The 144,179-nt window shown below is 39.3% G+C and overlaps 1 protein-coding gene across 2 annotated transcripts; it reads left to right on the top strand.

The window, feature by feature from the left end:
- Window positions 1–37,349: 37,349 nt before the first annotated feature.
- VAMP7 (vesicle associated membrane protein 7) lies at window positions 37,350–128,881 on the top strand. Of its 2 annotated transcripts, XM_081259283.1 has the most exons (9): window positions 37,391–37,482; window positions 52,408–52,562; window positions 58,064–58,121; window positions 60,087–60,224; window positions 69,926–70,016; window positions 90,688–90,755; window positions 98,354–98,446; window positions 128,032–128,129; window positions 128,725–128,881. In XM_081259283.1, the coding sequence occupies exons 2-8, from the start codon at window positions 52,417–52,419 to the stop codon at window positions 128,098–128,100; spliced, it is 663 nt and encodes a 220-aa protein (XP_081115409.1). In that variant the 5' UTR covers window positions 37,391–37,482; window positions 52,408–52,416; the 3' UTR covers window positions 128,101–128,129; window positions 128,725–128,881. The 2 variants fall into 2 exon arrangements, with proteins under 2 accessions (XP_081115410.1, XP_081115409.1); XM_081259284.1 differs by lacking the exons at window positions 128,032–128,129; window positions 128,725–128,881 and adding an exon at window positions 102,347–102,894 and having other exon boundaries at window positions 37,350–37,482.
- Window positions 128,882–144,179: the final 15,298 nt, after the last annotated feature.

The raw sequence follows: 144,179 nt of genomic DNA, 5'->3' as shown, positions 1-144,179 counted from the left end.
CCATGGCATGTGGGATCTTCCCGGACCAGGGCGTGAACCCGTGTCCCCTGCATCGGCAGGTGGACTCTCAACCACTGCGCCACCAGGGAAGCCCTGTTTTAGACTTTTTAATGATGGCCATTCTGACTAGTGTGAGCTGGTACTTCATTGTAGTTTTGATTTGCATATCTCTAATAATTAGCTATGATGAGCATCTTTTCATGTGTCTATTGGCCATCTGTATGTCTTCTTTAGAGAAATGTCTATTTAGTTCTTCTGCCCAAGAATTAGATATGTTTAGACGTGATAGTATCTTTTGATGCCACTAAGGAATAATTGTTATCTTTAATGGGGTATTGTGATTATGTTTAAAAATGAGTCCTTATCTTTTTGAGATATATAGTGAAATATTTATGAATGAAATGATACATCTTGGTCTTGTTTCAAAATCGTGGGGTATAGATGAAACAAGATTAGCTAACAACCTAGGTTTTTGGCTGGAGCATTTGGGTGCATGGTGGCATAGTTAGTAAGATAGGGAAGCCAGAGAAACAGGTTTTGATTGGAAGAAGGGAAATGCCAGATCAGGAGTTCTGCTTCTGATACATTAGAGTTGAAAAGCCTATTATATGTAGAAATGGAGATATCAAACAGATAATTAGATATGAGTCAGGTGTTCAGCTGAGAAGTCATGCTGGAGATGTAACTTTTGGTGTCACCAGATCCTATAGTTTACACTCTCTCTATTTGATCTCATCTATCCACATGTCTTTAATACATTCTAAATGAAGTGGAGCTATTCTTTTCTCTAAAGTTCCTACCACTCCTACAGGGAGTATCAGTTTATTCAGCCATTTTGGATGACAAGTTAGCAGTGTGTATTAAAATTAAAATGCACATCCTCAATGACCAAACAATAATACTTCTCTGTATCTACCCTAGAGTAACATTTGCACAAAAACAAAAGCAGACATGGCAAGGGTACTCCCACAATCTTAGTTGTAACAGCAAAAAATTTGAAACAAACCAGATGTACAACAACAGGAGAATGGCTAAATTTAAAATATTTCCAAATCATGGAATATTATGCAATAGTTAAAAAAAGAATGCAGAATATCTCTGGGTACTGTAATTAAAAGAGCTCCAAGATATATTGCTGAATAAAAAAAGCAAGTTGCATATACTTCTATTTCTATGTTGATACCTTAAAAAAAAAAACAGTGTGTGTGTATACATGCCCTTGTGTATACATATATTTGTATATATGTATTAAAAAGTTTTAAATATTTCAAATATTATACAACACATAGCATTGTCTACATTTGGGTAGGATACTGGGTTTGGGGGCTGGTCAAGCGACATTTTAGCTTTATTAGTAATGTTTTAGTTTTATAATGAAAAGATATTTACATATTACTTGCAAATTTATCTTTTATCTAATTTAAATGAGTGGAGTAATTTCATATAACTATCTGGAATCAAGTCATACTGAACTATAGTGAAGTGGTTAGGAACAGGGGCTTTGGAGTGGGGCTTCCTGTATTTGCATCCTGGCTCTGCAATTTAGTAGCTGTGTTTGAGCAAGATGAAAAAATTCTCCATGCTTCTGTTTCCTCATTTCTAAAATGGAGATAGTAGTAGTACTTACTTCAAAGGATTGTGTTAAAATAATATATGCAAGAGGCTTTAAAATTGCTTAGCACATAGTAAGTGATCAATAAATCTCAGCCATTTTTATTATTATTGTTTTCATTTCCATTAATAGGCTTAATAGGTATATTAAAGGAGTCTGGATACTATTCTTGTGAATAAGATGATGAAATGTAGCCTGAATGTTATTGTTAGGATATTCATAGCAAATTCATTCATTAAATATTTTGCATACATATTATGTGCAATTGTGTCCAAAGTGTTTTCATTCATAGATTACTGTCTGCATGAAAATCCATAGTGTAGTACTATTCAATGGTTTTGCCTAAAACTTGAGAAGAAAGAAAAAAAATGAAGATCATATAAATCTTCAAAGGAATACCAATTCCACTGATAACATGCAATGTTGAATCCAATAAGATGAAAGTATTTTTTTCATAAAGTAAAATAAGCTTAAATTAGATCTTAAAGTTTCTTTCACCCAACAGCCTCTCAATGCTATAATATTCTCACCAGTATCCCAAATAAGAATCAGTCTATCGCTTATTAAATGTTGATTTGAACAGAGGACTCATTATTTCGTGATGCAGACAGTTCAATTGTTGAGCAGCTAGAACTGTAGCTTATGTTGATTCTAAATCAGCAACTCTGCAACTTCAAGAGGTGGCTCCTTTTCCCACTAGAGCTACACAGATCAATTCTCTTTCATCTTTTACATGTCAAAATTTTGAATATTTGTAGACATTGATCCTGCCATCCTAGAATCATTTCTTTTTCAAGCTAAAAATTCCTGCACTTATTTGGCTTCTTACCACCCTCTTTATCCTCTGAACCAATTCCAGTTCTTTGGTGTTCTACTTAAAGTGTAGGGCTTTGTATTTTTGTTGCTGGGAAAGTACATCTACTATTGCAACTCGCCACTTTTGCACATATCAGAGAGATAATCAGGAGCAGTTGTTCTATTGACCTCATATAATTAACCCTTGTGGTGTCTAATTAAAAAGAAATATATATCAGGGTCCCTATGTTTCCCTGTGGAACTGTTCTAATTCATCTTTGTCCTCTGGCTACTACTTTACATAAGATAACCATAGGGCAGTTAATTTTGGAAACACATATGATAGAAACTTGCAGTTCAGTCTTTTTTCCTTAATGTACTTTCAATCAATCCTTCTGGCTATACTCAATGATAATTTTCTTATACCTGTTTATTCTTTCATCCCTAACCCTATGTAGGTGATACTAAAAATTAAACCTTAAAATGACATGGTCTACGTTACCCTCATACTCAGATTTACCCAAGTTTCCCCTCTGAAGTCAGGTGACAGACATTTTCCTCAACTGGGGGAAATCTTGGCCTACTCTCTCTCAGAAATAGGAGAAATCCAAGGGAGGCCACACCAGCATACCTGAGCCTGTTTCTTTAGGCTTTTATAGACCCTTTGGTTATCAAGTTCTGACTCTTAGAGAGCCCAGAATTAGCTCTTTTATTAGGATTACTGAATTCAGAGTTATTTTATTCCTCTGGCCCATTAAGGTAAAGCTCAGGTGACTCCCATAAGACTAACTTCCAAGCACTAGGGCTCCATCCTTAGATCTCTTCTCTATCTATACCTACTCCCCTCCCTCAACCAATCTTATAGTGTTAAATACCATACATATGCTGATAATACAAAATGTATGTCTCCTGTTCAAATCTCTCCCTTAAACTCTGCCATCCATGGCATCAGATTCATCCCAAGCCTGGCTCCTTTTAAAGTCATAGGATGGCTGCTGGCAAACATCAGGACTACATTCTTCCTTGTTCCTATCTACTGGAAAATAGACTGCATTTCTTCCCAGAGTCAGAATTTTACCAAAGGCTTTGGCTATAATAAATTTATATTATCATGTAGTTTTCTCTTTTAATCTGTTAATATAATGAATTACTTTTATACATTTTTTTTCAAATGTCACTTTTTATTCCAAAATTTATTTTTTTGGCCATGCCACATGGCTTGCAGGATCTTAGTTCCCCAACCAGGAACTGATCCTGGGCCCTCGGCAGTGAAAGCATGGAGTCCTAACCACTGGACTGCCAGGGAATTCCCTATACATTTTTTAATATTAAACCACTCTTGCATCTCTAATGTAAAACCAACCATTTGATTCAATTGTTAATGTTTCATGTAGGATTTAACATATCTTTATATAAATGAAATGGACATGTCACATAATGCTTTTACATTATGTCTTTTACAGAGTGTCTTTATCTGATCTTGGTATCATGATTATGCTGTCTTCAAAGAATAAGTTAAGAAGTATCTCTTTTTCTATTGCTTGAGAAAGTTTGATTAAAATTAGGGTGATCTTCTTGAAATTTAGTCAAACTTGCCTGTAAATCAATCTGGACCAGGTGTTTTCTTTGGAGAGATATTTTTAAATACTGCTTTAATTTATTTCATGATTCTAGGAATATACAAAATTTTATATTTCCTTAGGTCACTATTGGTAAGTTTAAGTCAAACTTCTTAATTTTGATGTTGATATCTTCTATATTCTTCTGAATCATTTTTGTCTCCTTGACCTAACACTAATTGAAAGAAAAGTGTTGAATTCTACCTCTATGTGGTAGATTTATCAACGTTTCCCTGTATTCTATCAGTTTTTGCTTCACAGTTTTGAGGCTATAAATATATTTAAAATGTAAACATTTACCATTCAGTGATGATCCTTTCTATATCTAATATTTTTGTGTTAAAATCTATTTTATCTGAAATTAATGTAAGCACACCATTTTCCTTTTCTTAATATTTGCCTCCTATTCTTTTTTTTCATCCTCTTACTGATAAAAAGTCTTAAATTGGGCTAAATTCTAAACATTTGATGCTATTATTGTAAGAATTACTTTTAACAATTTATATGTAACCTTCAAATTAGCAAATTTGGATCACTTACCCTTTAATTCTAAATGGAAGTTAATTTAGAGAAATCTTAATTATGCAATTGACCCATGACACACGCAGACTCAACTATACACATTCATTTGGGGAGTTAGTCCATAATGATTTCTATTCGTTCAAGCTTGCTGCAGGTATAGTTTGTGTCAACAGCCCCTCCTTTACTACACACAGTGTATTCCTGTATTTAAATGGTGGACTTGAAATAATGGTAGTATAGTTGTTGTAAAGATTAAGAGAAAAAGAACTTTGAGTTACTTCAATTCTATCATTTTGTTTGAACACTTGGAGTTTTTATTTGTTTTTAAATTCAAAACACTGTAACAGTATGAACTATGAGATAGAACATTTTTGTTTCATAAGTGAGAGTTTTAGTTCACACATGAAATATTTTACTGAGTTGGATTAATGTGCTTAAAATTGAAATTTAGCATTTTAAAATTAATTGTCATTTTAAAACTAAAGAAGAAATAAAAAAGATAATGATTTTTGCATATTGTTAGATATTATTGAAAATATTTTTTTCATATGAAGGAAGAGAGCATTAAAAAGTTATCTACTTCAGGTGATGAATACATTAAGTATGGCACTGTTAGGCCATTTGCTCATTCTCTTTATAAGCTCTTAGAATTTTCTCCTTGAGAAATTCTGAAATTTCACTATGGCTAGGTGTGGGTTTTTCCTTATTCTCCTTAAGAGTACTGCCAATAAGAAGTTTTTTGTCTCTAATTCTGGAAAATTTATCTACATTATCCCTTTAAATTTTCCTCTTCTCTATTTTAATTTTTTTCTCCATTTCTTAGACTCCCATTTCCCACATGTTAGCACATCTACTTCTATTACACATACATATCCCCAAGGTTTTCTTCTATATTTTCCTTTTGATTGAAAAATTTCTTCAATCTGCTTTTATAATTTCTTAATCCATTCTCCTATTTATCCCAGATACTGTACTCTTTATTTCTTTATTTACCCCAGAGAGTGAACTCTTTTTTAATACTAAATATTTCTGCTTTGTTCTTTTTTGTAATGTTTTTAATCACTTTGAATCACTGAAATATAACTATATACAGTAAATGTACCCATTATCATTTTTTGAGTTTTGACAAATGTATATAATCATGTAACTACCATCAATATCAAAAGATTGAATATTTCCATCACCCACAAAAGTATTCTCAAGCCTCTCCCCCTCAACCCTCAGGTCCATCTGCTTTCTGTCACTGTAGTTTGCATTTGAATTCTTTTTCTTTCTTTCTTTCTTTCTTCCTTTCTTTGTGTATGGATATCCAGTTGTTTCAGCATCACTTGCTATAAAGATTATCTTTTTCTCCTTTAATTGTCTTGGCACCTTTATCAAAAATAAATTGACCATAACTATGTGGGTCTATTTTAGGATGTTCTATTCTGTTCTATTGACCTACATTACTATCCTTTTGCGAACACCAAATTATCTTGATTTCTGCATCTTTATAGTAAGTGTTGAAATCAGGTAAGTAAGTGTAAGTATTCCCAATTTATTTCACTTTTTTGAGCCTAATTGAATTACAATATTATATTAGCTTCAGGTGTTCAACATAGTGATTAGATATTTTTATACATTGCAAAATAATCATCACAATAAGTCTAGTTATCCTCTGTCACTATACAAATTTATTTCAATATTACTGACAATATTCCCTATACTGTACATTATATCCCATGACTTATTTATTTTATAATTGTAAGTTTATACCTTTTAATTTCCCTAACCAATTTCACTCATCCCTTCCCCCCTCCCCTCTGAAAACCAACAGTTTTCTTTCTCTATATATATGAGTCTGTTTCTGTTTTGCTACATTTGTTCATTTGTTTTGATTTTTAGATTCCACATATAAATGAAATCATACAGTATTTTTCTTTTTCTGTCTGACTTATTTCCCATAGTGCAATACCCTCTAGGCCCATCCATGTTGTTGAAAATGGCCAGATTTCATTCTTTCTTATAGCTGAGTAATATTCCAGTTTATATATATCCATTCATCTATCAATGGACACTTATGTGGCTTCCATATCTTGGCTGTTGTAAATAGTGCTTCTATGAATGTTGGGGTGTATGTATCTTTTCGAATTAGTGGGTTTTTTTAAACTTTTTATTCTATATTGGAATATAGCCAATTAACAATGTTGTGATAGTTTCAGGTGCACAGCAAAGTGACTCAGCCATACATATACATGCATACATTCTCCCCCAAACTCCCCTCCCATCCAGGCTGGCACATAACATTGAGCAGAGTTCCTGTGCTACACAGTAGGTCCTTGTTGGTTATCCATTTTAAATATGGCAGTGGGTACATGTCGATCCCAAACTGCCTAACTATCCCTTCCCCCCACCCTTCCTCCCTGGTAACCATAAGTTTGCTCTCTAAGTCTGTGAGTCCGTTTCTGTTTTGTAAATAAGTTCATTTGTATCATTTCTTTTTAGATTTCACATATAAGGGATATCATGATATTTCTCTTTCTCTTTCTGACTTACTTCACTCAGTATGACAATCTCTAGGTCCATACATGTGGCTGCAAATGGCATTATTTCATTCTTTTTAATGGCTGAGTAATATTCCATTTTGTGTATATATGTGTGTGTGTGTGTGTGTGTGTATATATATATATATATATATATATATATATATATATATATATATATACACACCACATCTTCGTTATCCACTCATCTATCAATGGACACTTAGGTGGCTTTCATATCTTGGCTATTGTAAATAGTGCTTCTATGAATGTTGGGGTGTATTTTTTCAAATTAGTGCTTTTGTTTTCTTTGGATATATACCCAGGAATGGAATTGCTGGATAATATGGTAGTTCTATTTTTAGTTTTTAAAGAAACCTCCATACTATTTCCCATAGAGGTTGAATCAATTTACATTCCCATCAAAAGTGCATGAGGGTTCCCTTTTTTCCACATCCTCACCAACACTTACTTGTTGTCTTTTTAATTAATTAATTAATTAATTAATTAATTTATGGCTGCGTTGGGTCTTCCTTGCTATACGTGGGCTTTCTCTAGTTGCGGCGAGTAGGGGCTACTCTTCGTTGCCGTGTGCAGGCTTCTCATTGCAGTGGCTTCTGTTGTTGCGGAGCATGGGCTCTAGATGCACAGGCTCAGTAGTTGTGGTGCATGGGCTTAGCTGCTCCGTGGCATGTGGGATCTTCCTTGACCAGGGCTCGAACCCATGTCCCCTACATTGGCAGGTGGATTTCTAACCACTTTGCCACCAGGGAAGCCCTGTTGTCTTTTTGATAATAGCCATTCTGACAGGTGTGAGGTGATATCACTGTGATTTTCATTTGCATTTCTCTAATAATTAGTGATGTTGAACATCTTTTCATGTGCCTGTTGGCCATGTGTATGTCTTCTTTGGGAAAATGTCTACTCAGGTCCTCTGCCTATTTTTAAATTGGGTTCTTTGTTTTTTTGATATTTAGTTGTATGTGTTCTTTTTATATTTTATCCAAAATATAAATATAACCCTTTATCAGATGTATTGTTTGCAAATATCTTTCCCCATCTAGTAGGTGGATTTTTCATTTTGTTGATAGTTTCCTTCACTGTGCAAAAGCTTTTTAGTTTGATGTAGTCCCATTTGTTCATTTTTTGCTTTTATTTCCCTAACCTGAAGAGATGTATTCAAAAAAATATAGATTACAATGCCAATCCAAATAGTATACTACCTATGTTTTCTTCTAGTAGATTTATGGTTTCAGGTCTTATATTTAAGTCTTTAATCCATTTTGAATTTACTTCTGCACAGTGCAAGTAATTCAGTTAGATTCTTTTTCATGTAGCTTCCCAGTTTTCCCAAAATCCATTTATTGAAGAGGCCGTCTATTTCCCCCATTGTATATTCTTTCCTTCTCTGTCATAGATCATTTGGTCATATGTGCATGGATTTATTTCTGGGCTCTCTATTCTGTTCCATGGATCTATGTGTCTGTTTTTGTGCCAGTACCATACTGTTTTGATTACTGTAGCTTTATAGTATAGTTTGAAATAAGGGAGTGTGATGCCTCAAGGTTTGTTATTCGTTCTCAAGATTATTTTTGCTATTTGGGGTCTTTTGTGTCCCCATACAAATTTTAGAGTTATTTGTTCTAGATTTGTAAATATTTCTTAAGTTCAAACACATTCTAACAATTCTGCATTTTTACTCCCTTCCCATGCTTAATGATTTTAACATCTTATTTTACATCTTTTTGTTTTGTGTATCCCTTAACTACTTATTGTGGATATAGATTATTTTCCTACTTTTCTCTTTTAATGTTCCTACTAGCTTTATAAGTACTTGACCTACTACCTTTACTGTATAGTTGCCTAATAAGAACTTTCCTCCTATAATTTTCATATTTCTAGTTGTGGACTTTTATGTTAAGAGAAGTTCCTTTAACATTTCTTTTTTTAAATTTAATTTTTATTTTATATTGAAGTATAGCTGATATACAATGTTGTGTTAGTTTCTGATATACAGTAAAGTGATTCACTTATACGTATACATATATCCATTCTTTTTCAGATTCTTTTCCCATATATGTTATTACAGAATATTGAGTAGAGTTCCCTGTGCTATACAGTAGGTCCTTGTTAATTATCTATTTTATATATGGTAATGTGTATCTGTTAATCCCAAACTCCTAATTTATCCCTGCCCCCGACGTTTCACTTTTGGTAACCCTAAGTTTTTTTCAAAGTCAGTGAGTCTGTATCTGTTTTGTAAATAAGTTCATTTGTATCATTTGTTTAGATCCACACGTGATATCATATGATATTTGTCTTTGTCTGACTTACTTCGCTTAGTATGATAAATGCTAGGTCCATCCATGTTGTTGCAAATGGCATTATTTTGTTATTTTTTATGGCTGAGTAATTATATATATGTAACACATCTTCTTTATCCACTCCTCTGTCAATGGACATTTAGGTTGCTTCCATGTCTTAGCTATCATAAATAGTGCTGCTATGAACATTGGGGTACATGTATCTTTTTGAATTATGGTTTTCTCCAAATATATGCCCAAGAGTGGGATTGCTGGATCATATGGTTCTATTTTTAGTTTTTTAAGGAACCTCCATACTATTCTCTATAGTGGTTGTACCAATTTACATTCCCACCAACAGTGTAGGAGGGTTTCCTTTTCTCCACACCCTCTCAAGCATTTATTATTTGCATACTTTTTGATGATGGCCATTCTGACCAGTGTGTGGTGACTGGAGTTTTGATTTGCATTTCTATAATAATTAGCAATGTTGAGCATTTTTCATGTGCTTTTTGGCCATGTGTATGTCTTCTTTGGAGAAAGGTCTATTTAAATCTTCTGCCCATTTTTTGATTGGGTTGTTTGGTATTTTTTATATTGAACCGCATAAGCTGTTTGTATATTTTGAAGATTAACCCCTCGTCAGTTGCCTTATTTGCAAATATTTTCTCCCATTCTGTGGGTTTCTTTTTGTTTTGTTTATGGTTTACTTTGCTGTGCAAAAGCTTTTAAGTTTCATTAGGTCCCATTTGTTTATTTTTGTTTTTATTTGCATTACTCTAGGAGGTGGATCCCAAAAGATATTGCTGTGATTTATGTCAAAGAGTGTTCTGCCTATGTTTTGCTCTAAGAGTTTTATAATATCCAGTCTTACATTTAGGTCTTTAGTCCATTTTGAGTTTATTTTTCTGTATGGTGTTAGAGAATGTTCTAATTTCATTCTTTTACATGTAGCTGTCCAGTTATTCAAGCACCACTTATTGAAGAGATTGTCTTTTCTCCATTGTATCTCCTTGCCTCTTTTATCATAGATTAATTGACCATAAGTGCGTGGGTTTATTTCTGGGCCTTCTATCCTGTTCCATTGATCTATATTTCTGGTTTTGTGCCAGTACCATACTGTTTTGATGACTGTAGCTTTGTAGTATAGTCTGAAGTCAGGGAGCCTGATTCCTCCAGCTCTGCGGGTGTTTTCCCTCCCTCAGGATTTCTCTGGCTATTTGGGGTCTTTTGTTTTTGCATACAAATTTTAAAACTTTTTGTTCTAGTTCTGTGAAAAATGCCATTGGTAATTTGATAAGGATTGCATTGAATCTGTAGATTGCCTTGGGTAGTATAGTCATTTTGACAATGTTGATTCTTCCAGTCCAAGAACATGGTATATCTTTCCATCTCTTTGGGTCATCTTTGATTTCTTTCATCAGTGCCTTATAGTTTTTGGAGTACAGGTCTTTTGTCTCTGTCTCCTTAGGTAGGTTTATTCCTAGGTATTTTATTCTTTTTGATGCAGGCTTTAACATTTCTTATAAAGCTGGTTTGGTTGTGCTGAACTCTTTTAGCTTTTGCTTGTCTGTGTCTCTCCTTCAAATCTGAATGCTAGCTTTGCTGGGTAGAGTATTCTTAATTATATATTTTTTTCCTTTCATCATTTTGAATATACAGTGCCACTCCCTTCTGGTCTGTGGGGTTTCTGCTAAAAAGTCTGCTCAGAGACTTATGGAAGTTCCTTTGTACATAAATAGTTGCTTTTCTCTTACTGCTTTTAGTATTCCCACTTTATCTTTAATTTTTGCCATTTTAATTACAGTGTGTCTCGGCAGCGTCCTCTTTGGGTTAATCCTGTTTGGGACTCTCCTTGCTTCCTGGACCTGGATGTTTGTTTCCTTTCCAAGGTTAGTGAAGTTTTCAGCTATTATTTCTTCAAATAAGTTCTCTGCCCCTTTCTCTCTTACTTGTCCTTTGGGACTCCTATAATGTGAACGTTAGTATATTTGGTGTTATCACAAAGGTCTCTTAAACTGTCCTCATTTTTTAAAAAACTATCCTCAGTTTTGAAAAATTCTTCTTTCTTTTCCTTTTTTCTATTCAGCTTGGGTGATTCCATTACTCCATCTTCCAGTTTACTGATCAATTCCTCTGTATCATGTAATCTACTGTTGATTCCTTCCAGTGTATTTTTTATTTCAGTTATTGTATTCTTTGGCTGTGTTTTGTTCTTTTTTATATTTTGTAACTTTTTGGTAAAATTCTCACTGTGTTCATCCATTCTTCTCCTGAGTTCTTTGAGCATCCTTATAATCATTACCTTGAACTCTTTATTGGGTAAATTCCTTATCTCTCTTTTGTGTAGTTCTTTTTCTGAGGGTTTGTCTTGTTCCTTCATTTCGAACATATTCCTCCTTTTCCTCATTCTCTGTGTTTATTTCTATGGATTAGGTAGGTCAGTTACACTTCCCAATCTTGAAGAAGTGGCCTTATGTAGAAGACATTCTATGGGCCTAAGCAGCATGCTTCCCTCTGGTCACCAGAGTTATATGCTTTAGGAGTGCCCCTATTTGGGCTGCACACACCCTTCTGGTGGAGGAGCTAGCTACTGTGGTAATGCTAGTAGGTGAGGCTGGCCCCTGGCGCAGTTGGCTGCCAGGACCTCCCTCATGCAGTGGTTGCCCCAATGGTAGGCAGGTCCAGTTCCCATCATGGTTGGTTGCAGGGCTTGAAGGTGTCTGGGCTTGTTACAGTCTCCCTGGTAGACACAGCCAGTTTCTGGGGTAGCTGGCTGTGGGGCCCTCAAGGACCTGGGTCTGGTACTGGCCCACTGGTGAATGGGGCCTTGTCCCAGAGCATCTGGCTGTGCCACCTGGGGTCACCAGGTCTGGTGCCAGCCTGCTGGTGGGCAGTGCTGGGTCCCAGGCTGCCTGGGTGTGGGGCTGGTAGTGTCCAAGGTTGGTGCCTGCCTAATGGTGGGTGGGTTCCTGTCCCCACATCACTGGCTGCTTCTCTTAGGGAGTCCCAAATAATGGTGCCACTGGCTAGTGACCAGATAATCTCCCAGGACTAATAGGCTAGAGGGAGGACTCCAAAATGGCAATTGTCAGCACCAGTGTCCTTGTGGTAGAGTGAGCTCCCAAAAATGGCTGCCACTGGTGTCTGTGTCCCCAGGATGAGCTCCAGTTGCCTCCTGCCTCTCCAGGAAACTCTTCAAGATCAGCAAGTGGGTATGACCCAGGCTCTTTTCAAATTAGTCCTCTGTGCTAGGACCCAGAGCATGTGAGGTTTTTATACACACCTTTAAGAGTGAAGTCTCTTTTTCCTATAGACCTCCAGGTCTCTCATATTTAAGCTCTGCTTGCTTTCAAAGCCAGATATTTTGGGGTCTTGTTTTCCTGGTGCAAACACCCAGGCTGGGGAGACCAATGTGGGGCTTAGACTCCTTGCTCCTTGGGGAGAACCTCTGCAATTATGATTAGCCTCCCATTTGTGGGTTGCCTACCATGGGAATGGGCCTTGACTATACTGCATCTCTCTTACCCATCTTGTTGTGTCCTTCTCTCTATCTTTAGTTGTGGAACGTCTTTTCTGCTAGTGTTCAAGTCATTCTAATAGATAGCTACTCTGTAAATAGTTGTAATTTTGGTGTGCGCATGGGAGGAGATGATCTCAGAATCTTCCTATTCCACCATTTTGACCATGCCTCCCCCACTTTGTTATTTTAGAAAATTCTTTCTGGCATTTATATCCTTCAGATTTCCACACAAATTTTAGTAACAGCTTATAAATATCTCTTAAAAACCTTTTGGGATATTGATCAGCTTGAGTTGAATCTATAAATTAATGAAGAGAATTTGACACAACTTTAACACAACTGAGTCTTCCAATCTATGAATATAGTGTATTGCTCCATTTATTTAACTTTTCTTCTATTTCTGTCAGCAAAATTTGAAATGTTAAATGTACAGGTTTTCACATATTTTGATAAATGTAGCTTTAAGCAATTCATATTTTTGGACACTATTTCAAATGTAATTGCTTTTTATGTCAGTATTCAATTGTTATTTGCTAGTTTATAAAAAACAATCAGTTTTTGTATGCTGATCTTATATCTTGTGACCTTGCTCAATTGTGTATTTAATAGCATTTCTGAAGATTCATTAGGATTTTCCATTATATAAAATGTCATCTGTGAATAAAGATAGTGTTGTTCTTTTCCTTTTCAATCTTTATGACTTTTATTTTGTGTACTGGTCTCATTATCTAGTGGCTAGGACCCCCAGTACAATGTTGAAAAGAGATGGCAAGAGTGGACATCCTTGCCTTGTTCTCAATCTTAAGGGTAAAACATCAGGGCCTTTTTGTAGATGACCTTTATCAGGTTAAGTACCCTTCAATTTCTTTTTGCTAAGAAATTTTTTAAAAATCATCAATTAGTCTTGATATTTTTCAAATGCTTTTTCTGCATATTAAGATGATCATATGGTTTTCTCCCTTATTCTGTTGATATGGTGAACAACAGTGTATTTTCAAATGTTAATGCAACCTTGCATTCACAGAATAAACCCAACTTAGTTGTGATGCATTTTTAGATAGATATTGCTGGATTCAATTTGCTAATATCTTGTTGAGTAATTTTATATCTTTGTTCATAAGGGATGTTGCTCTGTAGCTTTCTATTCTTGTAATATTTTAGTCTGGTTTTGATATCAGGGTAGTGCTGGCCTAAAATTTATTTGAAAAGTGTCCTCTCTTCTAATTTCTGAAAGAGTTTGTGTAAGATTGATATTACTTCTTCCTTAAATGTTTCATAGAATTCATCTTGTCCATCTGGTCCTATAGTGTTTTAAATGATGAATTAAATGTCTTTATAGAATATAAACTTATTCCAATTTTCTATTTTTTAGTCAATTTCAAAAATTTGACTTTTTAAAGTCAGTTTGTGAATTTCATCTAGTTGTGAAATGTCTTGGCATAAAGTTGTTCATAATACTTTCTTATTATCCTTTTAATATATGAAGGATATGTAGTGACAGCCCTCTTTCATTCCTGATATTCATAATTTGTTTCTTTTCCCTTTTATTCTTGACCACGTTAGTAAGGCTTTTGAATCTGTTCAAATAACCAGCTCTTGGTTTCACTGATTTTCTCTATTGTTTTTCTGCTTTTAATGTCATTGATTCCCTTTCTTTATTATTTCCATCCTTCCACACCTTAGATTGAATTTGATCTTCTATTTCTAGTTATTCAGGTATAAGCTTAGATTATTTACTTGAATGCTTCTTTCCTTTCTAATAATCAATACCATAAATAACCCATAAGCACTGCTTTAGCTATAACCCACAAATTTTTGTATGGCATATTTTCATTTTCATTCAGTTAAAAATATTTTCTAATTTAATTTATGATTTCTTTGACCCATGTGTTATATACAAATTTGTTTTCAATTCCAAATATTTAGGTATTTGTTTTATGGCCCCAAATATGGCTATTTTGGTGAATATTCCATGTACAGTTGAAAAGAATGTGTATTTTGTTGTTGCGTGGAGTTTTCTATAAATGCCAATTAAATCATGTTGGTTGATCTAACTCTTCAAATATTTTATACTCTTATTGATGTTCTGTCTACTTGTTCTGTCAGTTACAGAGAAAAGTGTGTTGGAATACCCAACTATAATCATGTTTTGTCTATTTTGCCTTTCATTTCTGTCAGTTTTTACTTCATGTACATTCAATCCCTGTTGTTAGGTGCATACACATTTAGGATTGCTATGTCTTCCTAGAGAATCGACTTGTTTATCATTATGAAATATCTGTCTTTATTCCTAATATTTCTTATTCTGAAATCTACTTTATATAATGTTAATATAGCCACTTCATCTTTCTTTAGATTATTTTTGCATTGTGTATCACTTGCCACATATTTCCTTTTTACCTTTCTGTGTCTTTATAATAGAGTCTCTTAGTCGGGTCTTGGTTTTTTATCCAAGAGAGGAGAAGAGAAAATGTTTCTTTTCTTTTGTAATATAAGGAACTCCTATTTGAAAGTCAAAGTAAGTGAAGTCAAATGAGTATATTTTCCAAGATGAGTCAATGCCACCTGACCCAACAGGATTTAAAAAAATCACAGTAAGAAATGAGGAAGAATTAAAAATACTTCTGGCAATATTTTGACATTGAATGAATAATGCATGACTCTCAAGCAGCATATAATACAAATTAAAAATTTTGAGTCAACAGCTCAGGCACATTTTATAATAAGATTGCAATAGAGAATGAAGTATAGGCCTAAGTCATAGACACAATTGAAATACAGATAGCTTTCAGTTTTATGCCTTAGTATAAGGGAACAGTGATATTAATGACCTTTAATGAGAAATAATCTGAAACTTATTTTTATTTGTCAGTGGAATAGACTGTAGTACATTGATATGTGTTCTTTTTTTCTAGCAGTTTTACAGTATACCAGGTAGTTAGGACACAACAATTAACAACACTATCATTATTCCTGCCCTCATGAAATTTATATTTTAGTGGAAGAAAGAATGAAATATGTAATTAAATAATTACATGTAATTAAATAACTACTAGTAGTGAGAGCACTGAATGCTATAGAAGTGTATGTAAAATGAGGACATAATCTAGTCTTCAAGGGACCAGAACCAAAGGTTATAGTTAAGATATCTAAAGAATGAGCAGTAGTAAGCTATGTGTAGAGGGTTGGTTTGATAGTCCAACATGGGCAAAGGCCTGAGGCAGGAGAAAACTTGGTATGTTTAAGGAAGTGAAAGAAGGCCCACTTTATTCCGGTATACCTGGAATAAAGTGAGGGGGATAAGGTAGGATATGAGATAGGAAAGAACTAGGCAGTGACCTGGCAACGTTAAGAAGTTTGTTTTAGTAATTAGGAGGCTGCACAAAACAATGGAAATCAAGGTAATGACATAATCAAATGTGCATGAAAATTTTTTACTCTTTGCTATTCCCATGAGGTTTTGATGTGGCAGTCTATATATGTACAAGATTATTTTAAGTTGTTGCTCTCTTTCCTGCCTCGAGGAGCTCCTTTAGAATTTGTTGCAAAGTTGGTCTGGTGGTGCTGAATTCTCTTAGCTTTTGATTGTCTGTAAAGCTTTTGATTTCTCTGTCAAATCTGAATGAGAGCCTTGCTGGGTAGAGTATTCTTGGTTGTAGGTTCTTCCCTTTCATCACTTTAAATATATTGTGCCACTCCCTTCTGGCCTGTGGAGTTTCTGCTGAGAAATCAGCTGATAACCCTATGGGAGTTCCGTTGTATGTTATTTGTCATTTTCCCCTTGTTGCTTTTAATATTTTTTCTTTGTCTTTAATTTCTGTCAATTTGATTACTATGTATTTTAGCATGTTCCTCCTTGAGTTTATCCTGCCTGGGATTCTCTGCACTTCTTGGATTTGGGTGACTGTTTTTTTTCCCATGTTAGGGAAGTTTTCAACTATTATCTTTTCAAATATTTTCTCAGGTCCTTTCTCTCTCTCTTCCCCTCTGGGACCCCTATAATGCAAATGTTGGAGTGTTTAATGTTGTCCCAGAGTTCTCTTTGTCTTCATTTCTTTTCATTCTTTTTTCTTTATTCTGTTCTGCAGCAGTGATTTCCACCATTCTGTCTTCCAGGTCACTTATCCATTCTTCTGCCTCAGTTATTCTGCTATTGATTCCTTCTAGTGTATTTTTCATTGCAGTTATTGTATTGTTCATCTCTGTTTGTTTGCTCTTTAGTTCTTCAAGTCTTGGTTAAACATTTCTTGCATCTTCTCAATCCTTGCCTCCATTCTTTTTCTGAGATCCTGGATCATCTTCACTATCATTATTCTGAACTCTTTTTCCAGAAGGTTGCCTAGCTCCACTTCACTTAATTGTTTTTCTGGGATTTTACCTTTTTCCTTCATCTGGGACATGATCCTCTGCCTTTTCATTTTGTCTAACTTTCTGTGACTGTGGTTTTCGTTCTGCAGGCTGCAGGATTGTACTTCTTCTTGCTTCTGCTGTCTGCCCTCTGGTGGATGAGGCTATCTAAGAGGCTTGTGCAAGCTTCCTGATGGGAGGGAGTGGTGGTGGGTAGAGCTGGGTCTTGTTCCCCTGGTGGGCAGGGCTGTGCTCAGTAAAACTTTAATCCACTTGTCTGCTGATGGATGGGGCTGTGTTCCCTCCTAGTTGGTTGTTTGGCCTGAGGCAACCCAGCACTGGTGCCTACAAGCTGTTTGGTGGGGTTAATGGCGGCCTCCAGGAGGGCTCACACCAATGAGTACTTCCAAGCACAGCGGCTGCCAGTGTCTTCGTCCCTGCAGTGAGTCAAGCTGCCCCCCACCTCTGCAGGAGACCCTCCAATACTAGCAGGTAGGTTTGGCCCAGTCTCTTATGGGGTCACCGCTTTTATGCTCTGGGTCCTGGTGCACACAAGACTTTGTGTGTGCCCTCCAGGAGTGGAGTTTCTGTCTCCCCCAGTCCTGAGGAAGTATTGCAGTCAAACCCACTGGCTTTCAAAGCCAGGTTCTCTGGAGACTCCTTCTCCCATTTTCAGACCCCCAGGCTGGGAATCCTGATGTGGGGACCAGAACTTTCACTCCAATGGGAAATCTTTTGTGGTATAATTGTTTTCCAGTTTTTGGGTCACACAATGGGTATGGGATTTGATTTTATTGCAATTGCACTGCTCCTACCATTTCGCTGTGGCTTCTTGATTGTCTTTGGATGTAGGGTATCTTTTGTAGTAGTTTCCAGCATTTTTTTGTCGATGGTTATTCAGAAGTTAGTTGTGATTCCAGTGTTCTTGTAAGAAGGGGTCAGCACACATCCTTCTACTTCACCATCTTGAGCTGTCAGGTTGAATGGATTTTTTTAAAAAGGCACACACACACAAGATCCAACTATATGCTGCCTACAGGAAGCTCACTTAACTTTAAGGACACATATAGGCTGAAAGTGCAGGGATGGAAAAAGATACTTCATGCAAATAATCAAAAGAGCAGGGTTAGCTATAGTCAAACCAGAAAAATAGACTTGAAGTCAAAAACTGCGAGAAGAGACAAAATAGGTATATAATTATAAAGGGGTAAATTCATCAAGAGGATATAGCTTTTGTAAATATATAGGCATCCAACCCTGGAACACCTAAATATGTAAGGCAAATATGAACAGAAATGTTGGGAGAAATAGATAGCAATAAAATAATAGCAGGAGCCTTCAATAGCCCACTTTCAACAATAGACCATCCAGACAGGAAATCAATAAGGACACAGAACACTTGAGTAACACTACAGACCAAATGAACCTACAGATATATACAGGACATTCTATCCAATGGCAGCAGAATGCACATTGTTCTCAAGTGCACATGGAACATCTCAAGGATAGATCATATGTTGGGCCACAAAACAAATTTTAACAAATTTAAGAGGCTAAAATCATATCAGTATCTTTTCTAACTACAATTACCTCCACATAATAAAGGGTATATATGATAAGCCCACAATTAACATCATAGTCAATGGTAAAAAGTTGAAAGCTTTTCCTCTAAGATCAGGAACAAGACAAGAATGTCCACTCTCACCATTTCAATTCAACATAGCATTGGAAGTCCTAACCAGAGCAATTAGGCAAGAAAAAGAAATAAAAGGCATCCAAATGAGAATAGAAGAAGTAATGTCTGTTTGCAGATGACATGATCTTATACACAGAAAACCCTAAAGATTCCACATAAACATTGTTAGAACTAATCAATGAATTTTAAAAAGTTGCAGGATACAAAATCCACACAAAAAAATAAGTTGCATTTCTATATACAACCAACCAACTATCCAAAAAAGAAATTAAGAAAACAATGCCATTTACAATAACATCAAAAAGAATAAAATACTTAGGAATAAATTTAACAAAGGAAGAGAACAATGTGTATACTGAAAAACTATAAAACATTGATGAAAGAAATTGAAGAAGACATAAATGAATGGAAAGATATCCTGTGTCCATGAGTTGGAATAATTAATATTGTTAAAATGTCCATACTGTCCAAAGTCATCTATAGATTCAATGCAACTCCTATGAAAACTTCAATGGCATTTTATACAGAAATAGAAAAAAACAATTCTAGAATTCATATGGTACCACAAAAGACTCTAAGTAATCAAAGCAATCTTTGGCAAGAACTAAGATGGAAACAACACACTTCCTGTTTTCAAAATGTATTACAAAGCTATAGTAATTGAAACAATAGGATACAGGCATAAAAATATACATACATACCAATGGAACAGAATAGAAAGCCCAGAAATAAATCTATACCCCTACAGTCAACTGATCCTTGACAAGGGTGCAAGAATATACAATGAGGAAAAATAATCACTTCAATAAATATTATTGGGAAAATTGGATATTTACAAAAAGAAATTTTTCTTTTTGTAAATATCTAAGAATGGACTTGGACCCTTATCTCACACCATATATGAAAATTAACTCAAATGGATTAAAGACTGAAACATAAGGCCTGAAACTGTAAAACTACTAGAATAAATCATAGGGGAAAACTTCTTGACATTGGTCTGCATAATGAGTTTTTTTGGATATGACCCTGTATTAGTCAGGGATCTTCCATGAAACAGAACCTTAGAGATAGAGACAGAGATAGATAGATAGATAGATAGATAAATAGATAGATAGATAGATAGATAGATAGATAGGAGATTTATTATAGGAATTGGCTCATGTGGTCATGGAGACAAGAAGTCCTACAATCTGCTATCTGAAAGCTGGAGAACCAGGAATTCTGATGGTATAATTCAGTCCATGTCTGAAGGCCTGAGAACCAGGGAAACCAATGGTATGACTCCCAGTCCAACACCAAAGACCTGAGAATGAAAAAACCACTGATGTAGGTCCTGAAGTCTGAAGTCCCAAGAACCAGGAGCTCTGATGTCTGATGACAGGAAAAGATGGACATCCTGGCTCAAGAAAAGAGCGAGAATTTGCCCCTCCTTTGCCTTTTTGCTCCATTCAGGTCCCCCAACAGATTCGATGTTCCCCTCCCACATTGTTGAGGGTAGATTTATTTACTCAGTCTATTGAATCAAATGGCTATCTCTTCTAGAAACATCCTCACAGATACACCAGAAATAATGATCTGCCAGCTATCTGGGCATTCCTTAGCCCAATCAAGTTAATACATGAAATTAAGCATCACAAACACCCAAAACAAAGGCAACAGAAGAAAAATAAACAAATGGAATTGCATGAAACCAAAAAGCTTCTGCACAGCAAGGAAACAATCAACAGAGTGAGGAAACAACCGATATGAGAGAGAATATTTGCAAACCATACGTCTAATAAGGGGTTAATATCCAAAATATATAAGGAACTCAAACAAAAAGTGGGCTAAGGAACTGAATAGACATTTCTCCAAAGAAGATACACAAATGGCCAAGCATATGAATAGGCACTTATAATCACTAATCATTAGAAAATGCAAATCAAAACCAATGTGGTACTGGAATAAAGACAGACATATTGATCAATGGAATAGGATAGAGAGCCCAGAGATAAACTCTCATGCATATGGTCAAATAATTTTTGCAAGGTTACCAAGACCATTTAATGGGAGAAAGGACAGTCTTTTAAACAAATGGTGCTGGGAAAACTAAATATCCACATGCAAAAGAATGAAGTTGGACCCTAATCTAACACCATATAAAAAATTAACTCAAAATAGATCAGATAGCTAAACGTAAGACATAAGATTCTAAAACGCTCAGAAAAAAGATAAGGGAAAATCTTCATGACGTTGGATTTGGCAGTGGTTTCTTGGATATGACACCAAGGGTGCAAGAAACAAAAGGAAAAAATAGACAAACTGGAATTCATGAAAATTTAAAAACTTTGTGCATCAAAAGACAGTATAAACAGTAAAAAGGCAGCCCACAGAATGGGAGAAAATGTTTTCAGATCATATATCTGATAAGGGATCAATATCCAGAATATAAAGTGAACTCCTAAAACCCGACAGTGGTCCAATCTCGCACACACACACACACACACACACACATATATACACACACACACACACACACACATATATATATTCACATTTTGCTTATCCATATATCCATTGATTGACACTTGGGTTACTTCCACATTTTAGCTATTGTGACTAATACTGCTATATAATTGGTGTTCAACTATCTCTTCAAGACCCTGCTTCTAATTCTTTTGGGTATACCTCTAAAGTGTAATTGCTAGATCACACAGTAGTTTTATTTTTAATTTTTTGAGAAACTTCCATACTGCTTCCTACAGTGATAGTACCATTTTACATTACCATCAACAGTGTGCAAGGTCTCCAATTTCTGTACATCCTTGCAACACATTATTTTATGTTCTTTAGATATTTTATGTTCTTTAGATATTATTCATCTTAATGGGTGTGAGTTTTGATTTGCATTCATCTAATGATTCATGATGTTGAGAATCCTTTCATGTGCTTATTGGCCATTTAGATTTCTCCATATCTTCTTTGGAGAAATGTCTGTTCAAGGGCTTTGTCCATTTTGAATCAAGTTGTTTGTTGTTGTCGGGTTTTAGGAGTTCACTTTATAGTCTGGATATTGATCCCTTATCAGATATATGATCTGAAAAACTGTAAAAAATACAAACACATGGAGGCTAAACAATACACTACTAAATAACCAAGAGATCACTGAAGAAATCAAAGAGGAAATTAAAAAACACCTAGAAACAAATGACAATGAAAACATGATGATCCAAAACCTATGGGATGCAGCAAAAGCAGCTCTAGGAGGGAAGTTTATAGCAATACAATCCTACTTTAATAAACTAGAAAAATCTCAAATAAAGAGCCTAACCTTACACCTAAAGCAACTAGAGAAAGAAGAACAAAAAAACCCCCAAAGTTAACAGAAGGAAAGATATCATAAAGATTAGATCAGAAATAAATGAAAAATAAATGAAGGAAACAAGAGCAAAGATCAATAAAACTAAAAGCTGCTTCCTTGAGAAGATAAACAAAATTGAAAGCATTTTGAAAATTGAAAACAAAAACCATTAGCCAGACTCATCAAGAGAAAAAGGGAGAAGACACAAATGGACAGAATTAGAAATGAAAAAAGAGAAGAAACAACTGACCTTGCAGAAATACAAATGATCAAGAGAGACTACTATGAGCAGCTATATGCCAAAAAAATGGACAACATGGAAGAAATGGACAAATTCTTAGAAAAGTATGACGTTCCAAGACTGAATCAGGAAGAAATAGAAAATATGCACAGATGAGTCACAAGCACTGAAATTGAAACTGTGATTAAAAATCTTCCAACAAACAAAAGCCCAGGACCAGATGGCTTCAAAGGCAAATTCTCTCAAACATTTAGAGAAGAGCTAACACCTATCCTTCTCAAACTCTTCAAAAAATGCAGAGGGAGGAACACTCCCAAATCATTTTACGAGGCCACCATCACCATGATACCAAAACCAGACAAAGATGTCACCAAAAAAGAAAACTACAGGCCAATATCACTGATGAACATAGATGCAAAAATTCTCAACAATATACTACCAAACAGAATCCAACAGCACATTGAAAGGATCATACACCATGATCAAGTGAGGCTTATCCCAGGAATGCAAGGATACTTCAATATACGCAAATCAATCAATGTGATACACTATATTAACAAGCTGAAAGATAAAAACCATATGATAATCAATAGATGCAGAAAAAGTTTTCAACAAAATTCAACACCCATTTATGATAAGAACTGTCCAGAAAGTGGGCATAGAGGGAACCTCCCTCTACATAATAAAGGCCATATATGGCAAGCCCACAGCTACGATCGTTCTCAATGGTGAAAAACTGAAACCATTTCCTGTAAGATCAGGAACATGACAAGGGTGCCCACTCTCACCACTATTATTCAACATAGTTTTGGAAGTTTTAGTCAAGGCAATCAGAGAAGAAAAAGAAATAAATGTAATCCAAATTGGAAAGGAAAAGTAAAACTGTCACTGTTTGAAGATGACATGATACTATACATAGAGAATCCTAAAGATGCTACCAGAAAACTACTAGAGCTAATCAAGGAATTTGGTAAAGTTGCAGGATACAAAATTGAGGCACAGAAATCTCTTGCATTCCTATATATTAATGACGAAAAATCTGAAAGGGAAATTAAAGAAACACTCCCATTTACCACTGCAACAAAAAGAATAAAATATCTAGGAATAAACCTACCTAAGGAGACAAAAGTCCTGTATGCAGAAAACTATAAGACACTGATGAAAGAAATTAAAGACAATACAAACAGATGGAGAGATATAGCATGTTCTTGGATTGGAGGAATCAACACTGTGAAAATGACTATACGACTCAAAGCAATCTACAGATTCAATGCAATCCCTATCAAACTACCACTGGCATTTTCACAGAACTAGAACAAAAAATTTAAAAATCTGTATGGAAACACAAAAGACCTCGAATAGCCAAAGCAAACTTGAGAAAGAAAAACAGAGCTGGAGGAATCAGGCTCCCTAACTTCAGACTATACTACGTAGCTACAGTAATCAAGACACTATGGTAATGGCAAAAAAACAGAAATATAGATCAATGGAATAGGATAGAAATCCCAGAGGTAAACCCATGCACATATGGTCACCTTATCTTTGATAAAGGAGGCAAGAATATACAGTGGAGAAAGGACAGCCTCTTCAATAAGTGGTGCTGGGAAAACTGGACAGGTACATGTAAAAGAATGAAATTAGAACACTCCCTAACACCATACACAAAATAAACTCAAAATGGATTAAAGGCCTAAATGTAAGGCCAGACACTATCAAACTCTTAGAGGAAAACATAGGCAGAACACTCTATGACATAAATCCCAGCAAGATCCTTTTTGACCCACTTTCTAGAGAAATAGAAATAAAAACAAAAATAAACAAATGGGACCTAATGAAACTCAAAAGCTTTTGCACAGCAAAGGAAACCATAAACAAGACAAAAAGACAACCCTCAGAATGGGAGAAAATAGTTGCAAATGAAGCAACTGACAAAGGATTAATCTCCAAAATATACAAGCAGCTCAATATTAAAAAAGAAACAACCCAATCCAAAAATGGGCAGAAGACCTAAATAGACATTTCTCCAAAGAAGATATACAGATTGCCAACAAACACATGAAATGATGCTCAACATCACTAATCATTAGAGAAATGCAAATCAAAACCACAATGAGGTATCACCTCACACCGGTCAGCATGGGCATCATCAAAAAATCTAGAAACAATAAATGCTGGAGAGGGTGTGGAGAAAATGGAACCCTCTTGCACTGTTGGTGGGAATGTAAATTGATACAGCCACTATGGAGAACAGAATGGAAGTTCTTTAAAAAACCAAAAATAGAACTACCATATGCCCTAGCAATCCCACTACTGGGCATATACCCTGAGAAAACCATAATTCTAAAAGAGACATGTACCACAATGTTCATTGCAGCACTATCTACAATAGCCAGGACATGGAAGCAACCTAAATGTCGATTGACAGATAAAGGGATAAAGAAGATGTGGCACATATATACAATGGAACATTACTAAGCCATAAAAAGAAGCGAAATTGAGTTTTGTAGTGAGGTGGTTGGGCCTAGAGTCTGTCATACAGAGTGAAGTAAGTCAGAAAGAGAGAAACAAATACCGTATGCTAACACATTTATATGGACTCTATAAAAAAATGATTCTGGTGAACCTAGTGGCAGGACAGGAATAAAGGCGCAGATGTAGAGAATGGACTTGAGGATACAGGATGGGGGGAAGGGTAAGCTGGGATGAAGTGGGAGAGTGGCATGGACATATATACACTACCAAATGTAAAATAGATAGCTAGTGAGAAGAAGCCACATAGCACAGGGAGATCATCTAAGTGCTTTTTGACCACTTAGAGGGGTGGGATAGGGAGGGTGGGAGGGAGACACAAGAGGGAGGGGATATGGGGATATATGTATACATATAGCTGATTCACTTTGTGATACAGTAGAAACTAACACAACATTGTAAAGCAATTGTACTCTCATAAAATGTAAAAAAAAAAGTACATAAAATAAAAAACCACAATGAGCTTTCACCTCACACCTGTTAGAATGGTTATTTTCAAAAGACAAGAAATAACAAGTGTTGGCAAGGATGAGGAGAAAAGACAACTCTTGTGAACTCTTGTTGGGAATGTAAATTGGTGCAGCCACTGTGGAAAACAATATGAAGGTTCCTCAAAAAATAAAAGTAGAACTACCATATGATCTAGCAATTCCTTTTCCAGATATTTATCCAAAGGAAACAAAATCACTAACTCAAAAAGATATATGCACCCCCATGTTCACTGCTGCATTATTTACAATAGCAAGACATGGAAGCAAGCTGTTCCTATCAATGAGTGAATGGAAAAGAAAATGTTTTACACACACACACACACACACACACACACACACAAATGGGATAGTATTCATTCATAAAAAGGAAGAAAATCTTACCATGTGCAATAACATGGATAGACCTTGAGGGCTTTATTCTAAATGAAATGAGTCAGACAGAGAAAGACAAATACTGTATGATCTCATATGTGGAATCTTGGGAAAAAAACTGAACTCAAAAATACAGAGAATAGAATGGTGGTTGCCAGAGGTGGGGGATTTGGGAGGGTGGGCAAAATAGGTGAAGGTGGTCAAAAGGTATAAACTTCCAGCTGTAAAACAAATAAATCCTGGGGATATAATATACAACCCAGTGGCTATAGTTAATAATGCTGCATTATATAATTGAAAGTTGCTAAGAGAGTAGATCTTCAAAGTTCTCATCACAAGAAAAAAAGGTGTAACTACGTGTGGTGATGAATGTTAACTAGACTTATTGTGGTGATCATTTCACAATATATACAAATATTGGACCATTAGGTTCCACCTAAAACTCGTATAATGTTATATGTCAATTATATCTCAATTGAAATAAAAACAAAAACAATGTCATGCACACACATAGAAAGTCCTCATTATCCAAGGACAACTGGTACTTAAAATGCTACCTGAAGGGAATCAACCTAAAAGGGGAAAAAAATTTCATCACTAATGATGGATAAAAGGTTTGTTTGGGACTTCATCCGGAAAAATAAAACCTAAGATTATGAAAATAAGCTTGCTTAATCTCATATTTAAAAGAATTTAGGTTTTAATTGCAGCTATGCACTAATTTTTAGATTGGACAAAGAATAAAATAAGAATTGTTTGGGGGATTTGGGGCATTTTTCCAATAAAAGTATCACATGATATAGTATCCTTCACCCCATTTATTGTTCTCCTAGCATAAAAAGGTGATTTTTGCCCAAACATTTGAACAATTCATTGTTTCTTCTAAAGACTCCTCATTAATTTGGTATGAAAATACCTATCAATCATCCTCCATGTAGATTTTCTTCACTTCAGTTGTTAACTGATCTAATTCATGTGTCAGTGGCTTTGGTGTATTGAAGCAATTATCCAATACCACTTTCAACTTTATGAAATCCTGTATCTTTTGCATGATTTATAATTTTACCTTGCAATTAATTTGTAATTTTTTTTTTTGGCCATGCCACGCAGCATGCGGGATCTTAGTTCCCCAACCAGGGATTGAACCTGCGTCCCCTGCAGTGGAAGAGCAGAGTCTTAACCACTGGACCACCAGGGAATTACCATTAATTTGTAATTTTTGCATTGTTAGCATTCAGTAGTCAACGAAGGACCAATGATATGATGAAGAGTATAGATGCTATTGTTAGGTTTTTGAGGCGGACTAATTTTATGTGATCAATTCATCGGTGGCCTTTTCCATGGTATAATGAATTTTAATTTCCTATACAATGTCATAAATCATACACACTCAGAAAAAAATTAATTTTTTACACAAACATACACACGTCTATATACATGTAAAGTCTTGTGAGATATATACCCTAAATGGTAGGATTAAGGTTGATTTTTATATTTTCCTTATTACCTACTTGCATTTTCAGATTTTTCTATTACGGATCATGCATTACTTGTGTAACTTAAAAAACTTTTATGACTTATCAAATGAAAGTAGGTTTTGAATAATGTTGGAAAATAATGAGGCTTATAGTCTGTCTAGTGACAGATTTCGTTTGCATTTGTTTTTCAAAGTGGCAACTGAAATTAGGCCTCGGTAGCAGTGTATCCTAGAGGCTATGGACAGTAAATGGACTTGAAACTAAAGAATGACAGATTTTGGTTATATCTACTAAACGACATTCTGTTTGTGTTGTTAACTCTGGTAGGCACTATTGCAAATTGAAAAATCTGATCCCAGTTTAGGATTAAATCTGATCCTATTTTGGAATTGGGGAATTAAATAGGTTTCCATAGTCTCTGCTTTTGCAGTATTTTCTAAGCTTATCAGCATCACTTGTGTTCCTTGCTACAAATACAGATACTCATCTTAAACCCTCAAAAATGTGACTTTGTAGGCCAGGAATCTATGTTAACAGCTAACACCCCAGGTGATTCTTGTGTAGCCTATCCATACACTGGTGTTAAAGGATCAATGTTTAGTCCAATGGTTCTAGGAAGAAACCACCAAACTCTTGGTGAATGGACATTTACACGCACTTCTTCATGATCATATAATGAGAGTTTCTTAGGGTCCTCCTTGGGCAATAAAAATGTGATACAACTTCTATATGCATCAACTGCCAGCACCTGCCAACCAAGATAAAATGAAAGATTATTATGTTATTCCTCAGTATCAAGTACAAGACCATAGAATGCAGCAAAATTTGAAAGAGAAAAGTAACCACTTAAAGAAAACTTTTTGCCAGATTCTAATACAGCTAGATTATAAAAATTTTTCTTAATGACCAGCTAATACAACCTCATAATTTATAGAGGAGAGTCAGAAAGATGAAGTCATATGAATTGTATTGAAATCAGAATTGTAACAAAATCCAGGACAAAAATGTCTCAAATGCATATATTATTTAAGTCTTTTCAGAGCATGTATCTCTAGTACTTAGCATACTTCTTGGCACATGATGCCTCAGTGAAGTTTGTTGAACTGCACCTCTCTGTTTAATTGCAGATAGTCAAAGTCATGGCGATAACTTCTAAAAAAATTTCCTAGAATGTTGGCCTTCCTACTTTGGCAGGCTAAAATTGTATGAATAACTCAGTAAGTCTGGATAACTAAATCATGTGACCTTAATGACTGAAGAAAAGAAGTTCTTTCTGTGGGATTTATTACATAAGCAGTAACCTTTGTCTCTATTATGCTCCTGTCCCACTCATCCTTTAAGATGCAGTTTGACTGTGAAGTCAGATTGGGCTTGGCCCCACAGGAAGCTGCATTGTATAAAGGTATATGGAGACCGTGGAGTAAAAATAGACATTGGATTTGAATTTATGCTTTGCTATTAACCTTTAACAAGATTTAAACCCAAGATTTCTCACCATTTTCACCATGTTCTTTTATATATCTAGATAAGGAGATGTCTATGGATTGTAAAATTCTAGTTGTTACTGAAATTTTAAGATATGGACCTCAAGAAGATACTACCCAGAATTGTTGGAATATTAACTGAGAACACATATATCTAAAAAAATGAATGTAAGAACTTGCCTGACACTTAGTAGGAACTCAACAACTGCAATCTCCAAGAGAGCAGGAACTGTGTTTTGTGTACTGTTGCATTAGTATCTCAGACATAGCAGGGACTCATTAAATATATGTTCAATAAATAAAATGTTAATGTTTCCTTTCCTCTGCCTACTTTGTTCATAAAATCTCTCTCATATCAATTATTGTTCTACCATGCCAAGTACCTTGACCCAGATTGTGAACGTATGGTTTTATCCTTGTTTGTAGTCTCCCAGTTCTTGGTCTTCAGCAGGCTCCAATAAATGTTTGCTAAATAGAAGCCATTAGCCTGTATGTTGATTCAATCCTCTTAAATTTCTATATGACTTTCCATTATACATAGAAACTTACTGTCTTCTTACAAAAAGTATTTCCATCTCTCAACAAAGCTAATTATCTGCACAGCTGTGTGAAGATACAGTGCAGAGTTGAGCAAGAGTGTATCCTAGAGATCTTGTGAGCCACAGGATATGTGAATGAATTCCAGCCACTTTTTTTTTACAGAGCTTCCAAAACACTCTGCAATTACTTCCCAGAAGGAAGTAAGATACACAAATTAAAAACATATATCCCTTGATTCCCATTGTGTTACATATGGACTCACAGCTTTCAGATACTCTTAAAACATAGTGTGAAAACCATTATCTTTACATGTAAGCTATCTGAAGCCGTTTTAAATTTCTTTTCCTTACAGGGAACTACCACGGCCACATATTTGAAATAACGTTGAAGGCTGTAGTGGGAAGGAAAAAAAAAAAGGCTTGTGATGCCTTGGGGACACCAAAGGTGTGGGTGGCAGCCGTCTTGGGTTCTAGTCCCAGCTCCACAGTCTCTAACCCAGGGATGATTTAGAGCAACCCCTGTGAGCCTTACTGTTTTAGACTCTAGGAGTGGACTCTATCGGTGGTCCCTACCCCGACCCCCACCCTGTCAGAGAAGTGCTCCAGGTAAATCCCGAGCCGAGTGGGGAGGGAGATGAAATCCTGCTCACTGTGTTTTTGAGAAGCAATAAAAGAGACAAAAGAAAACCAAAGCTAACCTGCTCTTCATGACTGTTCTGTTCCCTTGCCCCTTGAAGAAGGTCACAGGTTCAGTCGGTTTCCCGCTGCTTTCCTGAACCGGGGTCACGAGCTCGCATTCAGTGGCCATGTTCAGTATGGAAGGGTAGCGGCCCTCCTACCCTTCCATTCCTCACTGGAGCGCTGCACCCTTATCAGAGAAGCTGCCACAGGCAGTGACACAACACCGGGCCTGCCTGGTCCCTGTCCCCTGACCTTGTTCCCGGCTCTGTTTCAAGCTCTGGGCCCCTTGGGCCCTTTCTGCCAAGGTCCCTGGGCTGTGTACTCTGAAATACTTCGCCCTTCGGTAGCACTTACGGACTGTCTTCCAACCATTTTGCTGAGAAATGTGAGATTTCTTCTCCCTCCCCCACCTCTGCGGCTTCTGCGTTGTAATCATCCCTTTTCAAGGTGACAGGAAGGCTCAGGACACAGGAACAGAAATGGAGGGGACAAACGGAAACAAACAGGTCGATCTGGGACTGTTGGATTTAGTCAACCAACACCGATTGCCTATCCTTCCTTGCATTCCCTCTTAAGGAACTTCTGAAACTTACGAAAGAGGGGGTGGGTTAGGAAGCCAAGACCTCGGGAGGCAAACCTTGGCCCCTTGAGTTTCTGTGCAACTTGAAGCCACGGTTTTCTTATCTGGAAAAAAAAGGTTGATGACAATAATAATGACTTCCTACCATTACACCAATGATTAAATGCAGTAATATATATTTATCTTAGAATACTATTTGATACCAGAGAAAGACATGTGCACAGATATGGAGGTTCAGCATTCAGTGCTGAGTAAACAGCTGATGCAAAAACTCAAAGGTAGGAACATACCAGGTCTGTTCCAAGATAGAAATCATGGACTTGCAATATGATCATGCCTTAGAGATGTATTTCTACCCCTGTGCATGTGGGGATAACTTATATGGACATCTTCATCCCTACCAAGGAAGAGTTGGAGAATGGGGAAGACACTGCTATGTGTCCTGGATGTTCTCTCATTATGAAAGTGATTGATGACAAAGATCAGTTTATGTGTGGAGAAACAATCCCAGCCCCTTCCACCAGCAAATAATTGGCAAAAGGCTGAAGGCTTGAGGAGTCAAAAATTCTAAACAATTGGAAATGAGGCAAGGTGGAAAAAACAAATGTCAAGTTACAGGCCTCTCCCATAGGGACACCAGTTTTGTGGTTTGCTATTGCGTTAGATTGTGGATTCTTTACATCATATGAGAAGTAAGCCAACATATGGATTTTATGCTTAGAGCTTTGAACTCTAAGTGTTCTCAATTTTTCATCAGAATTGTAAAGGAGGATAATTTCAAGTCAGTGCTTTCTTTCCCTCTGTTTCATCATTTTAATGTCTTAAACCTAATTACTTGCTGTCTGATAGCAGCAGTATCTACCCCAAAGTCATTAGTATCCCTCATTTTTGACTTGGTTATAAAAATAATTCAAAGTAGCCCATTTTACAGTTTGACATCACGTTTGCTTTGGAAACTTTGGAACTTAAGACAATTAGTTGCCTTGTCAGTGCTGCACTTTCATCTCCTGCACCAAGCCTCAGGCTTGCCCTTGGTCTTGCCCTTTTGAGAATGTTCATGTTCTATGAAGCAGGCCTTTTCTGTTACACTCCATGCGGTATTTGTCATGCCATTAAAATGAAAATATAGTGAGCTCCCAATTTCTCCAGGACTAAATGTTCATGGATAAAAAAGAAAAGTCAAAAAGTTAAATGGTCACAAAATTTGGAATTTTCTCATGAATATTCTGTATTTTTTTTGAAAACTGGAAAAAGTCAAGGAGCTGAGGGAGGTAAAATTCATAACAGAATGAGAGGAGCAAAATATGCCAACTTAGTAAGTGGAACACTTGAATAATTTTGCCAGACCAGGGAAGATATTTCTATATCTGGATGCTCACTTGTTTTTAGAAAAGGCTAATGAAATTGCTCTTCAAATGGGAGTTGATGTCAAGTCTTTATGACTGGCAACAATGCTTTCAGCATTATCACAATATCATTTCACTTAACCTAAACAGTGAAGCACCTACAATAACTCTGTTTGCTGATGATTGTCTTGAAAATGAGAAGTCAAATCTGAATAGATGTGTCCTTGGGGGCATATCTAATGCGCCTCTATAATCTGTGACCAAACCAGAGGAACACTCTGACAGAAGAATGTTGTCCTGGAGAAAAATAAATAAAGAAAGAAAGCTGGGTCATCAGCTTTCCTCCATTAGAATGCTGAGAGGAGCAAGAAATTAGAATCAATATGGAAATTTGAAAACTCCCCGTTTATACACAACTTTCCTGTGTGTATATAAACTTAACAAAAATGCACTGACGTCTGGCAGGTTGTTTGGAAAATGGCTCCTGCAATTAGAAAGTAAAATGACTTACCAGAATGTGAACATTCTATTACTGTTAGCTGCACATGGACACCAGAGGTTTAAATTAAAACGTTTGTAGTCTTTTATTTTTGCCTGCCAGCACCATGGCTATGTGTAGCCATTTGACTGAGAAATAATAAATCATCAAAAGTTGGATGATGGAAATGCTTGGTATGTTATGAGAAGCACTGTTCTATTGCAGGTGTAAAGAAATGGCATGTCCTTCGTATGATGAGAATTTCATTGCTATGTGAGATAGAAACCTCAGAAGTAATCCACAACTGCTTTGCCAAAGCTGATGTTGGAACCATTGATGGCTCAGACCAACAGAGCCGGAAGTGTGATGACACTAACTGGAATGAGCTACAAAGAGAAACAAACTGTCCCATACTCAAATGTCAATGATTTTGTAGATATTGATAATGTGTTAGCTCCCTCTACTGATTGTGAATTTCAAAGGAGAACATGCATTCTCAAGGTAGATCTATTTTGGGCACAGATGAACAGGAAGAAAATTTTCCCAAGTCCAAATATCCAGGAGAAAAGAAGCATAAATAGCACTGGTGATCAGTGATAAATTGCAATAATGTGAATGATGGTGATGCCAAAACAACAGTCACTAGATTTGTTTGTGAACTACAAAATAACACATCACGATCCAATCCTGTTAAGCAGAATGTAAAACCAGGATCTCTCAGATATGACTAGAGTTCTGTATGATATATGTATCTTATTTTAGTACAACAGACAGTTCTGGAGCATCTACTATAAGAAAGCTAGTTTGTAATCCAGGCTCCATCTCTTCTTAGCTTTGTAATCTTTGTCATGTGTACAATTGGGAGACTGGATAAGGTTATCTAAACCATCAGTTCTATAATTCCAGGTTTGGTAGCTGAAGGAACTGAAATGGAAATTGAAACCTTTACTCCATAAGCTCATACTATCTAAAATCATGTATTATAAAAAAGAGAATCCATTCTTCAGTAACCTGATGAAATGGTAACAGAACTTCTAAATTTGAAAATTATCAAATTATAAAGCCACCTATTTAAACGGTTCTGCATGCACTGTAGTATACACATCCAGAAGCACTCCTCTTGGAAACTACCTAACATATTTTGAAAACTGTACATATTAATTTATTACCAGGGTAGACAGTATACTGGTATGCTAAATAAAGCCAGATAATTTTTTAAAACCCATACATCAGACCACTCCTTTGCTTGAACCTCTCTATTTCCCGTTACACTTAGAATAAAGTCCAAACTCCTTCTTCTAGCTTATGCAGCCTTGCAAGACCCTCTGGCCACAAAAAGGTAAGAGGGAACAAAACTCCAAGCAGAGAGAGCTGGTGCAAAGATATAAAGTGAGGAGGAGCTTGACATATTTGAGGAGCAGAAAGGCCTGTGTGATCTCCTCTCCTACTACTCTCCCCTCATTTCCACTACCCTCCAGTCACTATGGCTTTATTTCTGTTCCCTCTGATCTTCTTATGGCTGATTCCTTCTTGACATTTATATTTCAGCTTAAATATTACCCCATCAGAAGGAACTTTCCCTGATTTCCCAGTATAAATGCTTGTGCTAGAGATACAAATTTTGAAGCACAGGTGAGATTACTTTAGGAGAGACTATAGAGTAAAAGAGGGGTTTTGATAGAGCTCTAAAACCTCTAAATTGAGGCAACATTTAGAGTTCATACAGCTATTAACTCAGGACTGTCTGGCTCCAAAACTCCTTCTCTTTCTAAGATACTATGCTGTCGGGCTTCCCTGGTGGCACAGTGGTTGAGAATCTGCCTGCTAATGCAGGGGACACAGGTTCGAGCCCTGGTCTGGGAAGATCCCACATGCCGCGGAGCAACTAGGCCTGTGAGCCACAACTACTGAGTCTGCGCGTCTGGAGCCTGTGCTCTGCAACGAGAGGCCGCGATAGTGAGAGGCCCACGCACCGCGATGAAGAGTGGCCCCTGCTTGCCACAACTAGAGAAAGCCCTCGCACAGAAATGAAGACCCAACACAGCCAAAAGTAAATAAATAAATTTTTTAAAAAAGTAACAAATGTTCAAGTACAATTGGTGTCTTTAAAAAAAAAGATACTATGCTGTCTCTCAAATAATAGGCATTGAATAAAATTAAATTAATATTAAGATGAAAAGTAAACCTTTGCAGAGGATGAAAAAGCTTAAAAAAGCATATACTTTGCTGGAAAGTTAAGAGGTGATATTTAAGATATGTCTTGAAGGGTAAATAATATTTAGATAAGGGAGGCAGCCTGTGCAAAGTCACTGAGGCATGAAAGAGCATGGTATTGAAGTGTTAACTTCAGTAGGCAAGGACATTGTCTGTCTTGTTCACTGCTATATCACCAGAATCCAGAATAGGCCTGGCTCATAGTAGGCACTTAGTACATATTTGTTGGAGGAATAGATAGATGGATGAATTAGTGAATGACACCATACAAGAGTAGGCTTGAACACAGGATGTGTTGGTGAGAGAAGCAGAATATGAAGCAGGGAAGGTCAAGAGAGGTCAGGTCATGGAGGGCCTTGAATTCTCCGTTTAGAATCTTAGACTTTATCCTCTACATAATGAGGAGTGAATTAAGATTTTAAGTAGAAGTTGGAAATGATCAGATTTTGTTTTAGATAAAACAATTTCAAGTGATGAGGAGTGGGTGGGAGGGAGATGGTGAAGGAGATACTGTAGGTACAGAGATATTACTTCTGGTTTCTAGTGCTCAGATCATTTGTCATGATTTTTTTAATGTTTATAGCCCATCCAGAGCTGATAAAAATAAATAAAGTATGGTATATGCTGCACACATTAGAGTAGAACAGTTTGTATAGTGCTTTGTGACTACTGCTATATTTTTGTCATGATTGGAAAAATACTGAGGAATGGAGTGGATTGTAACTTACACAAAATATCTCACCATTTCTCATTTTCCTTTTCTTTCTCCCTAAATATAAAGTAAATGCTAGCTATTATTATGTAAGACCTAATAAAGAAGAACCAATGACAAATATAATGCTTGTTCAATACATGCTTATTGTCCTTGAGTGCTTACTCTTTGCCAGGCAGTGTTGCTCATTTATCACTGCAGCAATCTTTGAAGACAGGTGCCGTTATTATCTTCATTTCAAAGATGAGAAAACTGAAGTTTGACAAGTGAGATATTTAGGGAATAGAATTAACATGGCTTGCTGATTATTTGGATGTGAGCTATGAGGGAGTGAAAGCATCCAAAATGATACCCAGCTTTCTGGTGTGGGCAACTGACTGCATGGTTGTGCCATTCACTGAGATGGGATTAGAGGAGAAGGAGGAGCAGCTTATGGGAGAGGGGAGAGTAGGAATGTATTAGGTCAACTAAAGACTACATTAAGTTTTAGGTGCCTGAAAGAGATGCCCAGCTTTCATTAGATATTTAGTCTCGGTTACAGGAGTCTTGTCTGGGCTTCCTATATGTGAGAATCATCAGCATACAGATGATAATCAAAGCAATGGGATTAGTTAAGATCACCCAAGAAAAATTTTACAACTGAGAAAAGAAGAGAGTGTAAGGAAGAGCCCTGTGGAAATGAACATTTCAAAGGAAAATGAGGATCTGCCACAAAAGTGGGAGGGGAACCAGAAGAGTGCAGCATCTTAGAAAAAGCTAAGAGAATAAAGGGTGCTATAAAGTGAATGTTTGTGTTCTTCCCACCCCAATTTATATATTAGAGCCTGGATCCTCAATGTGATTGTATTTGGAGGTGGATCTTTGGGAGTTAATTAGATCATGAGGGTGGGGCCCTCATGAATGGGATTAGTACCTTTATAAGAGATGTGCGAGAGATACTATCTCTCCACCACATGAGGACACAACAAGAAGGCAGCAGCCTGCAAGCCAGGAAGCAGGTCCTCACCAGAACCCCACCACACTGTGACACCCTGGTCTGAACCTTCCCAGCCTCCAGAACTGTGGAAAATTAATTTCTGTTTAAGCCATTCAGTCTGAGGTATTTTGTTAAAGCAGCCCAAACTAAGGGGGTTTCAAGAAGGAGGGAATAACCAATGTAAAATCCTGCAGAGGTGAAGTATGGTAATGGTTAAAAAGTGTCTATTTTAGCAACACCGTTGAGAATTTTGACTGGAAAGGAGAAGTTAAGTCTGTGTGTGGTGAGAGGTTTGGGGTGGTGTGGGGTTGAGAAACGTGACTTTGGAATATTTTAGATGAGAGAAACTTTGACAGTCTTTAAATGCTGATAATAAAGGGCAAATAAGCAGGGAGCCGTTGAGACACGAGACAGAGTAGTTTATTAGTGGAGCTCGACTGAGTTAGTAAGAAGGAATAGGGATGTAAAGGGGATGAGGGAGTTTACATCAAAGGAGAGTAGTTGGTTTATTATTATTATTACCATTTTTATTATTGCAAAAGAATGGGAGAAAGGATTGCTGAAGGATCCAAGGAGGTTAAAAAAATTTCGTGGCGAAATTAGAGGGAATTCCTGTCAGATGAATTCTATGTCGTCTGTGAAGTAACAGGCGATGTTACCTGCTGAGACTAAGCAGGGAGACGGTGGGGAAAGCTCGGCTCTTCATTTATCCCGCCGGTGGACTTTTTGTGGCCGTGCATTCTCTCACTTTCTCTAAGGAACAGCGCTTGATGTTGTTTATAACATGAATTGTTGATGGAGCGGGTGACGGATTCGGCGATAGGCCAGCCGAAACTACCACTCCCAGAATGCAGTGCGGCTCCTGGGAAGTGAGGGGGCTGGGAACGCAGCAGGCCCCTCCCCGCCTCTCGCTCCCATTGGAGGAGCGCTCACATTCCCAGGAAGCCGCGCGCGGGCGGGGCGCTTTTGCGGAAGCCGGCGGCGTCCGGTTCAGCCTCCTCCGGGAGCAGGCAGTTGGCGACCCCGCGCTAACCCGCGCAACTCTGTCCCGATCCCCGAGTTCTCACACGGTGTCCGGACAGGTAAAAGCAGCGGGGAGCGCTGGGCCGGGAGACGATGGCAGAGGGAGGGCAGAGGTGTCGACGGGAAGGTGGAATTAGGAGGCAATGCAAGGGTGACTAGGGCTTCTCTGGTGTCGACAGTTCAAATTGTCGGACAGGTCCAGTTTTGGTGAAGTGCGTTTTATGCCGCTAAAAGGGTCTCGAGTGAAAGTCAGAATGCGTCACTTAAGTTGTTACAGAGGAAAAAAGAATGTTAACTTTCCCTCAGTTTGCATTCTGCACGACCTCTTTGTAGCATTTGAATATCTTGAGATTTCTTGAATCTTCTAAAAACTCTCTACGCCCTTGCTTCGATGACGTCACTTTCTGCTTTACCTCCTACTTCTGGGCTCCTAGCCCTCTGCGTGCCCTTCCTCCAAGGCCCAGTGTTGTAATTCTTCTTCCTCAGTTCGGATAGGAGCTCTATATCTCTGCCCCGACCTATTTCCTCAGCGTCAGACCTGTACAGTGTTGTTCTTCTTATTACTATTGGCCAATATTTAATAAACTGACCACGTACTAGACTCTTTAGTAAATGCTTTACACCTCCCTCCTCCATAATCCCCACAAACAATCAGTTATCAAGTCCTTTTCTTTCTGTCTTATTAATTGCTCTCAACTACCTGTACCTCCATTGTCCCACCCTTGATCCCGGAATATACTGTCATGTTTCGGACATTTTTTCCCTTGAATAGCTGTGACTGAGAGTAGAGCCACTCATATGTTTTGTTTAACACACATTTATTGAACAGCTAATATGTGCTAGACGCTCTTCTAAGTGCAAGGGATATAGCTGGAAACGACATAGGAGATCGCTACTCTCAGTAGCTTACATATTTGTGAGTGTGTGTGGAAGGGGCAAACAAGAAGAATCAAGATGATGTTATGTGGTGGTGGTGGTTAATGCAAAATAGAACAAATGTTTTACTTGACAGGGTAGTCTCCTGTCCTGAGAAAGTTAGAAGGGTTGGGTTGGGTCTCAGAACATCACCCCAAAAGAATATTTGTAATACCAACAAGAATAGTCTTGATCTGTGACCAGACTTCAGGATTTTCATAAACACTTCTTCTTTTTCTCTCTCATATCAATGTTTGTTCTTCATTCTTCTGTCTCCTCCAAGGTTATTACATCAGAATTGGTGGCTTTTCTGTCATTTGCTTAGTTCCTCCCTAAGAAGAGTTGAGGATTGGATTATGCTCAGCTCAACTCCTTTATCTTAGGGAGATAGTTTGGTAATCAAAATATTGTTCTTTCCAGGTCCTACTGAATGTAAAGTTATCTGTCTATAATAGTATATTTAAAACCAAAACATGCTTGGTGTTTATTTATTTATTAAATATTTGAGGGATTATTATATATCAGGCACTGTGCTGGGCATTGAGAACCTAGTAAGGATAAAACAAGACACTTTGACCTCTCTTCCAAGAAGAAAAAACTGTATACTGAGGAAATTCCCGATACATAGGCTGACACCTGCATTTTTTTTTCTTCATCCAAGATGAGATAATCACAAAACTTTAAGAAATCTTCTAAACAATTGGGTGCATTCTTAGATTATTCAACCTTAAAGTTTATTGCATTTATTTGTTTATGTCTGTCTTCCATATTTTACTATGGTTTCCTTGAGTATAGACGTCCTTTCTTGCTGGTCTTCATACCTCCAGTGTTTACTATATTGGGTGCCATATAGTAAAGCCTTAGAACATGTGTTGAACTGAAATAGAAAAACTATTTGAGCAAATACAAGTTATTTAATTTATACAAGGCCTTCTTTTTACATATGGCCATTAGACTTATGCCTAAACCTTCTCATTTGCCAAATGTGGACCATTCCATCTCATCAGGCTAGTTTATTTACCTTCTCAAGCATGTTCTCACTTCTGTGCCTTCTCTTGTTCCATAGCTGTCTCCTAAAATGAGTTCCCATCTTTTTCCTGAGCACCTTCCATGCCCCCCCGCATTTAATTTAATGGGACAATTTAATAGTATGCCCCATGATACAAGGGTGGAAAAAATTTAATTTCCATAATGTATTTCCTGTGAAACATTCTGCTAATGAACTGTTGCAAGGATTAAACGTAATATATTTCCTTGCAGTAATACAGATAATGATACAGAATGCTTTCGTTTGATTTGGCATTGGCTATTGCCATGCGCTATGTGATGAGTTAATTCTTCCATTTCTTTCTTCTGTTTGAATAGTTGTGCAACGTTTATTCATATAGCACATTATAGTATCATTTGGGTTCCACTTGGTATAAACACCTTTGAGTATTATTTTTTGCTTAGCTTGAGATAATTTATGAGTTAATGTTATTCTTCCACACTGTCATTTTAAGAATGTCAGAAAACTAAGTCTCAGTTCTTAAAAATAAAAGGCTTTTTCCATGCAGACATCTTTCAGATGTAAATTGTTACTGCAAAGTATAAATTTTGTCCTTATAACTGATTAAAAAACACAACAGGAATACAAGAGTGCTTGAGTCATGATTGTCATTATGATTTTAGGATGTGTCAACCTAGGAGCAGCCAGACATGCTTCCAGTACATTAAAAATTAAGCACTGTTTTAGGGAATTTCTTGGCACCTATGCCTTCGTAATGCAAATGCAGCACTGAATTGTTTGCCATCACTCATTTATATGGTATACATGTAGATAATCTGGGTATTCGTATATATTTTTAATGTTATCAAAATAAAAATGCAGAATTAAAAAATTTCTCAGAACACAAACACTTGAGTGTGGGAAACACTGACTCGTCCTTTTACCCTACTCAGTTCCCTGAAACCATCTTCAACTTCCATTTGAAGATGCCTCCACTGAGGAGGAACATTTATGTTGTTGCTGTGCTATTTGTTAGCAATATTTTTAATGCAGGCAATCCCTTACAAATGGATATATCCCAGAAGTTCCTTTGTTAGATTATTGTTTGAAACTCTGGGTGCATTTTTTTCTATAAATAATGCTACTTATGACATTTCAGTTGTTAAGCCAATGAATAGCATCATATATAACCTTTAATGGACTTAAAGACCTTCACCACAATTTCTAATAATTCCTCTATAAAAAACTACATTCAGAATTCTCACTCGGATTCCCCCGTAGCATATCTTTTTTTCGGAATCCCAGCAACTGAAACAAAAATGTTCTTTCCTTAGAACTTTCTGGGCAGTAGAAACTGGTCTTTCTAACTGCAAGCTGTTGGAGGTTGCTCTTCTGGCCCATCGTTCTAAGGACAGGCCTCTAATATGATTATGGAAGGATGTGAGACAGAGGTTTTGGAGAAGAGAGGGAGGCAAGTTGGGGTGATATGAATATGTGGAGAGGGGAGAGTAGGAGTGATTTGGGAGGAATGGTGAGTTCCCAAGATGGGATTTGTTGTGTCCTCAAAAAACATGTTGAATCCTGACCCCTGCTATCTGTGCATGGGACCTTATTTGGAAATACGGTCTTTGCAGATGTAATTAAGATGTAAGTTAAAATGAGGTCATACTGGAGTAGGTGTCCTTATAAGAAGGGAAGAGACACAGAGACTACCATGTGAAGACATAGACACATGTGGAGAATGCCATGTGACTATGGAGGCACAGATTGAAGTGCTGCAGCTACAAGCCAAGGAACACCAAGGATTGCCAGCAAACCACCAGAAGCTAGGAAGAGATTCTAGAAGAGATTCTCCCCTACAGATTTCAGAAGCAGCATGGACCTGCCAACATCTTGATTTCGAGCTTCTGGCCTCCAAAACTATGAGACAATAAATTTCTGTTATTTTAAGCCTTGCATCTTTCAGTACTTTGTCACGCAGCCACAGGAAACTCATGCAGGATTCTTAGCAGGAATGTAGTAGAATTGGGATGATGGCTATGGACCAAGCAAGGAGTGAGTAAGAGAACAGGGAGGAGCAGTGTTAAGACAACTTTCCTTTATATTCCATTATCTTTTTTTGTTCTTCTCTTTCTGGCTTATAGTTTAATTCTTTTTCTTCTTGAACCTGACCTTATATAGCACTTTATCATTTAATGGACATTCACATACTGCTAATAATTAGCAGAGCCATGTTTTCGGACTTCAAATGCAGTATTCTTTTGGCCACAGTTGTTTCTATTGTCCCAATATTCATTAAGACATTACAGATTCTATTGCAAGATAATAATAGTGGGCCCATGTGAGACTTGATTACAGGTGTGGTTTTTAGCAGTAGAGGAGAGAGTAAGAAATGCTTATTTGTTTTTAACATCTTTATTGGAGTATAATTGCTTTACAGTGTTGTGTTAGTTTCTGCTGTATAACAAAGTGAAACAGCTATATGTATACATATATCCCCATATCCCTTCCCTCTTGCATCTCCCTCCCACCCTCCCTATCCCACCACTCTAGGTGGTCACAAAGCACCGAGCTGATCTCCCTGTGCAATGCAGCTGCTTCCCACTAGCTACCTGTTTTACATTTGGGGGTGTATATATGTCAGTGCTACTCTCCCACTTTGTCCCAGCTTACCCTTCCCCCTCCCTGTAACTTCAAGTCCATTCTCTATGTCTGTGTCTTTATTCCTGTCCTGCCTCTAGGTTCTTCAGAACCATTTTTTTAGATTCTATATATATGTGTTAGCATACGGTATTTGTTTTTCTCTTTCTGACTTACTTCACTCTGTATGACAGACTCTAGGTCCATCCACCAAACTACAAATAACTCAATTTAGTTTCTTTTTATGGCTGAGTAATATTCCATTGTATATATGTGCCACATCTTCTTTATCCATTCATCTGTTGATGGACACTTAGGTTGCTTCCATGTCCTGGCTATTGTAAATAGTGCTGCAGTGAACACTGTGGTACATGACTCTTTGAATTATGGTCTTCTCAGGGTATATACCCAGTAGTGGGATTGCTGGGGCATATAGTAGTTCTATTTTTAGTTTTTTAAGGAACCTCCATACTGTTCCCCATAGTGGCTGTATCAATTTACATTCCCACCAACAGTGCAAGAGGGTTCTGTTTTCTCCACACCCTCTCCAGCATTTATTGTAGATTTTTTGATGATGGCCATGCTGACTGGTGTGAGGTAATACCTCATTGTAGTTTTCATTTGCATTTCTCTAATGATTAGTGATGTTGATCATCCTTTCATGTGTTTGTTGGCAATCTGTATGTCTTCTTTGGAGAAATGTCTGTTTAGGTCTTCTGCCCGTTTTTGGATTGGGTTGGTTGCTTCTTTTTGATATTGAGCTGCATGAGCTGCGTGTATATTTTGGAGATTAATCCTTTGTCAGTTGCTTCATTTGCAACTATTTTCTCCCATTCTGAGGATTGTCTTTTCATCTTGTTTATGGTGTCCTTTGCTGTGAAAAGCTTTTGAGTTTCATTAGGTCCCATTTGTTTATTTTTGTTTCTATTTCCATTTCTCTAGGAGGTGGGTCAAAGAGAATCTTGCTGTGATTTATGTCATAAGGTGTTCTGCCTATATTTCCCTGTAGGAGTTTGATAGTATCTGGCCTTACATTTAGGTTTTTGATCCATTTTGAGTTTATTTTTGTGTATGGTGTTAGGGGGTGTTCTAATTTCATTCTATTACATGTAGCTCTCCAGTTTTCCCGGCACCACTTATTGAAGAGGCTTTCTTTTCTCCATTGTCTATTCTTGCCTCCTTTATCAAAGATAAGGTGACCATATGTGCATGGGTTTATCTCTGGGCTTTCCATCCTGTTCCATTGATCTGTATTTCTGTTTTTGTGCCATTACCATAGTGTCTTGATTACTGTAGCTTTGTAGTAAAGTCTGAAGTCAGGGAGCCTGATTCCTCCTGCTCTGTTTTTCTTTCTCAAGATTGCTTTGGCTATTTGGTGTCTTTTGTGTTTCCATACAAATGGTGAAATTTTTTGGCCTAGTTCTGTGATAAATGCCATTGGTAGTTTGATGGGGATTGCACTGAATCTGTAGATTGCTTTGGGTCGTAGAGTCATTTTCACAATGTTGATTCTTCCAATCCAAGAACATGCTCTATCTCTCCATCTGTTTGTATCATCTTTAATTTCTTTCATTAGTGTCTTATAGTTTTCTGCATTTAGGACTTTTGTCTCCTTAGGTAGGTTTATTCCTAGATATTTTATTCTTTTTGTTGCAGTGGTAAATGGGAGTGTTTCCTTAATTTCCCTTTCAGATATTTTGTCGTTAGTATATAGGAATGTAAGAGATTTCTGTGCACTAATTTTTTCCCTTTTATTTATTTATTTATTTATTTATTGTGATACGTGGGCCTCTCACTGTTGTGGCCTCTCCTGTTGCGGAGCACAGGCTCCGGATGCGCAGGCTTAGCGGCCATGGCTCATGGGCCCAGCCGCTCCGGGGCATGTGGGATCTTCACAGACCAGGGGACGAACCCGTGTCCCCTGCATCGGCAGGCGGACTGTCAACCACTGCGCCACCAGGGAAGCCCTGTGCACTAATTCTGTATCCTGCTACTTTACCAAATTCATTGATTAGCTCTAGTAGCTTCCTGGTAGCACCTTTAGGATTCTCTGTGTGTAGTATTATGTCATCTGCAAACAGTGACAGTTTTACTTTTCTTTTCCGATTTGGATTCCATTTATTTCTTTTTCTTCTCTGATTGCCGTGGCTAAAACTTCCAAAACTATGTTGAATAATACTGGTGAGTGGGCACCCTTGTCATGTTCCTGATCTTACAGGAAATGGTTTCAGTTTTTCACCACTGAGAACGATGGTGGCTGTGGGCTTGTCATATATGGCCTTTATTATGTTGAGGAAACTTCCCTCTATGCCCACTTTCTGGAGATTTTTTATCATAAATGGGTGTTGAATTTTGTTGAAAGATTTTTCTACATCTATTGAGATTATCATATGTTTTTTTATCCTTCAGTTTGTTAATATGGTATATCACGTTGATTGTTGAGAATTTTTGCATCTATGTTCATCGGTGATATTGGCCTGTAGTTTTCTTTTTTTGTGACATCTTTGTCTGGTTTTGGTATCAGGGTAATGGTGGCCTCATAGAATGATTTCTGGAGTGTTCCTCCCTCTGCTGTATTTTGGAAGAGTCTGAGAAGGATAGGTGTTAGCTCTTCTCTAAATATTTGATAGAATTCACCTGTGAAGCCATCTGGCCCTGGGCTTTTGTTTGTTAGTAGATTTTTAATCACAGTTTCAATTTCAGTGCTTGTGATTGGTCTGTTCATATTTTCTATTTCTTCTGGTTCAGTCTTGGAAAGTTATACTTTTCTAAGAATTTGTCCATTTCTTCCAGGTTGTCCGTTTTATTGGCATACAGTTGCTCATAGTTGTCTCATGATCATTTGTATTTCTGCAGTGTCAGTTGTTTCTTCTCTTTCTTCATTTCTAATTCTGTTGATTTGAGTCTTCTCCCTTTTTTTCTTGATGAGTCTGGCTAGTGGTTTATCAATTTGGTTTATCTTCTCAAAGAACCAGCTTTTCATTTCATTGGTCTTTGCTATTGTTTCCTTCATTTTTTTTTCATTTATTTCTGATCTGATCTTTGTGATTTCTTTCCTTCTGCTAACTTTGAGGTTTTTTTGTTCTTCTTTCTCTAGTGGCTTTAGGTGTAAGGTTAGGTTGTTTATTTGAGATTTTTCTTGTTTCTTGAGGTGGGATCGTATTGCTATATACTTCCATCTTAGAGCTGCTTTTGCTGTGTCCCATAGGTTTTGGGTCATCATATTTTCATTGTCATTTGTTTCTAGGTACTTTTTGATTTCCTCTTTGATTTCTTCAGTGATCTCTTGGTTATTTAGTAGTGTATTGTTTAGCCTCCATGTGTTTTTATTTTTTACAGTTTTTTCCTGTAGTTGATATCTAGTCTCATAGAGTTGAGGTCGGAAAAGATATTTGGTATGATTTCAATTTTCTTAAATTTACTGAGGCTTGATTTGTCACCCAAGGTATGATCTATCCTGGAGAATTTTCCATGAGCACTTGCGAAGAAAGTGTATTCTGTTGTTTTTGGATGGAATGTCCTATAAATATTAATTAAGTCCGTCTTGTTTAATGTGTCATTTAAAGCTTGTGTTTCCTTATTTATTATCATTTTGGATGATCTGTCCATTGGTGAGAGTGGGGTTTTAAAGTCCCCTACTATGATTGTGTTACTGTCGATTTTCCCTTTTATGGCCATTAGCATTTGCCATATGTATTGAGGTGCTCCTATGTTGGGTGCATAAATATTTACAATTGTTATATTTTTTTCTTGGTTTGATCCTTTGATCATTATGTAGTGTCTTTTTTTTCTCCTGTTTTAGTCTTTATTTTAAAGTCTATTTTGTCTGATATGAGAATTGGTACTTCAGCTTTCTTTTGATTTCCATTTGCATGGAATATCTTTTTCCATCCCCTCACTTTCAGTCTGTATGTGTCCCTAAGTCTGAAGTGGGTCTCTTGTAGACAGCATATATACGGGTCTTGTTTTTGTATACATTCAGCCAGTGTATGTCTTTTGGTTGAAGCATTTAATCTATTTACATTTAAGATAATTATCGATCCGTATGTTCCTATTACCATTTTCTTAATTGTTTTGGGTTTGTTTTCGTAAGTCTTTTCCTTCTCTTGTGTTTCCTGCCTAGAGAAGTTCCTGTAGCATTTGTTGTAAAGTTGGTTTGGTGGTACTGAATTATCTTAACTTTTGCGTGTCTGTAAAGCTTTTGATTTCTCTGTAGAATCTGAATGAGATCCTTGCTGGGTAGAGTAATCTTGGTTGTAGTTTTTTCCCTTTCATCACTTTAAATATATCCTGCCACTCCCTCTGGCTTGCAGAGTTTCTGCTGAAAGATCAGCTGTTAACCTTATGGGGATTCCCTTGTGTGTTATTTGTTGCATTTTCCTTGCAGCTTTTAATATTTTTTCTTTGTATTTAATTTTTGATAGTTTGATTAATATGTGTCTTGGTGTGTTTCTCCTTGGATTTATCCTTTATGGGACTCTGCGCTTCCTGGTCTTGACTGACTATTTCCTTTCCCATGTTAGGGAAGTTTTCAACTATAATCTCTTCAAATATTTTCTCAGCCCCTTTCTTTTTCTCTTCTCCTTCTGGGGAACCATATAATTTGAGTCTTGGTGTGGTTAATGTTGTCCCAGCGGTCTCTGAGACTGTTCTCTATTCTTTTAATTCTTTTTTCTTTATTCTGCTCTGCAGTAGTTATTTCCACTATTTTATCTTCCAGGTCACTTATCTGTTTTTCTGCCTCTGTTTTTCTTCTATTGATTCCTTCTAGAGAATTTTATATTTCATTTATTTTGTTGTTTATCATTGTTTGTTTGCTTTTTAGTTCTTCTAGGCCCTTGTTAAATATCTTGTATTTTCTCCATTCTGTTTTCAAGATTTTGGATCTTTACTCTCATACTCTGAATTCTTTTTCAGGTAGACTGCCTATTTCCTCTTCATTTGTTTGGGCTGGTGGGTTTTTACCTTGCTCCTTTATCTGCTGCATATTTCTCTGTCTTCTCATTTCACTTAACGTGCTATGTTTGGGGTCTCCTTTTTGCAGGCTGCAGGTTTGTAGTTTCCGTTGTTTTTGGTGTCTGCCCTCAGTGGTTAAGGTTGGTTCAGTGGGTTGTGTAGGCTTCCTCATGGAAGGGACTGGTGCCTGTGTTCTGGTGGGCGGGGCTGGATCTTGTCATTCTGGTGGGCAGGATGCAACTGGTGGTGTGTTATGGGGTGTCTGTGAACTTAGTATGACTTTAGGCAGCCTCTCTGCTAATGGGTGGGGTTGTGTTCCTGTCTTGCTGGTTGTTTGGCATGGGATGTCTAGCACTGGAGCTTGCCAGCCATTGGGTGGAGCTGGGTCTTAGCGTTGAGACGGAGATCCCTAGGAGAGCTCTCGCTGATTGATATTACGTGGGGCCGGGAGGTCTCTGGTGGTCCAGTGTCCTGAACTCGGCTGTCCCATCTCAGAGGCTCAGGCCTGACACCAGGCCAGGATACCAAGACCCTGTCAGCTACACAGCTCAGAAGAAAAAGGAGAAAAAAAGAATAATAATTTTTTTAAAATAATTAAGATAAAAAAGTAATAATGAAAAAAAGAAGAGAGCAACCAAACCAATAAACAAATCCACTAATGATAATAAGTGCTAAAAACTATACTAAGATAAACATAAAAATCTGAAATCAGTTCCAGACAGCAGACCCCAAGTCAGTTACTCCCAAAGTCCACCGCCTCAACTTTGGGATGATTCATTTTCTGTTCAGGTATTCCACAGATACAGGGTACATTGAGTTGATTGTGGAGATTTAATCCGCTGCTCCTGAGGCTGCTGGGAGAAATTTCCCTTCCTCTTCTTTGTTCGCACAGCTCCTGGGGTTCAGCTTTGGGTTTGGCCCTGCCTCTGCATGTAGGTCGTCCTCAGGCATATGTTCTTGCCTAGACAGGACAGGGTTAAAGCAGCAGCTGATTAGGGGGCTGTGGCTCACTCAGGCCGGTGGGGGGAGGGAGGGGTACGGAATGTGGGGCAAGCCTGCGGCGGCAGAGGCCAGTATGACGTTGCAACAGCCTGAGGCACGCCATGTGTTCTCCCAGGGGAGTTGTCCCTGGATCTCGGGACCCTGGCAGTGGTGGGCTGCACAGGTTCCTGGGAGGGGAGGTGTGGATAGTGACCTGTGCTTGTACACAGCCTTATTGGTGGCTGCAGCAGCAGCCTTAGCATCTCATGCCCGTCTCTGGTGTCCAAGCTGATAGCCATGGCTTGTGCCCATCTCTGGAGCTTGTTTAGGCGGTACTCTGAATCCCCTCTCCTTGAACACCCCAAAACAGTAGTCTCTTGCCTCTTAGGCAGGTCCAGTCAGCTCCCAGCCCCCACCCACCCCAGTGGGTGAGCAGACAAGCGTCTCACGCTGGTGAGGCTGGTCAGCACCGATCCTCTGTGTAGGAATCTCTCCGCTTTGCCCTCTGCACCCCTGTTGCTGCGCTCTCCTCCATGGCTCTGAAGCTTGCCCCCCCCGCCCTCCCCCCATCTCCACCAGTGAAGGGGGCTTCCTAGGGTGTGGAAACTTTTCCTCCTTCACAGCTCCCTCCCAGAGGTGCAGGTCCCGTCCCTATTCTTTTGTCTCTGTTTTTCCTTTTTCTTTTGCCCTACCCAGCTACATGGGGAGTTTCTTGCCTTTTGGGAAGTCTGAGGTCTTCTACCAGTGTTCAGTAGGTGTTCTGTAGGAGTTGTTCCACATGTAAATGTATTTTTGATATATTTGTGGGGAGGAAGGTGATTTTCACGTCTTACTCCTGTGCCATCTTGAAGGTCCCCTCAAGAAATGTTTATTAGTGACATCTGAGAGGAAAGTAAAGTTTCTGTTGCTATATACCCAATGTTTAATAGCTATTTTTAAAATTGAGGACTGCTTTTATTGAGTAAAACACTGCTATGCATAACTTACGTAGCTATCCTTATAACTTATATTCACTGTTCCTGGTTATATTCTAAATAATATCCTCCCTCTTCTAGGTGACTATACTTTATATAAACTTGAAGATTGCTGTCTTTTTCATGTGTAATATTTCTAGTTCCTCTAGCCATTCTTCAAGTGATACAATCTCCAGGTCTCTCACCGTACTTTGCCCTTCTGTCCAGTCTTAGAATACTATACCTAGAATTGAACTCAGTATTACACATGTGTTCTAAATAGCACAGAGTATAATGGCAATAGTACTTAAAGAGATCAAGACACCCTGTTTCTTAATGTAATTTAAGATTACATAAGCATTTTAAGCAATTACATCATAACACTTCATAACGAACTTATGGTCCGCTAGCACACTAGATCTTTTTGTATTGTTGCTAAACTCAGTTTTCTTCTTGAAACTGCTAAAGGACTGAGGCTGTTACCTTTTCATCTCTTTGTCTCAGGGGCCATATGATTTCTCATCTCTGTTTCTCTTTGTGTTTTTTTTTCCCACTCCACTGCATGTCTCTTTCACCCTTACCAATGACCTCCTTCCTTATAAATAATTTCAGTGACTGTTTTATAGTCTTAATACTGTGTATCAGTGAACAGAGCTGAGAGGTGACACTTGTTCCTTCTTCAAGGTTTCTTTTCCTTTGGCTTCAAGGCCACCACACTCTTCTGGCTTTCCTTTCGCTTTCCTGGTTGGTCCTCTTCCATCTTCTTCGTGGATCTCTATTCATCTACCTTTCCCTCAACTATTTGGTATGCCTTGTATTTTGTCTTTGGTTTTTCCCTCAACTTTGGTTGTGCCTTTGATTTTTTTATGTATGCAATGTATCTTCGGCAAATAAAGCATGTTTAAAATGGCAGGTCTAGATGAGCTCATCTAGGATAAGAGAGTGCAGAACCAATCCCCATGGAAAGTCAACATTTAGAGGTCAGCTAGAGGAGAAGGATTCAGCAAGAAGACAGAAGGAACAGCCAGACATTTAGGAGTGTTCCCAGAAGGAGGGTTATTCAGCTGTGTTGACTATTTCTGAGACGTCAAGTAAGGTGAGAATAGAGAAATGACCACAGAAGTTTGTAATGTAGAGGCTGTTGGTGATCTTGACAAGCATGGTTTTGTGGAGTGTTGAGGGGAAAAGCCAGATTATAGAAGAGAAGAATTAAAAGAAGATAGAGAAGCAGAGATAGTGTGTAGATGATAATTTTAAGAAATGGAGCAGTACCTGGATCATGTTACATGGTCAGTTGAGGCTTTTATGTTCAAGGGATATAATGTATGAGAAAGTCGTTTGGAAATTATAACATGCTACTACATATGTGTTTGGAGAAATCCAGAAAGAAGATGGCTGAGGACACAACCCTGGGAAACACCTTCATTTACAGAGTGCAATGAAGAGACCCCAAGAGGAGTTCAGCTTAAGAGACACATGAGCATTTCTGTTCTGTATGCTGTCCTTCATACCAAAGACATTCCAAGAGGGAATCAGTGGATTCCCTGACCTCAAGCATTTTTTAGTTGCTGTGTTTCACAAAACGTGTTCATGTGAATCACCTGCATCCAGACAGGCTTGGCTCTTAAGTATATATTCTAGGGTCCCACCTCAGGCCTACTGAATCAGAATTTCAGGGAATGATACCAAGGATTTGAATTTTTAATAAGTGACTCTCACTTTGCCACTCAAGATGACTGGCTTATTGGATGAAACTGAACATGTTAACAAATAACATTAGGTTGAAGAGTTAGTTGAAGAATAGGAAGATGTTTGTTCATCTCTCTTATAAGTTCTTGCCATTAAATAAGAGAAACCAGGCTGTTCTGTGGGGAAAAAATAGTACAAATTCATAAACATGAGGAAAATACAGGCATACCTCTTCTTTTTTTTTTTTTTTTTTTTTTTTTTTCTTTCGGTACGCGGCCCTCTCACTGTTGTGGCCTCTCCCATTGCGGAGCACAGGCTCCGGACGCGCAGGCTCAGCGGCCATGGCTCACAGGCCCAGCCGCTCCGCGGCATGTGGGATCTTCCTGGACTGGGGCACGAACCCGTGTCCCCTGCATCGGCAGGCGGACTCTCAACCACTGCACCACCAGGGAAGCCCTAGGCATACCTCTTCTTATTGCACTTTGCTTTATTGTGCTTCACGGATATTGCTGGGGTTTTTTGTTGTTGTTTTTGTGTTTTTAACAAATCAAAGGTTTGTAGCAACCCTGCATTGAACAAGTCTGTCAGTGCCATTTTTCCAACAGTATTTTGCATACTTCATGTCTCTGTGTCACATTTTAATAATTCTTGCAATATTTCAAACTTTTTCAGTATGTTTGTTATGGTGATCTGTGATCAGTGATCTCTGGTGTTACTGCTATGACTCTCTGAAGGCTCAGATGATGGTTAGCATTTTTTAGCAATTAAGTTTTTTAAAATTAAGACATGTACATTGTGTTTTTTTAAGATATAATGCTATTGCACACTTAATAGACTACAGCATATTGTAAACATAACTTTTATATGCACTGGGAAACCAAAAAATTCATGTTACTTGTTTTATTGTGTTATTTGCTTTATTGAGGTGGTTTGGAACTGAACTTGCAATACCTCTGAGGTATTACTGTGTAATCTTTAACTCATTCTGTGTTGTTTTAGAAATATTTTGTTTATAAAGGATCTTACCATAATTTATAGAACCATTACTCTCTTGCAGAAGATTCGGGTTATTTTCAGTTTATTTCTGTGATGGATAATGCCTTCATAGGACAGGCAGAATATAGTATAGGGATAATATTGTGGGTTCTAGAACCATACTGCCTGGGTTTAAATCCCATCTTTTACCACTTATTAGCTCTGTAATTCTGGACAAATTATTTAAGTCATTTATACTTCATTTTCCTCATTTTAATGTAAGTATCATGATAGTGTATTAATTTCATTGACATAAGGATTAAATTAAGTGTTTAAAATGGTGCCTGGCACATAGTAAGTGCTTAATAAATATGGGCTGTTATTATTGTTAATAGGTATATTTGTGAATATAGAATCTAACTGCTGTTGAACTATTTCCCTAGGATAAATTTTCAGGCTGGGATTACTTTATTAAAGGATGAAGACATTTTTATGTCCCTTTGCCGTCTATGGTCATTGCTTTTCAGAGGATGATAACAGTTTGTGCTGTGTAATTTGTAAATGCAACCTGTCTATCAGTGTAATGTACGTGTGTGTATGCATGTATCACATATACATTACATTGTATATACACACACACATAAAAATATATTACGTGTATGCATTTGGTTTTTCTCTAAACATGAATGCATATCAGTGTGGTTTAGATTATAAGCTCGTAGAAGACTGACTTTGTTAAGTCTGTTGTTACGTCTGTTCTGTTTAATGTTACAGTGCCTTGGTCAATACTGTCTCCAGATGGATGTTGGTAATGATAGTAAGTTACTTTTGAAAGATTATGTCAAAGAAATATTCTAAGTCTTATGTGTCTTTTTTCCTTTTGATAGATCGAAGCCATGGCCATTCTTTTCGCTGTTGTTGCCAGGGGAACCACTATCCTTGCCAAACATGCTTGGTGTGGAGGCAACTTCCTGGAGGTGACAGAGCAGATTCTGGCTAAGATACCTTCTGAAAATAACAAGCTAACGTACTCACACGGCAAGTGAGTTCTGCTCTGTGTGGGTAGCGGGTGAAAGAAGTGAATTATATTATTATAATCAGAACAGTAGAAAACTAGAAAAGCAAGCTTCTCAGTAGATAATTTGAATAAGCTGACAGAACAATAATCTTTACCAGTTTAGAAAATGTCTGGTTCTATTAATTTTAAATTTAACTAAAAATATTTTATTCTTTCATCAAAGTGATATTAATATTTTAAAGAAAGATATGGAAATGTTAGATGTAAAAGTGACTCTGCTATAGAGCTCTAGTACATGTGAAACTTGATGTAGTTAAGATAAAGAATATTTTTTTCTTTCATTCTGTCTGTTAATATTTACTGAGCACTTGACTATCGCCAGACGCTTTGCTTGGTGCTGGGGATACAAGAAATCACTCAGTATTTGCCCTCATGGAGGTTATAGTTTAATGAAGGAGACAGTCATATCCATAGGTAATCACAGTAGAGGGTAGAAGCTAGTGGACAGGGGGATGGTATTCCAGGTAGAAGGAACAGCTGGTAGAGAAGTATGGAGGCATATTTAGCGAACTGCAGGTGGTTGTCTGTGACTGGTGCCCAACATGGTGAAAATAAAGCTAGAGAGACCGACAGAAGAGAAGTCCTGTAGAGCCTCATAGACCATGTTAAGGGGTTGTACTTTGCCGTATGGGCAATGGGAAGGCATTGAAAGTTTTCAGCTGGTGTGTGACGTGGTAAGCTTTTGCTTTAGAAAGATCACTGTTGTGGCTGGTTGGAGAATGAATTGGAGGGGCATAGTGGGGAAATCTTAGTAATCATAAAAAGTGCCTCAACCTTCCTCCTCAGTACTTAACTATCTTTTGTTACCTAACTCATCCTAATTTCCTTAGACCCTGTCTCAGAAGGACGTCCTTATTGGTTTCCAGGGCCAACTCCTTGTATAATTTAGGATCTAGTCTAAGCTGCTGTAAGAGAGAGACCCCAAAATACAGTATTAATTTATGAGATAGCCCAGAGATGAGTGCTTCAGGACTGGTGGGGTGGCTCTGCCATTTTTTAATTAGTGCCTTCCAACTCTGGCCAAGGCAGCTTCTTCAGTTCTTGTTACTTCCCTGTGCTTGCCCAGTATTTTTAAAGGCAAAGCCCAGAAGTGGCCTGACAGTTTATTGTTCACTGCATAGTTATGTAGCTAACCTAGCTGGAATGGAGACTAGAATTTGTCATCTCTAGCTGTGCAGCCATATGCTCAGCTAAAACTCTGTTACTCTGGAGGAAGTTATAGGACATCAGTAGACAACATACAATCTTCCAGTCTACTCTTCTAGGCCACCAAAATATTAGGATGTACTCTTCTTCCCAAACTTAGAGCATACCTCCTCTCTGCAGGAGGTGGCCCCAAAGACTCATCTGATCGCTGTGTCCAGCTCCAGGTCCAGACAGTCCGAGTGATACACAGTCCTCTCCATCATGCCCAGGAGTGGCTCCTGTGGCCCATTAACAACAAACTAAAAGACAAGTCATATGATCTCCCTGTTTCACCAGACCAACCCAATAGACATTGGTGGAATAAGAACAGCATCACTAAGTGGAAGTTGTAAACCTCAATTTAGAAAAGGGAAGAACAAGAAACACATAGATGTCACTGCTTCTTAGCAGTATTCAAATAACTACTCCACAGCAATTTCATAGACTCCTATTCTGACCTGGGAGTGGTTAGTGGTTCTGCTTTCTTGGAAGAAATTCTTCATCTTTTCTCCCTTTCTTCTCCAGGAGGCTCTTCCTGGTCCATTATCCTCTGTGGCCACATCCAGAATGGGTGTTAGTGTGTCATCTTTGGGAACTGTATAGGTTTTGTATTCTGTTACTTCCTGGTGTAGTTTAGGGGCTAAGAAGTTACCTCTGGGTTAAATGACCTCAGTTTCTTGTGAGTATGGCTTTAGGGTTTCTTCAAAAATTTATTGGGCTCAACGATCGTGTTTCTAGTCAGTTCCCAGGAAAATGCTCAAGGAAAGCACATGTCATCTTTGTAGAGGCAAGGCTGGGAAGTAGGGCATGTTTCTTCCACTCATATTTTATCAGGCAGAACTTAGTCACTAGCCATATCTAGCTACAAGGGAAGCTAGACTATGTAATCCAACAAAAATGTGGTTATAGTGCAAGAAAGTGATGTTATCCATCTGCTGTGTCTTTCCACCTGCATCCTGACCCAGTCCTACCCGGTATCCTTTGGAGTAAGTCTCTATCACTGAGTTGTCTTTTCTTTTTAACCTTCTGCCTTAGTTTCTTTCCTATAATCATGTTCCATCATCCCAATCAAAAATATCTTTTATTACTGTACACCAACAGAAAAAAGTACATTTTACTGTATGAAAATCATTTCTCCCTGAAATCTGACCTTCCTCTTGCTATTTCTTTCTTTCTTTAATAGCATCACCAGTCATTCAGTTGGCTAAGCCTAAAGCTTCAGAATCATATTTGACTTCTTAACCAAATCCTTGCCATTCTCCTACAGGAGGTATTTCAATCTCCTCTGTCCTCACTTGTCATAGTGTTTGTTCAGGCATTCATTGTTTCTCATTTCTAGTAACCTCCTCCTAGCTGGTTTTTCTGCTTCTAGTTGATCCCTCCTTAAATCTGTATTTCACATTCCTATGATTATACTTTCTTGCTTAAAGCCCATTGCTTTTAGAATAAAGCCGAAACTCAGCTTTCACAATTTTGTCTATTCCTGACTTTTCTATCCTTATCTCTGTAGAAATCTTTGTCATTACCTGACCTATCTATGTTATTTCAAGCTTTGGTATATTTTTTTCATGACTTTGTGTCTTGGAATGTCCTTCCCTTCCTAGGCCCCCGGTAAATTTTTGCTCATTTTACAGGTTCCAAATGAAATACTTTCTTAATTGTCACTTTAATCCTTCTGATTAAAGGGCAGTTCTGATCATGTCCCTTCCTTCAGCAGGTACTCAGGGTAAAGTTCCTTAACACTACTTGAAAGATTCTTCAAGATCTGCCCCTGCTCCCTTCTCTGGCCTTATCTCTCATTACTTGAGCACTCAGTTTTGTTCTCCAACCATACTCAGCTATGTGCATTTCAGTGTTGGGTTCTTTCTCTCTTCCTAGCCTTTGCAATAGCTATTACTTTTTAAAAATCTGAGTTTGTCTTCCTGAGCTTATACGTTTCCTCTTCTGGAAACCCCTGAACTCCAAGATTGGGCCAGGTGCCCCCTTTTTGTGTGTCTCCATAGCATCCTGTGTTTATTCATATTGTAGCACTTATGACGCAGTGTTATAATTGCTATCTTTATTTTTTGTCTCTGTCCTCTGACTATAGGCTCCTTGATGACAAGGACCATATCTCATTACCTTCTGTGGTCTTTGCACCAACGTCCTCCCAAGTGTGGTTTAGGAGAAACAAATTTTGTGGGGAAAATTATGACTTTCATTTTTGCACCTGTAGTGTTTAAGTTGTCTATGGTACTCCTGTTGGATATGTCTAGTAGACAGTAGCGTATGCAGGCCTGGAGCTCGGGAGATAGGTCAGATTTAGATTTGGGAATCATTATAATTGTAGTAGCTGAAAACAGATATCGACAGCAAAACAAGAGAGTGGATGCCACCCTCCAGGGAGTGTGTGTGAGAAAAGCAGGGGGCTGAGGATGCTGCAAGACATCAACAGAGAGCAAAAGAGACTATCTTATAAACTAGGCAAGCCTGGTGTCAAGAAATCTAGTGGAGAGAAAACACTTTCTAGAGGAAGGAAGTGATCAGCACTATCAAATGTGTCAGACAGCCACTGGATATGCAGTGTGGAAATCATTGGTGGAGTTGATGTGAACAATTTCAGTGCTGGAGGAAGACATTTTGCCTGAGTTCCCATACCTCCTTGTAATTCATATCAAGCCTCTATGTGAACATTAATAATATAATTCAACAAGTATTCTTCTCTGTCTACTTGCCCAGGGTAGAAATCTGGGAAGCAAAATAGACTTATCCCTCTGCCTCACCCCCAGTAGCCAGTCATCAAGTTCTATTATTTCTTCTCAGTCCCTTCTTCTTCACTGCCCATAGTAGTTTAGTTTGTTTCTCTCACTGTTCTACTTCAGTAGTCTTCTGTCTGGTCCTCCTTTTGGTCAGTTCTCCACACTTCAGCCAAAGCATCCTTTTATATGGCAAATCTGATCACACTCCCAGGCTAAAACCCTTTGATGCTTGCTCATTGTCCTTAGGATAATGCATAGTGAGGTTTGAAAGTCTTATACAGCATGGTATTTGCTTACTTACAACCTCATTTGTGCAAGCAGTTTATTTTTTCCTTACATTCTATACTCTAGTCCAGGGGTCCTCAAGCCCCAGGCTGCGGACCGGTGGTGGTCCAAGGCCTGTTAGGAACCGGGCCACACAGCAGGAGGTGAGTGGCGTGTGACCAAGCAAAGCATCATCTGTTGCCCCCCATCACTCCCATCACTCGCATTACTGCTTGAACCATTGCTTGCTCACATTCATTACCACCTGAACCATCCCCTCAGTCACTCGCCTGACCGCCTGAACCATCACCCCTTCCCCGCCTGTGGAAAAATTGTCTTCCACGAAACCGGTCCCTGGTGCCAAAAAGGTTGGGGACAACTGCTCTAGTCATATTAACTAATTTTACTTTTAAACCCAGTATTTGCTCTTTTATCTCAAAGCCTTTAAGGTTATTGGTCTCTCACTCTGGAACACTCTTGCTTGTTCTTTTTGCCGTCTCTTACTTAGTCTTCAGGTCTCAGCTCAGACATCACTTGCTCCAGGATGTCTTCCTGTTACCCTTTGACAAACTCTGTTAGGTGTCTCCTCTATGTCCCCACAGCACCATGTACTGCCCTTAACTCCTTATCATCCTGCTTACTATGTTGTTCCACAATTGCCTGCACTTTCATCTCTGTAAAGGCAGGGACTGACGGTTTTGCTTATTTGTATCCTCAGCACCTAGCCCAGTAACTGGTTCAAAGTAGATGCCAAATAAATGTTACTGTTGAGTATTCGGTAGAAAAGGTGTTTGCTATGAGATCTTAGGAGAAGGCAAAGAACACTGTACGGCCCATTTAGGGGTTATTCTTAATTACCTGTCCCTCAGATGTCATCTCTTGTTCAAACCTTAAGTATCTGGGAATTCCCTGGCGGTCCAGTGGTTAGCACTCGGCGCTTTCACTGCCAGGGCCCAGGTTCAATCCCTGGTTGGGGAACTAAGATCCTGCAAGGCACGTGGCACAGCCAAAAAAAAAAAGTCCAATTATGCTTTTGTAGATATTATTTTAATGGGTAATGTGCATAACACTGCACTATGTAGCTTGTTTTAATTTTAATTTCTTATTTATTTCTATCAGTTTGACTTCAGAGGAACATGTATATAGGGGAGAGGGAGAATAGACAGTATCTCTAAATAATACGGTCATGTTGGCAGTACTAAAATTTCTTATGCATAGATAGAAGTGAAAGAGATATTACTCATAACCACAGTAAGTTTTATATCTTTTATTCTACAGTTATTTGTTTCATTACATCTGCCAAGACAGGATTGTATATCTTTGTATCACTGATGATGTAAGTAACTTGAAGACATGTTGCTATTTAAGTATGTGTAATGTTAATAGAGCCAGTTCTTAATTATCTGTATCTGTGGCGGGTAAAGGTGATGTGAATATAACTGTCTATAGCTGGAAATTTTTTTCCTATACTTTGTATTTATCATATAGAGCAGCAAATGAAAAGAAAAGTTGATATCTGGGTATATGCAAATAAGCTTGCTTTTGTAGAGTTTTAGCTTAACCTCTTGTAATTTCTACATTTATTCTATTGTGTAGTGAGAATTGGTGTTCATAATTATGATTCTTTGGTATCAGACCCTCTCAAAATTTATTTATCTGAAATAGTAAATAGATTATTTCACTCCTCCAATCAATAGTGAATTTTTTTTAATGTATGTGGACTTTGGGAAAACAAAATCACAATACATTATGATCAGCTTTGTAAACCTGTAGTTCACTTTGGTAGGTTGTTTTTGAGTATTTGTAGCTTCTAGATGGAAAATGCTCAATAACTTAATGGTGGTCATCAAGGTCCTTTCTCCTCTCTGCAATCCTAGTGTCAGCTTCTTCCTGGACACATTCCCCTTATGGTTGCATGGAGCCACATGCTTCTTTATTTGTGTCCAAAAAAGACGGACTATGTCTTCTCAAGTCTCTTACTGTATGAATGAGGAAACTTCCCAGATGCACACACTACCCTCCCCGCGCTTTCAAAGTGGACTTCTTTTCATGACTTATTGGCTAGGACTAGCTTACGTATTTATTTCTAAATTGATCACTGACAAGAGGCATGGAATTGGCATGATTGCCATAGGTCAGGGTTCTTACGTTTATTGTGTCACAGACCCCTTTGGCACTTATGGGCCCCTCCCAGAATTTTTTTAAATGTGTGATTATAAACAAAACCAATTATATTGAAATACAGTATTCAAAATATTTTAAATACTGATATAGTAATATATATGCTTCTTTATGAATTCATTAAATAACAAATTCTACTCATGGGTCTAATAAATAAAAATTATTTTGATGTGATGAGTATAAATAATATTTTGAGAGATGTTTATAACTGATGGTATATGAAAAAAAGACTTCTCTTGGTGATAAGGTCACAGGTACTGTTAAATACTTCTCCGGTTTGTTACTACATTCACAATTGAAATTTGAGTTAAAGATTGGTGAAAATAATGATGAGATTTTTTGTTTTCTATCCAAGTACATCAGCTCCTTGAATTTGGACCATTGACCCCACTTTAAGAACCCTTGGCTTAGACTAATCATCTTAGGTGAAATGGAGATGAGTGTCAACCACAGTGATCATCACAATGATTTATATTTCCTGATTTCACAGTATTTTCTAAAATTATTTTAAAAATACAGCTATATCTGAAATGACTGATGTGAAAGTGCTTGGAGTAGGTGAGAAATATCACTAAATTTGGGATGGTCAGAGTTGAGTCTTATATTTCTTGAGCTATAATTATCTTTTTGTATATATGTTATACACACACACACACACACACACTTTTTGACTGGGACTAGATAAGAGTACCACCACTATTGAAAAAATCAATTCAAACTTTATGTCAATAGTGTTATCTTTGTATGTGAAAGACTGTACTATTATTATGGATTTCTTAAGCATCTTCTTGTGCTGGACTTTCTAATAGATCCTGTGAAAGATATAGATGGAGTAAAACCCAATTCCTGCTCTCAAGAAGCTAACCTAGGTACTGTTATCTTAGTTGGCAGTAATCAAACATATTTGGATTAGACTCTCAGCTCTTTCATTTACTAGTTGTTTCACCTTTGGCAAATTAGTTACCTTTTCAGAGCTTTTGTTTCTTTATCAGTAAAATGAGGTCAGTTCCTCCTCATAGAATCATTGCTTAGTAAATGTTAGCTGTTCTTCTGGTTGTTGTTAATCATCCATACCATCTTTGTTTACTGTAATGTAAACTCTGTGTTGATCTCCTTTCAGGATTTTGAGCGTTCCCGAGCCTTTAATTTTCTGAATGAGATAAAAAAGAGGTTCCAGACTACGTATGGTTCAAGAGCACAAACAGCGCTCCCATATGCCATGAATAGTGAGTTCTCAAGTGTCTTGGCTGCACAGCTGGTAAGATCTTTCTCAGGATATAGTATTTGATTCATATCTTCTTTATTACCTTAAAGCACCATGAATATAGGGGACTCTGACCTGCAGTGTGTTTTTCTGATTGTGTTATTATATGCCAAGATAGTAAAACTTCCCTGATTAAAAATATATATACAGGGGCCATTTTAGGATGGAAAGTGAATAATCGGTGATATTCTCTATAAATGGTGGTCAGAGTATCTCAGGGTTGGGGAAGAGATTAAAGATCATCTACTTCAACTACCCATTTAATGTGTAAATCCACTCAACATACCAAATGGCCTCTTAACCTATACATTGACCTCTACCCTCCCATGAGGCAGATTTAATTTTTGAACAGCTCAGTCAGTCATTTGAAAGTCTGTTCATCTGTATGAATACTTAATTATCCGCTCAGTAAAGTTGTACATATGTATACACCCGTGAAATACCACCCTTTTCAAGGTACAAAACATCTCCATGACCCTAAAGGATTCCCCATATCCCTTTGCAGTCAGTTCCCTCCCCGTCACTCTGCCTGAGGCAACCACTGCTCTATTTTCTGTCACCATAAATTAGTTTTATCTTTTCTAGAATTTCCTATAAATGGAATCATACATTATATACTCTTCTGTGTCTTCCTTGTTTTGTCAGTGTAAGCTTTTTGATATTCATCCATGTTGTATAAATCAGTAGTTTCCTTTTTTGCTGAGTAGTATTGTATGCATATACCACAATTTGTTTCTCCATTCACCTGTTGCAGGATATTTGAGTTACTTCCAGTTTTCAGCTATCACAAACAAAGCTGTTATGAACATCCATGTACAAATCTTTGTGCAGACGTGTTTTTATTTCTCTTTGGTAAATACTTAGGAATGGAATTGCTGGGTCATATGGTGAATGATGTTTAATTTTATAATGAATTGTCAAACATTTTTTCCAAAGTGGTTGTACCATTTATATTCCCACTAGCACTTGCAGTGTTTCTGCATACTTGCCAACACTTGTTATGGTCTGTCTTTTTAATGTAATTCGTCCTTGTGGGTGTATAATGATATCTCATTGTGGTCTTAATTTGCATTTCCCTGATGACTAAGGATGTGGAGACCTTAAAAAATGCTTAGTTACCTTTTATCCATGAAACTATTTGAGTGCAAAGACATAAGTTTTATCTATGATGGTGTTGTGAATGAGAAAAAGAGACTTACTGTAATTGAATACGATCCTTTACACTTCTCCTTTTTAATACCCTTTTTGAGGATTACACTTCTAAATATGCTTCCTGTAGGGATGAAGTTCCTTTAAATAGTTAAAATCTTTATTATTCAGTCAGTTGGTTTGTTTCATACTTCCACTAGGAAACATTCATATATGTGAAGCTATGTAAAACATCACCAGCAGAATATATACTAGTGCCCATTTGAAAGTAAATAGGGTCAGGTTGGTGGCCAAGATGGTGGAGTAGGAAGACCCTGAGCTCACCTCCTTCCATGGGCACTCCAAAATTACAACTGTTTACAGAGCAACTATTGATGAGAAAGAACAGAAGACTAGTAGAAAAGATCTTATACAACTGAAGATATAAAGAAGGAACCACAGTAAGACAGAGGGGCAGAGACACAGTATAATCAAGATCCATACCTCTGGGTGGGTAACCCACAAATGGATAATTACAATTGCAGAGGTTCTCCCCAAGGAGTGAGGTGTCCAAGCCCAACATGAGGCTCCCCAGCCCTGGGGTCCTCCATTGGGAAGATGAGCCCCCAGAACATTTGGCTTCGAAGACCAGTGGGACTTAATTTCAGGAGTGCCAGAGGGCTGTGGGAAATAGACTCTACTCTTAAAAGGGCGTGTATAAAATCTCACATGCTGGGCTTCCCTGGTGGCACAGTGGTTGAGAGTCCGCCTGCCGATGCAGGGGACATGGGTTCGTGCCCCGGTCTGGGAGGATCCCACATGTCATGGAGCGGCTGGGCCCGTGAGCCATGGCCGCTGAGCCTGCGCGTCCGGAGCCTGTGCTTCACAATGGGAGAGGCCACAACAGTGAGAGGCCCGCGTACTGCAAAACAAAAAAACAAAACAAAAAAAACTCACATGCTCTGGAAACCAGGGCAGAAGCAGTAATTTTAAAGGAGCCTGGATCAGACCCACTGCTGATCTTGGAGCGTCTCCTGGAGAGGCAGGAGGCACCTGGAGCTCACTCTGGGGACATAGACACTGGTGGCAGCCTTTTTTGGGAGCTTTTTCTACCATCCTTTACTAATGGAGCTTGCAAGCACCATTTTAGAATCTTCCCTCTAGTGTATTAATGCCAGGACCTGGCCCTGCCCACCAGCCTATCTGCATCAGTACTGGGACACCTCAAGCCAAGCAACTAGCCAGGCAGGGACACACCTTCACCCACCAGCAGGCTGGTTGCCTTAAGAACCCCTGAGCCTACAGCTACTCCAGGACCTGGCTCTGCCCAACAAAGGGCCCAGGACCTGGCCCTGAATAGCAGTGTGCCTGCACTAGCCCTAGGACCTGCTGGGCACTGGCCCTGCCCACCAGCAGACCAACACCAACTTCGGGACACCCCACACTCCACAGCCAGCCATCTCAGAAACTAGCTCTGCCCATCAGCAGGCCAACACCAGCTCCGGGACCTCCAGGGCCCTGCAACCAGAGACCCCAGGATCCCCTGGACCTCTACAGCCAGCTGCCTTGTGACCTGGCCCTGCCCACCAGCGGCTGACAGCCTCCACACAAGGCAGGATCTGGCAACCAACCAGACTGGGGGCCAGCCATGCCTACCAGATTATCCACAGTAGTCAGCCAGCCACAACAGAAGGATCCACACAGCCCATGTAGGAGGTATCCCTATAGCATACAGCTCTGGTGACCAGAGGGAAGTGCACTGCTGGGACTCGTAGGACGTCTCCTAGAAAAGGCCAGCTTCTTCAAGGTCGGAAAATGTAATCAACTTACAAAATACATAGAAATAAAAAAAGGAAATTAGGAAAAATGAAGGACAGAGGAACATGTTACAAACGAAGAAACAAGATAAAATCCCAGGAGAGCTAAGTGGAGATAAGCAATCTACCAAATAAAGAGCTCAAGGTAGTGATTGTAAAGATGATCAAAGAACCCAGGAGATGATTGGATTAACAGAGTGAGAAGTTAGAATTTTTTAACAAAGAGAAAGTCTAAACAATGACCAAACAAAGATGAATACAATAACTGAAGTAAATACACTAGAGGGAATCAACAGTGGATTAGATGATACAGAGGAACGGATCAGTGAGCAGGAAGACAGAGTAGTTGAAATCACTGAGGTGGAACAGAAAAAAGAATAAAAAGAAATGAGGACTGTTTAAGAAACCTCTAAAACAACATCAAATGTACTAACGTTTGCATAATAGGGGTCCCAGAAGGAGAAGAGAGAGAAAAAGGGGCAGAGAACATATTTGAAAACATAACAGCTGAAAACTTCCTTAACCTGGGGAAAGAAACAGATATCTAGGTCCAGGAAGCACAGAGAGTCCCAAACAGGATCAATCCAAAGAGGACCACACCAAGACACTGTAATTAAAATGGCAAAAATTAAAGAAAGAATATTAAAAGAAGCTAGGGAAAAGCAAAGTGTCACATACAAGGGAATTCCCTTAAGGCTATCAACTGACTTTGCAGCAGAAACCCTGCAGGCCAGAAGGGAGTGGCATGATATATTTAAAGTGATAAAAGGGAAAAACCTACAACCAAGAATGGCTTTCATTCAGTTTTGATGGAGAAATCAAAAGTTTTACAGATAAGCAAAAGCTAAGAGTTCAGCACCATCAAACCAGCTTTATAGGAAATGTTAAAGGGGCTTCTCCAAGCAAGAAAAGGCTGCAAGAAGAAATATGAAAATTATGAAAGGAAAAATCCCATTGGTAAAGGCAAGTATACAGTAAAGGTAGTAAACTAACCACATATAAAGCTAGGAGGAAGATTACAGGAAAAAGGAGTGAAATCACCTATAACTACAATAAAGGATACACAAAACAAAAAAGATGTAAAATATGTCAAAACAGTAAATGTGGTGGGAGGGGGCATAAAAATGCAGGGTTGTTAAAATGCATTTGAACTTAAGAGATGAGCAACTTATAATAATCACGTATGTATATATAGATTGCTACGTAGAAATGTTATGGTAACCACAAACCAAAAATCTATACTAGATACACAAAAAAGGGAAAGGAATCCGAACATAACACTAAGATACTCATCAAATCACAAGGGAAGAGAGCAAAAGAAGAACAAAAAAGAAGTATAAAAACAACTGAAAAGCAGTTAACAAAATGACCATAAGTATATACCTATCAATAATTAAATGTAAATGGATTAAATGCTCCAATCAAAAGACATAGAGTGGCTGAATGGATACAGAAACAAGACCCATATATATATACTGCCTACAGGAGACTCAGTTCAGATCTGAAGACGAAAACAGAAAGTGAAGGGTTGGAAAAAGGTATTCCATGCAAATGGAAATGAAAGGGAAGCTGGGATAGCAATATTTATATCAGAGAAAATAGGCTTTAAAACAAAGTCTGTAACAAGAGACAGAGAAGGACTACTTAATGATAAAGGAATCAATCCAAGAAGATATAACAATTGTAAATATATATGCACCCAACATAGGAGCACCTAAATACAAAAAGCAAATATTAACAGACATAAAGTGAGAAATTGACAGCAACACAATAATAGTAGGAGACTTAAAAAAAATTAATTTATTTATTTACTTTTGGCTGCATTGGGTCTTCCTTGGGTTGCACGGGCTTCTCATTGCCGTTGCTTCTCTTGTTGTGGAGTACGGGCTCTAGGCTTGAGGGCTTTAGTAGTTGTGGCTCTCAGGCTCTAGAGCACAGGCTCAGTTGTAGCACACGGGCTTAGTTGCTCCCCGTCATGTGGGATCTTCCTGGACCAGGGCTCGAACCCATGTCCCCCTCATTGGCAGGCGGATTCTTAACCACTGCGCCACCTGGGAAGCCCAGTAGGAGACTTTAACACCACACTTACCTCAATGGACAGATCATCCAGACAGAAAATCAATGAGGAAACACTGGCCTTAAACAACACATTAGACCTAAATGGGCTTAATTGACATATATACAACATTCCATCCAAAATCAGCAGAATACACATTCTTTTCAAGTGCACATGGCACAGTCTCCAAGATAGATCACATGCTAGGCCACAAAACAAGCCTCAGCAAATTTAAGAAAATTGAAATCATATCAAGCATTTTTTCTGACCACAATGCTATGAGGCTAGAAATCAACTATAAGAAAAAAAACTGCAAAAGACACAAACACATGGAGGCTAAACAGTATGCTACTAAACAACCAATGGATCACTGAAGAAATCAAAGAGGAAATAAAAAAAAATACCTGGAGACAAATGAAAATGAAAACACAATGATTCAATATCTGTAGGATCCAGCAAAAGCAGTTCTAAGAGGGACATTTATAGCAATGCCAGCTTACCTCAGGAAACAAGAAAAATCTCAACCTAACATTACACCTAAAGGAGCCAGAAGAAGAAGAAGAAGGAAAACCCAAAGTTAGTAGAAGGAAAGAAATCATAAAGATCAGAGCAGAAATAAATGAAACTGAGACTAAGAAAACAATAGAAAGGATCAATGAAACTAAGAGCTAGTTCTTTGATAAGATAAACAAAACTGATAAACCTTTAGCCAGACTCATCAAGAAAAAAAAGAGAGGTCTCAAATCAATAAAATCAGAAATGAAAAAGGAGAAGTTACAACAGATACCACTGACATACAAAGGATCATAATAGACTGCTATGAACAATTATATGCCAATAAAATGGGCAACCTAGGAGAAATGGACAAATTTCTAGAAATGTACAATCTCACAAGACTGAACCAGGAAGAAATAGAAAACATGAACAGAACAATTACCAATAATGAAGTTGAGTCAGTAATTTTAAAACTTCCAACAAACAAAAGTCTATGACCAGATGGCTTCACAGGTGAATTCTACCAAACATTTAAAGAAGAGTTAACACCTGTCCTTCATAAACTATTCGAAAAACTTGCAGAGCAAGGAACACTACAGGTCAGCATCACCCTGACACCAAAACCAGACAAAGATATCACAAATAAAATTACAGGCCAGTATCACTAATGAACATAGATTCAGAAATCCTCAACAAAATATTAACAAACTGAATTCAACAATACATGAAAAGGATCATATACCATGATCAGGTGGGATTTATTCCAGAGATGCAAGGATGGTTCAGTATCTGGAAATCAATGTGATATACCACGGTAACAAGTTAAAGAACAAAAACCATATGATCATCTAAATAGATGCAGAAAAAGCTGGACAGAATTCAACATCCATTTATGATAAAACCTCTGAACAAAGGGGGAACATACCCCCAAATAATAAAGGCTATATATGACAGGCCCACAGTTAACATCATACTCAGTGGTGAAAAGCTGAAACCCTCTAAGATCAGGAACAAGACAAGGGCACCCACTCTTGCCACTTTTATTCAACATAGAATTGGAAGTCCTAACCACAGTAATCAGACATGAAAAAGAAAGAAAAGGAATCCAAATTCGAAAGTAAAACTGTGACTCTTTGTAGATGATGTGATACTATATATAGAAAATCCTAAAGATACTGCCAAAAAAACTGTTAGAAATAATAAATTCAGTAAAATTGCAGGATACAAAATTAATATATAGAAATCTGTTGCATTTCTATACACTAACAACAAACTATCAGAAAGAGAAATTAAAAACCAATCCAACTTACCATCACATCAAAAAGAATAAAATACTTAGGAATACATCTAACTAAGGAGGTAAAAGACGTGTACTCTGAAAACTATAAGACCCTGATGAAAATATTGAAGAAGACATGGATGAAAAGATATACTGTGCTCATGAATTTGAAGAATTTATATTGTTAAAAATGACCATATTACCCAAGGCAATCTACAGATTCAATGCAATACCTATCAAAATACCAATGACATTTTTTACAGAACTATAACAAATAATTCTAAAGTTTGTATGGTGGCGCAAAAGTTGCAGAATAGCCAAAACAATCTTGAGAAAGAAGAACAAAGCTTGAGGTATTACACGCCCAGATTTCAAACTATACTACAAAGCTACAATAGTCAAAACAGCATGGTACTCTCACAAAAACACACATAGATCCATGGAACAGAACAGAGAGGCCAGAAATGAACCCATGCTTATATGGTCAATTAATCTATGATAAAGGAGGTAAGAATATAGTGGGAAAAAGCTGTCTTTTTCCCTCTTCACCAAATGGTGTGGTAAATCTGGACAGCTACATGCAAAAGAATCAAACTGGACTACTTCCTCACACTATGCACAAAAATAAATTCAAAATGGATTAAAGACTTAAATATAAAACCTGAAACCATAAAACTTCTAGAAGAAAACATAGGCAGTATGCTCTTTGACATTGATACTAATAATATTTTTTTGGATATGTCTCAGGCAAGGGAAACAAAACCAAAAATAAACAAATGGGACTTTATCAAATTGAAAAGCTTTTGCACAGTGAAGGAAACTACCAACAAAATGAAAAGGCTGCCTACTGAATGGGAGAAGATATTTGCAAACAGTATATCAGATAAGGGCTTAATATCTACAATGTGCAAAGAACTGATAGAACTTCAACATCTAAAAAACAAACCAACTATAAAGTGGGCAGAGGAGCTGAATAGCTATCTTTCCAAAGAAGACATACAGATGGCCAACAGGCACATGAAAAGATGCTCAACATCACTAATTGTCAGGGAAATGCAAATCAAAACCACAATGAGATATTACCTCACACTTGTCAGAATGGCTGTTTTCAAAAAAGGCAACAAATAACAAGTGTTGGTGAGGATGTGGAGCAAAGGGAACCCTCCTGCACTGTTGATGGGACTGTAAATTCGTGCAGCCACTATGGAAAACAATATGGAGATTCCTCCAAAAGTTAAAAATAGAACTATTATATTATCCAGCAATTCCACTCCTGGGTATTTATCCGAAGAATACAAAAACAATAATTAGAAAAGGTACATACACCCCTGTGTTCATCACAGCATTATTTACAACAGCCAAGATATAGAAGCAACCTAAATGCCCATCAAGAGATAAATGGATAAAGAAGATGTGGCATACACACACACACACACACACACACACACACACACACACGAATATTACTCAGCCATATAAAAGAACGAAATCTTGTCATTTGCAACAACATGGATGGATCTAGAGGCTATCATACTAAGTGAAATAAGTCAGCGAAAGACAAACACTGTATGATTTCACTTATATGTGGAATCTAAAAAACAAAACAAATGAACAAACTTAACCAAACATTAACAGAGTTATAGATACAGAGAACAAATAGGTTGCCCGAGGGGAGAATGTTGGGGGTAGGAAAGAATAGGTGAAGGAGATTAAGAGTTATAGACTTCCAGTTGCAGTATAAATGAGTCATAGGTATGAAATGTGCTGTGTTGGGAATATAGTCATAACTATGTAATATCTTTGAATTTTGACATATCATAACTAAACTTATTGTTGTGATCATTTGGAAATGTGTAGAAATATCAAATCACTATGTTGTGTAACAGGAACTAACATAGTGTTATAGGTCAATTATACTTTAAAAACAAACTCATAGAAAGAGAGATCAGAGAGGTGGCATTATGGGGAGGGGAATTGGATGAAGGCAGTCAAAAAGTACAAACTTTCAGTTGTAAGATAAATAAATACTGGGGATATAGTGGACCACATGATAAATATAATTAATAACGCTTTATGTTATGTATGAAAATTGTTGAGAGTAAATCCTAAGAGTTCTCATCACAAGGGGGGAAAAAGGTAAATAGGGTTAGCTGGCAGCAAAACTTTCAATTTAGCTTGTTTGTCTTTAGCTCCAGATGTGTATGTGAACCTCTAAACAAATCTGTGCCAGGATCCTTGACTATAAATGGAGATAATAATAATGGCATCTTCATCATAGAGTTTTTGCATGGATTAAGTAATATCCCCTACTTGAAGCACTTAGCACAGTGAAGTGACTGGAATATTGTGTATTAAGCAGTCCACAATTGTTTGCTATAGATAATAATTTCAAAATATATACTATCTTCAGTGTCTTACATTTCTAGATCCTATAAGAAGCCAATGAAAATAGGATGCATACTCTGATCCCAACAGATACAAGAACAGATGCTCAGAAGCTGGGCCAGTCCCTACCTCATCATACCCAAGAAATGGGGAAAAAATTAGAGTACCCTTTCCCTGTCCTGTTCCCCCTGCCCCCACTACAGTCTTTTCTCCTTTCTTCCTTGTCTGAGCACAGATTATATAACACCCTACTTCTGCCCCAGGAGTCTCAGATGTATATTTGATATAATACATTTAGCTTTATTTCATTTAAAACAAGGTGATCTTTTTATACTATAACGCTTATATTTCATATGGTAGCAAGTTTTATGCTTGCCTATATTTTTGGTAACAATTTTTGAATGAAGTGACATCTATCTTTTGTGCCAAAGATAAAGACAGTTTTATAGCATTCTTCAATGTCATTCCTCCTCTTTTTGTTTTCATATTGTAAATAATGTCTGGGTATCATGAGTTAAATCATATTCTTTTATAGAAGCATCACTCCGAGAATAAGGGCCTAGATAAAGTGATGGAGACTCAAGCCCAAGTGGATGAACTTAAAGGAATCATGGTCAGAAACATAGGTATGTTTCATGGCATACTCTGCATGCATGAGGGCAAAAATGATAATAGATTACTTGATTGGGGTCAAATCATTCTAGAGAGGCTGAAAGAGCACTTCCTTCTTCTTAATATTGGAAGCTAATTGTCAGCTGAGATATGGATATTACTTACCTATGATACTGCCTGCTGTATGATGGTTTCTTTTTAGCACTTATGACTATTCATTCTAAATTTGTTAGCTTGCTTAGCAAGACTAAGCAAAGACTAAGACCCTTAAACAGTTCAGCAACTTAGAATAATTTAGTCAGTTTTGGCTGGAAATACCCAGATAGTTGTTATCATCAGTATAGGCACTTAAAGTATAACTATTTGACCTCCTTAGAAAGTTTGTAGCTCTTGGCTGAGAAAGAATTGGACCAAAAAACTGTTGTATTCTTCAAGAGAATGAACTACGGCATGAATTCCATTGGCCTGTGTTTTGTCAAGAACCTATTTACCACATTAAAATAATCCAGATAAATGCACTGTTTATTTTTTAATCGATTATAACAGTGGTATTTAGATTTAGGATGATTTTAATTTTTTAATAGCACCAGTTCTCACGATGTAGTCCCTGGGAGCATCAGCATCCCCTGGGAACCTGTTACAAATGCAAATTTTCAGGCCCCACCCCAAGCCTACTGAATCAGAAACTCTTGGAGTGGGAAATCTGTGTTTTCACAAGCCCTCCAGAGGATTCCAGTGCATACTCAAGTTATAGAACCACTCTTAAATATATCTTCTAAGAGGAATGTCTTGCAGAGAATAAATTCTTAATATAAAATTGAACAAAAATTAGTATATAAATGCTTTACAAGATATTTAACTGAGACGTCATTTCATAGATGTCCATTTAATCATAATTTTGATTTTACTGTTTGAATTACTTTTACATTTATTATTAGAACACTTAAAAGTTATGAAAAGACATTTTAAAAGTTTACTTTGTCTCAACATCCTAAAGTTTTATTTACATTTTCTTTCCTTTAAATTTTTACTTACATGTATACATAGTTAATCATAGTTTATATTCAGTTTTGTGGAGGCAGTATAATAGAGTAATCAAGATTTGGAGTCATACATGCCTGAGTTTGAGTCCTGATTTCACTTCCTACCTGCTGTTAGGCCTTGATCAGTCCTCTAACCTCTCTGACCTTTGTTCCTTAATCTGCAAAAAGGAGGTAATAGAACCTGAGGTTACCAGGATAAAAGAGGTAATGTATGTAAAACACTGTGTACAGTCCCTGGCACATAGTAAGAGCTGAATGATTGTTAGCTGTTAGTCTACTTTATGCTCATACAGTATTTCTTTGAGTTATATCACAGGTGACCAATTATGTCCTTATGTTGGACACTTTGGGTCTTTAGAGCATTATTACTCAGAGTGCTGTTTTACAACCAGATAAGGAGCTTGCTCCAGAATAGAAGTCAATGCTGTGCTTCCTTCATTGGGAACATCTTGCTATGAAAATGTCAATTTGACTGAACAGTATACTTGGAGACTTAGTTGAGCAGTAGCAAACACTCTTAGGTAGCACTGATTTAGAGTTTGTGTTATAGTAACAGTACTGTTATAAATGTTTCTGTGCCTATTCTTCTTATTTTGTTGAGATTAGTTCCCAGGAATGGGATTAATAATCAAAAGGCAGAAACATTTTTATATTTCTTAATATGTATGTCTCTTGGTTATTTGAAGTGATTTCCTTTCATTGATTTTAGTTTTAAATATAGGTCTAGATGCAGACTGGAGAACTCTTAAATATATCTTTCAATATACCTGTTGAAAAACTACTAATATTTTTCTCTTTTTTTGGTCACCAAATATATTTATTTTGCCTAAAAGTGGAAGCAGCCAACTGCTACAATAGTATCTATTGCAGATGCATGTTTCCAGAAAATGAACCTTTTTAATCAACTCCTCTTAAATGACATTTATGTTTAGAATTACATAAATAGCAAATTTAAAATGTAGCAAAAACCTTCCTAATCATCTCCCTTTGATTTTTTTAACAGCTTTATTGACATATAATTCACATACCATACAATTTACCCATTTAAAGTATACAGTCCAATGGTTTTTACTATGTCCACAGAGTTGTATGACTATCACCACAATCAATTTTAGAACATTTTCATTACCCCCAAAAGAAATTCTGTACCCATTTACAGTCACTCCTCTCTTCCCCTCAACCTGCAGACCTAAGCAACAATTAATCTCCTTTCTGTCTGTATAGATTTGCTTGTTCTGGATATTTCATATAAATGGAGTTATATAAAATGTGGCCTTAGCAATTTTGAAGTATATAATACAGTATTGTTGACTACAATTAGTGTGCTGTACACTAGATGTTCAGAACTTACTAATCTTCTAGTTGCAAGTCTGTACCCTTTTACAACATCTCCCCAATTCCTGTACCCCCCAGCCCCTGGTAACCACCATTCTACTCTGGTTCTATAAGGTTCACATTTTTAGATTCCACATATGAGTAATATCATACAATATTTGTCTTTCTTTGACTAGCTTATCTCACTAAGCATGGTGCCCTCAAGATCCATCCCCATTGTTGCAAATGGCAGGATTTTCATTTTTCTCATGGCTCAATAATATTCCATTATATATATACACCACATCTATCTTTATCCATTCATCCATTGACAGACACTTAGCTTGTTTCCGTATCTTGGCTGTTGTGAAATAATGCTGCGATAAACATGGGAGTACAGATATCCTTTCAATATCCTGCTTTCATTTCCTTCAGATAGAAACCCAGAAATGGAATTGCTAGATATATATGGTAGTTGTATTTTTAATTTTTTTAAGGAAACTCCATACTGTTTTTCATAGTGATTGAACCAATTTACATTCCCACCAGCAGTGCATAAGGGTTCCCTTTTCTCCATATGCTCACCAACACTTATCTCTTTCTTCTTGATGATAGCCATTCTAACTGGTATGAGGTTGATATTTCATTGTGGTTTTTATTTGCATGTTCCTGATGACTTGTGATGTTGAGCATCTTTTAATGTACCTGTTGGCCATTTGTGTATCTTCTTTGGAAAAATTCTATTCAGTTCCTCTGCCCATTTTTTAATCCAATTGTTTGTTTTTTTGTTATTGAGTTGTATTAATTCTTTATATATTTTGGATGATAACTTCTTATCCAATATATGGTTTGTAAATATTTTCTCCCTTTCTATAAGTTGCCTTTTCATTTTGTTGATTGTTTCTTTTCATGTCCAGAAGCTCTGTAGTTTGATGTAGTCCAACTTGTTGATTTTGCTTTTGTTGCTTGTGCTTTTGGTATGCTAAATATCATTGCAAAGACCAGTGTCAAGAAATTTCTTCCCTATATTTTCTTCTAGGTGTTTTATTGGTTTCAGGTCTTACATTTAAGTCTTTAATCCATTTCAAGTTAATTTTTTGAGTGATATATATAGGGGTCCAATTTCAATTTTCTGCATGTGGCTCTCCATGTGGTTTTCCCAACACCATTTGCTGAAGAGACCATCCTTTCCCCATTGAGTGTTCTTGACTCCCTTGTCAAATCGTAGTTGACTCTATATGTGGGGGTTTACTTCTGGTCTCTCTATTTTGTTCCAATAGTCCATGTATCTATTTTTGCCAGCAATACTGTTTTAATTACTATAGCTTTATAGTGTAGTTTGAAATCAGGAAGTGTAATGCCTCTGGCCTTGTTCTTCTTTCTCAGGATTACTATGGCTATTTGGGATCTTTTGTGGTTTCATATACATTTTAGGATTGTTTTTTCTATTTCCATCAAAAATGCCATTGGAATTTTGATAGAGATTGCATTGAATCTGTAGATGAATTTGGATACTATGAATATTTTAACAATATTAATTTTTCTGATCCATGAACATGGGATATATTTCCATTTGTTTGTATATTCTTCAATTTCTTTCATCAAAGTCTTATAGTTTTTATCACACAGATCTTCACTTCCTTGGTTAAGTTTATTCCTAAATATTTTATTATTTTTTATGGTATTGTGATTGGGATAGTTTTATTACTTTTGTTGATATTTTGTTATTATATAGAAACAACTGATTTCTGTATGTTGGTTTTATATCCTGCAACTTGATTGAACTCATTGACTAGTTTTAACAGTTTTTTTGGTTGAATCTTTAATATTTTCTACGTATAATATCATATCATCTTAAATAATGGCAAGTTTACTTCTTCCTTTCCAATTTGGATGCCTTTTATTTCTTTGTCTTGCTTGATTTCTCTAGCTAGGATTTCTAGTATTTTATGAATAATAGTGATGAGAGTGGGCACCCTTGTCTTGTTCCTGATCTTAGAGGAAAAGCTTTCAATCTTTCATCATTGCGTATGATGTTAAGCTATGGGTCTGACATAATGGCCTTTATTATGTTGAAGTAAACTCCTTCAATATTCAGTTTGTGGAGAGTTTTTGTCATGAAGTTATGCTGAATTTTGTCAATTGTCTTTTCCCCATTTATTGAGATGATCATAAATATTTATCTTTCATTCTATTAACGTGGTATATCACATGTATTGATTTGTGTATATCAAACTATCCTTGCATCCCAGGGATAAATCCCACCTAGTTGGTGTATGATTGTTTTGATGTGTTGTTGAATTCAATTTGCTAATATTTTGAGAATTTTTGCACCTATATTCATCAGGAATATTGCTCTAGTTTTGTTTTCTCATAGTGTCCTTATCTGGCTTTGGTATCAGGGTAATGCTGGCTTTGTAAAATGCGTTTGGAAGTATTTCCTCCTCTTCCATTTTTTTCAAAAAGTTTGAGATGAATTGGCATTAACTTTCCTTTAAATGTTTGATAGAATTCACCAGTGAAGCCATTTGGTACTGGGCTTTTCTCTGTTGGGAGGCTTTTGATTACTGATTCAATCTCTTTGTTCATTATTAGAATCTTCAGAGTTTCTGTTACTTTCTGATTTAGTCTTGGTAGGTTGTATGTTTCTAGGAATATATTCATTTCTTCTAGGTTATCCAGTTTGTTGGCATATAACTTTTCATAGTAGTCTCTTATGGTCCTTTGTATTTCTGAGCTATCATATGAGCTATCAGTTGTGATATCTTCTCTTTCATTTCTGATTTTATTTATTTGAGTCCTCTTTTTTTCTTAGTCTAGCCAAAGCTTTGTCAATTTTGTTTATCTTTTCAGAAAACCAGCTCTTAGTTTTGCTGATATTTTCTATTGTTTTTCTGGTCTCTATTTCAGTTATTTCCACCATGATTTTTGTTATTTCCTTTCTTCTGCTAACTTTGGGCTTACTTTGTTCTTTTTCTAGTTCCTTGAAATGTAAAGTTAGGTTGTTTATTTGAGATCTTTCTATTTTCTTAATATATGCATTTATCACTATAAATTTCCCTTTGAGACTGCTTTTGCAGCATCCTCTAGGTTTTAGTGTGTTGTCTTTCCATTTTCACTTGTTTCAAGATATTTTTTATTTCCATTTTGATTTATTCTTTGACCCATTGGTTGTTCAGGAGTGTGTTATTTAATTTCCACATATTTGTAGATTTTCTAGCTTTCCTTTTATTGTTGATATCTAGTTTCATACCATTGTGGACAAAAAAGATAGTATGATTTCAATCTTCTTGAGTTAGTTAAGACTTGTTTTGTGTCCTATCAGATGATCTGTCCTGGAGAATGTTCTGTGTGCACTTGAGAAGACTGTGTATTCTGCTGCTGTTGGATGAATTGTTTTGTACATGTCAGGTTCACTTGGTCTAATGTGTGTTTTGAGTCCAATGTTTCTTTTTTGATTTTCTGTCTGGATGATCTATCCATTGCTGAAAGTGGGGTATTGAAGTCCCCTAATATTGTATTGTCTATTTCTTCCTTCAGATCTTTTAGTATTTGCCTAAGATAATTAGGTGCTCTGATACTGTGTGAGCATATCATTGATTGTTATATCTTCTTAATGAATTGACCACTTTATTATTTTATAATGACCTTATGTGTCTCTTGTTACCGTTTTTGGTGTACAATCTTATTTTGTGTGATATAAGTATAGTTATACCCACTTTCTTTTGGTTTCTACTTGCATGGAATATCTTTTTCTATCCCTTCACTTTGAGCCTGTGTGTGGACTTAAATCTGGAGTGAGTCTCTTGTAGGCAGCATATAGTTGAGTCTTGTTTTTTTATCTGTCCAACCACTCTGTGCCTTTTGATTGGTAAATTCAATCCATTTACAGTTTGAGTAATTATTGATATGAAAGTACTTACTAATTACATTTCATTCATTGCTTTCTGCCTGTTTTATGGTTTCATTGTTCCTATTTCCCTCTACTTCTGCTTACCTTTTTAAATTGGTGATTTTCCGTGGTTGTGTCCTCTATTTCCCCTTTCTTTGTCTTTTGTGAATCTAATATAGATTTTTGTTTTGTGGTTTCCATTGGGCTTACATAAAGGCTCTTATAGATAAAATTGTCCATTTTAAGCTGATAGCAACTTAACTTTGCATACAAACCTCCACCCATTTACTATCCCTATTTTATCTTTTTGACATCACACTTTACCTCTTTTTATATTGTGCATTCATTAACAAATTATAGTAGCTGTAATTATTTCTTAATTAGTTTTTATTGGAGTATAGTTGCTTTTCAATGTTGTATTAGTTTCTACTGTACAGCAAAATGAATCAGTTATACATACACATATATTGCCTCTTTTTTGGGGTTTCCTTCCCATTTAGGTCACCAGAGTGCATTAAGTAGAGTTCCCTGTGCTATACAGTATGTTCTCATTTGTTGTCTATTTTATACATAGTATCAATAATGTATATGTGTCAATTTCAGTTTCCTCACCCCCACCCCACTTTCCCCCTTGGTATCCATACATTTGTTCTCTATGTCTGTGTCTCTATTTCTGCTTTACAAATAAGATCATCAATACCATTTTTCTAGATTCCACATACGTGTGTTAATATACGATATTTGTTTTTCTCTTTCTGACTTACTCACTCTGTATGACATTCTCTAGGTCCATCCACGTCTCTGCAAATGACCCAGTTCCATTCCTTTTAATGGCTGAGTAATATTCCATTGTATATATGTACCACAACTTCTTTATCTGTCAGTGGACATTTAGGTTGTTTCCATGTGCTGGCTATTGTAAATAGTGCTGCAATGAACACTGGGGTGCATGTCTTTTTTTGAATTATGGTTTTCTCAGGGTATATGCCCAGTAGTGGGATTGCTGGGTCATATGGTAGTTCTATTTTTAGTTTTCTAAGGAACCTCCATACTGTTTTCCATAGTGGCTGTATCAGTTTACATTCCCACCAACAGTGCATGAGGGTTCCCTTTTCTCCACACCCCCTCCAGCATTTATTGTTTGTAGACGTTTTGACGATGGCCATTCTAACCGGTGTGAGGTGATACCTCATTGTAGTTTTGATTTGCATTTCTCTAATGATTAGTGATGTTGATCATCCTTTCATGTGCCTCTTGGCCATCTGTATGTCTTCTGTGGAGAAATATCTATTTAGGTCATCCACCCATTTTTTGGTTGGGTTGTTTGTTTTTTTGATATTGAGCTGCATGAGCTGCTTATATAATTTGGAGATTAATTATTTGTCAGTTGCTTTGTTTGCAAATATTTCCTCCCATTCTGAGGGCTGGCTTTTCATCTTGTTTATGGTTTCCTTTGCTGTGCAAAAGCTTTTAAGTTTCATTTGGCCCCATTTGTTTATTTTTGTTTTTATTCTCATTACTCTAGGAGGTGGATCAAAAAGGATCTTGCTGTGATTCATGTCAAAGAGTGTTCTGCCTGTGTTTTCCTCTGAGAGTTTTATAGTGTCTGGCCTTACACTTAGATCTTAAATCCATTTTGAATTTATTTTTGCGTATGGTGTTAGGGCGTGTTCTAATTTCATTCTTTTACGCACAGCTATCCAGTTTTCCCAGCACCACTTATTGAAGAGGCTGTCTTTTCTCCATTGTATATTTTTGCCTCTTTGTCATAGATTAGGTGACCATAGGTATGTCAGTTTATCTCTGGGCTTTCTATCCTGTTCCACTGATCTATATTTCTATTTTTGTGCCATTGCCATACTGTCTTGATTATGGTAGCTTTGTAGTATAGTCTGAAGTCAGGGAGCCTGATTTCTCCAGCTCCGTTTTTCTTTCTCAAGATTGCTTTGGTTATTTGGGGTCTTTTGTGTTTCCATACAAATGGTGAACTTTTTTGTTCTAGTTCTGTGAAAAATGCCATTGGTAATTTGATAGGGATTACATTGAATCTGTAGATTGCTTTGCATAGTATAGTCATTTTCAAAATATTGATTCTTCCAATCTAAGAACACAGTATATCTCTCCATCTGTTTTTGTTGTCTTTGATTTCTTTCATCAATATCTTATAGTTTTCTGCATACAGGTCTTTTGCCTCCTTGTGTAGGTTTATCCTAGGTATTTTATTCTTTTTGTTGCAGTGGTAAATGGGATCATTTCCTTGATTTCTCCTTCTGATCTTTTGTTGTTAGTGTATAGGAATGCAAGAGATTTCTGAGTATAAATTTTGTATCCTGCTACTTTACCAAATTCATAGATTAGCTCTAGTGGTTTTCTGGTGGCATCTTTAAGATTTTCTATGTACAGTATCATGTCATCTGCAAACAGTGACAGTTTTACTTCTTTTCCCATTTGTATTCCCATTTGTATTTCTTTTGCTTCTCTGATCGCCGTGGCTAGGACTTCCAAAACTATGCTGAATAATAGTGGCGAGAGTGGACATCCTAGTCTTGTTCCTGATCTTAGAGGAAATGCTTTCAGTTTTTCGCCATCGAGAATGATGTTTGCTGTGGGTTTGTCATATATGGCCTTTGTTATATTGAGGTAGGTTCTCCCTGTGCCCACTTTCTGGAGAGTTTTTATCGTAAATGTGTGTTGAATTTTGTCAAAAGCTTTTTCTGCATCTATTGAGATGCTCATATGGTTTTTATTCTTCAATTAGTTAATATGGTGTATCACGTTGATTTTTGTATGTTGAAGAATCCTTGCATCCTGGTATAAATCCCAGTTGGTCATGGTGTATGATCCTTTTAATGTGTTGTTGGATTCTGTTTGCTAGTATTTTGTTCAGGATTTTTGAGTCTGTGTTCATCAGTGATATTGGCCTGTAAGTTTCTTTTTTTGTGGTATCTTTGTCTGGTTTTGGTGTCAGGGTGATGGTGGCCTTGTAGAGTGAATTTGGGAGTGTTCCAGCCTCTGCAGTGTTTTGCAAGAGTTTGAAAAGTATAGGTGTTAGCTCTTCTCTAAATGTTTGATAGAATTCGCCTGTCAAGCCATCTGGTCCTGGACTTCTGTTTGTTGGACGATTTTTAATCACAGCTTCAATTTCATTATTTGTGATTTGTCTGGTCATATTTTTTATTTCTTCTTGGTTCAGTCTTGGATGGTTGTACTTTTCAAAGAATTTGTCCATTTCTTCCAGGTTGTCCATTTTATTGGCATAGAGTTGCTTGTAGTAGTCTCTTATGATCCTCTGTATTTCTGTGGTGTCAATTGTATCTTCTCATTTTTCATTTCTTTTTTTTTTTTTTTTTTTGCGGTACGCGGGCCTCTCACTGTTGTGGCCTCTCCCGTTGCAGAGCACAGGCTCTGGACGCGCAGGCCCAGCAGCCATGGCTCATGGGCCTAGCCACTCCATGGCCTGTGGGATCTTCCCGTACTGGGGCACGAACCCACGCCCCTGCATCGGCAGGTGGACTCCCAACCACTGCGCCACCAGAGAAGCCCCTCTAATTTTATTGTTTTGGATCCTCTCCCTTTTTTACTTGATGAGTCTGGCTAAAGGTTTATCATTTTTGTTTATCTTCTCAAAGAACCAGCTTTTAGTTTCATTGATCTTTGCTATTGTTTTCTTCATTTCTATGTCATTTATTTCTGCTCTGATCTTTATGATTTATTTCCTTCTACTAACTTTGGGTTTTGTTTGTTTTTTCTCTAGTTGCTTTAGGTGTAAGTTTAGCTTGTTTATTTGAGATTTTTCTTGTTTCTTGAGGTAGAATTGTATTGCTGTAAACTTCCTTCTTAGAACTGCTTTTGCTGCATCCCATAAGTTTTGGGTCATTGTATTTTCGTTGTCATTTGTCTCTAGGTATTTTTTGATTTCCTCTTTGATTTCTTCAGTGATCTCTTGGTTATTTAGGAACATATTGTTTAGCCTCCACGTGTTTGTATTTTTTACAGTTTTTTTTCCCTGTGATTGATTTCTTATAGCATTGTGGTCAGAAATGATGCTTGATATGATTTCAATTTTCTTAAATTTACTGAGACTTGATGGTGACCCAAGATGTGATCTATCCTGGAGAAAATGTTCCATGAGCACTTGAGAAGAAAGTGTATTCTGCCACTTTTGGGTAGAATGTCCTGTAAATATCAATTAAGTCTATGTGGTCTATTGTATCATTTAAAGCTTGTGTTTCCTTATTCATTTTCTGTCTGGATAATCTGTCCATTGGTGTAAGTGGGGTGTTAAAGTCCTCCACTATTATTGTGTTACTGTCAGTTTCCCCTTTTATGGCTGTTAACATTTGCCTTATGTGCTGAGATGCGTCTATGTTGGGTGTATAAATATTTACAATTGTTATATTTTCCTGGATCGATCCCTTGATCATTATGTAGTGTCCTTCCTTATCTCTTATAATAGTCTTTATTTTAAAGTCTATCTTTTCTGATATAAGTATTGCTACTCCAGCTTTCTTTTGATTCCCATTTGTATGGAATATCTTTTTCCATCCCCTCACTTTCCGTGTGTATGTGTTTCTATGTCTGAAGTGGGTCTCTTGTAGACAGCATATATACGGGTCTTGTTTTTGAATACATTCATCTAGTCTATGTGTTTTGGTTGGAGCATTTAATCCATTTGCACTTAAGGTAATTATAGATATGTATGTTCCTATTACCATCTTCTTTATTGTTTTGGGTTTGTTCTTGTGGGTCTTTTCCTTCTCTTGTGTTTCCCACCTAGAGAAGTTCCTTTAGCATTTGCTGTAAAGCTGGTTTGGTGGTGCTGAATTCTCTTAGCTTTTGCTTGTCTGTAAGGCTTTTGATTTCTCCATTGAATCTGAATGTGATCCTCACTGAGTAGAGTAATCTTGGTTGTATGTTTTTCCCTTTCATCACTTGAGATATGTCCTGCCACTCCCTTCTGGCCTGCAGAGTTTCTGCTGAAAAATAAGCTGATAAGCTTATGGGGATTCCCTTCTTGGTTATTTGTTGATTTTCCCTTGCTGCGTTTAATAGTTTTTCTTTGTATTTAATTTATGTTAGTTTGATTAATATGTGTCTCGGTGTTTTTCTCCTTGGGTTTATCCTGTATGGGACTCTCTGTACTTCCTGGACTTGATTGACTATTTCCTTTCCCACATTAGGGAAGTTTTCAACTACAATCTCTTCAAATATTTTCTCAGTACCTTTCCCTTTCTCTTTTTCTTGGACCCCTGTAATTCAAATGTTGGTGCGTTTAATGTTTTTCCAGAGATCTCTTAGGGTGTCTTAATTTCTTTTCATTCTTTTTTCCTTATTCTTCTCCATGGCAGTTATTTCTACCATTCTATCTTCCAGCTCACTTCTCCATTCTTCTGCCTCAGTTATTCTGCTGTTAATTCCTTCTAGTATATTTTTCATTTCAGTTACTGTGTTGTTCATCACTGATTGTTTGTTCTTTAGTTCTTCTAGGTGCTTGTTAAATATTTCTTGTATCTTCTCTATCCTTGCCTCCATTCTGTTTTCAAGATCTTGGATCATCTTTACTGTCATTACTCTGAATTATTTTTCAGCTAGATTTCCTCTCTCCTTTTCATTTATTTGGTCTTGTGGGTTTTTACCTTGCTCCTTCGTCTGCAACATATTTCTTTGTCATCTTATTTTGTCTGACCTACTGTGTTTATGGTCTCCTTTCCACAGGCTGCAGGGTCGTAATTCCTCTTACTTCTATTGTCTGCCCCCTAGTGAGTGAAGTTGGTCCAGGGGCTTGTGTATGCTTCCTGGTGGAAGAGACTGGTGCCTGTCCTCTGGTGGGTGGAACTGAGTCTTTTCCCTCTTAGGGCAGGGCTGCATCAGGTGGTGTGTTTTGGAGTTTCTGTGAGCTTAGTACAACTTTAGGCAGTCTGTCTGCTGATGGGTGGGGCTGTGTTCCTGTCTTGTTGGTTGTTTGGTGTGAGGTGTCCAGCACTGGAGCCTGCAGGCAGTTGTGTCGGGCTGGGTCCTGGTGTTGATGTGGATACCTCCAGGAGAACGTGCACCTATTAATATTCCCTGGGCCCGGGGATTCTCTGGCAGTCCAGTGTCCTGGAGTTGACGCTCCCACCCCGGAGGCCCAGGTCCGACCCCTGGCCAGGGATCCAAGAGCCTACAAGCTTCACAGAGCGGCCAGAGAAAAAAGGAAAAATAGAAAAGAAAACAAACAGACAAAATCCAAGACAAATAGCAAAAACAACAGCAAAGAGACAGCAGCAGCAACAACACAACAAACACACACGCAGGAAAAAGAAAAGAAAAGAAAAACAAAACAAGAGCACAAACAAACAAAGGAATTCAAAGATGAGAATAGTCCATAAGGACTAAACTAACAAAAACAAAAAAATGAAAAATAAAACTAAAACAGAAAGCAAACAGCAAAAAAAGTGAAGAAAACAAAATAGAGACATAAAAACAATAAAAAAATAAAAGGGAAAGAACAAAAACCAGAATAAACCCACAAAACAACAAAAAAGTAAAGTAAAAATTTAAAAATATATATGTTAAAAAATTCTTTTTAAATAAACATAAAGAATAGAAAGGTAAAAAATAATAAAAGCAACAGCACCGACATCTGAACAAAATGAAACAAACAAAAAAGAATAATAGTAATAAGAATATTTTCTTGGGGCCTCCTCTGTCAGTGTCCTTGCCCCCACAGTGAGCCAGAGCCAATCCTTGTCTCCTCAGGAGGCCTTCCAATACCTCTAGTTAGGCCTCAGGACCTGCTGTGGGTACTGTGGGGCCAGCTCAGACTCTGACCTGGCCAGACTCCTTGCCCCCAGTGTCCACTGCTGCAAAGGCTAGACTGATCTCAGTTGTGGAACACTCATTGTCTACTCAGGTATTTCACAGACGCAGGATTTAGCAAGCCAACCTCAGGGATGTAATCCGCGGCTTGCGCAGCTGCACAGAAAGATTTCCATTCCTCTTCCTTAGTCACTGCCCCTGGGCCTCAGCTTTGGTTTTGACCCCACCTCTGCGTGTGCACCACCCTCAGGCATCTGTTCCTTGCCCAGGTGAGAGGGAGCGAAAGCAGTGGCTGCTTGCGGCACACTTACTCAGGCCAGGGAGGGGTACAGCGGCCACAGTTGGGCTGTGTGCAAATTGCCTGCAGTGGCAGAACCAGCAGGCAGTTGCAGCAGACTGGCACACTCGCTCTGGTGAGAGTCCCTCCCAGTGCCCGCATAGGCAGGAGCTGGAATGTGGGGGCGGTGGTGGTCCTGCCCCCCACGTGTCTCTCAACAATGGCACCTTGCTTCCCAGGCAGGACCACACTTCCTCTAGGGGCATTCCCAGCTGCGCATCCCCTCACTCCTGTCCCCTCTGCTATATCTACACAGCCAACAGCACTCCTCTCCCCAGACCCATTCTCCCAACCCCACACTTTAGTTCTCAGCCCCCGCCAGCATCGACAGACTTTTGTCCCAGGCAGGGGTGCCCAGAGCTGATTCCCAAGGAGGCTTTGGGGTGTGCAGCACTCAGTCCCCCAGAGCCCACGGGCAGAGACCCCAGCTCGAGGGGCAAGTGGGCCTGCTCAGATGGGAGCCCCTCTCAGTGCCTGCAGAGGCCGAAGAAGCCGGTGGGTGGGGAAAGGGCTTGTAATGGTGGCTCCATCCCTCACGTACCACTGAACAATGACACCTTGCTTCTATGGTATCCTGGGCTTTTTCCACAGACTTTCCCGGTTGTGGAGCTCCTTACTCCTGTCCCTTCAGGCTGTCTTTTCACAGCCAACAGCTATCCCCTCCCTGGGTCCACACTCCAAACCCCACTTTCCAGCACCCAGCCCCCCTCCGTAACAGGCAACTCATGACTCAGGCCAGAATGTGCAGAGCTGCAGTGTAGACCATGCATGCAGTATTTGTCCTGCCTTCCACAGAGTGTCCACTGCATTCTCCTTTGATCCCCCAAAGGTCCGTTTCTGTCCCAGCTGATATCCCCACTGTGAGGGAGTTTTTCTGAGTGTGGGGACCTCCCCTCACCTTCAACTTCCCGCCAGATTGCTGGTCCCTGTTTTGATTCCTCTTCTTTTTCTCTTCTTTCTTTCATCCTACCTCATTGTGAGGGGATTTTTCTTGTCCTTTTAGGTTGTCTGAAGTCCTCTGCTAATGTTCAGCAAGTGCTCTATGAGAATTGTTCCATTTGTAGATGTATTCTTGATGTACTTGTGAGGAGTGACAAATTCCATGTCCTCCTATTCCACCATCTTGACTCCTCTCCAGTAGCTGTAGTTATTTTTAATACTCTTTTGCTTTAACCTTTATACTGTAGTTGTGTTTAACACACCATCCTATTACAGAATTAGAGTGTTCTAAATCTGTATACTTACCTTTACCAGTGTATTATATACCTTCATATGTTTTCATTTCACTAATTAGAGTCTTTTCCATTCAGCATTTCTTGCATTGCAGGTCTGGTGGTGATGAAATCCCTCAGCTTATGTTTGTCCGGGAACATCTTTATTTCTCCTTCATATCTGAAGGATAACTTTTCCATGTAGAGTATTCTTGGCTGACAGTTTTTTTCTTTCAACATTTTGAATATGTCATTCCACTCTCTCCTGGCACGTAGGGTTTCTGCTGAGAAAACTGCTGATAACCTAATGGGGGTTCTTTTGAAGATCACAGTCTTTTTCCTCTGGCTGCTTTTAGGAATTTCTCTTTGATTTTTGACAGTTTCATTGTAATTTATCTTAAGAAGGTCTTTTTGCATTGAGATAATAGGGTGATTAGCACCATGAATTTGGATGTCCCAGTCTTTCTTTGAGTTTGGGAAGTTCTCAGCTATTATGTCTTTAATAACTTTTCTGCCTTTTATCCCTCTCTTTTCCTTCTGGAACCCCAGTTATTATACTATTTGTATGTTTGATGGAGTTCTATAGATCACATAGGCTTTCTAAATCACTCTTTTTCATTATTTTTTCTTTGTTATCCTCTGATTTCAAATTTCCTATACTTTAGCTCATTTAATCTATCTTCCACTCAGTCTACTCTGAGATAGATGCTCTCTATTGCATTTTTCATTTTACTCATTGAATTCTTCAGCTCCAGAATTTCTGTTTGGTTGTTTTCCATGATTTCTATCTCTTTATTAAATTTCAGATTTTGTTCATGTACTGTTTTCCTGATTTCGTTGAATTGTCTTTCTGTGTTCTCTTGCTGCTCTTTTGGTTTCCTCAAAACTGCTATTTTGGGCTTCCCTGGTAGTGCAGTGGTTGAGAATCTGCCTGCTAATGCAGGGGACACGGGTTCGAGCCCTGGTCTGGGAAGATCCCACATGCCACAGAGCAACTAGGCCCGTGAGCCACAACTATTGAGCCTGTGCGTCTGGTGCTTGTGCTCCGCAACAAGAGAGGCCGTGACAGTGAGAGGCCCGTGCACCACGACGAAGAGTGGCCCCCGCTCACCGCAACTAGAGAAAGCCCACGCACAGAAACGAAGACCCAACACAGCTATAAATAAATAAATAAATAAATAAATAAATAAATAAGTAAGTAAGTAAATAAATAAATAAATAAAATTTTTTTAGAAACTGCTATTTTGAATTCTTTATCAGCTAGATCCTAAAATTTCGTGTCTTTGATTTTGGTTATTGGTGAATGATTATTACCTTTTGGTGATATCATGTTTCCTTGATTCTTCATGTTCCTTGGAGTTTTGTGTCACTGCTTTCACATATGAAGTAGCAGACACCTCCTCAAAACTTTGCTAATTGCCTTCAGGTGGGAAATATTGTTCAGACATCCTGTTATATCTGGGGTTTTCTCTGACCTTGTGTGGATATACCTGCTCCATGCTTCTTGCTCCCTCTTGTGGCATAATTATTAAGCTTTTATGTCTTGTCTGGTCTTACAGCTCACCAGGATGTCTGCTAGAACCTCTCTTTTGTTTTTCAGAATGTAGCACTACAGTTCAAGTTTTTGGTTTCTCCCTTTCACATAGACCCTGGTCAGATATTTTGAGAGCACTTTTTTATTGGAGTTTTCTCTTGCCACTGAACTCAGGAGCACATATAAGGAGCTGGCCGGAGAGTGGGAGGAGGTGTGAGTCTTGCACTCTGGGCATTGGGGGTGACTGTGGGACTGGTGAGGGGATCATTGGTTGAGGGTTTCCCAGAAGCTCACAGATGGACTTTCCACTGAAGTCCTGAACACAGTCATCAGGAACTATATCCCTTTAATATTGATATTCTTACCTGCTTCTTTACTAATTTCTTCCCTTCCCCCAGTCATGGAGGTCCCAGCCTCAAAATTTGTTTTGTTTTGCTCCAGTAGCATGCTAGAATCTCCCCTCAGCAAGGCTGGAGTTCTACAAATTATCTTTTGTCCTTGTGTGCCTGCTCAAGTCAGTACTCTTCAGGTTTTCCCCAACCCAACCATGGCCAAGAGGGATTGGGGCAGGTTCACTGGTCCTGCTGATTCCACAGCTCATACAATGGTCTTTCTGCCTATTACTGATGCACAGGTGGATGAGACTCCTCCCAGGTCCCTTGGCATACCTGGATCCCAGAACTCTAACAGAGGGACTTTTGTTCGTGGATGGATGTCTAACTAGTTGTTTAAAAGGGGGGACAAAAAGGAATATCTTATGCCACTATGATGCTGACATCACTTGTCCTTGTTATATTCAGAGTTGAGCTCAGTCTCTCTCCCCTATTCCAATAATCTTGACCCCTATTGCGATAGTCTTGAATAAAGTCTTTCTTACCATTTTTGGCAAGTGCCAGAATAATTTCTTTTTAATAGTATGTCTCTTCCAACATCTTTCTTGCCTTGTTCCCATTTTTTTATGCTATTGTAAATTGAATTTTTCTCTTTTTTTCTTGGATTTTTCATTGCTCATGTATAGAAATACAGTTGGTTTTTGTATTTTGATCGTGTACAATCTTGTTGAACTCATTTAATAGTTCCTTATGATTTTCTGTATATAGGATCATACCATCTGAAAGTAGAGTTTTAATTCTTCCTTTCCAATCTGGATAACTTTCATTTCGTTCTCCTGCCTAATTGCCCTGGCTAGAACCTCTGGTACAGTGTTGAATGAAAGTAGCAAGAGTGGACATCCTTGTCTTATTCCTGATCTTAGAAAGACTTTCACAGTTATGTATGATGTTAGCTGTGGTTCTTTCATAGGTGCCATTTGTCAGGTTCAGGAAGTTCCCTTATGTTTCTTGCTTGTTGAGTTCTCATGTAAAGGTGTTGGTTTTTGTCAAGTCCTTTTTTGTATCTAATGAAATGATCATATTGTTTTTTGTCCTTTATTTTATTAAAACATTACAATAGTTGATTTTTGAATACTAAATCAACCTTTCATTTCTGAAACAAATGCCACTTCATCATGGTGTATAATCCTTTTTATATATTGCTGGATTCATTTTGCCAGTACTTTACTGAGGGCTTCTTATGTCTTTATTCATAAGAGATATTGATCTATTATTTTCTTGTGATATCTTTATCTGGTTTTGATACCAGAGTAATACTGACCTTATAGGATGAGTTACAAGTGTTCCCTCCTCTTCTGTTTTTAAAAGAATTTGTGAAAAATTGGTATTAATTCTTCTTGAAATGTTTGGTAGAATTCACCCTTGAAGCCATCTGTGCTTGTGCTTTTCTTTCTGCAAAGTTTAAAAATTACTGATTCAATCTCTTTATTTGTTGTAGCTCTATTCAGATACTCTGTTTCTTCTTGAGTCTGTTTTGGTGGTTTGTGTCTTTCTAGGAATGTATCCATTTCATTTATCTAATATGCTGACATACTCTTGTTCATAGTATTCTCTTAGGATCCCTTTCATTTCTATGAATTTGATAGTTATTATTTTAGTAATTTGAGTATTCTCTCTTTTTTTGGTCTGTTTATGCAAATATTTGTCAATTTTGTTGATCTTTTCAAACCTACTTTTGGTTTCATTGATTTTCTCTATTTTTCTTTTATGATCTATATATTTTTTCTGCTCTAATGTTTATTATCTACTTCTCTCTGTTAGCTTTGGATTTAGTTTGCTCCTCTTTTTCCAGTTCCTTAAGATAGAATGATAGGTTATTAATTAGGGATCTTTTGTCTTAGTCAACTTAGAGTACTATAAAAAATTACTATAGACTGGGTGGCTTAAACAAAAGAAATTGATTTTCTCACAGTTCTGGAGGCTGGAATTCTAAGGTCAGGGTGCCTGCATGGTTGGGCTCTGATGGGAACTCTCTTCCCAGCTTGCAGATGGTGCCTTATCACTGTCCTCACATGGCTGGAAGTAAGACAGGGAGCAAGCTCTCTGGTGTCTCTTCTTATAAGGCCACTGATCCCATCATAAGCCTTCATGGCCTCATCTAAATCTAATGATCTCCCAAAGACCCCCATCTCCAAATACTATCACATTAGGGGTTAGGGCTTCAATATATGAATTTGTGGGGACTCAATTCAGTCTATAACATTTTTCTTCTCTGTAATGTAGGTGTTTGCTGCTATAAATTTCCTTCTATTCACTGCTTTTACTTCATCCCATAAGTTTTCCTTGTTATTGATTTCTAATTTCATTTCACTGTTGAGTGAAGCAGCTGAGCTCCCCCTCCCCCAAGTAAGTTTCTAATTTCTGCTCTTTTTCCTGTGTATGGATCACACTTTCCTGTTTCTTTTCATATCATAACTTTTTTTGAAAATTGGACATTTTCGATAATGTAGCAACTCTGGGTACTGATTCCCAACCCCTAGGGTGTATTGTTTGCTGGTTTATTTGTTTAGTGACTTGGCTGCACTTTTACTTTGAAGTCTATTTCTCCCACAGTGTGCAGTCTCTAATGTCACCTCTCAGAGGGAACAATCTTGGACATACACATAATCACCCTGGAATGACACAGCTCTCTTGTTTCTTTTCCTAATCTCCCTATTAAGCCTGCCTCTGTGGTACCTCACCCAGTTGTTAGCCTCCATTAATTGCAGACTAATTGTTCCATTTTTATTTTTCTGACAATTTCCCATACATAAAGTCCTCCAGTGATCTAATTAGATTTGCATTCCCTTGTGTTTGAGGCCAGTCTTAGGTATTTGCTCTGACCTCAGGAGGGTTCTTCTTAGCTGACTCTTCCCCCAGGTACTCTCTGTTAAACTTCTAGCTGTCACATGGTTTAGCTTGTTATTCTCATGAAGCTCCCAGCTTTACTGTAACTGCTTATCTCTCAAATTTCCATTGTTTTGACAGCACCCTTAGGCTTGAACTTCCCCATACTCTGCTCCAAATAAAGTCTATTTTCTTAGGAAAGCTCTCTGTTCTTAAGTCCTGCCTTTCCCCCTGGGAACAATCTATGAACCACTGTTCTGGAGCTATGGATAGGGACAGTGGACTCCTTCTCTTGGAGTGACACCCTTGCCCTACCAGTGGAGTGCTGGGTAACCCTGGTTTTCTTGGCTTGCCTCTCCCAGTGTGGAACCTCTACTCTATGAGTTACGTCAGGGCAGGGGCACTCAGAGCCCACTATTCTTGGCCTGCCACCTGCGGTAGAGCTTCTGCCCTGTGCATGGGGGCTAGGTAGATGGAGGAAGCCTCACACCTACCAGTCATGCCATGCTGGAATAGAGCTTCTGCCTTATGGACCTGGGTATGGGGTGAGGTAGGAGGATAAATGCTGATGAGTTGCCCCTCCTGGGGGCAAAGCATAGCCTTTGAATGGGACCTGAGGGGAAAGAGTGCTCCCAGGCTTTATTTGCCAGGAGTAGAGCTTCCATCTCACTGAACTGAAGCATGGAGTAGATCGTGTCTCAAACGCCATACACTCTCACTTTTCTTACTAAGAATTCATTGATTTTCTTGTGTAAGTGTTTCTTCATTTGCTGTATGCCCTTAGGACATTCACAGTTTTCAGAGACTTTAAATTGTTTTTGTTTGATTTTATAATTTTTACCAGTTATGGTGGTTTTATTGGAGAGAAGCTCTGTGGAGCTCCTCACACTGCAATTCTGGAAATGTCCAACTCTCATTTATTTTGAAGGTTCTTTTTTTGTTTTTAGTCTCAGATTATACCCTTAATTCAGGTGTTTGCAAACTACAGCCCTTGGATCAAATCTGGTCTCTTTTTCTAAATAAAGTTTCATTGGAACACAGTCATGCCCGTTCATTTATGTATTGTTTGTGTCTGACAGAGTTCAGTAATTGCAACTGAGACCATTTGGCCCACAAAGCCTAAAATATTTAGTGTCTGGCCCTTTACAAAAAAACTGACAACACCTACTTTAGTTGATAAGCTTTACTAAGGTCTTTCATTACTTAAAGATATAAGTGCTTCCATAGAAAATATGAGTTGTCAAGAATACCAACAATAATTAAAATCAGATTTGGCTTAAAGGCAAAATTAGTAGATTTGTAGTATAAACATATTTTTTGTTTTTCCAACATTTTCAGATCTGGTAGCTCAGCGAGGCGAAAGATTGGAATTATTGATAGATAAAACAGAAAATCTCGTGGATTCGGTAAGTATGGGATATGGTAATGTTTTTCCAGGGTGTAAACTAGAGAAACTGTGGTTGATGGCTAATATAATAGGGAAATGTCTTAAATTCAATACTTCAGTGGGTTTTTTTTTTCCGTTCTAACCCCCATTATGTGACTACGTTGTGATCATGAGTATATCAATGAGGCATAGAAAAAAGCCACAACCCATTAATAGCCATTAAGGAAGCTTTCATTTGGAAAACGTACTCAATATAAAGAAACAATTTTTTAAAGCTTTGGATTGATGCCTACATAATTTAGCACCTTAGCTACATATACCAGTCTGTTCTCTGTATATTCGTAAAACACAAAACAAAAGTGCGGGACAGTTGTGACCCATTATGGATCCTAAAAATCAGACAGTTCAGCCACTTTCTTGCTTACCGTGACAGCTTGAGCTTTTTTTGTATTAAGCAAGAGGCAGAGATTGATAGGGAAGGATGTGTCCCTGTAATCTACTTATGCTACAATTACGTGTGTCTCCACATTTTCCATCTGGTTGGTGGATGAAAGTTTTCAGGAAAGATGATACATATACAGTGAATAGAAGGACAGCAGAGATCAGTTACAATTTGGGTCTACACAATTACAAATTTACATGAAGAGTAGAAATTTACCCCTTGAAACAGATATCAGTGAGTCATCTTTTTCATTCTTACTGACAGGTAGATTGTAGTGGTTAAGAGCACAAGCTCTAGAGTCTGGTTGCCTGGGATTGAATCCCAGCTCTGTCACTCACTAGTTGTGTGACCTTAGGCAAGTTACTTAAACTCTCTATGCCTCAGTCATCATCATCTGTAAAATGAAGATGAATCCTTTTCATAGTGTTTTGAGGGTTAAAGCACACAATGCATGCAAAATCCCTAACACAGTGTCTGATACATAGTAAGAGCTATTTAAAGGTTTATTGTTATTGTTAGTTTTACAGAGACATCTATTAACAGTAGGTCTTAGGAGGATAATAGTTTTTTCACCAAAGTACATGGAAATTGGAGGAAGAGTGGCACCATACAGGAAGTTAAGACACCAGGGTTCTATAATGGCTCACTTTGTAAACCGTTGCTTGGGGACAAAGAGAGAAAACAGGTGTCTGATTGTAGATCTGATGACAAGTTTTTTTGTACTTCGAATCTATCTCTTAGGTATCCTTAGTCCCTGAAGATGACCCTATTTAGCTGGAGTGGCCTGTGTTTGACCAGTACTAGTATAGTCTGCACTTTCCAAAAAAAGCTTTCTTAATTTTGTTGACTACATCACCCAGATTAACAAAAGGTACTCATTAACTGCTGCCTCTTTTTATGGAGGAATAACAAATACAATAAAGTACAGCAAATGTACTACTTTTAGTAAGTGTGCAGCTCAGTTATTTTTTTACATATGTTTATACCCATGTAACCACCACCTAGGTCAAGATATAAAACACTATCAACACCTCAGAAGGCAGCCTCAAGCCCCTTCCAGTTAATAATCCCCAACAGGAGTAATTTTTCTGACTTATATCACCCTAGATAATGTTTTTCCCATTCTTAAAATGTATAGAAAAATGGAAACGTATGTTATATATTTGCGTATGTCCCCTTTCACTCACCAGTATGCCTATGAGATTCATCCATGTTGTTGAATGTAGTAATAATTTATTATTTTTTATTGTTTTGTACTACATATTCCATTGTATAAGTCTACCTACCACTATTTATCCATTCTCCTCTGTGGGGCTTTAATTCTGGATCCTCTATTTTGTTCCATTGTTCTCTTTGTCTATCTTTATGCCAGTACCACACTGTATTGCTAACTGTAGCTTTATAGAATTCCCTAAGTCCTTCACTATGTTCTTCTCCAGGACTGTCTTCACCATTTTAGGTCCTTTGCATTTCCGTTTGTGTTTCAGAATAAGCTTGTTATTTTCCATCCTTAAAAAAATTTGTATCTTTGATTGTGATTGCATTTAACTGATAGGTCAATTTAAGGAGAATTGGTAATCTTGACAGCATTGAGTCTTCCTATCCATAAACCTGGCATATGTCTGCTTTTGCATCGGATTTCTTTAATTTTTCTCACCAGTGTTTTTTAGTTTTTGGTGTACAAGTCTTGCACATATTTTGTGAAATATACCTTTGAGAATTTCATGCTTTTGCCTTCTACTGTAAATTTAAAATTTTGTTTTCCAATATTTATTGCTAATTATATAGAAATGAAATTAATTTTTGTATATTGACCTGGTTTGTATCCTTCAACTTTGCAAAATTCACTTACTAGTTCTACAAGCTTTTTTGTAGGTGCTTACATTTTATTTCTTTTCCTTGTATTATTGCACTGGCTAGAACCTTCTACACAATAGTGAAGACAAGTCATGACTGGACATTCTTGAATGAAGCACATCTTATGGAGAAAAATTCAATGTTTTCACAATTATGTTGTTAGCTGTAGATTTTTAATAGGTACCTTTTATCAGGTGAAACAAGTTCCTTCAATTCCTCATTTCAGAGTTTTATTCATGAATTTTATCAAATATTTTTTCTCTGTTTATTGAGAATATTATGTGGTTTTTCTCCTTTAATCAGTTAATATGACTGAACCTAACTTACTAAACTAATATTTATTTCTGAATGTTAAACTAACCTTGCATTCCTGCAAGATCATGATACAGTATCCTTTTTATATAATACCTTATTGGATTTGCTATTGATTTATTCAGGAATTTTGTATCTGTGTTCATGAGGGATGTTAGTCTATAATTTATTTTTCTTTTTGGGCTTTGGTATCAGGGATATACTGGCCCCATCAAACAGGTTGTGAAATGTTACCTCTCTCTGTCTATCCTCCAAAAGAGTTTAGGTGGTATCGACATTATTTGCTCCTTTGCTGTTTGGAAGGATTCACCAGTGAAGCAGTCTCAGCCTGGAGTTTTCTTTGTGGGAAGGTTTTAAATCTACCATTTTACTATTTGTTTCCCTTTTTTTTTTTACCATCTGTTCTTTGTTCCCTTCACTCTCTTTTTCTGCCTTCTATTCCATTAATGAGTACGTCTTAAATTCCACTTTTATTCTGTTTTGTTATTTTGTGATTGCTTTAAGGTTTACAGTATAAGGCTTTAACTTACAGTCTACCTCCAAGTGGTATTATCCCACATCACAAATAGTATGAGAACCTTATAATAGTGTACCTCGAATTTTTACCTGGCCTTGGTGCTATTTTTGTCATACTTCTATTTACACATATAACCTTCAAAAGATATTTAAATAATAAGAAAAACATCTTTTCTATTTATCCATGTAGTTAATATTTCTCATAACTCTTCATTCTTTTGTGTAGATCCATATTTCCATCTGGTGACATTTTCTTTCTGCCTGTAGGATGTCTTTTAACATTTCTTGTAGTGTAGGTCTGCTAGTAATGAATTCTTTCAGTATTTGTATATCTGAAAAGTCTTTATTTCACTTCCTTTTTTAAGAGATATTTTCACAGAATAGAATTCTATATTATTTTTTTTCTTTCAATATTTGAAAGATGTTTCATCACTGTCTTTTATATTGTTTCTGACAAAAATTCCACTGTTGTTTTTACATATATAATGTGTCTTTTTTTTCCTCTGGGTGCTTATAAGATTTTTCTATCATTGGTTTTAAGAAATTTGATTATAATATACTTTGGTGCAGTTTTCTTTATGTTTCTTCAGGTCTGGGTTTGTTGAGCTGTGGGTTTGTAGTTTTTATCAAATTATGAAAACAGTCAACTGTTATTTCTTCAAATATTTTTCTGTCCTTCTTTCCTTCTAGGACTCCAATTATGTGTACATTAAAGCACTTGAAGTTGCCCCACAGCTCACTGATGCTCTGTTCGTTTTTTTCAGTCTTTTTTCTTTCTGTGTTTCATTTAGGATAGTTTCTATTACAGTGTCTTCAAGTTTACTTATCTTTTTATTCTGCAGTTTGTAATCTGTTACTCCCATTTTGTGTATTTTTCATGTCTACAAGTTTGATTTTGATCTTTTTTATGTCTTTCATGTGTCTCCTTAACATTTGCATGCTTTCCTCTACATTGCTTAATATATAAAGTATATTTATAATTGAAATGTTTATTCCACTTACATGTAATATAAAGATAGAGTTGAGTTTAAATAAGCTATGTTGCTCTTTGGTTTTTATTTGCTCTGTCCTCTTTGTTCCTCTTTTTTATTTTGTTTATTCAAATATTTAAAAAATTGTTTCATTTTATCACCTCTTGGTTTTTCTAACATCCTTATTTAATTATTTATTTATGATCAATAAATCACAGACCATACAGTTGACCCATTTAAAGTGTACAGTTCAATGGGTTTTGGCATATTACATTATAATTTTTAATTGTGGTGAAATATATACATATAATAAATTTGCCATTTTAACCATTTTAGTGTATAATTCAGTGACATTAATTACATTCACAGTGTTTTACAGCCATCATCACTATCTATGTCCAAAACTTTGTCATTATGCCAAACAAATTCTGTAACTGTTAACCAATAAGCTCCCATTCCCACTCCCCCCAGCCCCTGGTAACCTCTTACCTACTTTTTGTCTCTATGAATTTGCCTATTCTAGAGACCTATAATTGGAATCCTACAATTATTTGTCCTTTTGTGTCTGGCTTATTTCACTTAGCATCATATTTTCAAGTTTCGTCCATGTTGTAGCATGTGTCAGGACTTCATTTCTTTTTATGGCTGAATAATATTCCATTATATGGATATACCACATTTTATTTATCCATTCATCTGTTGATGGACCGCTGAGTTATTTCCATCTTTGGGTGCTTATGAATAATTCTGCTATGAACATTGGCATACAAGTATCCATTCAAGTCCCTGCTTTTATTTCCTTTGGGTATTTACCTAGGAGTGGAATTGCTGGGTCATATGGTAATCCTATGTTTAGCTTTTAGAGGGACTACCAAACATTTTTTCATAGCTGCCACACCATTTTACATTCCCAACATGTGCAAGGATACCAGATTTTCCACATCTTCACCAGCACTTGTTATTTTCCATATTTTTATTATAGCCATCCTGGTGGGTATGAAGTGGTATGTCATTGTGATTTTGATTTTCATTTCCCTAAGGACTAATGATGTTGATCATCCTCCCGTGTGCTTATTGACAATTTGTATATCTTCTTGGGAGAAATTAGTCAAGTCCTTTGCCCATTTTTAGTGCATCATCAGCTGCTAGTGAAACCATCTACATGGAGTGGAGAGGCCATCAGGCTGGTCAGCTTGCCCTTGTCATTCTCACAGGGGTTTTTATATATTTTTGTTATTTTCTACTTACACCCACCCCCACCCATCCCCAAGGGAAGCTTTGGTAAGGTGTAACAATTGTTCTTTATAGTTGAACTGGTTTTAAACAGGTGATATATCAGTGTTCAAATACTGACCTGAGGACTGTGGAGAAATCTTCACCCCAACCTGTTGAATCACATAACTGTATTTAGGTTTATTAGTTTGATTGCTCACTACTTTTTCTTATTCATATTATCTTCCTCCTTCTTGGAGTCTTTATTGTGACTTAGTGTTTGAGTAATTGAAAAGAGTTTGGGCAACTGAGAAGTTCACCAACTATGTACAGTTTAGAGGGCACAGTCCCCAAGCCTCCCTCAATTCTGACACCAGCTGCAAGTTTGTTCATTCCCCAAACCATCCTCAGGTTTGATAACTCACTAGAGGGACTCACAGAACTCTATGAAAGCTATTATACTTATGGTCTTTTGCAGGCAAAGGTTACAGATTAAGCTCAGCCAAAAGAAGCAGCATATTGGGTGGAGTTGGAGAGGTAACAAACCCACGGTTTCTGTTGTTCTCTCCCCATGGACTCATTACTCTCCCAGCATAGATGTGTGATGACATTGTCAACAAAGAATTAATCAGTCCATCTAAGAAAGAAATGGAAAATTTTATTTGAGCCAAATTTGAGAATTATAACCAGGGAAGAGCATCTCGGATAGCTCAGAGAACTGTTCCGCCCGTTAGAAGTCAAGTCACAGTTCTATAAGGCTTTTGAGACAGAGGACTGGACATTAAATGACATATTATTGACACTTACACAATCCAGATCTAAGTGTCACTGTGACCCCTTACAAGATTAAGAAGGAATGTTATCTTTAAGTTGTCTTGTTGGTGCTGGGAGAATGTTGGTCTTTATGGTTGAGCAGGAGTTTTTGCTGATGGGGAAGGTTTGGTCAATGCATAATGCAGATACACAGTGCACATTGTGGGGAGAGAGGAGGCCAAAGGGCAGAGAAAAATTTTTATGTTTAAATTTTTGTCTTGCCATAAAATATGAATTTTATTTCACAAAATACACAGAGCATTGTACAACAAGGAAGCTTGCCCAAGTTTCATTGTTCAGTTTTGTTGTTGTTGTTTTTATTGAAGTATAGTTGATTTACAATGTTGCATTAGTTGCTGGTGTACAGCAAAGTGATTCAGTTATATATATATATATATATTCTTTTTCACATTCTTTTCCTTTATGGCTTATTATAGGATACTGAACATAGTTCCCTGTGCTATACAGTAGGACCTTGTTATTTCATTTTTCAGTTTTTATTGTGGTTTCATTACATAAGCATGATTGACTGATTGCCTACTTGCTTAATCTCAGTCTCCAGTCTCTAGCTCCTCTAGAGACCCAGAGCCCCTATCCTAAATCATATAGTTGGGCTTTCTAGAGTGACTAGTCCCTGCACTAAATCACATTGTTACTATTTGGCTAGCCCATGGCCCCCAGGCAAGAAAAGGGCACCTCCCAGGAGCTGAGAGCAAAGGTCAGATCCCTTTTTGGGCAAGGTTAAATTCTTTACGATACAGTACACTTAGTAGGCGTTTGGGTTGTTTCCAGTCTTGAGATTAGAGAAATAGTGCAGTTAGAAACATTTTTGTATATGTCTTTAGATGAACTTATGCATATATCTCTGTTGGGTATATACCTAGGAGTGGAATTGCTGGGCTCTTAGGGATTTTTGTTTGTTTGTTTGTTTGTTTGTTTGTTTTAAACTGCTTGTGTCCTGGTGGGAATGGTTCAGTAGATATTGAGAAATTGATGCTGCAACAGAAAATGGATAACTGAAGGAGTGAAGTTCTTTGGGTTTGGGCCCTCATACGAGTAAATACATATCTTCCTATGGAAATTGAACAGGTTCTTATGGTTCACAATGCCAGGATTATACTGGGCAGAATAGGCAAATGTGTTTGCACCCAACTAGCTCATGCTTTCTTATTGGAAGCATGAAGATGAAAAGGCTTTTCTCCTATCACGAAGAACTACTTCTCGTGCTCAACATCACATGCATTGCTGTGGTGGAGAAGAAAAAGGAGGGAATCCTTTCCAGTGGGCTCATACTGCTTACCATATATGTGGCAGAGTCCTGCTTTGTGGAACTATTGATTATGAATGGCCAGTCTCTACCTGTGAAGAGAGGGAAGGGGTAAAGAACATTGAAACAGAATTTAATGAAAGTAAAAGTTTTGCAGGTATTATTGCAAATCAATCATGTAGTCAATGCCAGGGATCAAACAATTCATGCTTTTTTTTTTCCCCTAGTCTGTCACCTTCAAAACAACCAGCAGAAATCTTGCCCGAGCCATGTGTATGAAGAATCTCAAGCTCACTATCATCATCATCATCATATCAGTTGTAAGTTTTTGTCCTTTTAATATATGATTTTATTTTTCAATCTCTAAGAAATTAGGTGCTGGAATTCTTTCTCAGTGTTAGCACTCTGAAAAAAAAATGATGAGCACTCTGAAATGAGCTACATATAACTTTTAATGGTAAAACACATGACCAGGGATTAGCTTTCCTATGAAGTTACTGTGACATAGTGTCCCTACTTAAACCCCATTTCCCTACTGAGAATTCTTATATGTAAGTAGTCGTTTAAGGCATTCCAGATATTCCTGATTATTTAATGGTTTTCTCACTGCTGAAATGGGATTCTTTTAAACTTACATTTTCTAATTGAGTGAATATTTTCTACTAATATTTCTGTTTTCTAGTTAATTCTGTTTTCTATTTCTTTGTTTCTGTTTCCTCTTTTCTAATTCATCTGTTTTGTTTCTGGCAACCTTGCATAATTTTTATTAGTTGTAATAGTTTGTCAGTTGATTCTTCTGTGTGCTGTAGATCAGGAGTCAGCACTTTGTGAGGTCCAAATAGTAAATATTTTAGGCCTTGCAGGTCACATACAGTCTCTGTCACATATTCTTTTTTTAAACAACTGTTGAAAAATACAAAAACCATTCTTAGCTCACAGGCAATGGCTGTAGTTTGTTGACTCCTGCTATAGGTAAATTATGATACTGTCTATTAATAATCTTAACCTCATCATTTATTTATACACGTACCACACACACACACACACACATATTTCATTTACAAGCAGTGCTGAATAATTGTGGTATCAGTAGGAATCTTTATTTAGTTCCTGGTTTTAATTGGAATGCTTCTAATATTTATGAGTGATATTTACTATGAATTCTTGTTACTTTTATTGTGAAGTTAAAGAACCTTTTATTTCTAGAGTGCTAAAAGTTTTTTATCAGGAATAGGCATTTCACTTTAAGAAATGGTATTTCTCTACCCAATGAATTGATAATATAACTACATTTAATATTAATATATTGAATGACATTAATGAAAGCACTAATAATTAACTATTCTTTCATTTCTGGGATAAGTACTAAGAGGTCATTATGTAGTAGTCTTTTAATGCATGGTGAGTTCAGTTTCCTAATACTTACTTACTTACCCTTGTCTATAAATATAAAAATTAGTCTAGGGACTTCCCTGGCGGTCCAGTGGTTAAGACTTTGCCTTCCAATGCAGCGGGTGCATGTTCGATCCCTGGTTGGGGAGCTAAGATCCCACATGCCTCGTGGCCAAAAAACCAAAACACAAAACGGAAGCAATATTGTAACAAATTCAATAAAGACTTTAAAAATGGTCCACATCAAAATAAACAAACAAACAAAAAATAGTCTGTATGCTGTCCTCCTTTTGGAACCCCAATATAAAAAGATATTGGACCTCTTTGAACTATCCTGCATGTCTGGTAACCTTTTTAATATGTTTAAACTCCTTTTCTGCATCACATTCTGGGTGAATCATTCAGCTAACTCTTCCAGCTCTGTTCATTCTGCTATCCAGTTCTTCTTTTTAAAAATTAATTTTTAAATGTTTATTTTTTTAAAGCCATGCTTTAAATTCTAAGAACTCTGATTATTCTTATTTTAACATTTTTTTTTCATGGAACTTGTACTTGTTAACAAATATACTCTCCTTGAATTTGTCTGGATATATATTCAGAGATATATCACAGGGCATTAGTTTCTGCAGTGGCAAGAGCTGGCTAGGCAAGTCCAAAAAATAGCAGGCGGGCAGGAAGGGCGGGCTGGACCTGAGGGGCAGGAGCAAACCTGTATATACAGGCAGAAGGTCTTCTTCAAGGAAACCTTGGCTCCACTCTTAAGGCCTTTTAGCTGATTGGATCAGGCTCATTCAGATTATGTAGGATAATGTGCCTTACTTAAAGTCAACTGATTTATGAGCTTTAATCACATCTACAGACTACAGCAACACCTTGATTAGTGTTTGATTGGATACCAGTGCACTGTAGCTTCCCCAAGTTGACACACAAAACTGACCTCACAGAAATGTAGTTAGTTATGTTTATATGTAATGGGTATATTTTTAAATTTTTATTTCTAATATGGTTAAGTGTTGATAGTTATAACCCACCTCTAAACAAGAGGTCTTTGGAGTCCTCACTAATTTTTAAGAGTGTAAAGAAGTCCTGAACCAAAAGCTTGAGAGCTGCTCTAAGGAGTGGGGGAGGGATGTTTTGCTTTGGGGGTAGTTTGTGTCTTGGCAAAGCAGCATTTCCTCCTCATCCTCTTTTCATTTACAGATGCCCAAAGTTAACTCCTAGCAGATATCTCTGACTCAGCTCCACCTCTCCTTGACCCCTATTGAAGGTCTTCCACCTTAGACAGCTGGACCTGCCTAACAGAGAAGGACAGCTATAGCTCTATTAATGTTATACTGGAAATTGTGCCTTGATTGTCCCCTTGTTCAGGATCCTCAGGTGGCACATTCTTGGCTTCTCAGCTTAGCTTCTTCCTCCTTCTTTGGTCTAGGAATTTAGATTGAGTTATAAAGGTAGATTATTATTAAATTCAGATTATATTTATTGATTACTTATTACATGCAGAGTACTTTGCCAACTTGCCAACTCTTTACCAAAAGGTGTTGTCACCTAATATATTGTACTTCAGCTTTAAAAATCCTTATATTTTAGCTGTGGCAAGTTTCTATCAAATTGGAATATCTGTGTTTATGTGAATATGATGAGTAGTTTAGCCTATTTATTAATAACCAGAATTTTCTATAACCCCTACCCCCAACATTTGTAGAGAAGTAAGGAAAAACACTTTGCTGACTTTAGGTAGGGAGCATGTAATTCATAATGTATTTTTTTCTAAGTGTGTGAGTAATGAAATCAGTCACTTAAAGATCTTAGAAAGTTGCAATTTAAATCAGAACAAAATGACTGATTTAATGCGGTGAACCTAAATTTTACATTGAATCTATTTTGGGAATGTAGTAATCTGAGCAAGCATATGCCATGCAGAATATCATAATTTAAAATTATAATACCATAATTAAAAAGCTAGTACCTCTTTTTTGTTTTTTCAATTTTTAAAGCTTTTTAAAATTGAGATACTTAAAGGAAAATGCACATATCTTAAGCATACAGTTCAATGACAGATTCACACATTTGTGTAACCCATACTTTCATCAAGATGCAGAGTGTTTTCATACCCAGAAAGACGGTTCATGTCCTTTCCCAGTCAACCCCCACCCCCAGCTGAGTGGCTACCATTGTTCTGATTTCTTTTGCTGTGGACTAGTTTTGCCTCTTCTAGGACTTCACGTAACAGAATCATACAGTGTATCCTGTTTTTGAGTCCTAAAACACTAGTACATCTTTATTAGGACTAGTATTTTTGCTGTGTTACTTATAATTGGGTAATTATAATTATCATTGTTATCCACTGAAAGGTTCATGGCAACATTTTTGCTCATAGGTGATATAGATGTAGAGTCTACTCATGCTTTTTAATATTTTTAATCATCCTAATAATGAAAAATTAATCCATGTGCAAAAACCTAAAAATGTACTTAATTATAAAATCATACTTAAGGGAATCATGCTAATTTGTGATCTTTATGACAATGATGTTATCAGTAGAGTTGCTTATATAGTTCCATTCTGCCTACTTCCTAGTGAAGAGAAACAATCCCACTGCTTTCCCTACCGGAAAAGAAAACAGTGGAATTCAAGTGGATGTGGGTTATATCAAAAAAGATCATTTTAATTCCACTTCTGTCTTCGAAAATACTTGATTAGTGTATTGTATTATTACACAACTCCACTCTAATGGAACCAATATTTGTTCATCAGTCTTTATATATTATTTAGGAGCCTATGATAGATTCAAGAAAATAAAATTGCCTTCTCTGCCCCCACCCCAGGTATTCATCTATATTATTGTGTCACCACTCTGTGGTGGATTTACATGGCCAAGCTGTGTGAAGAAATAAAAAAGTTATCATTAACCAAGGATACGACAGAACAAGGAGTTAAAAGCAATCCGTGTGATTCAAGCCTTTTAATACTGAGAGATGGTGTCTGCCAGTCTCTTCAACCCTCTTCTTTCTCTCTCTTTTTTTTTAATATTCTTCTATGCCTCCAGATTTATCTTTGTCCTATCAACCAATTTATTCCAGTGCACTTCAGACTGAACCATTTATTGCAGCAGTAGCCTTAAAAAGGCATTTTGTTTCTTTGGTTTGTTAACTAGTGTCATCTACTTATAGATACATTTTTGTTTATAACTGCACAAAGCTATCACCAAGGTAGAAACCACCTGTCTTATGAGCTGTCTACTGAAATTATGGATGACCTTTGTGCACACAAAAGTTTAAGAGACAGATAGTATTGCTAACATCTCGTCTTAATGTCTTTTGATTTTGAAGGGTTTTAAGTGCTTGAAAATAAAATACATGGAAAATTCTTGTTATTTGGGGAATTGTAATTAATTGTTGGTGTTTCTAGGAGCCCAAGCAGGTAAAGTATTAAACATTTTATCTCAGATGGGGAACGTTTTGCTTGCCTGTTAGAAGCAAACAGAATTATCCTTGTCTGCCTATTATTAACTTTTAGGAAGAAATTTTGATCATTCACAAACCTCTCAGAGCTTGATAGCCTCTGTTTCCCCATTGCAGTTGATTTGAGAAGACGGTGGTTTAAATATTGTTGAAGGTTGTGGTTTTTTACATAATCCTTTTTCTTTGGTGGGTATTTAGGGCAATTGTATAGATAATAGAATGGGTAGTGGAAGGAGTGAGGAGACACATTCCTCTGGCTCACCAAAGAAAAAGAAGAGAACCACAGTGTAAAAGCCCAAACTGAATATAGTCAGCAATCAACTCCAGGGTTTGGGTTTGACTGGTGTTGAATAGTAGTTTGAGCATCCTTTGTGGTTTACTAAGTTCTTTAATCTGCCTAGTTTTGAAGAATTCTTTTGGGAAACTTGAGAGTAGACAGTATGATACATAGAAACAGTACAAGACATTTTAGCTAACATCCATGTAACTGCAGTGTGAAAAAAACTGGAGTGTAATCATACTGCCTTGGCTACTCTGGCATCTGTTAGCTAGTGTGTACTTTCGGTGTGTATCTGAAAGGACAGCATTTGCTGCCTTAGATCTAATTGCATTTATTTATCAATAAATGCCAGTAAATGGAAATTATATTACATTTGACTATTTTCCCAATGAAAGAACAAATTGGTCTGTAAAACCTAGTCACCTTTTTAGCCTAATCATGTGCCTTGAATACTTATGTGTCACATAATCTGGCACCTGCTACCTGTTCTTCCATCTATACCTTTCAGTTCATGCTGATTCATTTATTTGACATATTTTCAACCCCCTGGGACTCTTTTCCTGGTGATCATGTATAGTGCAAATGTTTTTTCAGTCCTCTTTATCAACACTAATGCCTTTTAATTACATCAGCATTTCCTATTGGAAAACACATTTGTTCCATGAAAACATTTGGCATTCCTTAATAATAATTTCAAATGTCTTTAATCCAAAGAAAAAGACTTAAAGCTTATTTCCCTTTCTTATACACACCTGAATAAAAATGATGTGCATGTTTTAGGGATAAATTACTTAACCATCCCTTGATCTATTTATGTATAAGAATGCTTTTTAAAGCATATATCTTGTTTTAAATGATGCACAAACTGAAGGCATTAATAAAATTTAAGAGTAATACAATGAGTTGCTTGTTTTAGAATTTCTTCCTGCAATCTAATTTCTTCTGATGGCATTTTGCCATAGTTTACAGAACAAAAGTATTTTACTTATGCTGAAAATACATTTAAAAGTGTGACCTGGAGCCTTACAGTAAAGAGCTATAGCACTGTCTCAGGTGTATAAAATTTCTTCAAAACCAAAAGACACAAAAGAAGTTAAAAAAGTATGTAGGTCATACCAAAACCAATGAAAGATCATGAAATGACCACACAGCCTCTACAGCCATCATCCTGAGACCATGGTTGAGACAGAACAGGAAGAGAACCCCAGGGATTGTAATCCAGTTCAACACAACTCTGACTGGTTCTGAAATAGATGGCTCAAAGGAAGGCATTTGAGGGTGAGAGAGAATAATTTGTTGGAGCAAAACAGGTTTAGTAAAGAAAAAAAGAAATAAGAGTGGCAAAGATCAAATGTACAAAAACTGGGCCACAACGAAACAATAATCTGTCACTTTGGGCCTTTGAACCTAGGTAACTGAAGTCAAGAATGGTAGAATATGTTTCTGTACATGCTAGAGCAACTCAAAAACAGCCCATTTAACTCTCCCCAGGCCTCCTGCAGGTTTCAACTGAAGTGTGCATTCCCTAACCAGACAGTTAGAGGTGGGGGAAAAAGGCTATTTGGTTGTTATGAACAAAGAAAGAAGTGGTAAAAGCTAATTATTTCTCTTTACTTCGAACCCTTGGCCACAAGGTCAAATAGTGTCACAGTCTCTAAGTTTCCTTCAGAATAGATGGACATGGCTTCCATCAGATAATGATTCTTCCTTGCTTAACTCTGCTTTCCCAGCCTCAAGATAGATGAATAAATTGGGTTGCTTCCCTGGATATCTTAATGAAATTGATATAACAACAGAAATAGCAGCGCTAGACCCTCCTACACTGTTTTACATTAGAAGCAGATCTGTTTCTGACTACTCCATCTTTTAAAAAATAATAAATGGGGTAGAGTGGTGGTGGCGGTGGTGGTTAACCTATGACTCAGTTTGAATTCAATGAGTAAAACAGAGCCAAGACAAGTATTACAGAAACAAGGGGTTTAATACTGTCTTCAAGCTTATACAGGTGTATGACAAAGTAGGAAGAGAAAGTCTGGAAGGGAGGTGCCAGGGGATCAAAAGAACAGTCCTAAGCATTTCCACTTAAAGTGCTAGTGCTGTTGAACAGGTGGAGCTTGTTGGAAAACCTGAGAATCCCTACATGTCTGTTTGCCAAAATAGGTGTGTGACAAGATTTGTGTGGAAAAGAAGCCACAGGCTCAGTAAACCTGATGCCAAGTACCCAATTGTGTCCCCAGTTGGTCAGCAGGGCCAGTAGTCAAGAGGATGAGCTGGATGCAGAGTGGAGGAGATAGAGAAAAAGCTGGGGTATGTCAGTTACCTTAGCATCTTCATGTCTGACTGCCCTGACCTTCAAAGAATATTGGCCTCCACTTTCCTTCTGCTTTCCAAGTCTTACGTGACTTCATTTCACAGGCAAAACAATTCTAAAAGCATATAGGGAAAGGAGTTTTAATGAAATTCCCAGCTTCTAGCAAGAACAGTGGTGCCAGTCTAGCACAGTCAAGTTCTTCCTATATTCATTTTTAAGATCAACTGCTTCATCTTATGGAGAAAGACCATTTGGGAAGTTAAAGCATTCTTTTGGTCAAGGTACATTGTACAAAATTATTTTGGATTCGTGTTGTTTATTAAAACATCTAAATTCAAAATATGTTGTGACTTGTTGCATCTCTTCCAAAAAGAATAACTGTGAAAGAAAATTCATATGCACAGGTTGACACCCTGACTTACTTGTTTTTTACTTGCATTCCAATTTGGACCAGCATAAAGAAAAGTTTAAAAGCCTTATGCACAGAGAGAGAACATTAAATTCAGTAATACCCCTTACAGACTTCATTTCTGGCCAAGATGGAGTAACAGTGACTGTGTTTACCCTCCCACCTGAAATAACCCAGTAAAGGACAAAATATTTGAAACAACTGTTTTAAGACACTGGACTCCAGGCAATGAAGGGCAGTGATATTTCAAAGAGGTGAACCTAATTATTGCCCCAGCTTATTATGTTTGAGAGAGTATCCATGCTACAATGGAGTGAGAATGAACCCAGGAAGAGCCTGGAAGATTCCCTGAGTTGACACATGACAGATACCCAGAGATGTTTTCAGGGCAGGGCATGGTACTAAAAATGAGACAGTTGCAGAGAGAAGACTCCAGAGATCTGAGGAAACTACCCAATGGCAGGGAAAGAACCACCCAAAGACTAGAAGGAAGAATATCCTACACCCACACAGGGCTAGGAATAACCCTACAGACAGGAGATAGACAGGAAAACCTCATGAGTCACAGGGTATTGGGTAGAGTACTCAGAAGGGTCTTGCATAGACCAGAGTTTCTCAATCCTGGCACTGTTGGCCTTTGGGGCCAGATGTTCTTTGAGACTGTCCTGTGCATTGTGGGATGTTTAGCAGCATCCCTGACCTCAACCCACTGGATGCCAGGAGCACCCTCTCTCCAATTGTGACAACTAAGAATGTCCCAAATGTTCCTGCAAAGTTGGGGTGGGGAACAAAATCAACCTTGGTTAAGAACCACTGGCGTAGACTTAACAGTCTCACCCAGGATAATAAATCTTAAAGTCCAGACCTTAGAAGCTGTTTCCAAGTAACTGTCCTAGAACAAAACTTAAGGATATATTTGTGGGAATATAAACAAGATAAAAGAGTGTTGGGCAGGGCAGCAAATAAAAAATTACCAGTCACACAAAGAAGCAGAAAGTATGACCAATAATAAGGGAAAAACCATTCAATTAAAATAAACACGGAACTGATACAGATGTTAGAATTACCAAAGACATAAAAAGTTGTTAATATTATATTTCATATGTTCCAAAAGGTAAGTAAAGATATGGAATTTTAAAAGGCCCATTGAATTTTTAGAGATGAAGGCTAGGTTTTCTGAGGTAAAAAATACACTGGATAGAATTAGTGACAGCATAGACGTTTCAGAAGAAAAGATTATTGACCTTGAAGGCATAGCAATACAAACTATCCAAATGAAACATACCAGTTAAATACATTGTTAAATGTCAAAATGAATTTTAAAAAAGGAAGAGTCAACTCTAAATGCCTATAAGAAACTCACTTTAAACATTAATGGGTTAAAGTAAAAACATGGAACAATATACATGCTGACACCAATCAAGAAAATTGGAATGGCTATTGTAATATCAGATGAAGTAGATTTCAGAGCAAAGAGTATCCAGGGATAAAGGAGATTATGTGTCAATTCATCAGGGGTCAGGGTATAGGGATTAATGTTGGGGGATAGGTTTGGGGCTACCTCTAACTGCAGCCCTATAATATGGGGAAAAAAATACTAGAGGTTGGTTTGTACTTGAGATTCTTGCTTAGAAACTAACCCTAGTAAAGAATTGTAACTGGAGATACAGTGAGACATGAGAAATCAAAAGTATACCTTTATCAATTATATATTACTGCATAACTACAATCCCCAAAATGTGTGCCATTAGAAAGTTACAAATATTTTCCAGTGTTCATGTTTATGATCAGGTTAAGGACTCCATGGGGGTCAGGGTAAGGGTCAGAATCAGGGGTCAGGGGTAGTTGTCAGGAGTAGGGGTAGGGGTCAGGGTGAGGGTCAGAATCAGGGGTCAGGGTTAGGGGCAGTTCAGATGCTCATCATTGTGCATAAATAGAAAAAGCACAGATAAATGCATGTTAAAGGTTACAATGTAGAGGCATTAGTTTTAATTTTATTATTTGCTTTATGGTCTGCAAATATTTGGTCTGCAAAAAAAACATACACAACAATCCTGAGGAAAATGAACACTGGGTTTCTGATTAGCGATAACATTTCTGAAAGCCACTTTTTCTCTGATGGCTCCATGTGGCTTCTGAAGTAAATAAACTGAGCACACAAAGATCAACTTTGACCCACACACCAGTAAAACAAGCAAAGCTGGTGAAAACTATAAAGAAAAAGAAAACAACCATTGCAGTCCTGGAAATTGACTTAAGGGCAGTCAGCACATGAAAAAAAAATTAGGAAAGTCTGCTACATCTTGGTAAGAACAGTGAGATTCTGTGGCACTTTAACCCTGACCCACTCCCTCTCTTCCCCTCCAAACTCAGCTTGATGGAGTGAGGCTAGAAGGTAGGTACCCCTCCTCTTCCAGCTCCAGTCAAGAGATATGGAATCTCCCCAGGAGTGTCAGGCTGCCAGCCCTTCTTATGTCCCCAGCTCCACATTACAGAGGCTCAATCCTAGGTCAGTGCCGCCAAGAATCAAGGCTCCGTTCCTCCACCTAGGACCCCTTCATAGGGCAGAGGCTCCACCTCAGGTGCAGCATGATGAAAATACTGGGGCCCCAATCTCCCTCACCCCAGGTCAATTGTAGAGTACAGATTCTGTGCCAAGGCAAACAGCCTGCCACTCCAGCTCAGCACCCTGTCAGAAAGCACAGGTATCACTTTGAGGGAAGTGGGTTCCTGTCCCTAGCTCCAGAGAAGTGCCTTAGATATTCCACCCAGGGAGAGGCAAGAGATAGAAGGCTCTAAAGCTATCCCTAAAGGGACAGGCTATATATAGAACAGAGTGGGTGGGACGAAGCATACGATGTAGATAATGGAGCAAAGCAATTGAGAGCAGACAGGAGATCAAGATGGAATAGAAGGACATGGAGGTCACCTCCTCCCACAAATGTATAAAAAATACTTTTACATGTGGGATAATTCTCACAGAATACCTACTGAACACTGGCAGATGATATCATACAACCAGAGCTGCAAGATCACCACATAACTGGATAGGACCAAAGGGCAAAAAAAAAAAAAAAAAAAGGAATCAGGACAGAACCTATGCCCCAGGGAGGGAACTCTGAAAGGGGAAAAGTGCCCTCATCCTGGGAACCCCCTTCACTGGCTGGGAGATCAGCTGGGACAGATAGAGAGCTTCAGAGGCTCAGAGGAGAGTGCAGCAGCCTGCTTGCAGCAGGCAGGACAGAGAGAGACCTGCACAGAAGGCCACCTGGCCACCTCACTGAACACCCCAGCCTGAGACGTGTACCTGCCGGTGTGTGCATCGGCTGGGTGCTGAAATCCAGGCTTCAGTGGACAGACACAGGGACAGGACTCAGTTTGGCTCTGTGGAGACAGCCCAAAGTACCTGGAGTGTGGTCTGAGCCACAACTGGTGGTGTGAGCAGGATGGAGTCCAGGTCCACAATAAGAGCCCCATTATCAATGCCCGCCTGAAGGCAGGGGTGTGGCCCCGCCATAGCAGCCTCATTCTTAGCTTGCTCACAGTGGGCCTAGCTCCACTGCTATGAGTTCTGGGAGCACACAAGTGCTGGGGGGCAAGAGGGCTGAACTCTGAGCTGACTCCCAGTGGGTGTGCAATTTTGGCGGATTCATTCTGGCAGTTTTGTGAGCGCAGCACCTGGGGGACATCCAAGGTGATTACCGGTGCTCCCGTAGCTGAGGTGGGTCCAGCACCAGCAGCAGCAGGCTTTATGGGTGCACACACACAGAGGCAGGGCTGAAATCTGAGCTGATTCCCAAGTGCTCCCACAGCAGAGGTGGACCCAAGGGTAGTGCCAACAACAGTGTACTTTGTGAGCACACACAATGGGTGACAGGCCACATCACAGAGTACAAGTCTTGGACAGCTCTTGGACAGGAACACACAGTGGCTCCTTTCCCAGCAGGAACACTCCAATTCCACCTACCTCACCTCAGCTTAAAACTGGATCTGGGGACTTCTACTCCAAAAACTGGAGAGCAGACCCTGTCCACAAAAGGGCTGTGACAACCGTGGAGCAAAGAGGAGGCCCTAACATCCAGTGCAGACTCTGGTCACCACAACACTTATCATGCCCCCTATCAAGGGGATAATGACCACCACATCCTGAGGAAAGACATGGCAGGCATCCATACCAAAAACAGCCTTTGCACCAAAAAAATGAGACTCGTGCAGGCTACACAGGGATGCTCCCATGTAAAAACAGGCCTTCAAGACAACAGTAGATAACTGCTTGTAAATTCATAGAGTCAGAGAAATATAAGTAAAATGAAGAAGCAGAGGAACCACTCCCAATTAAAAGAAGAAGAGAAATCCCCTGAAAGAACAAACAATGAAACAGACCTCTTCAGTCTACCAGACCCTGAGTTCAAAAAGTAGGTAATAAAAATGCTGAAGGAATTAAGAAAGGCTATCAATAGAAATGCAGATCACTGTAACAAGGAACTAGAAACTTTAAAGAGAAGTCAATCAGGGCTTCCCTGGTGGCGCAGTGGTTGAGAGTCCGCCTGCCGATGCAGGGGACACGGGTTTGTGCCCCGGTTCAGGAAGATCCCACATGCCGTGGAGCGGCTGGGCCCGTGAGCCATGGCCGCTGAGCCTGCGCGTCCGGAGCCTGTGCTCTGCTACGGGAGAGGCCACAGCAGTGAGAGGCCCGCGAACCGCCAAAAAAAAAAAAAAAAAAAAAAAAACCTGTTAGGCCAAGTTGTAACTTATGGAATGGGAAGAAATGGGCTACATTTTCTACCTCAAGAATATAAATAATTTATATGAAAGTTTTTATGAAATAAAACCAAAGGAGAATTTAGTAGTAAATTAAGAATAGAGTACTTAACTGAATCAGGCCATGAAGCACACACACACACTGACTGTCACTCCCCCCCCAATACTGATAATTTCATATGCCAGTAATAAGCTCCAGACATATAAGAGGAGATAAGTTGTAAGGAGGTGAGCATACTGGAAAGTGTGCTTGGATGAACCAAAGTGTAGCTTAAAGAAAAGCACCTAGGTCCTTCCCTGGTGGCACAGTGGTTAAGAATCCGCCTGCCAATGCAGGGGACAATGGGTTCGATCCCTGGCCTGGGAAGATCCCACATGCCGTGGAGCAACTCAGCCCGTGTGCCAAAACTACTGAGCTTGCGCTCTAGAGCCTACGAGCCACAAGTACTGAGCCCGAGTGCCACAACTACTGAAGTCCGCACACCACAACTACTGAAATCCGTGCACAGCAATGAAGACCAAACACAGCCCAAATAAAAAAATAAATAAATAAGAAAAGCACCTAGTTCACAACCAAGAGAGTTCATACTGCATGAACACTTTGTACTACAAGTAGCCCAAACTTCCCACCAAATTCAACTATCATTAAGTAAATTAAATAAAACATTCATTCAACATCTAAAGTATAGGATATAGAAATTTGTCGGGTGCTATAGATAAAGTACCATAACGGAATGATGGAAGAAGTATTAAAAGTAGCAAAAACTTACCCCTTTTACCTTTTGCATAATGATTTAACTAGAAAACTTTAACAGAGAGAACTTAAGTTAAATACCCTGAAACCAGACAAGCTACTTATGAACAGTTTACAAGAACAAACTCATCTTTATGGCAAAATAGTGAAAACGATTTATGAGTAGAGGTGACAAGCCTACCAAGCCTGGTGACAGCTGGTGGTCCAGAAAATAATTTTAGTTTAACTTTAAATATTACTTTAAAAACATAACTTTTAACATAATTTTAAATGTTATTATAAAAAGGTAGAGCTTCTTAGATATAAGATACAACCTTCCCTAGAGAGTTGTAAATATCACCATATATCACCAAATATCCCTAGAGAGCATAAATATCACCATAGTTGACTTAAAAGAAGCCACCAGTTAAGAAAGCATTCAAGGTCAACAACACATTCATCTGAATACCAATAGTAAATAAACCAACTTCTAATTTAATACTGGACTAATCTATTAATTAATAGAAGCAATCCTGTTAATATGAGTAACAAGAAATATTTCTCCATGCATAAGCTTATGTCAGAACAGATAGCCCACTGATAGTTAACAATAAACCTAAACTAATACTTAATCTATTCAAACATTGTTAACCCAACACAAGTATGCATTTAAGGAAAGATTTTAGAAAGTAAGAGGAACTTGGCAATCACAAACCCTGCCTGTTTACCAAAAACATTACCTCTAGCACTTCTGGTATTACAGGCACTGCCTGCCCAGTGACATTTCTTTAATGGCTATGGTATCCCAACTGTGGAAACACAGCCTAATCATTTGTTCTCTAAAGAAGGACTTGTATGACTGGTCACACAAGGGATTTACTGTCTCTTTTAATCAGTGTAATGGACCTTCCTGTGAAGAGGTGGAAATAAGATGAGGAGACCCTATGAAGCTTTAATTAATTAATCCAAAAAATAAACAATAGACTTTAAGGGCTAACATCACTTTTTTTTTTTTTGCTAACATCACTTTTAATGGATTAACAATTTTGGGTGGGTGACCTCAAAGAATAAAACAACCTCCAAGTGATTAAAATTTAGACCAACTAGTCAAAATGCTTTACCACTTATTGATTCAAAATATTGATCAATGGAACGAGTTACCCTTAGGGATAACAGCTCAGTCCTCTTCTAAAGTTCATATCAACAATAAGGTTTATGACCTCAGTGTTGGATCAGGACATCCCAATGGTGTGACTGCTATTAATGGTCTGTTTGTATAATGATTAAAGTCCTATGTGATCTGAGTTCAGACTGGAGTAATCCCAGTCGGTTTCTATCTATTATACATTTGTCTCAGTATGAAAGGATGAGAGAAATAAGGCCCACTTTACAAAAGCGCCTTCAAACTATATGATGATAAAATCTACATTCAATTAATTTATACATACCCTACTGTAGACAGGGTTTGTTAGGGTTTGCGGAGCCCAGCAATTGCATAAAACTTAAACCTTTATTCCCAGAGGTTCATGTCCTCTTCCTAAGAATATGTTTATAATTAACATTCTTTCACTAATTACCCAATTTTACTCGCCATAGCATTCCTTACATTAACTGAATGGAAAATCCTAGGCTATATTGAAATCCAGAAAGGGCCAAACATCATCAGCCCCTATGGATTATTACAGCCCACTGCTGATGCAGTCAAATTATTTATTAAGGGATCACTATGACCATCAACATCATCACTTTATATGTTTATTATTGTGCCAGTGCTAGCCTTAACCCTGGCTCTCACAATATGAATTCCTCTTCCTATACCTTATCCACTAATTAATATAAACTAGGCATACTATTTATATTAGCCATATCAAGCCTAGCCATTTATTCCATCCTCTGACCTGGATGAACTTCAGATTCAAAATATGCAGTAATTGGAGCTCTATGGGCAGTAGCACAGGAAACTTCATATAAAGTAACAGTAGCAGTTATTCTCTTATCAGTCCTACTGATAAATGGATCATTTACACTTTCAAGAGCAATTATTACACATGTTGACTAAAAAAAATGCACAATGTGAGAGTTGTGAGTTAAGTTTTATTTGGAGCAAAAAGAGGACTATAGCCCACAGCATTGCAAACAACCCTGAAAAACTGCTCCAAAGTGGTAGGGAGGAAGGTCAGTACATATGTGGTTTTGCAGAAGGCTGCTGCTAGTCTCATGAAGCAGACGTCACCATGACAGATTTTGGTGCTTTTCTAGATATGAGGAGATACAAGAATTGGGCTCATAAAATCTTCTCCTGAAAATATCTAACTATCTAAAGGCCTGTTCTGCCAGTTTTCCCCAGAGCACAGAGGACCTCATTCCTGATCTCTGCCTTAAACTCCTTTCAGGGGTTGTTGAAAGTCAGTAGTCTCAGCAGCTTGTGAGTTAATCCTTGTAGAGATAGGCGGCAAGTACCAAACTTTATTTGGCACACAAGAACACCTGTAACTAATTTTCCTCCTGACCCCATCCATAAATCAATTATCTCTATTCTAGCAGAAATCCAATGGAGCCCCATTTGATTTAACAGAAGGAGAAACCTGTATTTGTCTTCAATGTAGAAAACATAGCAGGACCATTTGCCCTGTTCTTCCTAGCAGAATATGTCAACATCATTATAAGAAACATTTTCATAACAATCTTATTTTTAGGAGCATTTCGCATTTCCTACATACCAGAATTATATATAGCTAATGCCATCATTAAAACACTCCTAACAATCTCCTTTCTATGAATTTGAGCATTGTATGCACAATTTTGATAGGATCAACTTATACATCTCTTTTTTAAATTTTATTTTATATTGACATATAGTTGATTCACAATGCTGTGCCAATCTCTGCTGTACAGCAAAGTGACTCAGTTATACACATAGGCATTTTTTTATATTCTTTTCCATTATGGTTTATCACAGGATATTGAATATAGTTCCCTGTGCTATACAGTACGACCTTGTTGTTTATCCATTCTATATATAATAGTTTACATCTGCTGATCCCAAACTCCCAGTCCTTCCCTCCGCTATACTGCTCCCCCTTGGCAACCACAAGTCTGTTACCTATGTCTGTGAGTCTGTTTCTGTTTTGTAGATAGGTTCATTTGTACCATATTTAGATTCCACATATAAGTGATATGATATGGTATTTGTCTTTCTCTTTCTGACTTACATCTCTTATAAATTTTTTTTACCACTAACATTAGCCCTATGTATTATATATGAGAGGTTTCATCACCTGTCATCACATCAGGCGTCACACCACAAACAAAAGTAATATGTGTGTGAAAAGAGTCACTATGTTAGAGTAAATAATAGAGGTTTAAGTGCTCTTATTCCTATAACCATAGGAATTGAAACTACCCTTAAGGATTTTACTTTCTCCATGCTACCACATAACACCACATGCAATAGTAAGGTCTGCTAAATAAGCTATCGGGTCCATACCCCCCAAAATGTTGTTGTATATCCTTCCTGTACTAAGAAACCCTATTTTTACTATCATTCTACTGACCATCATCTCAGGAACCATAATTGTAGTAACAAACTCACACTGGTTACTATTATCCCAATTCTAATAAAAAAAATTTAACTCAAGAGCTATAGAAACATTCAACAAATATTTTCTAAAACAATCCACCACATTGATACTACTTATAATGGCTATTATTGTTAATCTAATATACTCTGGTCAAGAAACACAAAGAATAACAAAAATCTTTAATCCAGCAGCATCCACCATCTTGACAATCGCCCTTGTCACAAAAGTAGGACTTTCCCCATCTCACTTCTGAGTGCCTGAAGTCACACAAGGCATTCCATGAACAGCAGGCCTGATGCTATTAACATGACAAACTTGCACCCCTATCAGTTTTATACCACATGTCACCATCCATCAACCTAAACATACTATTAATCATAGTGATACTATGAACCATAATTGGAAGCTGAGGCCGACTTAGCCATACTCACCTAGAAAAAATTAGCCTCCTCATCAATTGCCCATATAGGATGCATAACAGCTATTATAATGTATATTCAGATTATAACAATCCTAAACATACTAATTTATATCGTAACAACACTATCTTCTTCTTATTTATGTCCAGATCATGTACTACAACAGTATCATGATCACACACATGAGATAAAACACCTCTCATCATAATCCTCGTCCTCACCATTATAGTATCATTAGGAGGTTGCCCACCACTATCAGGGCTTTTACCCAAATGAATAATTATCCAAGAGATAACAAAAATGATAACATCATTCTACCAACACTAATAGCTATCATAGCAGTCCTCAGCATATACTTCTACTTGCAGCTAACATACTCCACATCACTAACTATATTCCCTTCAATAAACAACACAAAAGTAAAACAACAGTTTGAACATACAAAACAAATAACCTTCCTATCATTACTAATCGTAATAGCCACATGATTATTACCCTTAACTCCGATTTCTATCAGTGCCGGACTAGGAATTTAGGTTAGTTTAGACCAAGAGCTTTCAAAACCCTGAGCAAGTATTATTTACTTAATTCCTGAAAATAAGGATTGCAAGACTCTATCCTACATCAGTTGAGTGCCAATCAAACACTTTAATTAAGCTAAATCCTTACTAGATTGATGTTCTTCCACCCCAGGAAATTTTCATTAATAAGTATATACTCTAGTCAACTAGCTTCAATCTAATTTTGCCATCAAGGAAAAAAAGGTGGGAAAAGCACCAGCAGAACTGAAGCTGCTTCTTTGAAGTTACAATTCAATTTGTTGATTCACCACAGTGTTTGGCAAAAAGAGGGCTCAATCTCTGTCTTTAGATTTACAGTCTAATGCTAGCTCTGTCATTTTACCTCTGTTCATACACTGCTGTGTAAAGTTAAAATAAGGAAGGAACTGAATTCTTTTCAACTGCTGTCAAGCCAACACCATAATCATTATTTCTTTCTCAATAAATGAGATAATAGTAAAAAATTACATAACATTGTCAAAGTTAAATCATAGGCAAAAATCCTGTGTATCACTAAGGCACATCCATTTCATCTAGGCTCTCAAGATGCAGCATCATCTATTATGGAAGAACTTTTACATTTTCATAATCACACATTAATAATCATTTTAAAATAAGTTTTCTAGTCCTCTATATTATTTCACTAATATTGACAACTAAACTGACTCATATGCGTAAAACAGATGCACAGGTAAAGAGAAGGTGAACAATTTGCCAGCCATCATTGTAATCTTAATTGCCCTATCATCATTGTGAATCCTTTTCATGATACAGGAAATCAATAACTTTTCCCAAACCATAAAAACTAAGGGTCAGTAATGATGCTGAAGCTACGAATACACAGATTATGAAGATTTAAATGTTGACTCCTCTATAATCCCCACATCAGATCTAAAACCAGGAGAATTATAACGAGAAGCCAATAAGGGACTTCCCTGGTGGTCCAGTGGTAAAGAATCCGCCTTCCAGTGCAGGGGACGTGGGTTCAATCCCTGGTCAGGGAACTAGATCCCACATGCTGTAGGGCAACTAAGCCTGCGTGCCACAACTACTGAGCTCGCACACCTCAACTAGAGAAAAGCCTGCACCATGCAACGAAGAGCCTGTGTGCTGCAATGAAACATCGTGCGTGCCTCAATGAAGATCCCACGTGCTGCAACTAAGACCCAATGCAGCCAAAAAATAAACAAATAAATAAATAATAAATATATAAAAAGAGATCAATGGAATTAAAAAAAGGAGTCAATAAGGGAGTAGCATAGAGATAATCATCAAATGTTAATTTCATCTGAAAATGTTTTACACTCATGAGCTGTTCCTCCTTAGGCCTAAAAAACAGCTGCTATCCCAGGACACCTAAATTAAAGAATCCTAATATTGACAGGACCTGGCGTTATGTTGTGGACAATGATCAGCAGAGGTCGTTTTCCTGCATTCAAAGACAGGACAGAAGGAGATGGCTGAGATGCAGGGGTGAATTTGGAGCCCATGGGGGATGTGCTCTCTGAGCTCCATGACAGAAACAGGGTCCCAGACCACCCATCACGCCCTCCTGAGTGGAGTCTTGGGAATATTATGTGTTGGTGATGAAGTGGCCTGAGCGCTTGCACAGCCCTGATGCTGTGTCCAACATGGGCCCCACGCTCTTGGGACCACACCTCGCAGTCTATGGGTCCACCCTGCAGAGTCCTTCCTGCCACAGAGTAGAGACCACCCAGCAAGCAGCCCCCTCCCCAACTAACAGGAAGAGGGGAGGAGAGCAGGGACATCAGAGGAATCTCACTCAGACAGCAATACCCCAGGGGTGCCAGCGGGGACAGTGATGATACAGATGAGACACAGCCCAAGAGACTGTACCAGAGGGCCCAACAAGCAGCTGGTCAGGTCCTGGCTCATCTGCACCCCAGACACCCTGTCCTTCATACACCCCCTTCCTCATATACCCTCTCCCTAAATGCAGATTCTTCAGATGTAAACAGGCAGAGCTTCAGACTGAAAGTCAGCTCTTCCAAAATGATCCCTCAGCAAACACTGCAGGATTCCACTCAAATGGGGGCCCTGGAGTTGACAACTCATGGACCGAGGTGGATGGCAGTGCCAGGAGAGTGGGAGGGAATGGGAGTGGGACTTTCGTGGTTGTGGAATGTTGGTTTTACAAGATGAAAAGTTCTAGGGATGGTGTGATGGCTCCATGAGAAGGTGAATATATCTGATGCCTCAGAAACATGCACTTAAAATCGTGATGATTGTAAAGTGTATGCAATGTATGTTTTATTTCACTTAAAATAAAATATTCTTTTAAAATGATGTCTTATTAATTGGGATTCCAGTTAGACTCCCCTTTATCACCAATGTGTGAGGCCCAAGCACCATCCCTCACCTTGGGGGCCATAATTGTACCCTCCCATGGCACGTGAGGGACCATTCTTAGAGGGGCTAGTCTGTGATACCTGAGCTCTGTCCACGGGAACACAGACAGTGGTGACACCGCCCCCCCAGATTAGATATACAATATGCTATGATATTAGTATGATACCACCAAGGGTTATTTGTCACTCAACAGAACACAGAACAGCAACTCGCTCAAAGGTGCCTGTCCTCAAATGAATGTGACAAGATTAAGACAAGAAACGGGACCACGGGTTAATCAGGGCAACAGCCTCAATTCAGATGTTGGAAATCTCAGAGGGCACAAGACACACTGCAGCCAAAAAGCAGATGTACACGTGATCCTGACCCGTGCAGATGGCGTGAGACCCACACAATCCCCCCACTCCCTACCTGGGGTCACCTTTCCATACTCCCTAGGGTGACCCCACCTCCCCAGACCCTGTACCTAAGGTCACACAACCACACTCTCCAGGGTGACCCCACCTCCCCAGACACCGCACCTGGGATCACACATCCACACTCACCAGGGTGATCCCCACCTCCCCAAACTGCCCACCTCGGGTCACACGTCCACACTCTCCAGGGTGACCCTCACCTTCCCAGACCCTGAACCTGGGGTTACCTGTCTCACCCACCAGGTGACACCTACCTCCCCAGACTCCACACCTGGGGTCACATATCTACCTTGGTCAGGACACCATGGCTGTGCTAAGTGGGGCTATATGTGTGAACAAGGCAGGTTCCTGGACCACCTGGGACCCTAGAAAGAAGTGTAGGGTCCATCTCCTCTCCCCACACTTGGCCCAGAGAAGTCAGTCCCCTCCTGCTTCCACTTTGGTTCTATGTTATTTTAATTGTTTTTAACGCTTTCATGCTAAAGTTGAACACACAACTTTAGTTCTGGCAGGCTCAGCCCTTTCCTTTCTCACTGAGGTGATGAGAAAACTCATGGGACAGGAGGGCTGAAAAAGGAGGACAGGCCCAGAGAGTGAGGATGGATGGTCGACCGGAAGGACAGTGCAGAAGCAACCTCACCTGCTGCCCATCAGCCTTAAGCCCAGGTCCACATGCCCTGAAATCAACTCACCAGGTAAACCTGCCTCCCTACTCGACCTGTGCATGCTGGTGAATAGGAATAATTACCAGGTATCACACCTGAGGAGCCTCCATGAGCCCTAGGGAAGGTGAACCTCACAGGGATGAGAAATGAGGCCTGTACCACAGCACTGACCCTCAGCATGCATCCCCTGGGAGGGCCAGGTAACCATACTCAGAGCAGAGGCTGTTACCCAGACAAGCCCACATCAGTTCCAGACCCCAGACGTCTGAGCACTGACATTTGGATGCAAGCACAGAGCTTCCCAGTGCTGAGGCCAGGCCAGGTCTCTACCCAGGTCTTCACATCCACCCTGAAGCTCCCAGGACTGAGGCAAGGCTGGGTCTCTACCTAGGTCTCCACATCCTAGTGTATGCAGAACACTGTCAGGTCTAAATGTACTTGGTGTAAAGAAGATAGTAAGGTCTAAATTTCCCAGCATAGACAGAAAGTATTCTGGTCTAAATGTTCCAGTATAGACAGAACAAGCTCAGGTCTAAATGTACTCAGTGTAGACAGTACTTCATCAAGTATCAATGTGCTCAGATTGACAGAATAAAGTTAGGTCTAAATATACTCAGTGTAGGGCTTCCCTGGTGGTGCGGTGGTTAAGAATCCACCTGCCAATGCAGGGGGGCACGGGTTCGAGCCTGGTCCAGTAAGATCCCACATGTTGTGGAGCAACTAAGCCTGTGCACCACAACTACTGAGCCTGCGCTCTAGAAGCCCATGAGCCACAACTACTGAGCCCACGTGCCGCAACTACTGAAGCCCATGCACCTAGAGCCTGTGCTCCAAAACAAGAGAAACCACCACAATGAGAAGCCCATGCACCGCAACAAAAAGTAGCCCCCACACGCTGAAACTAGAGGAAGCCTGTGTGTAGCAATGAAGACACAATGCAGCCAAAAATAAATGAATGAAATCAATAAATTTAAAAAATAAAATAGTTAGATAGCCTCATCAACCAGAGGGCAGACAGAAGCAGCAAGAAGAACTACAATCTTGAAGCCTATGGAACAAAAACCACATTCAGAGAAAGATAGACAAGATGAAAAGGCAGAGGGCTATGTACCAGATGAAGGAACAAGATAAAACCCCAGAAAAACAACTAAATGAAGTGGAGATAGGCAACCTTCCAGAAAAAGAATTCAGAATAATGATAGTGAAGATGATCCAGGACCTCGGAAAAAGAATGGAGGCAAAGATCGAGAAGATGCAAGAAATGTTTAACAAAACCCTAGAAGAATTAAAGAACAAAGAAACAGAGAGGAACAATACAATAACTGAAATGAAAACTACACTAGAAGGAATCAATAGCAGAATAACTGAGGCAGAAGGATGGATAAGTGACCTGGAAGACAGAATGGAGGAATTCACTGCTGCGGAACAGATTAAAGAAAAAAGAATGAAAAGAAATGAAAACAGCTTAAGAGACCTCTGGGACAACATTAAACGCAACAACATTCGCATTATAGAGGTCCCAGAAGGAGAAGAGAGAGAGAAATGACCAGAGAAAATATTTGAAGAGATTATAGTCGAAAACTGCCCGAACATGGGAAAGGAAATAGCCACCCAAGTCCAGGAAGCACAGCGAGTCCCATACAGGATAAACCCAAGGAGAAACACGTCAAGAAACATAGTAATCAAATTGGCAAAAATTAAAGACAAAGAAAAATTATTAAAAGCTGCAAGGGAAAAACGACAAATAACATACAAAGGAACTTCCATAAGGTTAACAGCTGATTTCTCAGCAGAAACTATAAAAGCCAGAAGGGAGTGGCATGATATACTTAAAGCGCTGAAAGGGAAGAACCTACAACCAACATTACTCTACCACACAAGGATCTCATTCAGGTTTGATGGAGAAATCAAAAGCTTTACAGACAAGCAAAAGCTAAGAGAATTCAGCACCACCAAACCAGCTCTACAACAAATGCTAAAGGAATTTCTCTAAGTGGGAAACAAAAGAAAATAAAAGGACCTACAAAAACAAACCCAAAACAATTAAGAAAATGGTCATAGGAACATACATATCAATAATTACCTTAAACGTGAATGGATTAAATGCTCCAACCAAAAGACACAGGCTTGTTGAATGGATACAAAAACAAGGCCCATATATATGCTGTCTACAAGAGACCCACTTGCGACCTAGGGACACATACAGACTGAAAGTGAGGGGATGGAAAAAGATATTCCATGCAAATGGAAATCAAAAGAAAGCTGGAGTAGCAATACTCATATCAGATAAAATAGACTTTAAAATAAAGAATGTTACAAGAGACAAGGAAGGACACTACATAATGATCAAGGGATCAATCCAAGAGGAGGACATTAACAATTATAAATATATATGCACCCAACATAGGAGCACCTCAATACATAAGGCAACTGCTAACAGCTATAAAAGAGGAAATCGACAGTAACACAAAAATAGTGGGGGACATTAACACCTCACTTACACCAATGGACAGATCATCCAAAATGAAAATAAATAAGGAAACAGAAGCTTTAAATGACACAATAGACCAGATAGATTTAATTGATATTTATAGGACATTCCATCCAAAAACAGCAGATTACACTTTCTTCTCAAGTGCGCACGGAACATTCTCCAGGATAGATCACATCTTGAGTCACAAATAAAGCCTCAGTAAATTTAAGAAAATTGAAATAATATCAAGCATCTTTTCTGACCACAATGCCATGAGATTAGAAATCAATTACAGGGAAAACAATGTAAAAAACACAAACAAATGAAGGCTAAACAGTACATTATTAAATAACCAAGAGGTCACTGAAGAAATCAAAGGGGAAATCAGAAAATACCTGGAGACAAATGACAATGAAAACACGATGATCCAAAACTATGGGATGCAGCAAAAGCAGTTCTAAGAGGGAAGTTTATAGCTATAAAAGCCTACCTCAAGAAACAAGAAAAATCTCAAATCAACAATCTAATGTTACACCTAAAGGAACTAGAGAAAGAAGAACAAACAAAACCCAAAGTTAGCAGAAGGAAAGAAATCATAAAGATCAGAGCAAAAATAAATGAAATAGAAACAGAAAACAATAGCAAAGATCAATAAAACTAAAAGCTGTTTCTTTGAGAAGATAAACAAAATTGATAAACCATTAGCCAGACTCATCAAGAAAAAGAGGGAAAGGACTCAAATCAATAAAATTAGAAATGAAAAAGGAGAAGTTACAACAGTCACCGCAGAAATACAAAGCATCCTAAGAGACTACTACAAGCAACTCTATGCCAATAAAATGGACAACCTGGAAGAAATGGACAAATTCTTAGAAAGGTATAACCTTCCAAGACTGAACCAGGAAGAAATAGAAAATATGAACAGACCAATCACAAGTAATGAAATTTAAACTGTGATTAAAAATCTTCCAACAAACAAAAGTCCAGGACCAGATGGCTTCACGGGTCGATTCTATCAAACAATTATGGAATAGCTAACACACATCCTTCTCAAACTCTTCCAAAAATTTGCAGAGGAAGGAACACTCCCAAACTCATTCTATGAGGCCACCATCACCCAGATACCAAAACCAGACAAAGATACTACAAAAAAAGAAAATTAGAGACCAATATCACAGATGAATATAGATGCAAAAATCCTCAACAAAATACTAGCAAACAGAATCCAGCAACACATGAAAAGGATCATACACCATGATCAAGTGGGATTTATCCCAGGGATGCAAGGATTCTTCAATATATGCAAATCAATGTGATACACCATATTAACAAATTGAAGAAGAAAAACCATATGATCGTCTCAATAGATGCACAGAAAGCTTTCAACAAAATTCAACACCCATTTATGATAAAAACTGTCCAGAAAGTAGGCATAGAGGGAAACTACCTCAACATAATAAAGGCCATATATGACAAACCCACAGCAAACGTCATTCTCAATGGTGAAAAACTGAAAGCATTTCCTCTAAGATCAGGAGCAAGACAAGGATGTCCACTCTCACCACTATTATTCAACATAGTTTTGGAAGTCCTAGCCACAGCAATCAGAGAAGAAAAAGAAATACAAGGAATACAAATCGGAAAAGAAGAAGTAAAACTGTCACTGTTTGCAGATGACATGACACTATACATACAGAATCCTAAAAATGCCAGCAGAAAACTACTAGAGCTAATCAATGAATTTGGTAGAGCTACAGGATACAATATAAATGCACAGAAATCTCTTGCATTCCTATACACTAATGATGAAAAATCTGAAAGAGAAATTAAGGAAACACTCCCATTTACCATTGCAACAAAAAGAATAAAATACCTAGGAATAAACCTACCTAGGGAGACAAAAGACCTGTATGCAGAAAACTATAAGATACTGATGAAAGAAATTAAAGATGATACCAACAGATGGAAAGATATACCATGTTCTTGGACTGGAAGAATCAACATTGTGCAAATGACTGTACTATCCAAAGCAACCCACAGATTTAATGCAATCCCTATGAAATTACCAATGGCATTTTTTATGGAACTAGAACAAAATATCTTAAAATTTGTATGGAGACAGTAAAGACCCCGAATAGCCAAAGCAGTCTTGAGGGAAAAAAACGGAGCTGGAGGAATCAGACTCCCTGACTTCAGACTATACTACAAAGTTACAGTAATCAAGACAGTATGGTACTGGCACAAAAACAGAAACACAGATAAATGGAACAAGATAGAAAACCCAGAGATGGCCAAGAAACACATGAAAAGCTGCTCAACATCACTAATTATTAGAGAAATGAAAAACAAAAGTACAATGAGACATCACCTCACACCAGTTAGAAAGGGCATCATCAGAAAATCTACAAACAACAAATGCTGGAGAGGGTGTGGAGAAAGGGGAACCCTCTTGCACTGTTGGTGGGAACGTAAATTGATACAGCCACTATGGAGAACAGTATGGAGGTTCCTTCAAAAACTAAAAATAGAATTACCATATGATCCAACAATCCCACTACTGGTCATATACCCAGAGAAAACCATAATTCTAAAAGACACATGCACCCCAATGTTCATTGCAGCACTATTTACAGTAGCCAGGTCATAGAAGCAACCTAAATGCCCACTGACAGACAAATGGATAAAGAAGTTGTGGTACATATATACAATGGAATATTACTCAACCATAAAAAGGAACAAAATTGAGTCATTTGTTGAGATGTGGATGGATCTTAGAGACTGTCATACAGAGTGAAGTAAGTCAGAAAGAGAAAAACAAATATCGTATATTAATGCATGTATATGGAACCTAGAAAAATGGTACAGATGAAATGGTTTGCAGTGCAGAAGCTGAGACACAGATGTAGAGAACAAACGTATGGACACCAAGGGGGGAAAACCGCGGGGGGGTAGGGATGGTCGTGTGCTGAATTGGGTGATTGGGATTGACATGTATACACTGATGTGTATAAAATTGATGACTAATAAGAACATGCTGTTTAAAAAAATAAATAAACTAAAATTCAAAAATTAAAAAAAAAATTACCAAAGAGGACAAAGCAGGGAAGTAAAAGCATCTCTTCTTACCAAATAAATAAATAAATAAACTCAGGGTAGACAGGACACCTTCAGATAAATATTCCAATGTTCCAGTGCAGACAGAACATAGCCAGGTATAAATGTACTTAGTGTAGACAGATCACTCTTGGGTCTAAATATCACTGTGTAGACAGGATATGGTCAGGTCTAAACATACTGAGTGTAGACAGAATATGGGAGATCTAAATCTACTGTGTAGACAGAACCTGGTCAGGTTTAAACTACCTTAGGGCTGCTCTCCTAGGAGGACAGGTCATACAAGTGGGGTCTCTCATCTCTGGACAGGGGACTCACTCTCATGTGGGAACTAGGATGCACATTGCTTGGAGACTAAATCACATTCCTTGGAGATGCAAAAGGGAGGGGATATGGGAACATATGTATATGTATAACTGATTAAATTTGTTATAAAGCAAAAAATAAAAAATAAAAAAAATAAAGTAGACTGGTGCAGGACCAGATTTTGTGCCTCTTTGCTAAGAGAACAAGTTTACTTAGAATGCTGCTTTTGATAACAGATTGTGTGAATTATCTTGCCTTTGAGCTGTATTTGTTCTTAAATTTTCTATCTAACCAAATGTTTAAAATTTTTTTTGATATTTTTGATGATTTTCCTATCAAATTCTAATTAAAGTTCTTTTCACTTCAGCTAGCTTTGGGATGCTTCAGAGGGCCCCTGAGAGCCTTCCCTATTGTGTAGGTTTTGCCTGTGGCAGAGCGTTGGTTGGGATTTTCCCTTTTGAACTAGCCTTGGTCATTCATTCATCTTCATCTCCAATGGGGCATTGGTTGGGGTTCTTCCCTTTTGTACTGAGGGGGCACTGGTTGGGAATCTTCCTTTTTTGGGGATAGGGAACTGTGACCCTGAGGCACTTCCAAGGGGGGGGGAATATATATATATATATATATATATATATTAAACTGATTAGAATTGGTTGGTATGCTAAATTACATGGAAAGCATTGTCAAATGAATGATAAGCCTCCTCAGATTGTACAGTAGAATAAATGTTATTGATATAGACATTCTAAAAATTATATAAAGTTTCTGAAATTTGCATATATCCTGGTATAATTTTATAGTTTTAGTTGTTATCTTAAAGTGTTGTATGTCACAACAACTTGGATAAGCTTCTTTGCCAATAAGAATTGTAATCAGATCTTTAATCTTGCCTTTTTAAGACCTTTATCATTCATAGGCAGCTAAGGTGATGCTTTGCAAAACTGCCACATCTTCAAGAAGGCTCATAGGGACTTCCCTGGTGGTGCAGTGGTTAAGAATCTGCCTGCAGGGGCTTCCCTGGTGGCACAGTGGTTGAAAGTCTGCCTGCCGATGCAGGGGACACAGGTTTGTGCCCCAGTCCAGGAAGATCCCACATGCCGCGGAGCGGCTGGGCCCGTGAGCCATGGTCGCTGAGCCTGCGCATCCGGAGCTTGTGCTCCACAACGGGAGAGGCCACAACGGTGAGAGGCCCGCATACTGCAAAAAAAAAAAAAAAAAAAAAAAAAGAATCTGCCTGTCAATGCAGGGGACACGGATTTGAGCCCTGGTCTGGGAAGATCCCACATGCCGTAGAGCAACTAAGCCCGTGTGCCACAGCTACTGAGCCTGCACTCTAGAGCCAGCAGGTCACAACTACTGGGCTCGCATGCCACAACTACTGAAGCCCACACACCTAGAGCCCATGCTCTGCAACAAGAGAAGCCACCGCAATGAGAAGCCTGTGCACCACAACGAAGAGTAACCCCCGCTCGCAGCAACTAGAAAAAGCCCGCATGCAGCAACGAAGACCCAACGCAGCCAAAAATTAATTAATTAATTAATTTCAAAAAAAGAAGGCTCATAAAAAGAAATTTTTTAACAAATATAAGTTTCTGATAGCATTTAGATAATACCATTAGACTGGGTAACAAATGACAAAACTAATGGGAAAACTGATTACTTCATCTAGATCAACAGGAATTAATTACATGGGACTGAGTGAACTGATGAATATGATTTATAACTTTATGACTTTGGGAAATATACTAGCTTTAATCTTTGTTTTCCAGAAAGACCTTTTCTCTTATGCTATGACCTACAACAAGTTGATAAAGTATACACTTGTAAACAAAGGTGAAACATTTATCTTTTTCTCTCTACCTGATCCTGCCAGAATTTGGCTTCTCCAGCTAGCTCTCCTGTGGACTTGATGATTTACTGTAACTGGATTACAACTAGTTATACTAAGCATTGTTTTAATTTGTTCTTTGTTTCCAAATTGTTTATGTTTTGTGTCTCCCTACTGAACTATGACTTTGTCAATGTTACTAGCTGCATTACTTATATACTGTCTTTTTTTTTTGCAGTACGTGGGCCTCTCACTGTTGTGGCTCTCCCATTGTGGAGCACAGGCTCCAGACGTGCAGGCTCAGCAGCCATGGCTCATGGGCCTAGCCACTCTGCAGCATGTGGGATCTTCCCAGACCGGGGCATGAACCCATGTCCCCTGCATCGGCAGGTGGACTCTCAACCACTGTGCCACCAGGGAAGCCCTATACTGTTATTTTATAAGATTGCTGTCTCTTAGAGTACCCAGTATGTAACCAGGCCTCCAACACAATTGATGATAGCTCAACATCTTGAGGAAATAGATCACATTTATGACTCTTATAGAATAATTGTAATACTGTGATTCTAAGTATGGGAGGAATCAATAAGGGAAAACATTTCCTGGATCATAATAGACTAGAAAGACAGAGAATCTTTAATTATCCTCAGGGCCTAATCTGGAAATTAGCACCTGGAGTGGCATATCAACAAGAATTTTCCCCTGAACTTGGATTAGCCTCCCAGTGCCGTGGGACAAAATTTGGTCATGAAATGTCTCCCAAATATCGGTCAAATTCCAGACCAAGAAGAGGATCTGAGAAATGGAATATTTCCTTCCACAGTCATCGGTGATTGCAGCCCTCCAACATGAGCTGGTGAGCCCTGTGGAAGGAAGAATGCCTGCCATCTAGCAGCCATCAGACTTCAGCCACTCCCTATGGTGAGCCTTGAGGAAACTCAGGATGTGAAAATACAGGATTCAGGCCCCAGATAGCTGAGGGGCATATCAAAGGAATGATTTCAGTGAGCCCAGACTCTTGCATTTTCCCATACAAGGAAAACTGCTAAACTCCTTAACCTGAGATTGCAATTTCCTTACATTTGGACAAGGGTGGGTTAATCTACTTGTTTAATCCTATTCAACTGAACAACACAGCATCAGGTTCAAAGAGTTGGGAGTTCCTCTATTTACTAAAAATTCTAAGAATTATTCCCTGCACAAGGCTGATCAATTCTATTCCATGATCACCCCTCGTCAATCCTACACTGCAGGAAGCAGTTAGAGTGGTCATCACCCCTTTCCCCACAAGATTGTGGAATGAACATTGACTGTGGGGAATTGTAACAGGGAAGAGCAAAATCTGACTCCATGTTGGATCTGTTTCTTTTACTTTAACATTTGTTTTAGTTGCTTTTGTTATTATAATCATTAAAAGGATGCTGTCTATAGCTGTAAGCATACATAATAGCCTGCCTCGGGGAACCCTGCCCCTCTGCCTGAATGTTAAACTGAAGTGCCTTTCTTCTGCTCACAGGGAGAGGTTCTGACCCTGCCCACCTGTGAATGGCTGCAGAAAAGAAGACATTATCACATCCCCTCCTTGTTGCTGGCCAAACCGGGAGATATTTTGCAAGACTAATGGACTTTTTACTTTACTTCCTTACCTCCTCCCCCTTTATGTTCTATAAAAGAAACTGGCATCCAGGCCCTGATAAGATGGTACTCTAGGACATTAGTCTGCCACCTTCTCGGATGCCTGGCTTTCCAAATAAAGTCACTATTCCTTGCCTCAACATCTCGTCTCCCAATTTATTGGCCTGTTGTGTGGTGAGCAGAGTGAGGTTGGACTTGGTAACAGGGTGAGCAGGGAGCTTCGTGTAGTGCAGCCCAGGCTCCTGCAAGGACAGACCAGAAGTGGGCTGACTCCAGCGTCCCAGGCTTCCAGCAGGAGACAACTGCACTGGAAGCCTGGGTAGAACAGTCCATCCCATGGGTTGACTCTGGGCGTAGCACATTCAGGGTCACCGAGAGCCCCACACTCAGGTCCTGCTTCCCAGCAGCATGTGTGTGTGGGGAGGCCTGATGGCTCCTATGGCTTCTGGTCAAGCGACTTCCTGAACTAGTATGATGCCCAGAATGGGCACCACATTGTCTTCTTCAAGGGAAGCCACCCAAGTGGAGAATGCACAGGCTGAGCTCCTTGCACACTGCCCCATCTCCACCCAGTGACCCATCTGTCCACCAGCGTCCCACATCCCACACCCACCACCACTGTGTGCCTGGTGCCTGCTCTTTCAAAATCAAAGTCTCACATGAAGGAGACCCAGTGGAGGCTGTCAACCCCCCCACTCTTGATGCTGAGTTTGAGGAGAATGAACCCCCTTCACTGAACAGTAGGACACTCTGAGGAAAGAGGTGCTCACCCCATGAGAGTCGGGGCTGTGCTGAGCAAGTTGCTCCCTGAATATTATAAGACATGAGAAATTAACGTAGACACTACCTGTGTCCATTGATGGCTGAACAGAAAACCAAAACATGGTCCATCCACACAAAGGAATGTTATTCAGCCTAAAAAGGAAGGGAATTCTCACACAGGCTACAGTGTGGATGATCCTTGAGGGCATTATGCTCAGTGACATAAGCCAGACACAAAAGGACAAATACTGTGTGATTCCACTCACATGAGGCCCCTGGAGCAGTCAGATCCACAGAGGTGAATAAGAAATTCACCTTCCGTCATTCTTGAGGTGTAACCTGCACTTTTAAGCAACACCCAGGGGCCCTGTGCAGAGGCTGAAAGCCCAGCCCCACATGGTGCACAGTCCCCCTGTGTGACTAGAGCCCAGGAGGAAGGGTGAGAAGGGCCTGCATGTTTACAGACCAGCGTCCTATGGTCTCATGTGAAACCAACTTGCTGGTCCACGTCCTGTGAGAGCTGCTCCCCAGGGCACCATGCGGGCAAGACCGAATGGTCAGGGCCATGGTGCTGCCTTCAGTTCAGGCCCATTCATGGTAACTGTCTAGTTGGAAAGTGCTGAGGCTCCAGGGGAGGGTCCTTCTTGCCTCATCCAGCTTCTGGGGACTCCAGGCATCCCTGGGCTTGTGGCTGCATCCCTCCCATCTCTGCCTTCATCTTCACATGGCTTCCCCTCCATGTCTGTGACTCCACTCATCTTATAAGGACACAGTTACACAGGATTGGGGCCACCTTAATGCCCTTGTCTTACCTACTTACACGACCAGGCCCTACTTCCAAACGAGGTCACGTCCTGAGGCCCTGGGGTCGGAACATGGATGTCTCTTTCCCTGTGGGGTACACGATCCCACTTCACTCTGAGATAACAGATAATGTCCAGAAAACAAGCAAGCCCCTTACCTAAGCCAGCCCCTGGAAGAGATCTGAGCCCTTCTGGTCTTGGAAACTGACCTGGGCAGGAGAGTGCAACTCATGACCCGAGTGTGAAGGATGCCAGGAAGCACCCGTGTGAGGCTCCAGTTCACAGCTGCAGCACTGGACCAGCTGATGAAGTCCAGCAGGGCAACTCCGTCCTCCTTATAGGACTCAATCTATGTGGTCTGGGGGTGACAGGCAGCAGTGAGCTGGTGTGTGATTAAGTCTATGTGATGGGTTTGCAGTGAGCAGGTGAGCATATGTGTGTCTGACATCAGGCACATGTGGGGTCAGCAGTGAGCACACATGTGTGAGAGATCAGGTGCATGTGATGTGCCAGTGGTGCAAACACACATGATCAGGTGCACCTGGAATCTTGGCAGGCAGGGCACCACAGGGCTGCAGAGCTGCCACAGGCTTGAGCCACCAACCCTGCCTGGTGTGGAGCATCCCTCCCCCACTACATGCCCCAGCAGCTCCCATGTCCCCAGCTGTGACCCCCTCAGTGGCTGCACCTGCGCAGAGTACGTCCTCTGGGCAAGTACTTCTTTTTTTTTTTTTTTTTTTTTTTTTTTTTTTTTTTTTTTTTTTTTTTTGCGGTATGCGGGCCTCTCACTGTTGTGGCCTCTCCCGTTGCGGAGCACAGGCTCCGGACGCGCAGGCTCAGCGGCCACGGCTCACGGGCCCAGCCGCTCTGCGGCATGTGGGATCTTCCCGGACCGGGGCACGAACCTGTGTCCCCTGCATCGGCAGGCGGACTCTCAACCACTGCGCCACCAGGGAAGCCCAAGGGCAAGTACTTCTTGAAGAGGGTCACCTCCATGGTGATGGTGACCTTCCTCTTCAGCTGCTTCAGTGGGGGCCACCCCCACCAGTGGCTGTTCTGTGCCAAGGCATCTGGCCCACGGAGAGGTGGTCCCTGCACCTGAGACCAAAGAGAAGGACTTGATGGGCTGCATTTTCCCCCACCAGGAGCCCTGTAATCTGGGTGGCCAGTAAAGGCATGTCAGACACACAGGGCCAGACATTCTGGTTCAACTTCCCCAGCACGGTGGGTGAGAGGAGAGCCATGTGGGACCTCAGACCACGTAGGACAAGGCATGTGTTGAGGACCTTCTCACCACTGTTGACCAGCCCATTCAGTTTGCTCTTCTGTGAAATGCTGTTTATGACTGGCGCAGTTTTCTACTGGGCTATGTATTATTGGGACATATGTATGGCTATTGATTATTGAGTTATTTTACACATGTATGTGTGTATACATCACCATACACACACACACACACACACACACACACATATATATATACACAAATGCATAATGTCATGTATCCACAATTATAGTATCATATAGAGTATTTCTCTGCCCTAAAAATCCTCTGTGCTCTGCCTGTTTGATGCCCCCAGCCCCTGGCAATACCATCCTCTTACTGTCTCTGTAATCTGCCCTCCCCAATATGTCATTTGGTTGGAATCACACAGGATGTAACATCTCAGACCAACTTCCTGTTCTTCTTTTTTTATTTGAAATTGTCTTTTCATTCCGCAACACTCAGAGACTGTTATTCCAATGCAATGGACTTTGATGCCTAGAAGTCTCACTGACTACCCAGCATATCCATCTTTATAAATAGATAATTAAATTTTTGTTTTATTTACTATGACCATAGAGTTCTAAGGGTTGCATTTTTTCTTAATTGTTATTACAATTATAAGTAGTTCCAACTCATTAAAACAGTATATATATTAGTACACATATTTTATAATTATTAAAGATAAATGCTTTTTGGAAACATATCTTTTAATAGAATGAATGTGACTTTTCCCTTTTATCTTTTATATGTATTCAAGGATGACCATGACTATTTGCTAGGAAGAGAAAAGATTCAGTAATTGGATCTATTCCTAGTTTGTATTTTTTACATATTAGCACTGAGACACCTTGTTCAGATAAGAGTGGGAGTTTTGTTTTAAAAATGTCACTTATGCTTTCAATTCTTTCCCAATTACCTACCTAAATATTACACAAAATACTTGGTAATCTATCAGCTGATGATGTCATTAGCTTTTCTTTCAATCTTGCTGAAAGCAAACCATGGGAAACTGTCAAGAGGATTTATGAGAATCCCTTCTCAGTGTCTAGGAAGCAGGACAAAGCCTTCATTAGGCTCAGCAACTGAGCAACTGTCAATTTGACTAGCTACTCTTTCACTGAGAAAGTCTTGCTTAACCTGATGGCCCAGGAAAGTTGCAACAATGTCCATGTTATTCCACATTTGTACATGTAGTATTTCATTTTAATAAAGGGCTCTTACTTCAGGATGTGCTTTAAGTGCACTTTCTTCAAATCTGCATATTTAGCTTATTCTGCTTGTGGAAGATGATTTGCATGTCCATCCTCCCTGCTTGGCCCACCAGCCTGGTTGGATTCTCTGATAGTCAAGACTCATTTCAATGTGCACTGCAAGAAGTGTGTGCTTGTGTTGAGGAGGCTCACCAAACCGGTGAGAGGCAAACTGCAGGCAAACAGGAGCTCCACTGAGATCAGAATAAGAATGATGGAGCTGGGGTGAACGTGGTTCCTATTTAAGTCACAAAAACAGGAGAGATCAAAAAGTCACTTCTCATTAAGCCGCTGAACATGCAATGATGCATTATTACCTAAAACTCCGGGATACTTTAACAGCTTTATCGAGGTGTAATCGACATATGACAAATGCACATGTTTAAAGTGTACAGTTTGATAGGTTTGGAAACACATGTACCCCATAAAGATAATGATTATACTGTCAATGAAAAATTAATCAATGGTCAATCTAAGAAAGAAATGGAAATTTTTATTCGAGCCAACCTGAGGATTATAACCCAGGAGACAGTTTTTCAGAAAGGTCTGAGGACTGTCTTGAGGAGGTAAGGAGGGAAGCCAGTTTATATGTGATTTTGATGAAGGGCTATGTTCAGCCAAGCACACAGCTTGCTAGGAGGTTACTGCTATTCACATGGAACAGATACCTTAACGGTTTTAGTGCTTTTCTAAGTGTGGGAAGAGGCAAGAATCCAGCTTCATAAAAATTTTCTCCTGAAAATATAGAACTCTCTAAGGGCCAGTTCTGCCAGTTTTCCTAGGGCACAAAGTGCCTCATCCTGATTGTTGTCTGAATTCCTTTCAGGGTGTCCTGTAAGTCAGCGACTGTCGTGGTTGATGACAATTCTTGTAGAACTGGTTGGTGGGCAACATTCTTTATGTTACAACCCCTCCCTTTTGGTCTTAATTTTGACCAAGGTTTGGGAGGCATTTAGTGACCAATTTATCCCACAGTGCTAAGAATGCTCATTCCCAGTTCAGGCGAGGATTTCCTTGATAGGCCACTCAATGTGCTGTAACTGGAATAGACCCTGCTAACAGTAGCTCAAAACCTCTAGGCCGCCTGTCCTACTAGTCTGTTATGGTCCAGGAAATGGTTCTCTCTTGTGGCTTCTTCCCATACCTAGAGTTACACTATTACAATCACTGATCTTATAGAACTGTGTATTTGATAATTGTTTTAGGTCACATAGTCATCATTATTTTTATCGGAGGCTCAGTCACACATTTGGTAATGCAAGAAAGAAAAATCTTGTAAAATAGGCAGAATACAAGTAATATAGCTAGTGACTTTAATAAGGTCATAAGTAAGTATTTAAGCTAAAAACATATTTTAGGTGCAGCCCAGTATCTCCCCAGGTCGTCTGACCAGTCTGTTCTGCACCAATCATTATCTTTAAGGGAAATGATATAGTGGCGTTATCCATAAAGTCCACCAAAGACGTCTGTACGTACAAGGTGAGTGGTGGGTCATCGTGACCCCTCACAGGATAAGGAAAGGAATGCTACCTTATAAGGAGTTACATGGCTGTTGCCAGAAGGAGAAAAATTAATTTTTGTGGGTGAGCAGAAATTTCTGTCATTGGGGAGGTCAGGTGAACACATAATGCAAATGCACATGCATACTAGTGGGGAGGGAGGAGGCCAAAGGGCAGAGAAAAAGCTTATGTTTTTAATTTGTCTTGTCTTGCCTTAAAATATGAATTTTTTTTTCGGTACGCGGGCCTCTCACTGTTGTGGCCTCTCCCGTTGCGGAGCACAGGCTCCGGACGTGCAGGCTCAGCAGCCATGGCGCATGTTCCCAGCCACTCTGTGGCATGTGGGATCTTCCCGGACCAGGACACGAACCCGTGTCCCCTGCATCGGCAGGCGGACTCTCAACCACTGCGCCACCAGGGAAGCCCTAAAATATGAATTTTTATTTCATCCATACCTTCATCCCCAGAACATTCCTCCTGCTCTCCCCAATCCAGGCAAACTTGGATCTGCTTTCCGTCACTACAGATTACTTTGTATTTTCTGGAAATGTACATATGAGTGTGGGGAGTGGCTGTATCAAACTTTGGGTTTTAGCTTCAGAATAGGTAACTAAGAAGACATAAAGATTAAAAATGCCTTCAGGGCTTCCCTGGTGGTGCAGTGGTTGAGAGTCCACCTGTTGATGCAGGGGACGCAGGTTCGTGCCCCGGTCTGGGAAGATCCCACATGCCACGGAGCGGCTGGGCCCATGAGCCATGGCCGCTGAGCCTGCACGTCTGGAGACTGTGCTCCGCAATGGGAGAGGCCACAACAGTGAGAGGCCCGCGTACCGCTAAAAGAAAAAAAAAAGCCTTCAATGACTTTATCACAGTCAAACTTCAACGCAGTAGAAACGTATTTACTGGGGGTGGGGTGGGGCAGATCAGGTCAGCAGGTAGAATACACTGTATTAATCGAAAAGTGTACAGATAGATACTCTATTAATAGAAAGTTATAGACATTTTCTAAGGTTTGATGAGGACCAGCCACACATGAAACTAAACAAAAGAAGCTCTGGCTGCTCCAGGAAAGCATGCCCACCAGGAAGAAGTCACAGAGCGGTTGCTCCAGGGAACAGCCGCAGCCCTGGACAGCATGACAGTTGACAACCCATCCTGTCCTGACCTTCCTGGGATCTTTCCTTTCATGTAGAGAAAAGCTGAAAAGAACTGCTTGTATTAAAAAAGTGATACACTTTGTGTTCACCCCTCTCACCAGCGCTGTGGACACCTTGTCCAAGTGGGCTCCCACTCGGGGGCAGTGGTTCTCATGTGGTTGGAGGACAGACGAGGCACACATGGCAGAACTGTCCTGGCTCCACCCACAGCTGATTTCCTGCCTTCCCTTGAGGCCACCTGCCCCATCTCCTGTCCTCGCCCTTAACACAAACATCCCTGGCCAGGAAAGGCAGGCAGTCTTGTGTTCCAGGCGTGTGTCTGCTGTGGGCTGAATCGTGTCCTCAAAATTCACATGTTAAGTCCTGACCCCCAGGATCTCAGGATGGGACTGTGTTTGGAGAACAAGGTCTTTAAAGAGGTGATGATTAAAGTAAAATGAAGTCACTAGGGTGGGCTATACTCCAACGTGACTGTGCCCTTATAGGAAGAGGTGATTAGGACACAGACACACACAGAGGGATGACCACATGAGGACACAGGGAGAAGACGGCCGTGTACACACCAAGGAGAGAGTCCTCAGCAGGAACCAGCCCCACTGACACCTTGCTCTGGAACTTCCAGCCTCCAGGATTGTGAGAAATAAATGTGTGTTGTTTAAGCAGCCTTGTGTGTTGTGTTTGTTATGGTAAACAAGTTACGACATCTTGCATTTATAGGGCCTTAAGGATTTAATGTCCTAGGAAGAGGGGACTGCACCAGGGTCCCTCTACACGTGAGCTGCTCTGCACACAGGGGTTCCAGGAAGGCCAGTTTCAGGGGCAGCTGCAAAGTGACCCCCTTGCAAACCATGCACTCTCCTGCACCCTGGACAGGGGCACATGTCCCTGTTTGGGAACCTCTGCTCTCAGCTGGGTTCTCCCGGGCACACGTGGAATGGTGCACTTGTGCTCGACACAAAGGTTGGGGTTCTCAGGCACATTGTGGTGTTGCCCTGAGCTGCCAGGCCTCCTGCAGGAAGGGCTGCCCTGTGCCCCCCACCCTTCCTGGGAAAGACCTGCTCGTGATTTTCTGAGCCGAGAATCTGACTCTGTTCTACTTTACACACAAGTTATTTCTGTATGCCGTTAAGATATGCTAAATTATGCAGGAATATAACAATGATGTGATTCTAGGAAAGCTTGTTCTCATAGTTATTCAGAACCTTAACAAGAATTCTCCAAAATTTTAGAAAATCGTATCTCCTGGCTCAGAGTTTCTGAATTGCCAGTAAATGCACCAGGATTGCTGTCACAACAGTAATTCAAATTATATACAAAGATGCCTATTTGCCTTCATTTAAAATCATTAATATAAAGGTTGAATTCAGTTGAATGTTATCTACCTTTTCTTCATCTAAATTGAAGAAAAATTCAAGCAAACATCTGATTACTTAGTGTAGTTGAAGCCAAGCACTCACCGATTAAATTATGTATTATTTCATTAAAATATATTTCCCTTTAATGCTCCTCTGTATTGTAACTATAACTGCATAGATAGATGCATAAATATAATTATATTTAAATTATATGTGTATACAGATTATGTTACTTCTGCATTTGATTTCAGAAAGTGAGGGGAGTGTCACAAAATACTTGATACAAAAGGAGTGAGGGTCTGATGGGCTGACAGAACCCCTATGACATAGCATTTCATTCCCGCTAAGGTGCTAGAATCAAAAAGACAGACAATAACAAGGGGAGAAATTGGAACTTTCAAACACTGCTGGTGGGAATGTGAAATGGTGCCACTATTTTGGAAAACAGTCTGATAGTTTCTCAAAATGTCAAACATGGAGTCACCACATGACCCAGCAATTCCACTCCTACGTATAAACACAAGAGGAAGGAAAACACATGTCCACACAAACACTGGTACATGCATGTTCATAGCAGCATGATTAACAACAACCAAAAGGTAGAAACCACCCAAGTGACCATCAACAGGTGAACAGAGAACAGATACACACAATGTGGTCCATCTACACAGTGGAACATTACTCAGCCATGAAAAGGAGTGAAACTCTGACACAGGCTACAACGTGGATGAAACTTGAAAACATGATGCTCAGTGAGAGAAGCCAGGCACAGAAGGACACTGTCTTATTCTGCTTGGGCTGCCATAGCAAAATACCAGGCTGAGGGCTTAAACAACAGAAATGTATTTTCTACAGTTCTGGAGGCCATAAGTCTGAGATCAGGGTGTCAGGATTGTCAGGTTCTGGTGAAGCTCTGTTCTTGGTTGCAGACGGTGTCTTCTCACTGTGTCCTCACATGGAGGAAGGGGCCAGGGGGCTCTCTGGGGTCTCTTTATAAGGACACTGATTCCATTCATGGGGGCTCCACTCTCATGACCTCATCACCTCCTCAAGGCCCCATCTCCTAATATCCATCACCTTGGGGGTTAGGATTTCAACATGTGAATTTTTGGGGGGACACAAACATCCAGCCCAGAATAACCACAAACTGTATGATTCCATTTATAGGAAACATCCAGAATAGGCAAATCCAGAGAGACAGGAAGTGGGTTAGTGGTGCCAGGTGCTGGGGGAGGGGAAGAGAAATGGGAAGTGACTGCTCATGGGGATGGGGATGGGGTCTCCTTTGGGGGGCTGAGAATGCTTTGGAACCAGATAGAGGTGGTGCTTGCACAACATTTGAACGTGATAAATGCCACTGAGTTGTCCACTTTCATGGTAAATGGTGAGTTTTATGTTACATATATCTTACCACAATTAAAAAAAACATCGTTAATCACATCAACAACTTGACACCACAGGGGACTCGCATTTCTGCTGAAAGACCCCACCTGCTTGCTCACATGGTTCCCGGGTGACCATGTGGGGACCGTGGAGTGTAAAGGAGGGTGTGAATGACCCCACACCGGGGCGGTCCAGAGGCGGACCCAGGGCTCAGCCCACGTGTACACGCATCCACAGCAGCACAGGACAGAATCCACTGGGAGGGCTGGCCGGCTTTATCATCAAGTGTGAACAGCCTCGTGGGGCCAGTGGCCGTGCACTGGTGACTGACTGACTGCAGCCCTGGATGCCGGGGCCTGCGGCCTGACTCCTCTCAGCCCGAGGCCGGGGCCACCAGCTGAAGTGGATGGTGCTGCCAGCAGTCCGTGGTCACTGCTGGAACATGGGCGCGGCTGTGGAGCAAGACCGGAGCACCTCCAGTTCCTTGAGAACCTCATGGTAGAAACATGATTTTTAAATAACGCACAGGAGCCATGAAAGGTTATTTTCTTAGGCGAGCTGGTAATACCTCCCTGTTCACATGGGACACTCGCTGCCCTGCTCACTTTCCCCACGGTGGTTGGAGCTGAGCCCTTCCATCCTCCCCCAGCAGAATTGGCCTCCAAGGCCTCGTGAGGTTCCTCCCCGAGCCCTGAGGATGTGTCCTGCCTGAGACTCCTGACACAATATGCTCCCACTGAGGTCATCCTGCAGAGGTCACGCAGAGGTCTGAGCAGTCAGGTCCCAAAGCAGCAGGACATGATCCTGGACACAGACATGTCCACCCTACACAGCGGGGTCCCTACGAGCAAGCGTGAGGTCACTTCTTAGGGCCACGACCCCTGTGCCTTCGAGGTGCAAGGCCTGCCCCACTGCCTGGCCCACATCCCTTTCTCTGCGGCCCCTGCGGGACTCAAGCCTGCACATTCCCCAGACCTGCATCCCCCGTGTAAGGCTGTCAGCATAACTGATGCCGTCCTGGGTCCGTACAGCTCCTTCTGTCCTTCACTGATCCTACCCAGGACTGTACTGTGTGGTCCGTTACTTCTCTGTCCTCAAGGCCTTTCTAGTTAATAGAGACTGTTTAATAATCATTAGGACCAGGTGGTCTCTATAGTTTGTTAGTCCCCAAACAATGAAGACCTTTGCTGACGTGTTCCTGGCGCCCATGAGAACAGTTACCCATTCATAAACCTTGACTTAGGAATGCACCTCCTGTTTCCAAGCAACCCCCCGTGTTAACCATAAATTGTCCCAGTGACCCTGCGGCCATGCAGAGTGCAGCTGCACATGCTTCCGATTGTCCCCCATTCCCGATCCCACCCTGTAAGTTACCTGATAATAAACTGATCTATTGATTACCTGGAGCTGACTGTCTCTGTGTTTATAGACCCAGCCTTGGAGGGAGGCCATTGCCCTGAGGGCGAAGCCGGGTCCCGGGCGCTGGGGGCGGGGATGGGCTCATGGCGCTGGGGGCGGGGCTGGGTTCAGGCCAGCAAAGAGCAGCCGGGATATTCACGCCAGTGGTTGAGCCTACTGGTCTCTCCGTCCTCCTGTGGGGCACAGTGTTCACTTCCCTGTGCTGCCCCGGCTGGCCTATCTCCTGTCGGGTGGTAAGTTATTTGTCACAACTGTCATCACCCTCAGCTCCACAGCCTCTGTCCAGCCTCAGGGCTGATGCAGTACCATCCCCTGGGCTCCCATGCCTGCCCATCCTTGGTTGGTGTCCTCGGACCACTTGTGCTGACAGGTGCCAGCTCCCTCCAGATGCTCCCAAATGCTTCTCCCACGCAGGACCCTGTCCCAGGACACAGGAAAGGAATCCCTACCATGGGATGTGGGGAGGCATGACTGACCACAGGGTGACGTCAAGCTCACCAGGCAAGAGCAGCAGTGTTCTGGCTCCTCGGACCCTTTCTCACCTGACCGTGACCCAGCTTTGACACTATGTCTCCATTGTCCCTCCACTGGCCTCGCTCTTTTGAGCAGAGCAGGACAGTGTGGTCAGTGGTTACAGGCTGAGACACACAGACACTGGCTGACCCGCATGCACTCATGCTGACCACACGGAACGGGCACTGCACCAGGGCCTGTGTGGTGTGGGTTCACCTGCCCACAGAGAGGCCGGGCCTCTGCTCCTGGCTCCAGAAGGTCACTTTGAGTCTTTCGGGAGTGTCCTTGCTCTGTGGGCCTCGCTCCAGGCTGGTCTGTGCTGATGGCATGAGGCCTGGTGGGGCTTCCTGAGGCCCCCCAGGGACTGAAAGCTGAGGTCCGGCACATGGTGGTCCCGATGTTGACGTGACAGACCCCAGTAAACCCTGCACCTCAGGATTCAGGTAGGCTTCCCTGGGTGGCCACGCCGAGGGACCCCCGACCCTGCTCCTCACCTCTGCCCTCGGCTGATTTTAATCTGCATCCTAAGCAACTCTGTGCCAGCTGCAAAGAGAGGGAGCTTGTTCATACACCCCTCCCAGTGCACGGGGCTTTTGTGGTCAGGCCCCTCCCAGGATATGGAGCTCACCTGGGCAGGCACCCAGCAGGGCTCAGTGCATAGGAACAGTGCAGGTAGCCCTCGTTGCAGACCACCGCCAGCCTACCTGTTGGTCAGAGCTGACCCTGAGCACCTCAGAGCAGGACCTGAACTAACAAACAGCTGCTCCTGGACAGGTCTGTGACCCTGAGTTTTACTCTGTGTGGGCTCCCTCTACTGGGTCTTCCAGAGGCTTCTACTGTATCCGGGGTACCAGGCCCCTGTCTCCACCCACCATCCCTCCTCTCCGTGACTCCTGGATTCCTCTTGTGAGGAGAAGGTCTTTTTGAAATTGTCTCCCACTTATGGGCCAGTTAAAATGATTAGAAAACAAGCCAGAGCTGCAGCCCCGTTTCTATCCTGATCCTCAGGACCCCACACCTGTTCCTTGGACCCGGACAGCACAAGGCCCATTTTCTGCAACTCTGAGCCAGCCAGCCCTCCCCAGGTGTGCCTGAGTTGAGGTCTGTATAAACACCCCCTCCAGGCAGCAAGAGTACTTGCAGCTTACCTGACACCATACTTCCTGCCCTGTCAGTGGCTGTGGGGTTCGGCTGGTGGGAGGGAGTGAGGGGCCATAGCCTTGCAGGTGACCTGCTCTGAGTGGGGCTCTGCTGGACTTTCTGCAGGAGTTGCCGGGCTGCTACCTGCTAAGGAAGAGGATGTGTTGCCTGTACCTGCCACTGGAAGTTCTCCCCGGGCAGATGTGAAGAAGCAAGAAAAAGGTAGTGGGGGCCAGGACAGGAGGGGTAACTCAGGTAAATGGAAAGCTTTCAGAAAAGCATCCAGGCTGGGACCATCCCACATAGCCTGCAGGAGCTAACTCAGCAAGCGTGCTGTCACTGGCCCTTTCATCCAGCCTGTAAGGTGTTTGCACATATTTAGGTGTTTTACCTGGGATAAGGTTCAGGAGCAGCTGGCCTGGGGCTCAGCTCACGTTTACTCACAGACACCTCGGCACGATCCCCCAGCTTTGCAATGAGGACGCTCCTTGTGGGGTGGGGGGCTGCTGGCTGCATGGGAGACGATTCTCCACCTCTGACCAACTTCAGAATTGTTTACCACTGGAGCAAGTGCCTGATAGGGTTTTCATCTGTGTAACTAGGGGGTTCTTAATTAACAACGTGAAGGGTGACATCAGAGGTCCTGAATCAGGATGGAAATACTTATCTCCAACATGTACAGGAGTAAAAACCTGGGGAGGCCGTGTGCAGCTGGCACCCTTAGGGATGGGCTTCCGACTGACCCCTCAACATTCTGGTGTCCAGCCTCTGCTTTACGATTTCTCGGGCCCAATGCTGACTCTAAGGGTTCTGCAATCCAGCCTCTGTTGACCTTTAATGAGACCCGCACTTCCAGGATCCTACAGAGCATGGTCTGTGTGACCGTTCTGTGGCTTCTGTAACAAATGACCACAAGCTGGGTGGTTTAAAACAAAGGGACTTCATCCTCTCCCAGTCCTGGAGACCAGATATTTTATTTATTTATTTTTTAAAATTTATTTATTTATTTATTTTTGGTTGTGTTGGGTCTCCGTTGCTGCACGCAGGCTTTCTCTAGTTGTGGCGAGCCAGGGTTACTCTTTGTTGCGGTGCACGGGCTTCTCATTGCGGTGGCTTCTCTCGTTGCGGAGCACGGGCTCTAGGCATGCGGGCTTTAGTAGTTGTGGAACATGGGCTCTAGAGCGCAGGCTCAGTAGTTGTGGCACATGGGCTTCATTGCTCCGCGGCACGTGGGATCTTCCTGGACCAGGGCTCAAACCCGTGTCCCCTGCATTGGCAGGTGGATTCTTAACCACTTCACCACCAGGGAAGTCCAAGACCAGATATCTTAGATCAAGGTGTTGCAGGGCTGAAGTCCTTCCAGAGGCTCCAGGATAGGGTTCTTTCTGTCTTTTCCAACTTCTGGGGTCTCCAGGCATCCCCAGGCTGTGGCTGCATTCCTCCCATCTCTGCCTTTGTCTTCACGTGGCTTCTAGTCTGTGTCTGTGTCTCTCCTCTTTTGTCTCTTATAAGGATGCTGTCATTGGATTGAGTGTCACTCTAACCCAAGATGACCTCACCTCGAGATCCTTAACTACATCTCCAAAGACCCTTTTCCCAGATATGGTCCCGTTCATGTGTTCTGGGGGGACACATCTTTTGGGGCCACCATTCAACCCATTATCTGTGTATAATATAACCCTCATTTTAGGAGATTACCAAGGTCCCGTTTAGACTGGCATAGACAGCAGCCATGTGGGTGGCGGTCAGGGGAGAATGAAGACCCTGGAATCACCAGGAAAGGATCAAGGCCTGGCTTCGTCAGAAGGTGAGCTCTTCCACCATAAGGCCTGTGAAAACAGCCACTCCATCCTGTCCTTGGAAGGAAACCTAGTGCCAAGTCCAGAAGGAGTTACCTTGCAAAGGTGGCTCTTCTGGGATTTCATCATCAATAGCATCATGTAACCAGTAAATACAGGCTTGGAGGAGTCACTCTCTGGCACATGATGACAGCACTGTCACTTTAGGCTCATCAAGCCTAGACTAGGAATGTTTGAAGGAGAAGAGTTTGGGAGGTTGTGAAGCTTGGTTGTCAAGGAAACTGAGCAGTTTTGTCAAGGTTGTCAAGGAAACTTCTCCTTTAAGCTGAAGGCAGAGCTGGAGGAGCTGAACTCCAGGGATCTTTTAAAGGGGCTGCTCTGAAGCACCATCACCTGAGTGGTGGTCTCAGCGTGAGCTGGGGTTTGAGAAAAGTGTGTGAGGTTAAGCCTGACTTTCTGTGACAACTGGGGAGGGGTTTGTAAAGCAACTTGACTTTTAGGGCAAAGGTTTGTTACTGGAACAAAAAGTGTTCCCCCCAAAATGGACTGAGGCTCAAGATGTCTCTGTCCCCTTCATGTGAGAGTCCAGGGCAGGTGGGTGTCAGGGCCCAGGTTCTCGCCACCTTGTTTCTCTTCCCTGCTTCTGGGTGGAGGGCTCCAACCAGCAGGGTGGGGTGACCACGTGGGCACCATGCCCTCCATCCTAGGATGCAGGCTGGCCAAGGCCCTCACCACCTCTACCACTTCCCCTTGGTAACATGAGACACTGGACCCCAGCTGCAAGGAGTGGGAAGGCTGGGAGGTACAGGGTAGCCATGAACAGGAAAAAGGAAAACGGGTTTTGGTGGGCAACTGGGTGGCTCCACCATGGCGGGGTCACCTGGATGTCATGGTGGGGTCTCCCGGACTCTAGCACACAGTCTGTGGGTCCTGTGAAACGTGATTACACATCAGCATGAGCTCTTCCATGCTTTGTGGTTCTGGAAATC

This window comes from Mesoplodon bidens (assembly GCF_964165515.1).
Source record: "Mesoplodon bidens genome assembly, contig: HAP1_SCAFFOLD_159, whole genome shotgun sequence".
Lineage (NCBI taxonomy): Eukaryota > Metazoa > Chordata > Mammalia > Artiodactyla > Ziphiidae > Mesoplodon > Mesoplodon bidens.
Note: the sequence above shows the minus strand (reverse complement) of the source record. Positions and strands in the feature narration are given on the sequence as shown.

Bases quoted from the DNA above. Each gene is read 5' to 3' on its own strand.
- VAMP7 (XM_081259283.1), top strand. From the start codon at position 52,417: ATGGCCATTCTTTTCGCTGTTGTTGCCAGGGGAACCACTATCCTTGCC. The intron at 60,225-69,925 runs GTAAGATCTTTC...ATTCTTTTATAG, and splicing joins GTGTCTTGGCTGCACAGCTG to AAGCATCACTCCGAGAATAA. The intron at 70,017-90,687 runs GTATGTTTCATG...CAACATTTTCAG, and splicing joins AATCATGGTCAGAAACATAG to ATCTGGTAGCTCAGCGAGGC.